General features: G+C 34.8%; 16 protein-coding genes and 2 long non-coding RNA genes across 36 annotated transcripts in view; 7 read left to right on the top strand and 11 right to left on the bottom strand.

Moving 5' to 3' along the window:
* Nucleotides 1-2624: 2624 nt before the first annotated feature.
* On the bottom strand, nucleotides 2625-3516 carry LOC133692999 (PRA1 family protein F3-like). The gene has a single exon (XM_062114186.1). It carries the CDS (start codon nucleotides 3354-3356, stop codon nucleotides 2820-2822), a length of 537 nt encoding a protein of 178 aa, XP_061970170.1. The 5' UTR covers nucleotides 3357-3516; the 3' UTR covers nucleotides 2625-2819.
* A 1615-nt stretch (nucleotides 3517-5131) lies between these two features.
* LOC133691637 (signal recognition particle 9 kDa protein) lies at nucleotides 5132-7410 on the top strand. The gene is made up of 4 exons (XM_062112230.1): nucleotides 5132-5374; nucleotides 5713-5781; nucleotides 6916-7009; nucleotides 7169-7410. The coding sequence occupies exons 1-4, from the start codon at nucleotides 5303-5305 to the stop codon at nucleotides 7243-7245; spliced, it is 312 nt and encodes a 103-aa protein (XP_061968214.1). The 5' UTR covers nucleotides 5132-5302; the 3' UTR covers nucleotides 7246-7410.
* A 5317-nt stretch (nucleotides 7411-12727) lies between these two features.
* Nucleotides 12728-15347, top strand: LOC133692847 (probable WRKY transcription factor 21). 3 transcript variants are annotated; one of them, XM_062114006.1, is made up of 4 exons: nucleotides 12728-12933; nucleotides 13248-14063; nucleotides 14205-14330; nucleotides 14879-15347. In XM_062114006.1, exons 2-4 carry the CDS (start codon nucleotides 13282-13284, stop codon nucleotides 15021-15023), a joined length of 1053 nt encoding a protein of 350 aa, XP_061969990.1. In that variant the 5' UTR covers nucleotides 12728-12933; nucleotides 13248-13281; the 3' UTR covers nucleotides 15024-15347. The 3 variants fall into 3 exon arrangements, with proteins under 3 accessions (XP_061969990.1, XP_061969991.1, XP_061969989.1); XM_062114007.1 differs by having other exon boundaries at nucleotides 13206-14063; XM_062114005.1 differs by having other exon boundaries at nucleotides 12728-14063.
* Nucleotides 15348-22179: 6832 nt separating this feature from the next.
* LOC133693021 (ethylene-responsive transcription factor 9-like) lies at nucleotides 22180-23152 on the bottom strand. The gene has a single exon (XM_062114214.1). It carries the CDS (start codon nucleotides 23044-23046, stop codon nucleotides 22507-22509), a length of 540 nt encoding a protein of 179 aa, XP_061970198.1. The 5' UTR covers nucleotides 23047-23152; the 3' UTR covers nucleotides 22180-22506.
* Nucleotides 23153-28893: 5741 nt separating this feature from the next.
* Nucleotides 28894-31373, bottom strand: LOC133692703 (small ribosomal subunit protein uS19). Its single transcript, XM_062113814.1, has 4 exons — nucleotides 31230-31373; nucleotides 30880-31028; nucleotides 30734-30791; nucleotides 28894-29316 (listed from the first exon to the last, which is right to left on the bottom strand). Exons 1-4 carry the CDS (start codon nucleotides 31230-31232, stop codon nucleotides 29068-29070), a joined length of 459 nt encoding a protein of 152 aa, XP_061969798.1. The 5' UTR covers nucleotides 31233-31373; the 3' UTR covers nucleotides 28894-29067.
* Nucleotides 31374-38447: 7074 nt separating this feature from the next.
* On the top strand, nucleotides 38448-39807 carry LOC133692395 (histone H1.2-like). The gene is made up of 2 exons (XM_062113293.1): nucleotides 38448-38782; nucleotides 38871-39807. The coding sequence occupies exons 1-2, from the start codon at nucleotides 38594-38596 to the stop codon at nucleotides 39540-39542; spliced, it is 861 nt and encodes a 286-aa protein (XP_061969277.1). The 5' UTR covers nucleotides 38448-38593; the 3' UTR covers nucleotides 39543-39807.
* Nucleotides 39808-41829: 2022 nt separating this feature from the next.
* Nucleotides 41830-46271, bottom strand: LOC133691962 (calmodulin calcium-dependent NAD kinase). Its single transcript, XM_062112590.1, has 9 exons — nucleotides 46143-46271; nucleotides 45869-46039; nucleotides 45519-45742; nucleotides 45380-45441; nucleotides 44804-45025; nucleotides 44319-44445; nucleotides 43083-43408; nucleotides 42818-42962; nucleotides 41830-42350 (listed from the first exon to the last, which is right to left on the bottom strand). The coding sequence occupies exons 1-9, from the start codon at nucleotides 46150-46152 to the stop codon at nucleotides 42090-42092; spliced, it is 1548 nt and encodes a 515-aa protein (XP_061968574.1). The 5' UTR covers nucleotides 46153-46271; the 3' UTR covers nucleotides 41830-42089.
* An 814-nt stretch (nucleotides 46272-47085) lies between these two features.
* LOC133691259 (uncharacterized) lies at nucleotides 47086-50756 on the top strand. The gene is made up of 2 exons (XR_009841626.1): nucleotides 47086-49408; nucleotides 49519-50756. It is a non-coding gene; the product is annotated as an uncharacterized LOC133691259 (long non-coding RNA).
* Nucleotides 50757-54156: 3400 nt separating this feature from the next.
* LOC133691935 (uncharacterized) lies at nucleotides 54157-55515 on the bottom strand. The gene is made up of 2 exons (XR_009841761.1): nucleotides 55225-55515; nucleotides 54157-55102 (listed from the first exon to the last, which is right to left on the bottom strand). It is a non-coding gene; the product is annotated as an uncharacterized LOC133691935 (long non-coding RNA).
* Nucleotides 55516-61814: 6299 nt separating this feature from the next.
* LOC133692209 (uncharacterized) lies at nucleotides 61815-65469 on the bottom strand. 7 transcript variants are annotated; one of them, XM_062112980.1, is made up of 3 exons: nucleotides 64674-65469; nucleotides 64370-64459; nucleotides 61815-64269 (listed from the first exon to the last, which is right to left on the bottom strand). In XM_062112980.1, exon 3 carries the CDS (start codon nucleotides 64224-64226, stop codon nucleotides 61989-61991), a length of 2238 nt encoding a protein of 745 aa, XP_061968964.1. In that variant the 5' UTR covers nucleotides 64227-64269; nucleotides 64370-64459; nucleotides 64674-65469; the 3' UTR covers nucleotides 61815-61988. The 7 variants fall into 7 exon arrangements, with proteins under 7 accessions (XP_061968964.1, XP_061968966.1, XP_061968963.1 ...); XM_062112982.1 differs by having other exon boundaries at nucleotides 61815-64085; XM_062112979.1 differs by having other exon boundaries at nucleotides 64877-65469.
* A 128-nt stretch (nucleotides 65470-65597) lies between these two features.
* LOC133692210 (fructokinase-1-like) lies at nucleotides 65598-69475 on the bottom strand. 2 transcript variants are annotated; one of them, XM_062112987.1, is made up of 6 exons: nucleotides 68874-69475; nucleotides 68094-68344; nucleotides 67684-67975; nucleotides 66576-66728; nucleotides 66304-66383; nucleotides 65993-66127 (listed from the first exon to the last, which is right to left on the bottom strand). In XM_062112987.1, exons 1-5 carry the CDS (start codon nucleotides 69270-69272, stop codon nucleotides 66318-66320), a joined length of 1161 nt encoding a protein of 386 aa, XP_061968971.1. In that variant the 5' UTR covers nucleotides 69273-69475; the 3' UTR covers nucleotides 65993-66127; nucleotides 66304-66317. The 2 variants fall into 2 exon arrangements, with proteins under 2 accessions (XP_061968970.1, XP_061968971.1); XM_062112986.1 differs by lacking the exon at nucleotides 66304-66383 and having other exon boundaries at nucleotides 65598-66127; nucleotides 68874-69474.
* A 1345-nt stretch (nucleotides 69476-70820) lies between these two features.
* On the bottom strand, nucleotides 70821-74425 carry LOC133691371 (iron-sulfur protein required for NADH dehydrogenase, mitochondrial-like). Of its 2 annotated transcripts, none has more exons than XM_062111843.1 (8): nucleotides 74322-74425; nucleotides 74102-74225; nucleotides 73441-73563; nucleotides 72829-72926; nucleotides 72544-72670; nucleotides 72034-72119; nucleotides 71503-71628; nucleotides 70821-71255 (listed from the first exon to the last, which is right to left on the bottom strand). In XM_062111843.1, exons 1-8 carry the CDS (start codon nucleotides 74346-74348, stop codon nucleotides 71085-71087), a joined length of 882 nt encoding a protein of 293 aa, XP_061967827.1. In that variant the 5' UTR covers nucleotides 74349-74425; the 3' UTR covers nucleotides 70821-71084. The 2 variants fall into 2 exon arrangements, with proteins under 2 accessions (XP_061967827.1, XP_061967829.1); XM_062111845.1 differs by having other exon boundaries at nucleotides 71083-71255; nucleotides 71508-71628.
* A 624-nt stretch (nucleotides 74426-75049) lies between these two features.
* LOC133691596 (probable myosin-binding protein 4) lies at nucleotides 75050-79590 on the top strand. 3 transcript variants are annotated; one of them, XM_062112173.1, is made up of 3 exons: nucleotides 75050-75828; nucleotides 76682-77847; nucleotides 77944-79590. In XM_062112173.1, exons 2-3 carry the CDS (start codon nucleotides 76725-76727, stop codon nucleotides 79428-79430), a joined length of 2610 nt encoding a protein of 869 aa, XP_061968157.1. In that variant the 5' UTR covers nucleotides 75050-75828; nucleotides 76682-76724; the 3' UTR covers nucleotides 79431-79590. The 3 variants fall into 3 exon arrangements, with proteins under 3 accessions (XP_061968157.1, XP_061968158.1, XP_061968156.1); XM_062112174.1 differs by lacking the exon at nucleotides 75050-75828 and having other exon boundaries at nucleotides 75839-77847; nucleotides 77947-79590; XM_062112172.1 differs by lacking the exon at nucleotides 75050-75828 and having other exon boundaries at nucleotides 75839-77847.
* A 7961-nt stretch (nucleotides 79591-87551) lies between these two features.
* Nucleotides 87552-89340, bottom strand: LOC133690747 (cytochrome P450 94A1-like). Its single transcript, XM_062111013.1, has one exon. It carries the CDS (start codon nucleotides 89245-89247, stop codon nucleotides 87718-87720), a length of 1530 nt encoding a protein of 509 aa, XP_061966997.1. The 5' UTR covers nucleotides 89248-89340; the 3' UTR covers nucleotides 87552-87717.
* A 10757-nt stretch (nucleotides 89341-100097) lies between these two features.
* LOC133691607 (cytochrome P450 94A2-like) lies at nucleotides 100098-101830 on the bottom strand. The gene has a single exon (XM_062112187.1). The coding sequence runs from the start codon at nucleotides 101765-101767 to the stop codon at nucleotides 100214-100216; it is 1554 nt and encodes a 517-aa protein (XP_061968171.1). The 5' UTR covers nucleotides 101768-101830; the 3' UTR covers nucleotides 100098-100213.
* A 3145-nt stretch (nucleotides 101831-104975) lies between these two features.
* Nucleotides 104976-107276, top strand: LOC133692215 (transcription factor bHLH3-like). Its single transcript, XM_062112993.1, has one exon. It carries the CDS (start codon nucleotides 105449-105451, stop codon nucleotides 106970-106972), a length of 1524 nt encoding a protein of 507 aa, XP_061968977.1. The 5' UTR covers nucleotides 104976-105448; the 3' UTR covers nucleotides 106973-107276.
* Nucleotides 107277-112397: 5121 nt separating this feature from the next.
* Nucleotides 112398-115544, bottom strand: LOC133691034 (F-box/kelch-repeat protein OR23-like). Its single transcript, XM_062111342.1, has 2 exons — nucleotides 114448-115544; nucleotides 112398-112871 (listed from the first exon to the last, which is right to left on the bottom strand). Exons 1-2 carry the CDS (start codon nucleotides 115527-115529, stop codon nucleotides 112580-112582), a joined length of 1374 nt encoding a protein of 457 aa, XP_061967326.1. The 5' UTR covers nucleotides 115530-115544; the 3' UTR covers nucleotides 112398-112579.
* Nucleotides 115545-116575: 1031 nt separating this feature from the next.
* The window catches only part of LOC133692835 (myosin-16), a 13073-nt gene continuing 6598 nt past the window's right edge, over nucleotides 116576-123050 (top strand). For 2 of the 7 annotated variants that reach the window (XR_009841998.1, XM_062113987.1), the window contains exons 1-14: nucleotides 116576-117669; nucleotides 117897-118025; nucleotides 118131-118274; nucleotides 118382-118527; nucleotides 118608-118764; nucleotides 120117-120175; nucleotides 120600-120759; nucleotides 120854-121003; nucleotides 121226-121362; nucleotides 121446-121592; nucleotides 121704-121805; nucleotides 122267-122324; nucleotides 122405-122506; nucleotides 123049-123050. The exon at nucleotides 123049-123050 is cut by the window's right edge and continues 36 nt beyond it. Coding sequence is in view for 5 of the 7 variants with exons in the window: in XM_062113987.1 (XP_061969971.1) it covers nucleotides 117667-117669; nucleotides 117897-118025; nucleotides 118131-118274; nucleotides 118382-118527; nucleotides 118608-118764; nucleotides 120117-120175; nucleotides 120600-120759; nucleotides 120854-121003; nucleotides 121226-121362; nucleotides 121446-121592; nucleotides 121704-121805; nucleotides 122267-122324; nucleotides 122405-122506; nucleotides 123049-123050 (1496 nt within the window). In the remaining 2 variants the exon portion in view is untranslated. Of the gene's footprint in view, nucleotides 117670-117878; nucleotides 118026-118130; nucleotides 118275-118381; nucleotides 118528-118607; nucleotides 118765-120116; nucleotides 120176-120599; nucleotides 120760-120853; nucleotides 121004-121225; nucleotides 121363-121445; nucleotides 121593-121703; nucleotides 121806-122266; nucleotides 122325-122404; nucleotides 122507-123048 lie in introns of those variants that run through there. The other 5 variants (XR_009841997.1, XM_062113983.1, XM_062113985.1 and 2 more) reach the window with 4 other exon arrangements.

Genomic DNA, 123050 nt, shown 5'->3' with positions numbered 1-123050 from the left:
AATTTGCTCCTTAAATAATATCACATATATTATTTTAGGCTAATTTTATAAATTTATTCAACCAAGTCCTTACTTAATTAGTTCTAAGTCTAGAATTGTAATCCGTTGTAACAATTACATTCTAGTCCTCGATTTTTAAAATTTATTTACAATCAAATCACACTTGATTAATCAGCTCATTTTAATTTCTAACTAAAGGTTTTTATGTGTATGACTCATCAGGTTCCCTAATAAGATAGCTCAAATATAAATCATAATCCTAAATAAAATAGGATTAAATAAATTAAACAAATTAATTTATTATCAATTCAACAATTGATTGATTTATATTTAAAAATCAAATACAATATCTAGCAACATATCATGATTCTTCAAATATTACAAAAATAATAAGTTGTTTGACTTAACATTTCAGTGATTAGTTTTTCAGTATAATTATTATTCCTTAATTAATAATGTTATGATTTATACATTACAGCATGGAGTATGTCTACTTTGTCAATTATATTTGTTCTCAACACTATAATAATTGATTATTTAAATAAGATTTAAAATTATTTTCAAATATTATTCCATATTGTGCAATGATTCACAATCAATACTATTTAAGAACAAGTGAAATATTTTTCTTAATTCATATTGAGTGATGAATTCTCTCTTGATTACTTTAATACCTTCATATAATTCATGTTATATCCAATATCTACCCATTCATTACCCTTGATTAGAATAATCTATAGCGGATTCAAAACATAATACTCTATGTATAAGATAATTTAGTAATCTTAACTATAATGATTACTTACACAACTATTATGTTAGCATTTCTATGGACACATATAATCTCTTTATAAGAAATTCTCATATGGATCAGTTCAGTATACGTGTCATCTGACAAACACCTACACATTAGTTTTATGTATCTATCATACCTCAAATTATAAGAACAATCATTTCATTTCATAAAAAAAACATAGTATATATCAGTTTTAACAACTTTAATTAAAGTCTAGTTTTAATAGAGCATTAACTAGTAATATTCATTTAATTTTTTGGATATAGATTGTTTTTTTTTATGGTATTGTGAACATTTAATTTTTTAAAAGGTTATTTTGATTCATCAATTAATTTTTTTTATCTTTTTTTTACAAGAACTTTATTTTAATAAATAAAAATGTTTATTTTCATATAATATTTATAATATATGCAATATTGCATAATATATTTTTCACTTTTATTTTATTTAATTAATTTAATATGAGTGTATTTTTAATTTCATTTGAATGAATAAAAAGATTAATTTTAACAAGCAAATTTAGAAAACATAACCGTGTAAATGTTTTGTTTATTAACACATTCAATTTTTCTAATTTTATTTTTTGTTATCATTAATATTATTTTTTTTCTGTTTAATAATTCATATAGTTCTCAATTTATTTGATTAAATGAATGTATGAGTTTTTCAATTTACACTTTGAAATTTTTAATGTACAAAAGTGTATCGAAAAAGCTTGCATGTATAATTTTTTTGTAAGAGAAAAAAATATTTGGCTCATAAGCAACACATTGTCTTATTATTTTTTTCACAAACAATTTGCAACAAAAACAATAAGGGCTAGTCAGGGAAAGCTCGCGCGTGGGCCATAACAAAATGGGTCAAGAGGGGTTACCTATCTTGCCAGGCTCAGTAGCGCTTGGACTTTGTTTTTTTTTAAAAAAAATTAATCTTCTTTATATTTTTATTTAGATTAATATTCCTTCTTTATTTTATGTTATTTAGAAAACCTCTTTAAAATGATAATTATTTTATAATTATGTAATTAATTTTCTAAGGAGGTTTTTTATTTATCTTGTTTTTAATATTTTATATAGATGAACTTTATTTTTTAAAATAAAAGATTGTTTTTAAAATAATATTTCTAATATGTGCAACTTTGTATATTATTTTTTCCCTTTATTTTTTTCAATAAATTTAATATGTGTATCTATTTTTATTATCGTTTGATTAAATAAAATAATTATTTTAATAAATAAAATTAGCAAACACAATTGCTTAAATATCATGTCTTGCGAAATTAAATATTTTGATCTATATCTATCTCTCAATTTTTTTAGTTTTTATTTTTAGTCATAGTTTATGGTTTTTTTATTAACACATATAATTCTTGATTTATTTAATTACATGTATGTATAAACTTTTTTAATTTTATTTAGAATTTTTTAAAATATAAAAACACATGTATAATTTATTTATTTTTGTGAAAAAATATCTAAATGTTGATCAAATTTCCAAGTATAAAACTAAAACTCGTTGCAGAGTAAAAATTGTAACGGAATCAACAAAAAAATAATAATCAGATACATAATTATTGATTTATTTGAAAAGAAATGGATTTTTCGTTGCTAATAAATCAATATCAAAAAGAATTTGTTGCTGATTTGACAACACATGCACGTGTTTCATATTATCCGCAACTCGCAACAGATTAATTTATAACATTTGGAGACGATTTGTTAATTATTTATAATCAGCAATTTTTTTTAATATATATCATTTTTTGTCATGATTTATTAATTATTTATGGATATTTTAAAAGTAGTACAATATATATAAACAACATATATTAATTTTTAAAATTATTTTATTAATAATAATAAATAAAATAAAATAAAATTTGTAAAACAATTGAAAGTCCACTTAAATTTATATTAATATAAATAAATCACAATACAATAAAAGATACAATGCTTGTTTAAAAATATGGTATAAATCATGTTATTTTAAATTTTAATTTTTTTTAAAATTATTTTAATACATTTCAATCGGATCCGGATCCGGATCCGGACCCGCACCCGGATCCGGAGACAGAGGAAACCGTAGTTGCCGTTGTGTGTTGAGCGATAGGCGATGGCGAATCTTGCTCGTCCAAATACAAGTCATCAGTTCTTCTAAACACAGCGTGTAAGAGAACAATAGCAGCTCCAATCAAAAGCGAAACCAAGACATTTAACCACACGTGTGTGAATATTAAAGCAACAATAGTAGCGACACCGAGCAAAACAAGCACCACACGATCATCAATCGTGCGGTGTAAAATCACCAATGGCTGGTCACGAAAGAAGTAAAGGAAAAACCAGGCGACGAAGACGATTAAGAAGACAATCATTGAGAGAGTGTGCCATAAGAGACTTAAGAAGAGGATAGAGAGGATTATCATTGTGTAATTAACGCTGAAGTAGGAGAGGTTCCGTTTTATGCGGATTGTGGTATCGCCGAGGGAGTATGGGCGCGCGAAGGCGGAGAATTCAATTAATTCGCGCCATGGGCGGCGAGTGGCGAAGATGGTGGATGTCATATTGGTGGCGCGTGTGAGGATGGTCGACGGGGTGCGGTGGTTGGGAGGGAACCGTACAAAGCTGGAGATGGAAAAGTCACTGAGAAAGACCAGAGGAGAGCTCGGTTCGCTGTTACAGAGTGAGTGGCGGTTTTGTGGATCTCTATAAAGAAGGCATTTCCTTTTTTAATGGCTAGATATTTGTCGGGAAACAGCGCAGAGAGCAGAGGCTTGTGAAGACGACGCCGTTTCGCTTCTTTTCGAGTTGTGGGGGTAGAGAAAAGGGTAGGCCGGCAAGGAATGAGGGTGTAAATTGGGGCCAATAATGAAGAGATGTTATAGACATTTAGAGAGAGAGACTCGACTGAATAATTAATGTCCAATTTGTCACGTTAAGCATCGCATATTGTCTTTTATTTTTCTTAATTTGAAAACAGTTTTTAAGAAATAGAAAATAGAAAATAATGGTATAATAAAGTAACAGCTGGGACATAAAAGTAAAAAATAAAATTTATCATGGCAAGTGAAAATTTTGCAAATAGTTTTTTTATCAAAAAATAAAAATAAAGCAACAGTACAAAAATTGTCCCAAATCTTACAATTTGATACCAACCATTAAAGAGAAAAATCAAATCATGAGAGATTTAATAATAACAATAATAATAAAATAAAAATAAAAATTATAAGCTAATAGCTTGCAGACCAAAAGGAGAATAAGGATTTGGTGAGAGAGAGAGGGATTTTTTTTCCTTGGCAAGAGGGTTAGAATATGTGCGAGTTTGCGTTTAAATAACGATTTAGAAACACAGATAAAACTATATTTTATAAAATTGTAATTTTTTTATTTTAAATTATATTTTTTAAATCATTTTAATATATTTATAAAAATATTATTTTAATATATTTTTAAATAAAAAAAACATTTCAAAAACAATGACTGCACTTCCATCTCCGGCCTTAACAAGGACATCCAGTGCCACTAAAGTAGCTGGTGGGCCGTACGGGGAAGATTGGAGAGAGGGAGAAGCACTCTACACGAGTAACATGTTCGTGAAGCTTCAGCGAGCTCGGCATGCTCTTATCTACTTTGTATGGAAAGCAAGAAGCATGAAGATCTTGATGATGTAGCGCGATCACTTAGGCGGTGCAGAGCAACTAATATGCTTTCTCTGGAAGCTCAGGTTACGAGGTTCTTCGCAGTGCAAAGATGGAACTTCTCTTACTGGCATTCAGATATATAGTTTTCATTACTAACATTTTGTTGATTGCATTATGTAAAAGCTCTTATAGCAGGGCCAACACCTAGTGAGTTTAATTTCCCTGTGATAATGCTTGTAAACAGGGAAATTCAAAATCTCCAAAGAAGATAATGAAGTTCTGTAAGGTCGGCGTACATTCCTTGTGATAATGCTTGTAAACAGCCTGCAGAGAAAAGGGAATGCAGCAATTTGAATGGCCGTGTTATTGCCCAAGAAAGCCACCGGCTGAAAAAAAGCAATAGATCAGTACTAACCCTAGAATCCTTCAAGAATCAGATAAACAAATAGTGAAGAAAGCAAAAACTAGAAACCCCATTTACAAAACGGAACAAGCAATACATTTGAACATTCCTCCCATTCCATCTCCACGAAGAGGCAATCAGTAGTCTCCATGATGATATATGGAGTTTTAGGCCCGTACGCCTTTCTTTTCCACTTAACCGAACGGGTTGCCGCCTTACAAAAACGACCTCGTTTTCACTTGAAAGGTGTCCGGTCCCATCCATTTTCTTTCTGCTCGCATGGCAATATCCAATTGGCTCGTAAGCCGGACCTTAAAATAATACGATTGTAAGTGAAAAAAACCCCATCCCTAAAAACCCAGCAAAATCTCCCTGCCCTCTGCTTCACCTAAGCTTTGTTGACGGGCAGTTCCCGATCCGTTGAAAATCAAGTAATTCTCTCTCGGTTTCTTACCTTCTCAACGCAATGGTTTACATGGCTTCATGGGACGAGTTCGTTGATCGATCCGTACAGTTGTTCCGTGCCGATCCTGATTCTGTATGCTACATTTTTCCCTTCGTTTATTTTTTTGGCTAATTTGCTGCTGTTTGGTTGCCTGGAGAATTAAAAGTAAAGAGAATCGAATTCGGATGCTTTTTTCATGTTTTCTCTTTGGTTTGAAACACATCATGGGTGTAATTCGAGGGAGACACTTTTGTTTTTGAATTTTCCATTCAAAGTGAAACCTATGATCGAATGATTGATTCTACTTTCTTCTCCTCTTTTTTTTTGAAAATTATATCCATTTTTTTTTTTTTTATCGTTGTGCTATTTTATATTGCTAATTAATTTTTTTTATTGGTTTATCTTGTGCAATTGAACTGGGTGGGGTTTAGACTCGGTATGTCATGAAGTACAGACACTGTGATGGCAAGTTGGTTCTCAAGGTCACTGACAACAAAGAGGTAACGATCGATTTCATTTTAAGCCTTTTATGTTTCGTTAGACACATGTGATTGAATCTGTGCTTAGATTTATATGGGTTTGTCATAGATTATATATATAATGCTGCCGTGTTTATTATTCTGTGATGAATGCTGTGCATTTGAGTTTAGGTTATATAAGAATCAGATTCTTATTGTTTTGCGAGGAGTTGTGTATGGTTTAGAATGCAATTTTGTGAAACTAGAGGGATATTGGTCTAAGCTGTGTCAGAACAATGGGTGCTTTCTGCTGTTTAATGTCGAATGTGGTTTTGATGTTATATTGTTTAATGAATCAGATTGGATTTCGGAGGTTGTTACTATGTTTGTTGGATTAGGTTGCCCCCAGTTAGTTTGAGATTGAGATTTAATTGAGGTGAGTTCATGGCTGCCTTGATGATGACTGGTTTGCTTTATCAAATGTTTGGATCAAGAATTCTCTTGTGAGAATGGATAATGCAATAGGGTTCATATCTGTTTTACCATAAATCAAATAGTAGTCTGTTTGACTTTGCAGCCTTTTCTATGATTTTGATGTGCATATAGCTGTTACCATGCTGGTTGTGCATCAAAGGAGAAGGTTGAATTCTCCTCCTTCGCTGAGGGAGCAGTCACTTACACAACCAGCATGCCCTGCAGAAAGTTAACCAGAAACCATGGGATTTCATGTTTGTCTAACATCCCTTCTCCTTTGATGCACGTGCATTCTTATTCACATTCGGCATCCTTTCCCCACTACTCTGACTCCCCTTCTGGCCTTCCCCAACCCTCAACAGTGTGTGTGGGCGCGTGTGTGCATGAGCACGTTGTGAATGAGTTAGGGAGAGAGAGACAGAGAAGGATGGTGGGTGGGAGGATGAACAAAAGATGATAAGGAATTTAGCAATGCTTCTGCGTATTAGCTTCTCATTTCCTCGGAATGTTTATTTCCTGAATTCGAATGCTTGTGTCCTGTTGAAAATCAACTCCAAACGTTTGTTGCCTTTATGCACAATTTATAGCTCTTGGAAACAAGTTGATGACAAGCAGCTTTTGCTATTCATATGCCATGATATCTGAATTCTATGTATTCTTTTCAGTAATGCCTCTATGTTCATGTTTGTGCTATTTTGCCAGTGTCTTAAGTTCAAGACAGACCAGGCACAGGATGCTAAGAAGATGGAGAAGCTAAACAACCTATTTTTTACTTTGATGTCTCGGGGCCCTGATGGTACAATCAATCTCTGAATGTCTTTTGTTTCCAACTTCCTCTGCGATATGTATTATATTAAAGTTTAATCTCCAGTTCTTTTATTAAATTTGATAGAATCTAATGTTTCTTGATGTGTCCAAGCTGTGCTCGTTTCTGATGTTTTTTGTCTTGATGCAGCGGATCTGTCGGAAGTTACAGGGAAAGAACAGACAGAAGCACAGCCAGGGAAGAAAGGGAGGGGAAGGAAACAATAACCTAGCTATTGCTAAACAAATAGGACTTGGACATATTTTACATAACTTGTCGATGAATTAATCGAATTTTTGGAGCTATGTGCCTCTTTACTCGTACAGATGGATAACTGGGAAAATTGCTGTTCGCTTTGATTCTATTTATCCTGGCAATGATTTTTCCTAAAATCCAGGTTTCTTGATATTTCACTGCTACTGATTACGGGTGCGTTGTTTTCCCTCTTTCCAATTGATATTTGTTTGATAATGCTCCCCTAATCAATTTCTTTTGCATCTTTGAAAAAAGATGATATTAAACTCCATCAATGCTTGTTGATGGCGGTCCGTGACAAAGTAAGCCTGGTATATTTATTGAACACAACTATTATAAGCAGATTATGATCAGGCGGTCAATCAGTGAGTGCCTGGTTGTAGAGCAAATATAAAAAACCAGCATTGTCGTCGCCCAACACGCCCACGCACCCCATGTTATTCAAGGCACGAGTGCATATTAGGACACTAGCAGCAACGGGCATAAGTTGCAACCCTTTGGATGTTTCTTCTTGTTCTTCACAACAAGGCAGGAATCAAATCAAAATGATGTCCTGGATGGTTCTGCATCATCGTCTACCGTCGAATACATGTTGGATTTAAAGGCCCAGAGTCTGTTTACGGCAGCGTGCATTCTGAATTATTGATACTTCTACGGCCATTGCTCGCTTAGCCCGTGCATGAATTCCCGGTGTCATGTCCACAGTTGAAAATGGTACATAAGGAAGCGTGTGAGGTGAGGGCCACCATTTTTGAAGTGCAGATGTCGTGTTTGACCTGCCGCAAACGTACAGGACAGGGCCGAGCATGTATTATCGAGTGGGAGACGATTTTTTCCCTTTCACTTTTCGGCCATGTGAGATCTCTCAGTTTTTACTGTTAAACAAAATCCAGTGTTTTAATATGGTACAAAAATAAGTCAGTTATACTGAAATAAAAGATTTATATGAAAATCTTCCCTTCACATGTATTCCAATGCCTGACATAGAAATATAAATGAGTAAGTTTTGCATTGCGATCAGCGATTGAACATGCTCTTTACAGGTTGATTTTCAGCTGAAAAAAAGAATACTTATTATTAGGTTAAAATATTTTTGCAGAACTCCTTCCAATCGCAACACCATCATTAGAAGAAAGGAAAAGACCCAGGGGCCACCATGCATCATGGCCGTACCCCAGCAAGTTTAAAGTGTCTCCTATATCCTCAGATCCCAATGCAATGTTTTACTTTTATTTGCTTCTGGCCCCAATAAATACATTAAATTTAATAGGTAAACATGACATATGAGCATCTTTCACCGATCTATTCAGTGCAGAACTCTACCGAGAGCAGACCGCACAGGCCATGGAGTCATCACTCTTTCCCTGCTCTGCTCTGCTCTCCTCGCGCATTTTTTCCAGCCCCTCGCATCACTCCCATGCTTTACATATTTACTGACTTCAGTGTCTTAAGATTTCCTCCATCGATATAGGACTTTTCTTTGCGAGTAAAGATGGAGTCACTCCATTGAAACTCACTAGACCTGTGATCCTGTTTTAAGTAGCGGCCAGGTCACTTAAGCCAAGTTATATCGTCAATCTCTTAACCGATGGTCAAGTCAAATCACTTCATAAACTTAAGATGAGGTTTTGTTCGAAATTTCCATGACTTCATCATTGTTGATTTGGAATGTTTCAAAAGAAAGAATCAAAAGAAATGCCCTTCCAGGGATTCCTGAACTATGCTATCAATAAGAGCAAGAGCAACAAGGGGAAAATTCTGTTATATTATATTACTAGCATGTCTGCTTTCGAGCCTATAAAGCAGATTTCCAGCTGTTTGCTAAGACGAGAAAAAGAAGAGAGTTGGAGCAAGAATATGCTGCCTATTTACATATAGTGTGAGTAAAAGGCGAGCAAATTCACCATTCAGTAGCACTACAAAAGGGGACCACGATGATAGAATCATGATCAGCTCCAGATATTCATACGTTTGTGTGTGGCAAAATGCTATAAAAGATCCCATGCTTTCATAGCCTTGCCTTTTCGAATAAAGATAAAGCTCTCGCTCGTTTCGTTCTGGAAATAAACTGTTGATAAAGTATAAATTCCTCGTATCCAAATTGCATAATTCTGCATTAATGCCTATATACCCCAGTTGTCTTAACATATAGTAGTTATTCAGCAACCTTAGTCGAGAGAGCATAGAGTTCCTTTCTGCTTTTACTCCCTCTCATGCTTTTTCTTGGGCAGTCAATAATAAACAACTCGACGATGAAATGTTGCTGGGTAGAAAATATTACACTTCGATCCATCTTTTAAAAATGTAAAACGAATTTTTTATTCAATTGATGATAATATTATGATTTTATCAAGAGGTCTGGAATATAAATCTCTTCTCATAATCTAAAAAATAATAATTCCAAGATACGTATGAGGTCATTGATCATCCTCCTGTTGCTGGTTCATGTAATTCCAAAAACGATGTTTATGTGACCTCAGAAAACCCTTTACAGTCGAATAAAAACTGAAAAAAGCAACTAGCGAACAAGTTTCATCGGCAGTCGAGCCTAGGACCGTGTCGTTTTGTGATGAGGGCAACATGGGCATTTACCTGAGTTCAGGGGGAGCAAAAGTTGTCTCGCCTCCATCGTGGCTCTGTGATCCAACGCCCTCAACGCCCATGTCAGTCTTGTTACAAGTAGGGAAGATAGTTATCAAATCCAGTTTGAGAGTTCATCCGGCCAAGAGATTGGGTTCTGGATTGATCTATTTGAACAGACCAGATTTAATAACTATAGCAAAGATGGCAATGACAACAAAACACCGGTAATACAAAATTAATGAATAGAATAGTTTTGTATTGGTTATTGTTTTTCTAATAATAAAAATTATATTTTATAATTACATTTAATAATATGTATTTTATATTAATTATGTATTTGTTCAAGTTTTTACTTAATGAGATGTATTATAAAATTATATAAATTATATATACATGGAAGTTTAAAATATATATATATATATATATATATATATAATTTTTTGCATTTTATTATTATTATTATTTATGGAGAATATATAAATGTTAGGTTTTATTATAAATCTCACGTGTAATTGAATATAAAATCAACAATAAATTAAAAAAATAATTATAAAATAAAAGATAAAAAACAATATATAAAAATATATATCCACTACCCCTGTTAAATTGGGTTTTATCACTAACAAAACGGGGCGAATAATTTTATGATCTATTCTTAAAAAACTCAATTATAATCGCTATGTATCTTTTAATTAAAAAAAATGATGAAGATGGCTCCACATTAAATCAATGTAATTAATATTAACGGTCCAAAGAGGGGAAGAAAAAACGAAGAAAGAGAAGCATGCAGTATGAAGTCAACGGAAATGGGTCCCAGCGGGCCCCACTCCTGTCAGTCACCGAACAGAACACCCCTAATTCGTGTCCCCCCGGCGCAGAATAGCAGCGAGAAAAGGCGATGCAGCCATGGGAGTTTATGTTTTTCGGGCAGTCAAGAGGACACCTCGGGGTACGTGTCAGAGTTTTAGGGATAGACTCACAGACGTGTCAAGACACAGTTGGCTGAACATTTTCTTACAACGGCTGTATAGGATGCTCTTTCCGTCTTGGAGCCTGAGTGGAGGTTGTTTCGGGGCCCCACAATTGGCGGACATATCGATAAGCCGAGCAGATAGAGGAGTGAAAAAATAGTCGAAAGTAAAAAACGAGTAGCTGGTTGGGTTTTGGCCTTCGGTTAACAAGTCAGTCAGCAGTCAGTCACTCACTCACTCACCTTGCTGGCATGGCTTGTGTTGATATATATATATACTGTTTTCCTCCCTTTTCTTATGCTAAAAATTATTTTTTATTGAAAAGTTGATTTTGGATTAGTCTTTGCTATTCCCAGCAAATTTACTTCTAACCTGTTCGTTTTTTATATTAAAAACTTTTTTAAATATTTTTTTAATTAATTTTTTTATATTTCCATATTATTTTAACATACTAATATTAAAAATAAATTTAAAAATAAAAAAATATTTTAATATATTTTAAATAAAAAAATACTTTAAAAAATCAGCACGACATCAAAATCCTCTGTTGAAATATAACGCACATTTTGACTTAAATTTTTGCTTACATATTGAGTGGTAGGTCCGAAGAAGCGACCTCATGAATCTTTTAACTTTGTTCTATGTCACTAAATTAGCTATTTTTTAATAAAAAAAAGTATGTGAAGATACAAAAGTGTGCAACACATCTGTAGCTTTTAATAAAAAAAATTAATAAAAATCCAAAAATATATACGAGTTTTATACATGGATAATATTGAAAAGGACCTTCTTCTTGTAGTGGTATTAGTGTAAATACAAAAGTTGGTGAAAATTGCTATCAAATACATTCAACTTATCAAGAAATAACGTCTTGTGCGTATTTTTAAAAAAAAATTATTACCATATTTTTAAAATATTTAGCATTATTTGCTAAATTATACATAGATTTGAAATAATCTCACATTCGGCGAAAAAACCCATGTCCTTTGAGATGCTTTTCAATGAATAAATTCAATCGAGGACGATTTTTTACCTGCTCATGTCATTATTCACCAGCAGTCCTTGACTTGTTAATTAATTAGATAGATTTTGATTTTATTTTTTAAAATCATAGTCATACCGAAATGAAATGTAAATTATTTGTTTTTAAAGTTTAATTTGCGTGTTTGAGCCAGTTCACATGTATCTTAATTAATTTTAACTAATTTTATGGGTTTTGAAGTTAACAACCATGTAAATATCTAGTAGTTATTAATATTAGTAACCACATGGCTTGAACATAGATCACAGGAAGAGTAAACCCCTTAATTCTAAACTCTTTTTACTAGACCACCTACTAAATGATTAAGATTAAACGATATTTTTGTAAAAATATTTTATAATTAAAAACAAATTTACATTGTATTTTTTATATCAATATATCAAAATCTAAAGGCTTAGAAAATATTAATTTAATAATTTTTTGAATAAAAAATAATTTAAAAAACATTTTAAAATATGTTGATTTGTTAACCTGATATCTTGATAAATTCACAACACGTGCTCAACAATGCCAAAACATTTTGAATTTGATAATAAATTGGTAGTATTATTGAACGTTCTGAACTTTAAATTCTAGCACACCCATACATGGCAAGGCCTCTTTTTGCAAGAGCTCCCGGCCGGGGGGGGGGGGGGGGGGGGGAGCATACCATGTCTGGAGGTAGTAAAACTGCAGCTGAAACTGTATAGTATAATGTATGGTCTTGAATTGAATTGAAGAGAAGAAAAGGGAATAAAACCAAGGTCCTGGTATGGGGCCCACCTTCAAATCTGTGACAGAGACAGCAGTTTCATTTCTCAAGCCCCCTCTCACTGTTTGCACTTTCTTATTTAAATGCCTCTTTCATTTCTCGCTTATTTTCTCTCACTGCGTAGAAAAAGATTAAAAGAATTTAAAAAGGGAGGAGAAAAACGAAACGAGGAGTGATTAAAGACGGGAGCTTTGTATTCTTATGGGTTGTGTGTGAATTCTAAAAGCAACAAAGGCAAAGCAAAGTCTTCTCGTTCACACCTTTCAATCTCAAAGCCATGGAGGCAGAATATAGGGCTGAACACCACAGCAAGGTCTGTTTCCTTGGTGCTTTCTTTCACTCCAAATCTTGATCATTTGTCGCTCTAAAGAAACAAAAAATTTGCTCCTTATTTTGGGTTTCTTTCCTTCTTTCCAGTCAAGTCTGTTGAATCTGAAAGATGAAGCCTTTGAGAAGTTTAATTTCTTGGAATTTACATGCTTAAAGCTTATCCCTTTTGTGGTCTTTACTCTTTACCAAAGAATGACCATTTGGGTCTTTGATTTTTCATTCCCTGAAGATCTAATGTTGAGCTCGGTTTTTTAGATTCTTGGATTTTATACGTTCTGGTGCTTTGGGTTTTGACAGATTAAGATTGCTGGAGTTTTTGGTTGTTTTTAACATGGAGGGGGTTGAAGAAGCTAACAGAGCAGCTGTGGAGAGCTGCCATAGAGTTATAAGTTTGTTGTCTCAACCTCAAGATCAGGTTCAATATAGGAATTTAATGGTGGAAACTGGCGAGGCTGTGTTTAGGTTCAAGAAAGTTGTTTCTCTTTTAAATACTGGTTTAGGTCATGCAAGAGTTCGGAAACTTAAGAAGTTACCGACCCCTTTATCCCAAAGCATCCTTTTAGATAACTCACTGAATAGAACAGGCCACTCATCCAAAACACCTCAGTTTCTCCAGTCTAGCAGTTACCTGGAAAGCCATCCGATTCAAGAATTGGGCTCAAGTGCTAAGAATTGTCTATCTCTGGGAACCCCATCTTTGGAATTGAGTTCAACCGGGAAAAACCCTCTTCAGCTTGGGCAACCCACTTCAGCAGCAAATTATCAGTTCCTTCAGCTTCAACAGCAGCAGCTGCACAGGCTACAGCTTCAGCAGCAGCAGCAGCAAATGAAGCAGCAAGCTGAGATGATGTTTAGAAAAAGCAATAGTGGAATTAGCTTGAATTTTGATAGTTCTAGCTGCACACCTACAATGTCATCCACCAGATCTTTTATATCTTCCTTGAGTATAGATGGTAGTGTGGCTAATTTGGAAGGAAGTGCATTCCATTTAATGGGGCCGGCTCGCTCCTCGGATCAGAGTTCACAGCAACACAAGAGGAAATGTTCTGGGAGGGGAGAAGATGGAAGTGTGAAATGTGGAAGCAGTGGTAGATGTCATTGCTCAAAGAAGAGGTTAGATCTGTTTGATTTCTTTGTGTCTATTTAATTATTCTGCTGTTAGAATTAATTGTTCAAAATCGTGCCTGTTTTCTCTTATGTTCACCTTAGGCTTGTTTTAACACTTTTGTTTCATTGCTTGTGTTGTGATGGCAGGAAACATAGGGTAAAGAGGTCGATCAAGGTACCTGCTATTAGCAACAAGCTTGCTGATATCCCCCCTGATGATTATTCCTGGAGAAAGTATGGACAAAAGCCCATCAAGGGCTCTCCTCATCCCAGGTATGCTCGCTTATTCTACTTCTCAAACATGGTTTTAGTGCAAGCAATCCATACAAGTTCTCTTTGAACAGAATTGTGATTCAGTAATTTCTTTAACTTCCTGTTGAATGAACTTATGCTTTTGCTAATTTGCTGGCACTCACTCTGTACATGTTTATTTAGCGTGCATGTATGATCTAAATATATGTTTCCCATGCAGATTAAACAATGTGATGCATATTAATTGGTCAGCTGATTGTGTATGTTCTGCTAACCTTTTGGTTATGGGATATGTGAAGTGGTCTCCGGTTAAACAGAACCAAGTACACTCTTTGTTTTCACTACTTGAACAAAAGCCTTGAGTAAAGTTAGTGGATAGTTCGGCTTGAATTGGTAGTCAAATAGTGTTATTTTATCACGCATGGCTTTGGGGGTTTGCTCATGGCATGTTAGAGAAATTTGCTTTCAGTCATCCCATGATTTCGAATATTCAGTTGTGCTCATCTTATTTAGTATTCACGTTCGCCTCTTTGAGGAACTTGTTCAAACGGTGGCTTAAACTTGTGCAGGGGATATTACAAGTGTAGCAGTATGAGAGGTTGTCCTGCAAGGAAGCATGTGGAGAGGTGCTTGGAAGATCCGTCCATGCTTATTGTTACCTATGAAGGTGAACATAACCACGCGAGGATTCCAGCACAATCTGCAAACACATAAAAGCTTCATGCAATATTTTCAAGGTTCTCACTGTTTAATGAAAACTTGTCGTGATTGGCTCCTGTACATATTTAGCATGGTTCAATCCTGGGATATAGTCGGAGCAGGTTCTTTTTTGGGCTTTGAGAAGTTGGCTTTCCAAAGCTTTTTTAGCAATTTGGCAGTCAGGTCTGGCACTGATCTTAAAAAAAATTAAATTGGGGTCTCGGATTGTAAGATCTCTTTGATGGGCAACCACAATGGCCTTAAACAGTTCAAAAGAAGTGTTTCCTTTTTCTTGGGTTGTTGAAAATTGAAATGGCTCAATTGGTGATTTGACTTTAATTTCTGATAGACTTTTCATTGCATTAATTTGAATGATTAGTGGTTGGTTTACAGTGCTTGTGGGGTTCGAAGGCAGATGATGCTTTTGTTTGCATGGACCCAGCATGACATCCTGTATTTGCCACGAGCAATGGTCATCATGTCTCTTGCAAGATACATTAGACATGCATGCAAGGAACTAACAGTGTTACTGAATGTTCGTGTAATTCAATCTTGTTCCAGGTTCTTGAATTATTAGTTGTATCATTTTTTATTTTCTTGTCTAGTTCGGTGTTTGAAAGTGAAAAACGGGCTGTAATCAAGACTCGCAGCCAATAATCATGAAAAACGCGTGTTCTTGCTCAACAACACTAAAGTCTTCGGCATTTGACTAGCTTGTTTTTGTTTCTTGTTTGTGTGAATCTTGGACCTGGTTCTGGTGGCTTGAGCCTAAAGATCATCCATCTTCAGAATCTGCGCCTGCACTTTCATCTATCCTACCAATTAATCACGAAAACAGTGCGCACCAGTTACTGGATTACCTCTCCTTCCCTGCTGTGAAGGAATTTTTCAAGCTATACAAATTGCTAAAGGGAGGATTTTGCAACAAGGCATGTGACATGCAAAGCACCAACATGGGTTATACTGCTACAGATCCATCGCTATATAACTGGACCTCCACTGGCATTTATGTTGTCCGAGAACAAATTCCAAATCTTGAAAGTTACAGAGCAAAACATTCTGTCTGACCACCTGGTGGCCTAAGTAGGTAAACACTGTACTGTCATGCAACCTTATCAGCAAACATGGACCCATATACAAGTTAACTACATTAACAGGGAAAAATACATTTAAGGATTCGATTGGTTGAGAGTCTATGATTGAGAGAGTTGAGGTTCTGTAGTGGTGGGGCGTCAAGGATATCAGTCAATCAATTGCTTGTACAAGTCATCGTAGTCATGATTATCACCTGGGTTGCATAAGGTTAGACTCATGTTTCAAGACAATACATTATGGTCGTCGGAGCATAATGCGAAGGTTTTTTCAACCTTGGAACGGAAGTAGATGAGATCTTGACCAGCTGCTGATATTGGTTTGTTGTAGTTGAGAAATGCCCTATCAGGGAAATATCCTGAATGCAATTAAATGGTGGGTTAGAAAGAAGTAGCCTTTCTTGATCCTTATTGGCACGAAGATCGTCTCCTAACCATGAACAAAATCTTCAACTTGTGATGAATTTGATTATGCTGTCCTTTTCCAGTTTGACTATATATATTCTCCTTTTTTTTTTTAATTTTGGTGAGGATAATACCCTTTTTCTTCCACGATGAATGATTTTTTTTAAGATAACAATGTTTATAAAGTGTTTTTTTTTTTAAATATATTAAAATAATATTTTTTTATTTTTAATATCAATATATTAAAACAATCTAAAAATATTAAAAAATATATTTTAAAAATAAAAATTCAAACAAGTTAGTTGTATCTGTATGTTGAGAGTATCTTTTTAAAGACAGGGAAACTCGAAGCTAGATAGGAAAAACTCTGTGCATATGTATACCTAGCCAGCTTGTGACGAATATGAGTTAAAATAGGATCCTCGGGTTAGACTAATAGCCTATAGACTAGACTAGTGTTGCGTTACGCAACGACTCCAAATCAATTTAAAAAAAAAACATAAAATGAAATAATCCGTATGCATTCAAATCTTTATAATGTTATTAAATTTGATACAATTAGTTAATTTTAAATTTTTTAAAAAAATGAAAAAAAAATCATTATTTTTATTATTTTATATGAACAGTGAAACCACTAGGGGATTCAATTTATTTAATTAAAAAGAAAGTGTGTTTTTTTCATGCCCTAAACTGTTTTAACATGAGCTAAAAAAGAAAAACATATTAACTGATATTTTAAGGGGGATTTATTTCAAGTACACCAAATCAATCTCTCTAATTCATCCTAAAAAATAAAAATAATACATGAACATTGCTCCTATTATAGTACATTTGAAGAGTCTATCATCTAAGTTAATTTTCATTCCGAGTCGAGAACCCCTGACTCGGGCGAACCAATTCACACTACTTGTCGAATTCACTGCTGTTCAATAAGAGCTGCCACTGTTCTTCTTTGTCGAATCCTGAGCAGAATGCATCCCTCGGCTCGCCCTCGCTCCTGGGCCTCTAATAGTACCTGTGTTTGTCTTCACACGATCCAAGTCTTATACCGAGCGAAGTTTATCATTAATCTATTTAAAGCATAGTCTGTATCCATGCCACATCAAAATATTAACAATGATGAGTACATAATTAATTAAATTGTTTAAATAATTTTAGAAAAAAACGATTAAGTCAAGATTTGAATCGTGGGGCCTGTGCCCATGCCACCATTGCAGGTTTGTCTCGAGTTGCAACCCCTTCTGATACGTAGTGATAAACGGGCCTATGCCCATGCTTTATCGTTCCGATCCGGGCCTCTCTGGTCAAATCTTCCATTTAATATGTTACTCCCTTTCTTTCCGGTGAAAATGTTCGATAAATAACAGCTGGAAAGTAATTTTTTTGGCAGGTGATTTTATGAAAATGAATTTAAAAAAAGTGAATTTTTTTTTAGTAGTATCATTAAAAATAAATTAAAAAATATTTTTCAGCATTTTTTTGTCATAAAAAATAAGTTAAAAAATAATTTATTGATAATTTATTTTTAAAAAAATTTATTAAAATAATAAGAGTCGACTACAAGAGATAAAAAAAATTAAGGGGATGAAATTGAAAAAAATATAATTTCATGAATTATTTCACATAAAACAAGTAGCGATAAAAAAAATAAGAACTAAATCTTATAGGTAAAAAACATTCAAATTAAGAAAATAAAATAAGAAAAACAAATAACAATAAAAAAAAGAACTAAAACTGATATAAAAATTAAATCAAATCAAATTTCAATCAAAAAAACTAAAATAAAATAAATAATTCAAAACAAAATATATAACAAACAAAAGATTGATGGCCAATTTGATATGATCAAATATATAACAAAAAAAAAGATTGATGACCAATTATATATGATCAACAAATAACATTATATTTTTAATTTTTTTTCAATTACTGAAAAGTGTATTTCAATAAAAATAAAAATAAAAACTTTTTTGATAACGAGGCTAAATTTTTATTTGACTTCAAAGTTTTTTTATTGATTAATTTTTTTAATAATAAAAAAATTTAAAAAGTTGCTTTTAGAAAACAGCCTTCTATAAAATAAATGGAGCCTTAATACTGGCACGGCAGTATCTATTTATGCCTGATAAATTTTTGGCCTGAAAACCTTAAAGTAGTTGACATGCCATGTAAAAAAATATGTTTTTTTTTTCTTGTAAAAAAATATATACTAATTTAATGGCTCATGTAATGTTTCATGTCAGGTCATAATTTTTTTGAATATGAAAAAACATATTCAAACCAAAACAAACTATACTTGTTATTAAAATCGACCAATTAAATCAACCATAAAACTTCTTGATTTGCCCCATTTTCTAACTCAAGTTTAAATTAGTAAGTGTTATAGTTGCTTTAACATGACTTGATCAAATTGATGTGTCAAAAAACAACCTAGATGATTGGTTTTAGCAAAATGGTTTGCCTTTGAAATAATTCAAGACGATATCTTTTTTATTATAATATTTAGATGATAATATACTAGATCAACTCGGATTTTACGGTCTAACATGATAAACCTCCAATCTAGATCATGAACTCTATTGAGTTTATTTTAAAAAAAATATTATTTTTTTTTTGCTTAATGATATGATAACATAAATAGACACTTGTAAGATTGAGCACCAATCAAATACTGTGATATTTATTTGAGATTGCAGTTAACTTATAAAAAATAAACCAAGATAAATTATGAAGACCGATTTAAAATCAACCAAAACTTAAAAGTTGAAATTGAAAGGAAAAACAGGTAAAAAGGATTCAATAAAAAAATGAAAAATAAAATTTAATATATAAAAAAAAGAAAAAAGGCATTGAAATCTCTCGACCAACCTTGCTGTCTAACTTCGGTTTAAAATTAACTCGCGTAGAAGTAGACATGACTCAATTGACTTGGTAGATTAAAAAAAAACTGAACAACCGGTAAAAAACATGATTTGGATTTAATTTTTTTTAAAGATGACATGTTTTATCAATACCAGGACAATGATACATTGGATTGTCTAGAGCTTCTCGGTTTAACTTCGGTTTAACCTGACAAACCCGTGATCTTGATCATAGACTCTATTAGATTTTACAAATTTATTTTTTTAATTATTTTTTATTTAATGATACGATAACAAAAATAGACGCTCGTAAAATTACGCATCAGTTCAATAGCAGGATATTTATTTGAGACCACGATAAACTTATAAAAAAATAAATTAAAATAAATATAAAAATCAACGTGATATTCAGAGATAAAATTGAAGGAAAAAAAATAAAATTTGATTCATCCATAAAAAAATGAAAAATCAATTTTAAAAGAAACAAGAAATGTAAAGAAAATGAGTCAGCTCGTTCGTTGATCATGTGAGCATCACTGTTCATGTAAAGGAGCTGCGATTTACCTTAGTCTTTTCAGAGGAGTAGATAATAAAAACCTATTAAATTCTTAATTTAGAAAATTATAAATTAATATAACCAGGCAGAGAACTTGTTTTTCGCTACCTTATTTGTACGGTTTATGTTTTTTAAAATGTTTTTTATTTAATAAAATATTAAATTAATATTTTAGATATTTTTTATTAAAAATATATCTTTAAAAAACAGCCTCCAGCTTTCGGGGAAAATCCACACCGTTATAATCAGGAGGGGACGTCGCCAAACCGAAAGTATTTTCAATTTGGCGGTGGATTAACTTTTTCTGGGACTTGCCTGGAAAGATAATCCAGCACAAACAAGGAAGACGTGGCATATCTTGTTTGTCACACGTGATTACAAAGAAAGGAATCTATTTTAACCTTCAGGGTGCACATCAGCTACTTAGATCTTGGGAATCTATTTTAATATGTTACTCGGGACTCTATGAGATTTTTATTATCATTAATTTCAGAATTTATAAAATTAATTAAGATATATAAATAAAAAATTAAATGAAATAAAAAGGATAGAAAAATCTATTCTGCCTCTCACCCAGCCATCTGAAGATCGGTATAGCTATCCTACAATATTTATAATTTTATTTTTTATACAGTGTTTTTTATTTGAAAATATATTAAAATAATACTTTTTTATATTTTAAAAATTATTTATAATATAAACATATTAAAATGATTTAAAAACATAAAACAACACAAGATTGAAAAAAAAAACAAATAATAGATGAATTTAAAAATATAAATACTAAATATATATCTTCTAAAACCACGAATATTAATTAACTATTTTTACTAAGCTACAAGAATTAAGCTATAATTAGAGTTTAAGAATACAGTTGATAAAAAAAAGTGATTCAAATTATTATTTTTAAATATAGTATAAAGTATAAGTAAGAATTTACAGGTCAAATTAAAAGAAATTATTTTTTGTTAGATCCAAATTTTGGTTTAATTTTGTATTGGTTTTTGTTATTTAAACTAAAAATTATTTATAATTAAACACACATTAATTTTATTTGAATTGAATGCTAAAAATCAAATCAAAGAATAAAATTTATTATTTTTTAATTTAAGACTCGTTGCATTTTCTAGGAAATTTAAGAATGATAATTTCACTAAACCAACCTCAATTAACTCAAGTGTTTTTTTATTATTATTAATATAATTATTCGAGTTAATTTGAGTGTACTTTAATTAATCTCACGGTCCTGAAATTAACGACCATGTAAGTTTTTAGTGATCATTATATTAGCAATCACAAAACTCAAATCTAAAATAAAAAAATTAGATTTTTTAGTTTCAAATTTTTACTACTGAAATATCTATTTTTAAAAAAATCAAATTTAGGTAAAGTATATAAAACAAAAGTCATAATCAGGTAAATTATGAAAATTTCTCAGTCCGACCCAAAACACTACCTCAACCACGTAAACAAACCTTAAAATTTGAAAAATTTACATTTTGTAACAAGCTGTGTTGAAAAATTAGGTTTCTCCATCTACTCCAGCCGTCACCTCTCACCCAATTTGCTCTACTCTCTTCCAATCTTCACATCTCCGGCCAGCAGTAGACGTCGACAACAACACAAGCAGGCGGCTTGAACTAACTCTTTCGTCTAAACAGGAAGTAACTCTCTAGAGATTTTTCTCTCCAAAGAGCCAAGTTTTAAGACAGAAGCCAGCGAGTGTTGCAAGCGAAAATCTTGGTTTTCCCATGGTGGAACATGTATTCCAACCAGCAAACTTCACTCACAATGACCGTGGGGTACCTTTTGACTTCAAAATATGTAGTTGTAATTTGCTAATTTCTTTCAAGACCTATGGCTGTGCAACTTTCCAGTAATGGAGTTCTTAATTTTACAGCCTCTGCTGTTTACCAATGATTGCTTCTTTCTTTCTTTCACTTGAAGAATTAGCAAGTAATTTTTTTGTCTTGGACGCGTGCTGTTTTCGAGAAATGAGATCCTTGAATTCTTAATCTCTGCTAGTTATTTATTGCAGTCCTTGTGTTTAATTTTGGTTTGCTTTTGGGAAGGTATTCTTCTGGGTTATTATGTTAGTATAATGTCTTTGTGGATATAGATGCCTGGTATCCATGGATAACGACGGATACCCGATACCTGATCAGGTCAGATTTGGTTTGTAGCCAAACGAGTTGAGTTTCCTCTTCACTGCACCCAAAACAGAACAAAATAAACAGCAAACCAAAACATAGATGAACTTGCAATAAAATGAAAATAATTCAAGATTTCAGAATCCGGCAAACATGCCTCAGCTGACATGCTAGTTTTAGCCAAATAATGATGATGATGATGATAACATTAACAACAGTCCCCTCAACTTGTACATAAACTTCAACCAGAAAAAAAAAATACTTGTACATAAACCACCGTCATCAACGCCACGTTAACAGTTAACACAGACTAAAAACCCAAAACTGTACATGACTGGACGCATAACCTAACAAGGATTCTGCAAACTAAACATAACCAGTCAATCAACAACTTCCTTCGCCCAACAACAGCCACAAATCACCATCTCGAGCCACTCAAAAGAGTGGTGCCGGCAAGTTCAAGTCAAACAACAGCGGCCTTGGCTTCTCTTCATTTAAAACCAAACCCACGTTTTCATTCACACTCTCGATCTTGTACCCCTGATACTCTGACCTCACCGGAGCCACCGCCGTTGGCGCAGCCATTCTTGACACCTCATCAGAAAGAAAAACCGGCGAGCACCATATCTTTAAACCACCGGCACCAACCACCGTTGTTTGCAAAAACGGCAGAGGAGCGAGATGGTCGCGGCGGAAGAAGTTCGTCCTTGCCTTTGGTCCACGGAGAGACCGAGCTGCCTCGTCATAAGCAAGTGCCGCTTCCTCGGCCGTGTCAAAAGTTCCAAGCCAACGACGCGTCTTCTTCCATGGATCCCGAATCTCAGCAGCAAATCGACCCCACGGCCTCTTCCTTACGCCTCTGAAATGGCGTTGAGGTTCGTTCTCCACCGCTGGTGTGGGGGGGGCTGGAGGTCCTGCAAGGGAGAGGGTTGTTGTGACAGTGTCGTTACGGCGGCGCCACGCGTCCACCGCCATTGTTGTTAGAGCACCGTACAACGTGATGGTATAGGATAATGTGGTTTTTGTTCGAGGAGAAGAGAAAGTGTAAAGGTTAAAGGTAAGGGGTCTTTTAAGGTTTGTGTGGACAATGTATATAGGGGAGGGGACAGTCTTGGTTAACCCCGACAGCTTGAGATTTGCATTATTTATTTATTGTTTAGTAATTAGTGTTTTTGAATTTTTTTATTTTATTTTAATTAACTAGGCATTTGGGTTTTTATTTTATTTTATTTTGTCCATGGGACCGAAGAATATCACTGAAACTCCCTACTCTCCCTCGTGCTATTCTCACGTGTACATGAATTTATATTTGTAATTGTTATGGCTAATAAAAATATATATATATATATAAAAAAACACATTAAAATCATTAAAAAAAACCACTAAAAATACATTATTATAATATTTTTTCAAATAAAATATATTTTTAAATACAGGAGTTACAAACACGCGCCAATCTTCTATTTTGTTTATTCATCAACAGATGTTGAACTTGCTCATTGCAAAGCAGTAGAAGAGGAAAACTACAGTTAATAACATCTGGACTCCAGTAAAGGCAGTGAAATAATTTATGCCCTGCTGCGTTCAATAAACAACAGGTCATTAATTATTGGCGGCAAAGAAGATTGCCATGAACAAAAGCTAGCTCTGGTAGGTGCGTGCTGTGCTACCTCTACTGTCTGTGTCGCCACTGAAATTTGTGTGCAATGGCAGCTTCTCCTCTTTCCTTTTCTTGCTTCTTGACCACCTTAATGGATCTGTAAACCTCCGCTAGCTAGGTACAGCTACACACGCCTTCCTCTTCTGATACTTCTAGGCTAGGTCAGGCTAAAGGGAACGGTCCCTTTGGGGTTACATGTAGCTACATGATTACTTGCATCCATCAAAGCCATATTCTTCTAGGTTCTAACCATCTGGTTAAAGACCTCACGGGAGATTTCTAATTTTTCCTTTCATTTAAGAGCGAAGTTGTTACGGTTCCAATTCATTGGCTCGTTATTTATTATCTATGAAGCGAAACGGTGCGGTGATCATCACTGTTCACCCTACATATTTTACTAATAGTTAAATTTTTAAAGATTTTTAATTTGATCTTTTATTTTTTTTACAATTAAATTCAAATTAGAATCCAATTATATGTTTTTTTTTTAATGATGGTTGAATTACAGGACAAGTGATTAAAGTATAATACATGGATAAAATAGGTGGCGCATTCGAATTTGTTATTGAAATATATTTTTGTCCCCTAAAATTTTTACTATAAGGTGATTGGTCTTTTGTATTTTTCAAATATTCAATTCGATGCTAAACTTTAATTTCATCATCTTCAGTCCTTATTGGATGAGAGGGGTTAGAGGCAATCGTCAGAATCTGGTCAAAAGAGAAAAATATATTGTTTCAACGATTTTGACCATAAAAAAATAGATTTTTGTTTCAAATAATTCCAGATGATAAGAGGAGTTTGAATTAGGTAATTTGTTAGCTTGAAAATGCCTAAAAAAATAGATCTAGGCCAAAAAAAATTGGATTCCACGTTGATTCTTGGTTTTGGATTGGTTTTTTTGTGTTTTTAGAGGTTAGGGATGGGTTGAAAAAGGTTGTAAGGGTGTTTTGTAGGTGTTTGGGTTGAAAATTGATTTTAAATGACAAAAACCAGGCAACCTAATTTTTCAATCACCATAGTGACCAAAATCTGGGTACACTAGAGGATGTGTCGTTTTTTAAAAAAAATTGAATTAGCGCGTATGACATGTCGTCCACCCTATTATCTTACAAAATAAAAGGCTTGTGTTCGTGCCTTTTAATCTTAGGCCACACGTTAGGCCTGACCTTATTCTTTATTTTTTTTTCTTGTTTTAGAACTCTTTTTATATGTTTTTTTTAAAAAAAAATTTAAATTTTTATTTAGAAACCTTTAGTCATGGGTCGTGAGATTGAGATTGTATTGTACAGAGTAAATAGAAAAAATTATGAAATATAATTCCTAATCAGTCAGGTATTGAATGATAAAATTAAAAAAATTCAATTAAAAATGATTAAAAAAATAAACAACAATCAAAAGAATAATGACTAAGGGTGTGTTCTAGAGTGTGATGACAGTTGCTTTTGAAAGTGTTTTTTGCTTTGAAATGCATTAAAATAAAAAAAATATTTTTTAAAATTATTTATTAACATCAACACAATAAAATAATATGAAAACACTCAAAAAAATATTAATTTGAAATAAAAAACAAATAAAAAATTATTTTTAAAAAAACATAAAAATAAATAATTTCTAAATTTAACATAAAAAACTTCCATGCCACTTTACCATTGCGGAGAGGGCCAAGCATGGAAAAACTAGGAGAGAAGAATGAGCCAGTGGAGCCACAGGGAACCATGATCATTGCCATGCACCGCCTCATGAGGAAGGCCATTGTTGGATTCCGGAGAAAGCCGCACAGATCACCACATGGTGATGGCATCTTTCTTGCTCGAGCCAATTCTCCACTTCAATTCTTACTATGAAAAAAAAAAGGGCTAGAAATTTGTTTTGATTTCAAATCTGGTCCTAGAGATTCGATCAAATTGCATTTTATTCAACATCAAAATTAAAAAAAAATGAATTTTAAAAAATAACTAATTCATTAATTCAATCCTCTAATTTAACATACACTCACGATTTAATAATAAAAAATCTAGTTGGATACACACAGATAAATTTAAAAGTTAGATTTCATCAACATATATTGTTTTTTTAAATATTTTTTTATTTAAAAATATATTAAAATAATTTTTTTATAAATATTTTTAACATCTGGACAATTGGAACGATATAAAAATAATAAAAAGATAATTTAAAATAAGAACAAATAAATGTTTTTAAAAAGGGGTATATCGAAACGGGAGTTAATGGATTGCCAAGGTTGCATGTGGAGCAGTACAGAGGCAGTTTGGTTTGACTACCCGCCAAGCCTACATTTTGTGGGGCCGACGTAAGCTGACAACATTTATTAAGCGGAGCGGTAAGCCTAGCTGGGATATTTTTGATGTCATGGCAGTAGCCCTCCACAGGGACAGGCGCAGGCGCAGGCTTAATAGCTCACCTGTGCCTAATCTAATCTTGTTTGGGAGCCAAGACGTCAAGCCCTCCTCCGTATCGTTGAAAAAGAAAAGCTTTCCCTTTTGAGCTTTTTTGGCCGCGGTAAATCCTTGTACGACTCCATGTTACCTCAATCCTTTACGAGAAAATAACGGTAAGAAAGTTGAAATCATGTAAAAACTTTACATGGAAATTAGAATTCTTATGTTTTGACTGGCGAGTTTGACAGCTGCAGAAAAAATAAATTCCCTGTTAGAGATATTTTTTATACTCAAATAAACGTGTGTGCGTAGATTAAAAAATATATATATATAAAGGGGAAAAAACAAAGCGAGGTTCACAGTGCATATCTCTGGTGTTCAAGTCATGTAAAATAATTCGGTTTAATTTTGGGTTAATTATTTTCTATTGTTTTTACATGTCAGATGTTAAAATTAAATTTTAAAAATAAAAATAAAAATATATTTCTAAATAAAAATATTTTAAAAATTAATCGCTTAATAGGCTGATTTGTCCTAGCTTTTCATGATTTCACTTGACTTTTATGATTTTGGTTGATTTTTCTTGCTACAAATTGTTGTTTGTGTTTTGGCCTTACTTGACAACATGGCCGATTAGAATTGCCCCTTGCTTTGTAATAGTGTGTATTTATACATCAAAGCTTTGGATTTTTTTTAATTAATTAATTAATGTGAGTGTTCAGATTAGTTTCTATATACCTTTACTAATCTCACGGGCCTTGAAGTTAACGACTATGTAATCCTCTGATGGTCATTATATTAGCAACCACAGGACTCAAACCTAAAATTATAAGAAAAATAAACTTTTTAATATTAAGTTTTTACCACTAGATCACCTATCATCTAGATGAGCCTTGGGATTTTTTCATTGGAAAGATATTGCATCATTGTTGAAAAAATTGGTTTGGCTGGTCCTGTGACTCTTAATTGATATATCATGTCATGATTGTCGGTGAAAGAAATTGACGTTGCTATATCAAAAAGATACTTTAATAGAAGAATTACGTGAATAAAAAAAAGTTTGTGTAAATAATTTACAGGAACCAAAAAATTGCACAAAATAGCATGTCGGGTAGAATTGATCCAGCTGTTTGGGCATGTAGTTGCCAAAATGCCAGGGAATTTTTTATTTCTCTTGTAAATTTTTGCTCTGTTAGGCTGAAATTTCCAGCTGTTTGGGCATGTTCTTGCCTGAATGGCAGGAATTTTTATTTCTTTTGTAAATTTCAGCGGACGATAACTGAGTTTTTGAACGAATAAATACAGAAAATTCACATATAGTGTATGACCCAGTTATGTTAAAGAGTTGATTCTGTAGTTTTGGAACCTCACGTCCTTTCCTTTTCCACGCAGATGAGAATTTCCATTCCTGAATTCCCTCAACTCAGTTGACTCTCATACCAAAAAAACAAGAACAAATCAAATCACTAGATTATGGTTCTCTTGGTGTTTATTAAAATTAAGCTAGAAAGAAAGAAAGAAAGAAAGAGCACATTGGCAATGATCGGCCTGGATATTATTGGGCTTCACGCAAGCCCGGTCTGCTGGTATGATCCTTCTTTCTGATTTCGAAGATAATCTATTTGTTATTCCTCGCAGTTACCCGCCTCTCTGTTTCAACTTTTATAAAAACAAACTAAGCAAAAAACCTCTCAAATTAGGTCATCTGGGCCGAGCATTGTTCACTTGTTAGCCACATTAGACTACAAGAAGTCCAGCGAACCGCTTCATCTCAATCTAATAATCAATTACAAGCTATCTAAGAAAGGATTGTGATTGTTGAAATTCAAATTATTAGAATTTAAATTAAAACAATAAGCTGAGTGTTTGATAGTATGCAATAAAATCATTTGGATGAAAAACGAAGTAAATATCAAAAAACTGAAATGACTACCAGCGTTTGGTAACAAAGAGGAGTTGGAATGATGCTCTCGAATGATATAATAATAACGTTTATGATTAACAATTCCATAATGACAAATAATATTTACTCTAATTGTTCTATAGTTTAATTATTTTTACATTTACTCTTCATGATTTTTTAAATTAGCAATTTATATTTTGAATCATCATATAATTGAACCTATTTTTCAAATTAAAGATGAAGATTGTAATTTTTAAAAACATAAAAATATTTACCTCTCATTTTCTGGATGAAAAAACAAACAATAACCAGATAGGGCCATCATTTCTCTGGATCCCCATACCTGCTTTGCTGGGAAATTCTATACCAGGGCTGTGAACGGCAAGCGGGTGCTAAAATTGATGCGAGTGTTGTGGTAGCTTTTACTTAACGGCAAATTGATGTTTTAGTATTTCTAAATGGTTTTGATTTGAATATATTTTCGAACAATAAATACTTTTAAACACACTTACAGCACAATAGCAAACACCAGCTTCACGCCCACACTTCTTCCAGGTGATAGAAATTTTATTATGCGTAAATTACAGTTCTCAAATTGCTTAAACTAACAGCATTTGATTGATCCATGGACTCACCTTAGACAAAAACAAAAAAAAACCGTATTTTCTTTTTTTAAAAAAAGTGGAAATGCCCCGAGGGGAGGGGCAGCTCCACAGAGAGAATCATCAACCTTTCTATCTTATAAAAAATCCACTAGGTTGAGCTCTCCGCAGATACTATAATGGTTATCTCCTTGTCAAGGGTGAGCGCACCTAGCCAGGGCATTTTCCTTTTAATAGAAATAAAAGCAAACATCATGATGACAACTAGAATTTCAGTATCTTAAGCACAATATAAGTTGAAATAAAACCAGACAACTTCTTGTTCCGCTTTTAAAGACAAGCTGTGAAATTGAAAAATACTAAATTAAGAACTGGTAAACAAAAGGCAAGTCCATGAAAGAAACAACAGCTACGGCATAAGCAAAATCTTCACTTGAGGGGAATAAACCTGGAAGAATGGGTGGCACCAATACCAGGTCTTCCATGCTTAACGGGCTTGTAGGAGATCGAGAACTCAGCTAAATAATGGCTTATCATTTCAGGCTTGATTTCAACTTGATTAAAGGTCTTGCCATTGTAAACACCAATGACACTGCCGATCATTTCAGGTACTATAATCATGTTGCGAAGGTGAGTCCTAACTGGTTCTGGTTTCTCACCGGGTGGAGCCTCCCTTTTCTGTTCAGGAAATCACCAAAAAATGTTTTAAAGAGCATCCATTTCGTTTAGCATGTCAACAAAGCTAATATATTAGAAAATATAAGCACAGACATCATGATATCATTTAGCATAAAATAGTGACCAAGGAAGATAGAAGCGTCCAAACTACAACACCTGGTCACGTGACAAGGAAAACCAAAGAGTTCGTTCTTTGTTCTACAGAAAGCCTTTCAACCAAAAACAAGCATAACTCATAGACATCAATGTACACCAGTTCCAAAGCATACCACCATTGATGATGTCACGCTCAATGAGCATCGAAATTGGCATAATAAGCACTGGAACTATGTTTGGGAGGGTAGAAAGCAGGTAGGTGACAAGAAAGTAGAGGGAATGACAAAAATAGATAGAAAGTAAAATCTCTCCTCATATTTGGATGGAATAAACATGAACGGGAAGAAAATATGCGGAGTGATTTAATTTATTGGAAAAACAGAGATGAAATCTCATTGGTTGGAGAATTAATTATACACCCTTGAACATATTGCACATAAACATTCATTTGCGGGAATGTATGTAAAATCACATGAAGGTTTATATGCTGTCTCTCTAATCTCTCCTTAGGTTTGAAGATAAAGGACATGTAGGCCCATTCTCCTTATTTTCCTTGACATTTCCAAACAGGAGAAATCACAATCTCAAACAGATTGTAAGAGAAGCATCACCAAACAAAATATTTACACCGTCTGTTCACGCTTAATCATGCAATAATCCCAAAGGACAATATCCACTGAATGATGCCTAAAATTGAGGCAAAACAGGAATCCATATTGACCATAACTTCAGAACAGACCAACTGCCTATTCTATGAAGAAATTACTCCAATAGACATCACATGGCAAGAGGCAGCACCACCTTCCAAATGCTATTGTTATTCTTATGACACATCTAATACATTGACAATACTTTCATCCATGATATAGGAAAACAGATTCCCACCAAAGTGTCCCTAATGTCCAAATAATTATGGTTCTCCTGTCTTTAACCCCCTCCCACCCAAATGCTTGGTTTGGTTCAGCCATTGATCAGGTGGTAACGTCCCATGGCTAGATCATTTTTTTGACCAGTCTGCTCGATCATAATAAAGAGAAGAATTGTGATGCTGAATCTAAATTGACACCGCCATACTTAGACTAAGGAATCTGAGCGACGTGATGCAATCAACATCCGTACCCTAATAAAAGGAACTAAAGAACTCTATGGTGGTGCAAAAAGATTAAAGGCAATTGGAATATTATTTTGATTAATTTTATAAGGAAAAACCAGTGAGAACAATTCCAAAAATAAATGAAAACAAATTTGAACCGAACAGCAGACTTAAGAACTGAAATCAAATTAAACCAAACAGCAGACTACAAGGATTGAAGAAACGTACAGCCTTGCGCAGTTTCTTGATAAGTGCCATTGGCTTCCTCTTCAAGCCCCTCTGAAACCTGACATCAAACCAACAATATGACAACTAAAAAAATAAATCATTCGGGCATGAAAAAAAAACAAGAGTTAAATTTCGCTCTCGCTCACCTCCTGCGAGCACGCGCAGGAAAGAGCTTGACAAGCTCATCGGTAGACATGTCCAGGAGAGCATCCAAATCAACTCCTCTAAAACTGAACTTCTTGAACGTTCTCTTCTTTGGCTGTCCTGCTGCAGCGACATCGGTCTCAACGTCCGCCTAAATTCATCAACATAGCAAAAACAAAGAAGGAAAATAAATCAATTAGAGAAAAAACTCGATGACAGTTCGACGCCTTTGTTTGGTTCCCGGGATAATGATCGATAGTTTTTAGGAGTTCCAGCGCGTTTCGATCATTTTCCCGGGAAAATATCTAGTCGTGGCGGAGATTGAAGGCCAGGGCTGGATTTGAGATCTTACCATGACTAAACCTGTAGATTGCAGAGACGGAAAAAGCCTAGCTCGTCTGCGGGTTAGAGTGGAGAGTGTTGAGGGGTAGCTAGGGTTTCGTTGTTATGATGGTCTATTTATATGGCACAAAAAAAGCCCGTGGACAAGACTTAATTGAATCGACCCCCTGGACTTTTTAATGCTCTTATTGATAGTCCTATTTATATTACTAAACTACAATTCAATCCCTTTGCTGTTACGTTGAAGCAATTCTTATATAATTTCATATTAAACTCGAGTTAAATAATAAATCAAATTAAAAAATTTCAAGATTAATATATTAATTTAAGTTTAAAAATAATATTAAATATTTTTTTACATTTTCACGCTTATTTTTTTAAAAAAAATTCGATCTGCATGGTTGCACAGTTATATGTGCTAGTATATGACTGCTAGACTATGCAATGTTATTTGTGAAACTTGTCATTTATGTCAACGAATTTTTAAAAACAAAGCATAGTTGATACCAGGAGGAGCTTGATGGTGCATAATCATCGACCTTTCCATGCTACTTCTGTGTTTTCTTTCCCCCTCAATTGGACATCCTACCCTTCTTCTCCTTCGTTTTTTTTTTTTTTTTTTATGTTTTTATTGGGAAGATAAATTGCCTGGAACTACGCGATGAAATTTTAAACTTGAAACTTCTTGATGAAATTTGAAGTCTTATCTCTTGGAAGTAGTAGATTTTTTTATTTGTTTTTGTATTTTAAAAATATTTTAAAAAAATAAAAATAAATTATTTTTTATATTTTAAATTAATATTTTTTTATATTATTTTGATACGTTGATATCAAAAATAATTTTTAAAAAATAAAAAAATATATTATTTTAATATATCTCTAAATAAAAAATAACTATAATTACACTTTCAATCATTCTCTTAATATAATTGAGTTTTTGTTTGGTAGTTGCGGTTACTTTTAAAATAACTTTTTGTGCTAAAATACATGTTAATGATTTTTTTTATTTTTTAAAAATTATTTTTGATACCAGCACATTAAAATGATTTAAAATATACAAAATATATTAAATTTTAATAAAATAAAAATTTTAAAAATATAATTTATACTGTATTCCCAAACATATTATTAAAACATCTTCGTAGGGCTATTTATCCAACATTAGTGAGAAGATAACCACCGCTATCCATCTTTTTATACGGAAGACGTTCGGAGGAGCTTTCATATTTTACTGATGCAAAAGGAAATTGGCAGCCAATACGAGGACGGCACACCACAAAGAAAGGAAAGGAAAAGTCTCCCACGAACATGAAATCAATTGGAAAAAATAACTTTTTATGAAAAAATTAAATCCTAGGGACAATATCAGCAACACGATCGACTCCTTTGTTTTGCAGATAACCGAGTTAACTTTTTTGATATAGAAAAAGTTATTTTGGTAACGATAAACTAAATCAATTTAGAATAATTTAACTAATATATCATTCGGGGTATAAAATTATAATAACTCTATAAATAAATAAAAATCATAAAATTCAAGACCTAATAAACTAATATTAAATAATAAAATTATATAAAAAAAATCAATTTAAAAAAAAATATTTAAAAAAAAATCAAAATCAACTAAGTTAACTTGACTAACCCGTTACATGCGAAATAAGATCAGGAAAAAAAATTTATTTAAAAAAAACATATAAAAAAGATTAAAGTTAAATAAAAAAACATTGAAAAACCCATCAAGTCTACACAAGTTAGTTTGACTAACCTAAATTCAAGATAACCCCACAAACAAAGTGAAAAAATCACAAAGCTCGTAGACCAGTAATTTATTGTTAAGGGATGAAAGTGAAAAAACAAATCATTTGTTTTTTTTAAAAATATAGAGACAAAAAAATCTAAGTCAACATCGGTTAACTCGACCAGTCCGCTGCCCTAGATATGAATATGAGATCAAGATAACAAAAAAAAAAACAGAATAAATCATGAAAATCAAGGCCTAATAACCTAGTGTTGAATAATAAAAAAATTAATTTGTAAAAAATAACTTATAAAAAAAACCGAGCTAAAATTTAAAACTAGTGACCCGGGTTATGATGTCGGGATTAACCTGTTGAAGGTAGACATGAAAAATAATGAAGCAAAATTCTCAATCATGAAAAAATAAAAAAAAACAAATAAATATTAATAAAAACATCAAGGACCAAACTTGGTTAAAAAATAAATGAAAGAAAGTAGTTAAGGACTAAATTGAAAAACAAAATAAATTAAGAAAATGATAAAAAATTAGCAATCAAAAGAATGAAGATCAAAGTTAAACAAAAAAATTAAATGAAAAAAAATCTTGAGGGACAAGATAAAAAAATAATGACAAGATTGAAAATGAAATAAAACAAAATACATAAGGATGGGATTGAATGTTTTTTATTTCAAAAAACATAAAAATTAGCACAAAAAGGGCCATAATTGAAATAAATACAAACTAAAGAATATAATTGAAGTTTGAAAGGTCAGGCACAAATCTCTAGGTAAGGAAAAGGCAAAAGAAGGAAGGTGAAAAATAACTTGTCACCACATAATAAATTGCGCACGCCACCCCATTAGTTGCGTTGTGACATGACCTTTCAGGCAATATGTTTGGTTATTTTTGGCCTCTAGACGTCGTTGCATATGCCACTCAAAAAATATAGTTGACATCAACTCGTTGTTGCGTGTGTAGTAAGCAAACAAACCTTTTCTTTTCTATATAATATTTATAAAATGTTAAAAGATTGATTTACTCTATGTAAACAGATAATAACAAAAAAACCATAATAAAAAAATGATAATACCCCTAATAACATGTTTAACATTTTTTTTAGCATATATTAAAGCAAACAAACATTTTCTTTTTTATATAATATTTATAAAATGTTAAAAGACTGATTTACTCTATATAAATAGAGAATAGCAAAAAAAACCATGATAAAAAGATGATGATGCCTCTAATAACATGTTTAACATTTTTTTTTTCTTTTGAGCATATCTTAATCCTTTAATTGTTATAAAAAAAACAAAAAGACCATGAAGTCCTGCTAGTCAAGCAATTGTTTTTTATTGTGAGGGTAAATAAATAATTATATCGTACAACAAAAAAAAATGAAGGTATTGATTTACTTCATTCAATTTGGAAATTACCAATTGAATTCTATAAAAAAACCATTTTACCCCCTCAATTTATATTTTTTTTAGCTTTTATTGTAAAGAAAAAAAACATCATTAACTATAATAACTATCGGTGTAATATGTCTGCCTCCGCAATGAATTATCGAGCTCCCTTGGGTTTTTTTAGAGTCCAAAAGTGTGATTTGACTCCCTTTACAAGTGATGAAAACCGATTGTTTCATCCAATTAATTGAATTTGAACCAATAATGACATTCAATGGTATTGAAGTTGATTTTATTTTACCTGATTTCTACAATATTACCCAACTTTGATTTTAATTCGATCAAATTGGACAGAGAAAATTTTTCATCCTTGGGTGCCTAATTTGATCTTTTTAAAGCAATTTTTTTAAATAGAAAGTTTATGAATCATAAAACTATATAAAATATAAGATAAACTCCAAATTCATAAATAAAATTATTTAAATTTATTGTAAAAAAATAATTCCACGCATTACATAGAAAATTAAAATATTTTAAGAAACCAAGTGTATTTTTTTAAAAAAAATAGCAGACAATCCAAGTCAAAATTGAACCGAGGCACTGCTGGGTCAATCTTGCACCCGCCATCGATTTTAATCAAACGAAGGAAAATCCAACCTACTTTATCGGGTGATATCGTGGATTGGGTGAAATTACTACTTTAAATTTAAAATGTATTTTCATTTATCAATATTACCTTCCAAGTCGAATCACATTCAAAGTCGTGTGCGAGATTTTTACTAGGAATAGTTGGCTCACCCTTGTGGACTGCTCGGAGTTCAAATGAGTCAGTAACACCGACAGAACACGTCTTACACGAACTGCCAGACTGACCAAAAAACAGCAAACAAAAGCAAGAGTTATCACATACAACCCTAGTCTATGTAGCAGTTCTGAGAAGAACAAGAGAGAATACCTCATCCCAACTTAACCACTTTGTCATGGAAGACAACCTCGCTCCTCGCTTGCCAGATTGACCGAAAAATAGCAAACAAAAGCAAAAACGAGAACTTCTTTTGAACCTTCCTTTACTCATAGAAAAAGAATAAAAAAATGCCCTCACTGGTCAAAGAAAGGCGAAGGAGTATAGAGAGAAACCGATGAATCCACCATCAATAAAAAAGGTTACACCATAGCTCCTAGGGTAGCACATCCAAAGAACAAATGATGAAAGTATTCTACAATACCATGATATAGTTGTTGATTCCACTTTAAACGGTATTTTATATCAAAAAATCAATTTAATCTAAGAACTCAAGTAGTTAGGTGAATTTTTAAAATATAATTTATATTATATTAATTTTTAATATATTATCTCAAGTGAAAAGACTGTGGACTTAAAACTTGCATATATTCTTATTACCTTGTGTTTAATTTTTATCAAATAAATAGAAATGATGATATTCGAACTCGTGATTGCTTGGTCATCAATGCTTTGATACCATGTCGAAAAACCATCTCAACCCAATAGCTTAAGTTATTAGGTTAAGCCACAGGATATAATTTATATTATTCTCTAACATTTTAAAAGTGTGTTGTATCAAATCAATGTTTTTTTTTCCATATTTTCAAATAATTATAATGTATTGATGTTAAAAAATATATTTTTTAAAAAAATTATTTTAATATATTTTAAAACAAAACATAATTTTAAAAAATAATATATATTAGAATAACACCAAGAAATTTGGAATTAATATTACCTGCACCAATAAGACCTCTTTAAAATAGAAACTCCCTCGTGCAAATTTCGAATTCAATTCGATTTAACACCGCCATCTCAAATTCCGAATCCAATTCGAGCTAATGTGCTCGTGAGGATTGACCTGGCGAAGTTACAATGATTTTTACATGCCTGGACATTATGCTCTGGCTTGGGCTTAATCTTGGTTTTCCATGTCGAGCCTTAACATAATGTCAATGCCTAGGCTGGTCCTGAACTTGATCAGCTCTACAGTCAATGACTATTCCTGTAAGATTAATCTTCATTATTTTAAGCGTTTCTTAAGATTGCTTGTATTTTGTACAAACCTTCATCAATTGAGAACATTACGAGACCTGAGATGTTATCGAGGAGACAATCAATTGTCTAAATTTGCAATTTCTTACCTGTCAATTCTTAGCTTAAAATTCGAGTGTCACCCTCGTGTGCAGTCCATTAGTCGGTAGATGGACCTCTAGATGAATTCAAAAGAAAACAGTGAGCTTAAGTAACAGGGAAAATGATGCGAGAACTCGGTGAGCTGCATGCATCGAGATTTTTCTTTCAGTATTTGTTCTTCCCAAACCTTTTCGGCTCGACATTTTACACCTGCTTAATTTCCATGGTGATGCTTAATGCCTTGTGCTTCTCTCCACGTGAAAGGGGAAATCTAATTGGTTCGTTTTAACTCTTAATTGTTGATACATATACCTTTCACGCAGATCTTCATGCCATTTAAAGAACTCTAAGTCCCAACCATGTTAGGGAGGCTGTATATATATTCCCATGTTCTTGCTAACAAATGGATCACAAAGTACCGTTGCATCCTCGGCATTTCATGTAAAACACCTAATTTGAGTTTATCATGCCATTGAGGAGTTAAAACAAGATTTTATACGCCTTGAATATGTCGAAACATTATTAGCTTGGACAGTAAACGTTGGAAGAACCGAGATATCATAGTTAGCTCGATAATTAAATTCACCATGAATCTCAATTCGACATAGATGTTGAGCTAACTTGTTAATAATTAGAAGATTTAACATATAATATGTTGAATAATTAAATAAATACAAGATCATAGAGTGTTATGGATCGTGGTTGATTCCCATAACTCTAATGATCATGTTAAGAGATATGCTATGCACAGCCGCGACGATGACCCTCTACAATCTTAATCGCAAATACAGAACAAGAACTGCTTGCAAGTGTGTTAATCCAATGAACATCCACCAACATCCTATGTGTATATATGAACATTCGTGCAATGGTAAATCCTAGGTTTAGCAGAAAGGTCTATGATTCCTTTTTTATAACAACTCAGTGAACTATACAGATGCAAGTACATTTACAGCGTCTATGGAGTCTTGCTGGTGTCTAGTACTGCCTTCGGAGAGTGGAGGCCATGCACAGTAAATTTTAACACGACAAATCCCCACATAGAGCTGCGATATACATTTGAAAGGATGAAATTTAGGCATTGATTTTGACAAAAGGGTGGACAGTATACGCTAATGTGATGCAGTAGCATACTGGGGTTCCATATGACTATGCACCGAAGAAATTTCCACACGATGTTGAAATATGATAGGCTAAATGATCTCGAGTGGATCACAGATTCAATTGCGCTGTACTCGAACACATTTATACTCCAATTGATCACCAGTAATGCCTTCGGAAACTGAAAACAACGAATCAATTCAATTCTCCAGCAGATGCATACACCACACACAATGCTGTCGTGCACTTGGAACACCCTCATAGGATGTGTTCAACCTCGTTGTCTTTCCAATCAAAAGTTTCCCACCTAAATCTCAATAGATTTTCATGGTTCTTGGACCAGTATGTCTCTTTACTACCCTACTATAAATTGAACCAGAAAAAACCATAATTAAGCCCTAGCATTCTTCTAAATTCCCCTTAAACCACAATGACATCCAACTAAACCCTACTTTTGACCATCACGGCTTCAAACTCAAATTCCTCTCAAACGGCTCATCCTCGAAAAACGTTCCACCTCTCACTGGAAACCTCATATAATTACCTGCACAATAAAAAAAATTTCAGAAAATTTCATTAACTGCAGCTCAAGTTATGCTCAATTTAATTGAGCTTAAAAGCACACCCGAACCTACAAAATCTTACCATCTCCTCCTAGTCCTCTCATCCACACCTCCTATAAATTCCCAACAGTCAACCGTAGATAAATCCAAATCCAATGGCTCATATTCAAACTTGAACAAAGGGAGCGATCCGCGTCTTAACCCTCTCCACCAATCAGAACCCAACTTTCGGATACCAGCCTCCTCTTCCTTGACTATTTAAATCCCATAATTTCCGTCATCTTCTCCACACAAACAAAAATAAATTAAGAATCGCCAGCTTACACAGGACCACCAGATCCGATCTAATCTTCTCTTCTCCTCTGATTCGATTCCCTTTCTTCCCTCAAACCCTAACACTAGAATTTCAATCAAAATTCTGTAAAAATGTCATCTGATGAACCCACCGTCGCCGTCGATGGCAGCACCGAACCAACATCCGCTGAGCCGGCTGATGATAAGCCAGCCGCCAAACCCAGCAGAGCCAAGAAAACTAAAGAACCCAAAGCCAAGAAGGCTCCTGCCCCAAAAAAACCCCGTCATCGTACCCCCTCCTCTCACCCTCCTTACGAAGAGGTAATACTTTATACATCCGATCCAATTTTTATTTTAATACTTTTGTTTTTGATTTTTAGATCTGATTCTGTTTTATTTTATTTTGTAGATGATTAAGGATGCTATAGTGACATTGAAGGAGAAGACAGGTTCAAGCCAGTACGCGATTACTAAGTTTCTCGAGGAGAAACACAAGCAACTTCCCTCGAATTTTAAGAAACTCTTGCTGTTTCATTTGAAGAAGCTTGTGATTTCTGATAAGATTGTTAAAGTAAAAGGATCCTTCAAGCTTCCATCGGCAAAATCATCGGCACCAGCTAAACTAGCTGCTGCTTCTCCGCCTAAAAAGAAGACGGCAACTGCTGCCAAGCCAAAGGCTAAATCTAAGCCAGCTTATTCCAAGGCGAAGGAAACTAAGCCTGCCAAGTCGACTGCTAAGTCACCAGCAAAGTCTAAAGCAGCTGCCAAGCCGAAGGCTAAGCCAAAGGCTGCAGCTGCCAAGCCAAAAGTTACCGCAAAGGCAAAACCAAAGGCTGCTCCAGCTAAGGCTAAGACCTCTGTTGCAAAGCCCAAGGCAGCTCCGGCTAAGCCTAAGGCTAAGGAGAGACCGGCTAAAGCTTCGAGGACTTCAACGAGAACATCTCCTGGGAAGAAAGCGGCAGCAACCAAAGTCGCGCCGAAGAAGGCTGCAACCCCGAAAAAGGCCCCAGCTAAGACCGTAAAGCTGAAGAGTGTTAAGACTCCGACGAAAAAAGCAGCAGTGAAGAAAGGAAAGAAGTGAGAAATGACATGTTGGGAAGTTATAGGGAGTAGTGTTTTTAGGGGTAGTTCTGTAAATTCGGTGGTCGTTGAGGGGTGGGTTTGTAATTTGTGTTACTTGGAATGCCCACTTGATAAGAAAAGCAAATGGCATCGGATGTTAGGCTTTTTCTTTTTTTTTTTCCGGCACTGCGTGGAGTTGTTATTTAGGGATTTGAAACAGTACTAGATGTAATTTTCGAAGAAATAATTTTATGGTATAAAATTTAGAGCTTCTTGCTTTCTCACATGTCACGCCCATCTTCGACGTTCACGTAAAACCTTCATTGGAACGGGGAAAAATTTCCCAAATGTTCGGGCTTAGGGTTCATCTTTGGTAATTGAAATTGGAGAGTAGAGAGGGGGCAGGAAGCGTAAATCACACGCCATTTGCGTAATTGAAATTTCAACGCAAGGGTTTTGATTTGCTTTTGCTCGCTGGACGAGTCAAGTTTTAACAGGTTAGTAGCCGCAAGCATTCGCCTTTCGTTCCTCTTTCTGCATCGTGGCCGCCATGTGTGGCTAAAGGAGGTGAGATGAAATGGTTGCCCAGGACTAGTTGCCCGTCTATCATTAGAGTGTGTATGCTTTTGACTGGTTTTATAAAAGATTACCATGGAGCTTCCATCTCTTGTTGGATTTTTACTGGCCAGCTTGTTTTGCAAAGGGTCACGAGTGCATTACCTCTCATGGTCATGGTGGTTCTTCTCTCTGATGATCTCAGAGTGTGAACAGATGAACCAGGCTCATTGGCCAACCATGATTGTTGATATAGATAGGTAAGAAGGCTGCAAAGAATCAATCAAGCATTCTCAAAGAAATACTTCTTACTACTCATGTTGCTGACATTATGAACCTGTCGGCCTTCATCTACGTTACTCGCTTAAAAAAAATCTCTCTCACTGGCAGATGATTTCATGTTTGCTTATCTGACAGTTGCGACTTGCAAAGTCATTTTGTCTGGTGGTTACATAACTGGAATGTGACTTCCTACCATGCAATAACAGTAATTCTCCGAGTGGGCGGAAAATTTTCCCTGTACTTGTGAGGTAAATATAGAAATTTGGATCGTTCTATTTATTTGTCCTCTGCCATTTTTCTGTCCTTGTAGTTTTTCACCTGCCTTTTCACTTTCCCTCGATTAATTCGCTTCTGCTCTCTCTAATTTATTTTCTAATACTTGTTTTCTTATTCTCTTTTTATTTCCTTTTGCCAGTCAGACTACACTTTCGTGTCTGACCACCACGTGAAATGATAAACTCCATCAACAGTTTTTTTTAATTAATATGAATATTCGTGGCAGTTTATATTTAATTCATTTCACGTGCTCTAAAATTAATTTATATTTAATTTTGGATTACTAATGTCCCATTTATGCCTTCAGACCTTTCTAGAATGTATACTTGCACTAATGCCTCGATCCAGTTCATTTCATCTCCTGTCTATTAACAAGTAAAATCATATGGATTTTCCCTGCCCGACACTTCTTATATCCAAATGTCGATCATGTGTATGGAAATTGGCAAGGACCAGTTTACGAAAAGGGGAGCAAGAACATGGTTTGCTGGAAATGTGTGACAAAAATTGGGAGCAAAATCTGAACAAATGGCATCACAAATATTTGTTGATGTTAAGAGATGACAGGCAATGGATTGCATAATACAAATTACTGAAGTTTGTGATCTAAAAAATATAGAAATCTCTTCCATATTTGAAATATTGTAGGTGCTCTGTTTTCCAAGGTAATAAAATAAAGGGATGTCAATCCATCATGATTTTGTTGGTAAACATATACGGTGTACGAGTTATATTTAAGAACTATCGTTTGATTTCTCCAAACAAGTATTGCTTGAGTGACCTAATGCATCAAAATATCTTCATGAAATTATCTTCTCTGTTGTTGGTGGAGGGTAATTCAAGAGTCACAAGTGTCCATTGTTTCTTGATCACTGAAAGGTGGCATTTCTGAGGAAGTTGTTCTTCACTTCCTGGGCAGATAGGATGATGAGAAGACTGAAGTTACTTCCTCTCAATTGCACAATGCTAGCAATTAGCTTGTCAAATACACATTTGAGCAATTATACATTTGAGGGCGCAAGTTTGATTCAATTATATTAAACTTTCAAATCCAAAAGCCTCGAGTCTTAACGTTATTATTTGGTATGTATCTTGCTTCAAGTTTCAATATTCATGTTCTTGTCTTTTAATTTATATGATTATAATGGAAGAAAAGCCTTGGAAAACGGCTTATGTTTTTGGCATGACTTGTTTTTTTTTAAATTCACTCGAGCAGTTCTAACCACCAGCAAAAATATTTCTGTGTTTTGACCTGTGCTTTGCTAGTAAATAAAACTCTACACGTAGCTTAGCCAAAAAAAAAGATAGGGAGGGGGGGGGGGAATTTTTACACATTAATCATATTTTGACAACCCTATGTTATATTTTGGTCGGCTGTAAACATAGCAAGGAATTAGACACTTTCTTCAGCTTCAATCTTTTGGGCCTTGAGTTTTTTAAGAAGCTTGGAACTTCATCTCCCCCCTACTCTGAACATGTCATTTGATCTTTCAACTTTCTGGATGGAGTACTTCAACTCCTTTTGAATATTTAACCTTGATGGTGATAATACAATGTCTTTCCAAATTGAACCATCTTCACAAGCTGGATTAGGGTACTTGTATAGTTCATAAATAGACTCCGCTTCCTCGTTCAAGCAGCCCACTCTTTTTAAACAGTCTATTTCATCTGGATCAACCAGCAGAGTCTTGTCCCTGTCTTTCCATCCTATCAACTTCACAAAGATTGACGAGTTAGTATTTTTTTTTTCCCCATGGAACTCTATTTGACCTACTGCTAGTTCAACATTTTTTTGTTAAGGTCTAAACCCGACAGCCATAATCTATATCTTCCATGCATGTTTCTTTTGGCACCTGAAATAGATGAAGTATATCTATTCTTCATGATGAGATTGAGCTGTAATCAGGTCTGGCTATTGGCGGTTTGATAGTTTCAGGTTTTCCGTTAACCTCAGTTCAGTTGTGTGGTGGTTATCAACAATGGCATACACCTGTGAGCAGCCAGTACATTTACTTTGACAAGAAACTTTCAAGTCAAGTCCCTAATTCCTACCTCAGACTCAGGCCTCTGCAGTTTATTTATATTTGGTGTTTGGATTACCCCTATGTACTACATACTGTGGCCTTGCTAAGAGCTTAAAGAAACCAGAGGAGAATGAAGCCAGGGAGACAGTCTGTGTACCTTAGGTGGACCTTCCAAAGCATTGGTGCAATAAAGCCTGGCATTGTCAACCAGATGGCAGTACGTCAGAAATGCATTTGCAAATCTCTTGTGGGATTTCAGTTGTGATTTCACCCTAACAGCTCTTCTACACATTATAGCTCTCCTGAAAACAGTCAAAATGTCCCACCGTCATATATCACCCCAGGAAGAAAAACTCTTGTGCTCTTTATGTTGTTAAAACCGGAAGCGTAAGACCACTGTACTGTAATAATTTGCTACATACCTTATGCCTCTGACAACAGCTAAATAAGCATCACAAACGACCCCAACCAGCTCTATCCTGTATGGTTTTCTTCTTTTGGATCCTTCTTGCAGTGATTGTTCTTCTTCGTCAATCTTCTCCCAGTACTCCTCAGTTACAGCTCCACCAGTACCTACTTTATAACCTGCTCCCATGCGATAACGACGACGGTGGACATTTCTGGCCATTGTTATTGTCTGCACAACGAATGGTACCCAGGAGAGAGTACCATCCATGATTACATCCCGCCCTTCATTCAATGCTGTCACCAAGAGAGAAGATGCTGCATCTGTAGACGACTGGTGCACCTGTTTGAAGAAGAAATTTCATTCCCAATATGAAGCTACAGAATATTCGAATACTATTTAGCACTGGCACTATAAAAGTCCAGGTTGAAAGTTGACTTCACAAGCACATGCTTGACTCTTGATTTATAAACTTTTGTGCCATTGTGCTATCTCAGCTGTGGCCATCGGGCTGACAGTATATAAGAACTGATAGCTGATAGGATTACTGTATGCTTGGAACAGTTCATAAGAACAGAGTGCATCTGTCCTAAGTTTAAAGACCCCAAGATATAGAACAGGACCAGCGAGACTGTGAGATTAGTTTGAATAGAACAGAAAATTACTGGGCATTAGAGTGGATACAAGATATGCTTATGATTAGGAAGAGTTTGACATAAATGGGAGGGCCTGGACAATTTTGTGGCAGATATTGTGCCCTTGGAAACAGGGTATTCATGCCGTTGGAATTTTACCATGTTTGAATAATATTAAGCATTAGCTTAGAGCTGTCTGAGATCTGGAATTGTTCTGATGGATTGGCTGTGTATTTCACTCTCAGCTGGTGGGTTCCCAGATCTTTCTTTCCCCTCTAACCTCAATCCTTTTCTTGTTTATCTTTTCCTATACTTCAACATCTTTTTGCTGTCTATTGTCGTCATTTAGGCTGATTTGTATTTAAATGACAGAAATAACTTCTACTAAAAATTAAAAATCAGCTTCTTTTTATTAATTAATGTTATTTTTATAATTTAATAGTTAATCTTACTTTTTTTGTTTTGAATCCTTCCATTGCCTTCCTTTCCCTGCTATTCCCTTAACCAAATAAAAAAAAAGGTTGAAATATAACCAACCATTCCCTTCCTTTTCTTACCCTGACTAACCCTACCCTCCCTCACCATCCTTCCATCATAACAAAGTGTAAGTATCTCACCAGTTCAGCCGTATGGATCATGTCAACATGTCCTCGAGAGCTTAGGGCTCTATAGATGACATCTGATTCTTTGAAGGCATCGGCCTCAATAACCACTGCATTCCCTGCTGCTCCTGCCCAGAATGACCTGTTCACGATTTATTGAAAATATATATGTCAGCTTGTTTTATTTCTCCCTAAAAATTCTAATTATTGAGAGCTACTGGAAAAGACAGCACTATGGTGTGTTGGCTAAGAAATAAAAGAAAAGGAGCACCTATTCTTCTGTGCCATTGTTGCTTGGAAGGAATCCTGACATTTCATTTGAGCTAATTCTTCAATCTTTCTTTGCCTTTTCGTGATGGTAATATTTATTTTTGAAGTGTTTAGATTGCCTAAATATTATTCAACTTGATCTTTCTCAGTGTGTTGAATGCGTATACTAAGTTACAAAAATAACTTATCCTATACTATGAGCGATGATAACAAAAGAAGTATGCTCTTACTCATTGAGAATGTCCTTGAGCACTGTGCTCTTCCCAGCTCCCATACCACCACCCATGAAGAGGAGGACTGGACTTCTATTACTGTGAGCTACTGGAGCCATCACCTCTGTACATTGTGAGTCATCATTTGATGCAAGTCCCATTGCTTTCATTTCCTCCACCAATGTACTGAACACCCTAGCAACCTTTAGATCTTTTGCTACCCTCTCAAAAGTCCGTTCCCTAAACCAGAAAGAGAAGGAGACCCAGTTATTTCTCTTGTGGATAGTATTCATACATGTGTTGAGGCCTTTCAATTTGATTGATCGTTAGGCAGTTGTGTCCGTAAAAATATATCTGAAGCCAGAAAGATTATGTCGGTTTTGATGGTTAAGATAGCTGTTAGATATGCATCTACATCCTATGAAATTGGGTTTGTTCTGATACGAAGCGATTCAAGTGAATGTACTTGTGTAATTCAAGTTGATATTTCTTGTTGTGTTCGATTTCTTATCTGTTCTGCGATTCTCTTGCCGACTTGTGTTTTAACATCAATTACATTGGTGCATGAATTTTCCCAAGGGAAGTATTACTCACCTAGTTGCTGCCATGACAATTTGTTTGAGCTTCCTTTTGGGCTCCGGATCAGAATTCAACACCTAAAATTAGATGGTAAGAAAGCAACAATAATGAAATACAGGAGACGATACATGCAGGTCTAACAGATCTCGTTTACCTGACTAATCAAAAGATCAGCGTGGCTCCAGTGAAATGCAAAATAACTAAGAATGCACCTCTCAAACTCCTCTACCAGCTTTACATAGAGTGAATCGGCGTCAGGTTCTTGAGAAAAGAATGCATAAATGTCCTCCTCACATCCATCACAATCTCGGATGTATTCGGCGGCCAACCTACATAGATGTGGGCATTCTCTCCTATCTGCAAACCCCATTTGCCGTGCTGCTCTCATGAATGAAGGAGGGAGACATATTACAATGATTGAAAAGACTGAAATGATTCAAGTTCTAGGGGGGAAATTGGATTTAATGTATATTTAGTTTTATCGTTGGATCTCGTAATAATTACCTACATAATGGGGAAATCTCTCAAGCTTTTCGGCATGGCCTGCCTCTATTGGTCTTAGGCGTAGGATGATCTTTCGATCCCTCAACTTCCAGAGACGATAATGTACAGCTGCTATGATCAAGCCTATTGAAGAGGCCACCATGATAAGATAGGTTTGTTTGCTGGTGTAATCTGATGAATAATATCGAGACAGGAGTAAAGAAACGTTTCATGCGATTGTTATCAATGTTGCTAGAGATGAGAAGACGACCAGATTTTTTCCTCTAAGACTTACCTCTCGGCATGTTTTAGAATTCCAGGGAAGAAGATTTTCTGTTTGATTTCATGCTGTGACGACAGGAAACAACATTATCTGCCATTGCCTTTCCTTTGTAGTTGCATCTTAATCGTTATTTTTGTTTGGAGACACCGATAAAAGCGACAAAAGGGACACTCCTTGCTTTTTACTTTTTACATCATAATAAAATCAAGTGGTGCCACGTGTAATAGTTTTCGACATGTACATTCCCAGTAGTTATCTCTTCGTACAGTAGAAACTAGATAATATTTAATAAAATATTAAACTAAAAAATTATCATATTTCAATTTGGATACTTATTAAATTTTGATATATTTTTTTAATTTTTATTTTTTTATTTGACAATTTTAAAGACACACTCTTATCATATATTCAGATTAGTTTGAGCATCGATTGATATTCTAAAAATATATTCTAAAACAATTTTAAAGACACACTCTTCATGTTAATCAAATATATTTAAAAATATTTAGTAAATTTTTTTGTATAATCCCAAAATTTTTTTTTATATTCAGATTAATAAAGGAAACATATTTTTTTTAATAAGAACCTCTAAGATTAAAATGTCTATATTTATTTAATAAAAAATGCATGACATTTTTATTTCGAGAATGAATACAACATTCATTTAAAAACAGTACACAGAATTATGAGAACATATTTCTTCTTTTCTCGCATGAAAATAAGACCATAAATACATAATAGATTCCACATTTTAAGTGAAAGAAAAAATTAAATACGCAGGAGTATTATCTAATAATAATTCTAGAAATCAAAGTAAATCTTTGAACGTTTTGGGCCAGGCTCAAGGTCCATTTATATTATATTAAGCAAGCTAGGCCGGGTTGACCCAGAAAGAGAAGCATCGACAAATACAATCCCCTGGATTTTACCCGTTTGGGTTCTCGGGTCCTAAATCCTCGGTTCAATTTTCCCGGCTCCACAGTCTCCAATTAAACAAACAAAAACCCCTCCAAACTCCAAAGGGCTCTTAAAACCCTACCTTACTCTTCTCCTTCTCCTTCTCCTGTTGCTCATGTATTATCATCAAGAACAACTGCTTCTTCTATTGGCAAAATCTCCTCCCCCTTCTTCAGTAACCCACAAAAACCCACTTCTTCAAATCCCAAAACTTCAAACGAAGAGCTCACTTCAAACTCCAAAACTTTCCCAGAAGTCACAACCTTTAACGCTCAAAACCAAACGCCACTTCAAGAATTCCTCAAGAGAAACTGCAAGTCAGGTAATTGCACTCTCAATGAAGCAACTCACTTCTTTGATCACATGATTAACATGAACCCCACCCCTCCAATTGCATCATTCCATCTTTTATTAGGTTCACTTGCTAAGAAAAAGCTTTACTTTGATGTTATTTTATTGTGTAAAAGAAAGAATCAGCTGGGTTGTTGATGGATTTTATCACTTTGAATATTTTGCTTAATTGTTTTTGTAATGCGAAGAGGGTCTGTGATAGTCTTGTGGTTTTTGGGAGGATTTTAAGGTGAGGTTTTATGCCAAATACTGCGACTTTTAGTTCTATGATTAAGGGTTTATTTCGGAGGATAAAACTGGTTAGGTTGTCGGATTGTTTAAGAAAATGGGTTTGTTTGGTTGTTGGCCAAATGTGGTTACTTATGGTATTCTGATTAATGGGTTGTGTCGAACTGGGAATAAGTGTCGCTGTGAAGTTTCATGAAGAAATGCTTAGTGGAAATGGTAAATTTGGTATTTATTGCAAGCCTAATTTGGTTTGTTATGGAAGTATTATTGATGGTCTTTGTAAGGATGGGTTGGCGGAGAAGGCGAAAAAGCTTTTTCTGGAAATGAAGGGTAGAGGTATTTGTCCTGATGTGGTTGTGTATGGCCCCCTAATGCATGGTTTGTGCTCTATGGATGAGTGGGAGGAGGCTAAAGGTTTGTTTAATGAGATGATGGATCATGGATCAAGGTATGCGGCCTTATGTGGTAACATTCAATTTGCTGATAGATATGCTTTGCCAGTCTTGGAAGATGAAAGAGTCAAGTGAATTGTTTGAGCTTATGGCTCAGAGAGGTATAGAACCCGATGGTTTTACTTATTCCACTTTGATAGATGGATACTGTTTGTCTGGTATGATTGATGATGGGAGGGAGCTCTGTGTCTCTGGTGAATAAGGGGTGTAAACATAATGTTGTTAGCCATAATGCTTTGATTAATGGGTATTGCAAAAATCAGAAGGTAGATCAAGCTACGCGCCTTTACAGGGAATGCTTGATGAAGGGACTAGACCAACAATTATTATATACAATATTTACCCGGGTGGCTCTTTCCAGGCAGGCAAGGTTTGAAATACTCGAAGCTGTTTGTTGAGATGCAACTTCATGACCTGGAACCTAATTTGACAAAATATAATGTTTATCTGGATGTGCTTTGCAAGAACAATTCTGTTTCAGAGGCAGTAGGACTTGTTTCACAGTTTAGAAAATTGTAAGTTTGAATTGAGTGTTGAAATCTTTAACTGCCTTATTGATGGCTTGTGCAAAACAGGGAAGCTTGAAACTGCCTGGGACCTATTCTACAGAATGTCTAATGAAGGTTTAAAGCCAACTGTTGTGACATATTCTATAATGATACATGGACTTTGTAAAGAAGCCAAATGGAAAAGGCAAATGATCTGTTATTGGAAATGGAGGACAAAGGTTGTGCTCCAAATTTGGTCACATTTAACACACCCATGCTTAGTTTCTTACAAAATAATGAGACACAAAAGGTAGTTGAATTTCTTCATTAGATGAAAGCAAGAAAACTGTCACCAGATGTATCCACTGTCTTGATAGTGATAGAATTACTCTCGAAGGATGAAAACTACCATGAATGCATAAAACTGCTTCCTGAATTTCCTACTCAAGAGCGAACAAAAAAGTCGACATGATGAATGCCAGTCATTTGTGTGATTTGGCTGAAGAAAACTTTATTAGAACATTCCCAGAGTTCAACTTTCAACCAGAAGGTGCACAGAACTATGGCCTGCTGTTGTCCTTCCATTTGATTGAAGTTATTAGTGACAGCTTCAATGATGGGGTAAATCTGTTGAAGTTCATCAGAGGGTAGTTTGAACTGTTGAGGTGTGGCATCAGGTTCTGATTTACATCGTTGACTACAACTGGATTCCTTGAATCTATATGTTTATTCATAACAGAAGTTGTAGCATGGGTATGGTGGACCAGAATCGTTGATGGAGCAAATATCCTGCTAGTTTGAGGTAGGTCACAGACCTTCAAATGATAATCACTTGTGAATTGTAATAACCTGATAATGCTACTGAAAATCATTTCTGTTACCACCTTACTGAAAATTATTGCTTGACAACAGGAACAGACGTAAGGGGATGCTAACAACCACTGTATCTCTTAAGATCTGTGACATCAAGTACGTCTTGAATATATTGCCAACCACTGTATCTTTTTGTGTACAGGTATGCATGTCCTTTGTATCGTCTTTGTGGAATATATTGCCAATCTACCCTAAATTAATTTTCAGAACTGTTGTTGGATATGCTCTTTTAATAGCCATGGCATACAAATCTATTTGTAACTGTTTTTTTAATTGAACCTGATCACTGGAACTTATGTTTGGCCACACGCTTGTTGATAGTTTAGATATCCAATTCAAATTTGATAAAAATTCACAAGAAAGGCAGTGAATCACCGTGCCTTTAATGTCATTAATTTTAGTTTTTTTTTATAACTAAAATTGCAAGTGAAAATATGTTTTGGACGTTGTAATCTCTCTATCCATAGAGCACAATATATTTGAAACTTGAAAGTTTAACCATATTGGAAAGCTGGATGAGAAGATGCAACTTCATAGTGAGAACCAGATTATTGTGAAGTCTGTTGAGCACTGATCAGTGTCGTAGCAGTGGATACAAGAACTACCTTTGGAGGCTATCATTTCTAATCAAGTGAGACTTGTGCATGCATCTCTCTCATAGTTGCAAATATTTACATCTATAATTGTAAATGAGGAAATATGAGAGCCTGATGTTAAGTGCAATTGTCAAATTCAATCATGTAACCAGGCTTATTTAAGACAGGTGCGTATTGTAGAGCCCTCATGCACAAGTAACAGACTAAAGCAACTGATGGTTTGGATGGGGCAGGAGAAACTCTATTGTAAACATTAGCCTGCAGACCTTTTTATGGCAGCAGTTAAAAAAACATTTGATCGACGTTAAGTCTCTAGAAAATAGGAAATAGCTATGCTGATGATCTTATATCTGTGAGAGAAGTCGCGAGACTGGCTGGAGTCCCGATAGAAGTTGTTTGGATGAGCAACGCTTAGAGCTTATTTCAGAGGATCACAGGTTAGTCAGATCTGGACCAGCATGGGCCGGAACAAGTGAAATGAAGGCGTGCCATTTTGAGAATTTTTGGATCCTTCAGACAAAGCGAAAACACCAAGGAGTAAAAAAAGACATGATTTATCATTTATGTTTTTTCCATTTGAAACATGTATCTTAATCACCAGACATTATTAAGTGGATTTACTGGTAGTTGGATTATTTCGAATTGCTTGCATTACACTTCTATAAGACAGTGATTTCTGCATGCCGAGAGGTTTACTTTAGATTTTACTGTTAGAGGGCATTGGCTCTGACATACTCACTTAATGAGAATCTGGATAAAGTTTTCTAAAAGTTAATGGAGCATCAATTGATTTGTGCTTTAGTGGAGGTGGTAACAGGGAACAGTAAAAGAGGATGATGAAGACACCTACATGTCACTCCATTAGATTCATCAAAACCCTATATAGTTAAAGGTATTTGCTTGGTTTTAAGGCAGTACCTCCTGGATTTAGCTTACGAACACGTCTTTGAATTCTTAGATTTGCATGAAGAGTTTTTTCCTGGAATTCTTGAATCGTGTGAAGAAAATCGACCGCCTGGATCTTAGGGTCTCTCCTTGATCTTTTTGGATGTCAACTCCCCATACATCAACCGGGACAGTTTGAAGGAGCGGTGTGATCAAATTGGCTGCAAGGAAAGCTAAAGTTGATGCTTGATGGTGTCCCCTCTTCTACTTTTTTTTTTTTTTTTAATGACGCACCACCATTCCTAGGAACCACAGTTTTTTTGGATTCGGTTCATAATTATGTTTTTTTTTCCCTTAAACCCCAGTATCCGGAAGTTTACTGCCGGTCAAATTGAGTAACCTATTAAGAAGTAAAACTCTCCTAGCAATAATAAATAGTATATTCTATACAAGACTTGAATTCAAGACCTTATTTAAAATCAACAATCACCATCACTTGAATTATTACTGCAAAATGTAGAAACAGTAACTCATGCTACAAGAAGGGAAACTGTTTGAAAATTATTCAGTTTTCCCTGTTTGGTTTGGAAAGCAACAACCAGGGGAAGAGCAATGAAGTGAAATGTGGAATCTATTCCAATCCAAAAGAGATGGACAACGAAAAGGAGAAGATGGTGTTCACACATGTTAGATTTATAAGCTCACATCAGAAGATAACAGTCTTCTTTCACTTCTGATGGGATGGAATTTGGCAACGAAAAGGGATGAGCCAAAATCTTCAAAAGAATCTTGCCCTAACCTGCTCTGCCTAGCTGCCTATATGGCTACATATCCCTCCCTCCCTCCATTCCCCACTCTCCATCCAACGAATTTTGGACCCAAATCATTTATAAACTTTCCTTGTAATTTCAGAAACTAAAGCTCTCCAGATAAGAGGATTATTTAGGCTCGTCCCCTTCCTCGTTCTTTTTTTTCTCTCACCATTGTACCGGGATGGCAAGGGATTTTTCCTTTAGGGTGGTAGATGATTGCTAACCTTTAGGGTGTGTTCATTGATAAAAAAAAGCTTTTCTTTTTTCTTTTCTTTTCTTTTCTCTGTTTTTTCTCGGGTTTTTTATCTTTTGATTGAGAATTTGGAAAACTTGTTCATTTGTTGACAAGCTAAGATGGGTTTTTTTCACAATAATTTATAATAGTCATTTTAGATTGTAGAATATTAATTTTATTTCATTCAAATTAAAAATTACAATGAAAAAATTATATTTTAAACTGATTTTTTTATATTATATTTATAATAAAATTTAAATTTATGACAATAACTAAGTATGAAAAAATATATAAGAAATAATTTTAATATCTTACATTGCTAATTAAACAGTGCTTTTATATGAAATAAAAGGGAGTGTATTATTCATGTTTTTTTTTTAAATTTCAAAAGCTTGTATTGTAAAACCTTTAAAATGTATTTTTGAAACTCTGTATAAATTTGAAAAAAAAGAAGAAAAATATTATATTTTAACAACAACGTTCCTAAACAGCCCCTTGGTGCCTAATGACGTTAGATTTGGACCTTTTTGTCTCTATTTACCTGACGAAGTTGCATGCCCAACACGAACATGACAAAATCAATCCCATGGGCCCTTACGGTTTTTTGCCTGATTGCCCACCTTTTGACAAAATTATACAAGGCTTTGTAACACGTGGAGACAACTCTTTCATAATTATTACGTAATTATATTTATATTTTATAAGGGTGCGAGGACATCGGTCCTCCGAAGGACGTGAAATTAATGATTGCTGGGTTAGTGCTGCACGACTGTTAATCAAGAACGATAATCCTGTTTTATGTTAGATTTTATTGTAATTGAAGATGATTTAGGTGAGTCCAGCTCTCGAATAGGGCTCCTACACCCTCCAAAGCCTTGATCTCTTCTTATAGAAAGAGTCCCTCTTTTGAATGGATTTTTTGTTGGTTGTTGAATGCCTTTTCAAGCTCCCAAGTCAAGAAAAAAGAGTTCAAGAATCTTGTTGCAGGATGTTTATCAAAGTAGTTTTGTTAAATTTAGCGTTTATATATATTAACTCGATGACTCAGTTATTTGGTTCTCGTTTGAGCTCGAGCACTTAAGTTTAAAAAAAATTAAAATGAAACTGATCTAATTAATTCATAAATTAACTCATAATTTGATTAATCAAATTTAAATATGATTTTTTTTAATTTAAAACTTTAAATAATATCTTTTTAAATTTAAATAATCAAAACTTGGTTCCATAACTTTACTTTTAATATATAAGTCATGTGATATTGCACATCTTTATCTAAATTAATCTAATTTATATTTAAAGATTTTGCTATGATTAAGTCAAACTATAATATTCCATTTTCCCCCGATGATATGAGAATTAATATTTTTATTTTAAACTATTTCTTGAAGCTAAATGTTCAATTAATGGTTTGCCATCCACACAAATTTTAGGGCACTCTATACGTACATTTCTTGAAATAATTCGAATCTAAGGTAATCACGTAGATAAATCCAATAATCACGTGAATAAGCCTCGAAGAAAAGTCAGAAGCAAAGCCAATTTTTATTATTGTTCTTTAGTTTTTTAATAAAAAAAGTTGTGGTCGTCTAAAGACATCGAGGTGGGTGCAATATTATCGATCGTCCATGGCATGCATCCGCTTCTTAAATTTCTCTGCATCGATATTTGCCTCTTATCATTTAAAAAATGCTTTATCCTATGATCAGGGATTTTCCTTTTTTTTTTTTAACAATTCTAAAGGTAAAAATATTGTATATACAAATAATAACATGAAGTAAAAATATTCCATATATTATTTCAAAATTAAGATACATATGAAAATTGAATTTCTCATATCATTACATAGAAAATCACTATGTAAATACACCTGCTGCGCGCTACTTATTTATTTAGCCAGGGACTCGAATGTTAAAACATGCATGTATTTGATGAAAAAACAAAGGGATAAATATATCGAGTGTTTGACAGATATTATTTTTATAAGCAAAATATTAACAATATGTAGCATTTCTAAAGCCAAAGAGAATAGCTAGCATCTCTAACGCTATAATAAGCTGAATTAATTAATTAAAGCGCATATATATATATAACCACAGTTGTTGGAAAAGGGACTTCAAATTGACAATGGGCAAAATAAAAAAAAAGCTAGTAAAGAGAGAAATTTTAGTTCTTTGGTAACCCTAACCCTAGATTTTAAGCAAGCAGCACAGCCCTTCAATATTGATGCATGGAAAAGTAGTTACATCAAAATGTGGGCACGAGCAGATTCTCTAGAGGTGATCAACCGATTGAACTTGTTTTTTCCGCCCCCTTTGATCTTCCATCTTCATCCCTTTCACATCGCACCAAGCAGCACTTCGATTCGAATCTTTCATTTTTTTTTTATTACTTTCAACATGAGAATCCCCACAAAAGATGGTGGTATTTCTACACTAACAAATGTTGATATTGTCGTCACATCATGTTTTTTTCTTCTTCTTTTTTTAGTAAAGGAGAGCCTCTAACATGAGACCCTAAGAAGGAGAGAACATGGATACGAAGTGCACTCATTAATTAACGTAGTAATATCATGTAATTAATTAACAGTGCAATTACAATTTACAACTGCTTGTTCATCGATCTTAGCTAATTAGTTGATAAAATTTATACACGATTTGATTATTTTGACTAACAATCCTCCTAATATCAAGTTAAAGCAGCCACGGAGCTACTGTTCCTCTCTCTCTCTCTCTCTCTCTCTCTCTCTCTCTCTCTCTCTATATATATATATATATATATATATATATATATATATATATATATATATATGGCAACAAATGTAAATCTGATCCCAGTTATGGTAGTTCTAGTTTTATTTATTTATTTAAAGTTGACCTGCAAGAGTTAATATCTGACCCGCCTGCTACAAATGAGAAGTTATGGTGATATCCCTGAAGATCATATCAAACTAAAAGAGGCACAAAAGCTCAGAAAGCCAAACCTTGTAAGCCTCAAGACAGGCTCCTTTCTTGCTCTCCTGGTTCCTGGATATAGCGCTAGCAAGCGAGAGAATATACTCATTTTATCGTTAATCTCTTCAACCGAAAGCATACAAGCTAAATTTACCAAAAACACAAGGAAGATTATAACTATATACTTAATTAATTTTGTCTAAGATATAGTTAATTATTTGGAGACATCAGACATGAAAAGGAGACCGGAAATGATGAAATCATACCAGTTAATTAGTACTGCGACCTCCGATAGCTGAATTATGTTATCTTCACCAGAGAAACAAATTAATCACAATCACAAGTATACGACAACAAAAGTCTCAATACACCGTCCGAATGCTAAACAAATATAGTTGGGGGGAATGAAGCCTGGTCCGAAATCACTCAATACTACATTAACGTTAAAGCTTCACATGAATGACATCGAACCAGACAGCAATCCCCTCAACAGTTAATACATGCGAAAGAGGAGAAAGAGAGAGAGCGGAGAGAGAGAGAAAGGGAGACAAATTATGGAGGTTTTGATATGGCCATGCATTAATTATTTCTTTCATGGGGTCCTTATATATACACGTAGGGATGATAGAGAAATTCTAGCTCGAGTCACATGAGATGCAGTTGGAATCCACTTTCTACACTACCCCCAACCATGCTTTTCGCACATAGGTAATTAACATCCGAATGAGAAATGTTTTTTGGGCAGAATAATTGACTTAACTTTAACTACTTTTTTTCTCGAACATGGTAATTTCAGCTGGTCTTAACAGGTATTGTCTATTGTGTACATTTGATGGCGAGGTCAACCCAAACAGAGAGAGCCTCTTTTAGGGATCCGGCACAAATATGTTCTGTAAATTCAACATCTTCCTTCCAAACCCATTTCGTTTAAAACTAGATTATTTTACTGTACTGTGTTGCGTGCGGTTCCTTCCAAACCCATTTCGTGTAAAAACTAGATTATTTTACTGCACTGTATTGCGTGCGGTGTTGTGTTCAAAATATTTTTTTAATATAAAAAATATTTAAACATTATTAAGGTGTTTTATAATAAAAGATTTTTAATCATGATGCATATTAGATAATATATTTTTAAAATATTGATACAAAGAAATATTGTATGATATTTTATTTTTTTCAAATATTGAGACTGTAAGTCTGTAATAAATCGAATCGATTATAATTAATCTGTTAAATTTATGACTCAGATCATAAAATCATGATAACTTTATAGAAAGATAATAAAAAAAAACTATGAAGACTAATTTTTAATCAACCTAATGTTGAAGGACAGAATTGAAAAAAAATATTAAATAAAAAAGACATAAAACATACCTAAATCAACATGGATTAACCTACTAAACCCACAATCTAGGTCATGATATCAGGATAATATCATAGAAAGCAAATAAAAAATAATCATGAAGTTCATTTTTCAACCAACTCAATGTTGAAGGATGAAATAAAAAAATTAATAAAATAAAAAACTCAAGTCAGCCAGAGTTAACATGTTAAACCCGCGACCTGAATTGTGAGACCATGATAATTTCATAAAAAAATAAAAAAAATTACAAAAATTCATTCCCAATAAATCCAATGTTGGAGGTTGAAATCGATAAAAAAAAAACTAAATTCATGAGAGTGATATAGCTCTACAAAAAGCAAAATTTAAAAGATTTTGAAGCCTAATTCCTAAATAACTTAATATTGAATGATGAAATTGAAAAAAATAAATAAAAAAAAATTGAGTTGTTGGGGGGGGGGTGAAATTGAAAAAAATAAAAAAATTATAAAGATTAATTTCTAATCAATCCAATGTTGAAGAATAAAATAAAATAAAATATAATTAAACAAAATGACCTAAAAAAATGACTCGAGTTAATATGTTAAACTTGAGACCTAAATTATGTGACCATGATAAATTAAAAAAAAATAAATAAAAAAATTATAATACCCCATCTCCAACAGATCTAATCTTGAAAGTTTAAATTGGAAAAAAAAAATCTAAATCCATGAGATTGATATATAACTTAATAGAGAGGAAATCGAAAAAAATTATAAATGACAATTCACAAAACAAACTAATATTGAAGGATGAAATTAAAAAAAAATTAAAAAAATAATTTGATTATTAAATAGTGAAATTAAAAAAAAAGCTAAACAAACAAAATAAAAAAAACACTATTCTACTAAATATTATTTTGTAAATATGACTACAATAATTTAATTACACCCTTTTATGTTTTGATAATAGTTAATGAAGTTTAATACTTATTTCATAGAAGTTTTACTTTTTTCCTATAAAATGGATTTTTTAATTAAGATATATTTTACTCCAAAATCTATAACCATGGTGTGTGTGTGTAATCAGGGATCGCACTAATTAATGGCTAAGCTCTCGAGATTTTCTTTACAAGGCAAACATTTGCTACTCCATGTTGATAACTGAACTGTAGATTGCAGCCGTGTATAGCTAAAACAACACCTAATTTTAATTAGATATCCGTGATTAGTGGAGCTGACCACTCTTAGATGGTCTTGCTTGCAAGACCTTGACCCTTGTGTTCATTTCAAGTAAAGGATATGTCCTTTGCTTGCCACTAAGGTAAAGGGAGGGTGGGAGGTGGAGAACCTTCACCATTGATCGATGGCATATATATGCAGCATTTACGATTCCAAGCTTAATTCCCAAGCTTAACACAGATTGGCCTGAACTACTTAAAGATGTAATATATAGTCAGCATAAAAAAAAAATATAAAAGAAGAAAGAGAAATGGACAAAAGATCGGTGGAAAACCATGCAAGTCACTAATTAATTGCACAAGGGACACTGGTTTAATTCATCATGCAATTTCCTCAGTAAGCGAGAGCTGATATATAATTCCAGAATTAATTGACTACGCTCATGACTAATTAAGAACTAAATAATCCATGAACATGTAAAAGATTAGCAGGTTTGAAATCCTCCAGAGGTAGCTGCAGGTAAAGTTGCTTTTGTAAAGTGAGAAAAGATTATATGTTGTTTCAGCCGACAGCTTGAATTTTGTTGCCAAATAAAGTAGACGATTTAGCATATTACTTCGAATACTTGAACTTCCGAAGCATATAGCTAGATCTGAAAGAATATATTTTTCCATGGTCATCATCTACCTACGATCGATATACATGTGCAAAGGAACCAAAAAATATTCTTAGAACATCAAGTACTGATCAATATTGGTAAACTACAACTTAATTCTGCGTAAAAATAGTTTGTCGAACTCGGCGTTGAAGCTTCATTGATCGCTAACTGATTCACTTTAATTTGCAATAATTATTAACTTATCATTCTTCGGAAATTAATTTTTATTGTCTTCTCTAAAATGATTTAGACGTTGATATATGCATTAACTGAACTTGAGTGATGTAGAGAGTTGAGTTTGAGAAGCCTGAGGTATTAGTTCAAAGAGGTGTGAAGCTATGATCATATGGTATATAACACTTCCTTCTATGACAAGGAACTGAGCATCTACTTACATGTGACCATGGTACAATCTCAGTCTGAGAAAAGAAAATGCTGGACAAACCCTCTCAGCTCTTGTTTCTGGGACTTTAGATATCAAATTAAGCAATTATTTTCTCCAAATCTTCCTTTATTCCAAAAGCTGAACTCATTCAATCAGCCTTATGATGCTGGCAGATTGTGAAATGGCCAATGCTAATCCTCAAAGCAGATGATGGCAAGACAATTTATGTCCATACACAAAATCCATTGCTGCTCTAAGATGGATACAAAGTGTTTTTTTTTTTTTTTTTTTTAATTTTTCAATGGGCATCTCTATTTTGCGGTTCATTACAATTTGGTAGATAGCATGTCCAGTTCACAGTTAAAGCATCCTAAAACCACTGTATCTCATGTTCGATCCCCATGTTAGAGTACAATGCATACTAGCTTGCTAGCTAGGTAGAGATCAAATAGCAAAGCCAGACAAGTTAGAAGCATGCAACTATGAGATCCAGCTAAGGTGCCCTATATCATCATCACATTCCTGTGGACGGTAGACGTCCTTGTGTCGTTCCACCATAGAATTCAGCTTCAATAAGAGACACCTCCTAAGTACAGCCAAACGATTCATGGCCCATGAATCTATCTATCATGAAGAAAAACATACGTAAAAACATATAGTTTTAGATGGAAAAAAATGTGGAGTCAAACTAAGCCTTTTGGGGCCCCTTATGGTTGGAAATGATGGCGGAATATTAATAAAGTTCATAATAATGTATCTTTAAACGACAATTGATTGATAAATCTATATTACCTACAACAATTAGAGTGAGAACTACTAAAAAAGCAAATGGAATCATTACCTCTGTACAGATTAATTACATGGAAAGTCAGAGCCCCATTTGGTGATAGCATTCTGTTTCTACTTTCCAAGCACACATGTTATCAAAAAGTATGGTGCCTTGTAATTCTTGGGTAGGGAAGGTTCATAATTGAGAACGTTTCTGCAACTGAGCCTCTTGAAAACAGAGTAGGCTTCTTTCACTTGTAGCAAATGGTAGGGTATCTTAAACTTAGGCCAGCAATAATTATTAAGAAATAATTCCCGAGGAGGATAAGTAACTAGTATGTCCCTCTGCGCAGATAGGTTCATGTTTGTTGCCTACAACTTACAAAGATCCTGAGTAATTGAGTTTCACTTCAGCTTAAAACAGCCAATTGTTGCAGAAGTGACAGTTGGAGTAGGGGTCATGATTAATTGGAGTAGGGGGCATGACTTTGTTTGTTGATATCGCAGATCATGATCTTCATATTTTGATGGAGCTATTAGAAATCAACAAACCATAGTTAGATCTGGTTGCGTTTGATTAAGTGTCCCATAAGAAAACAGATGAACAATAAAAAGATAAAAAAATATTTGATTGAAGAGATAAAAATGAGTATAAAAATATAAAATAAATATATCATTAAAAGAAATATATACACTTTCAAGTCCTTTCTATTTTAACTATCTTCGTCTTTTCTATCACCGACACAGAAACCAAACACCAGTACCGATCAAAAACAACTTACAGCCCCAGTCAACACAAAGCCCATTTTTCTTCTTCTTCTTTGTTTTTCCAGAAGACACCAGAAAGCCCAATTCGCAAGTCAAAATTCAAAACATCTCCTTTTGTTTTTCAATGTGATAGAAAATCCAACTTCATAGCCACTATTGTTACTCCATCAGTTTGTCAACAAATGTAATTAACGAACTGAAAGCATTGTGTAAAGTATGTCTCTTTGTATATCATTCCATGTATAAGATTTTCAAGATATATGAATCAAGCGCTGAAGTTGCATTGAAAATTTGCCACCGTTTCCATTTTCCAATATGCCCAGCAGAAAGCAGCAGCTATTTTTTTTCTTCACGCCATACGTATATTGGACAGGTAATATGCAGACATTCTAACATATTCACGCTCATTTAACTATATATATATATATATATATATATATATATATATATATATATATATATCATTGGAACAGGCAAATAATCTGGTCTTAGACTTTGAGCATTTTGAAAGATCTTGTCTCGAACCGAGAGACAGGCCCTGAAGTCTATAATATAAGAATTATTGCTAGTTACATGCCTGCAGCTGCCAACAAGTAGCTAGCTCGAGTTATTTGACTTTGATGTTTCCTTAACAAGATATGACTCTTGTGAAATAGCACACAGTTTTTCATGCTGGTAAGGAGGGTTAAACATGTCTGCATCTTTTTTTAATTAACATGAATATCTGTGTTAATTTATGTATGTTTTGATTAATTATATAAATTTTAAAATTAATCATCTCAATGAATCTAAAAAAAACTTAAACTTATAAACATTAAAAAAAAATCTAAATCCCACTAATTAAGTTACAGAGTTAGATGTCTGTATTGTTCTTTTTTAATTGTTAAAGAATCATCTCAATCTAAAAATTTAAATTATTAAATAAAATTTTATAATATAATTTATATTATTCTCTAAATCAATCTATTTTTCCTGGTAAACAAAATGAAAAGATGAGACTAAAAGATGAGACTAAACCCTTCTTGAAGCTGGGAATTTCCTTGACTAAGGCCAGGTGTTCGACTCCGAACTTCGCTTCTGGGATATTACATTTTCAGTCGGTCTATGTGCCGTGGGCTCCTTCGCTAGACCTGAAGGTTTGGAAAGCCCGTGGTAATTGCCCGGCCCGAAGGGCACACCTAGGTATAGTTCCCTAGCTTTCTGGACGGAAATAAAGACTCACCTGAGAAGACGTAAAGTCCAAGCTTAGGCCCATTAAATAAAAACTTACAAATAATAATAAAGAAAATCCGGCAAAATAAAAAAAATAAAAGGGACTATTGATTTGAGGAGCCTCTTGCATGACCTGTTACTTTTCTGGTTCTTATATTTACTGGTACAAGTGAAGAAGATGCATTAACAGTCATCCAATTGTATGATAAAAACTTGTTGTCTTCTAAGAACAAACTGATCAGATTGAAAAATGGATTACAAACTGATCAGATTGAAAAATGGATTAGCTTTGCAGCCGTATAGGAAAGATTTCCATTGCTAGCTAAAAACCATCTTTCTTTGAATTTTATTTTTTTTAAAATATATATTTTAATATTTTTAAATCATTTTAATATGCTAAAAATAATTTTTTAAAAATATATTTTTAATAAAAAACACTTCGCTACCCCAACCTCACACAACCCCTAAATAGCTTGTCATTGTCTTCCATAGAGATCCTAAGGAAGAGCAAGTAGCTCGTGTAAAAGGACAAGTAGGAGCCAGGATGGGAAATAACACAGAGCTGAACAATAATCCTGAGAATAATTTGCGAGTATTCCAAAATATTGCCCATAATTTTTGCCCAACATTATAAACAAAAGGAATAAATCTGGGCTCTGGAAGCAAATTCATTGTCAAAGCTCTATGTAATCTAGCAAAAATATTCACGAACTTTTCTGCGGAATTGAATCCAGCATCTATAGAGGGACAGTACATGTTGTTCTAAAATGTCCAGTCTGATGGCAGCGGCTGCAATGCACAGTCTGTTTCATGTGCCCCGAAACTTCTGTACAAACTCGCTTTTTTCTTGGTTTAGCTGCTGGTGGTTGAAGAGACTTTGGAGGTTTTATAACGAGGTCGACAGAATTGTTGCCTGCATCGTCTAATCCTACTGATAGTTCCCTCCAAAGGGCTTTATCTGGTATGGGGTGTATGGTTTGTGAATATGCCTTGCGATAATTTGCCACAGTGAAACAGCTTTCAGCAAACCGAGAAACATTCTGCCTGCAAGAGAGAAGAGCTGCCACAGCATGAGCACAGGGCAGCCCACATAGCTGCCATCTACGGCATGAACAGTTGCGGCTACAGATATTTACTATATGAGAACCTTCAGCAGAAACAACTTCAAATTCAGCATCATCTACTTTGAGAACCTGATGAGTGCGTGCGTGCTCAATAGCCACAGACACTTGCCTCTCAGCAGGAGGAACAAGTATGCTTGTCCACTGCGAACTAGTTTCCCGACGCTCATTGAACCACATCATCAGCTGTCTACGGATACACTCCATCATTTGAATTATTGGAAGTCCAGATGCTTCCAGTATCAAAGAACCTAATGATTCAACTATGTCAGCTGTTAGATGTCCAAGTCTTTTTCCCTCAAAATATGCTGACGCCCACAGGTGAGGGTCAATTCTTCTAATCCAATGAGCTGCATCCTCTGACAGTTCTTCAATCAGTGTGATTTTCTGTTCAAATTCAATTGCAGTGAGAGCAAAAGCAGCTTCCCAGAGAAGGTTGGCTAGTATGGTATTGTTGAACTCCTTGCTGAAATTGTCGATGAGATGATGAACGCATAATCCATGAAAAGCACTTGGGAAGTGTACTTCTATTCCATCTATGATGCTTTTCTGTCTATCTGATAGAATTGTAAGCTTTGGCATGTTTACCATGTTAGCTTCAAGCAAGTTATGCAGCTCTGAGAGGAACCACATCCACTCAACTTTGCTTTCATCATCAACCACGGCAAATGCCAAAGGAAATACAGCACCCTCTCCATCAAAACCAGTGGCCAAAAGCAAGGTTCCATGGTACTTGCCTTTCAAAAGCATTTCATCAAGGGCGATAAGAGGACAACAAGCATTCAAAAATCCATAAATTGAAGCTTTGAATGAAACAAATAGGCGTTCAAAACTTCTATCAACAGAATTCCCATAAACCACAGCTATACTTCCTGGGTTTGTCCTTCCAATCTGGTGACAATACCATGGGAGGAGGTGGAATTCTTCCTCAAATGACTCGTTAACAGCAGCCATGATCCGCTCCTTTGCTCTCCAGGCTTGCTTGTATGATAATGAGATACCATGAACCTGATGAATTTCTTCCAGTATCTCCTTCGGTTTGTAATGAGGGTTTTCCCTGAGGCTCCTTTCAATGGAGTCTGCAATCCACTGGACCGAGGCTTGTTGGTGACCAAGATGTGTAATTCCATCACAAGTATGTTCATTAGGCAAGGTCCTAATTGTGAATGTAGGAACATCTGGAAGCTTTGCAGCATGAATTCGCCAAGGGCATCCCTCACTGGCACATTTAGCCACGAAACGAGTCTTGTCAGATTTAATTGTCTTCATCTCAAAGTGATTAGCAATGGCTGCATCTCTGAGTGCTCTCCGACAGCTGTGCACATCAGGGAACTGTTGGCCAACAGTCAGCTGATGATTGGGAACAGGATCATGGACACGAGACTGAATAACAGGAGTATCAATTACAAGGCTCGTCTCCTGATTTTGTTTCACATCTGAACTTGAATTTTCGTGAGAAACAGAGTGTTTTTGAATAGCCAATTCATGTTTTTCCATTAAACCTAACCTTCTTCCCTGAGAGATAGGGGTCAACTGATTTTCTTGGTCATCAACATCGTTATGTCCTTGATCAGCATCCAGCTTCACATCACTATCAAAATCCAACCCATTCTCTTCATAATTCTGAACATCTCCATGACGCAGAACCATGTTGTATTGATTGCTCTGATTAACAGCTAGTCTGTGATCATCAATATGACTCGAACCCAAGTCCTGAACATTCAAACAATAATCATCAATGTCTCCCAAACATTGATCCAAAACTGAATCGACACTATTCCCCGGTTTCAAATACTCATTGGGCCTCAGCATTAAATCCCGATTATGCTCAATCATCAAATCATTGCTCTCCATGACTCAAATATATACCTAAAGAAAGCTCCTATAAAAGAAGTACCTGAGCCCAAAATCCATTTGCAAATCAGCATTCTTTTATGTTACTTTTGAGAGCTAAACGATACCAAATTCATCAGAAATTCGTAAGAACAAATGCTTACCTAAAGTCTGCAATAATTTTATCTAGAATTTGCTGACTCCCAGGAGACAGCTGGAATTGAAACCCCTCTATATCATCTAAAACACCCCATCTGAATCAACCAAACAACAATTACACGACATAAAACTAACCAAATGAACTTTGTCGAAACTAAAAAAAAAGTTCAAATTAACTCAAATACCCAGTTTGGTTTCCCATCAAGAAAAACAAGAACAGAGAGAATTGGCCGCAAAAAAGCCACATTAAACACTTGGCTTGTTTAACAAAGTTAAAAACATAACCTTGTGGAGAAAAATAAACTTTACCTCAGCTTACACATTCTCAGCAGCCAAACAGGGTACAGCTTAAAAAAACACGCTTTCCAAAGCAAATAAATAATCCATTTTCTAAAAAAGAACCCTTTTCTTTTCTGGAACTTTTAAACCCAGAACAACACGAAACATGCCCAACCCCAACTTTCCTCAAATTCTTCTCAGCAACCAAACAGAGATTAGGAAAAAAAACTCACGTAAAAAACTCTATAGTGTTCTGCAGTAAGCAAGGTCTGGCAGAAGCAGCGAAATCAAAGCTTTAAAGCAGACGAGGCACTAATTAAGAGGGGGGATAATGGGATTAGTAGGTGATTAAGAGTAATTTAAGAGTTGAATGAAACGGAAAATATATTTTTTTAGGCGGGTAGGCGAGAAGGAATTCGCGCAAAGGGGAAGGGTAGTGAAGGAGAAGACAGGGAATCATTAATAGATTAGAGGGTATACAGAGGAGCGGTTCTGTGCACTGTGCAGTGGACTCGTTAGGCTATCCTATCTTGAGGGTATTTAGGTCATTCTCCTCTCTTAGACGACTCTTCTTCGCTTCTTGCTGCTTTTGATAGAAAAAGTACATGAGTACTGTTTACAGTACAGTCACTCGTATGTTAACAGTTGGTGCGAGAGTGTCTGCAGCCGTTAGTGCCGGACACAAATCATGTAACTAATGGTGGTCGGTCGGTCGGTCCCACTTAGGGGTTTTTTTCTCTTTCTTTCTTGATTCAATAATAATAAATATTCTTTTTGACTAGTACGGCGGTCAATCCAAAACTGTTGCAGAAATCCGTTAACTAGGTGACTCACGAATTGATCCAGTATGACATGATGAGTCAACCTGGTATCAAATCAAAACCCAATTTAACCATGTTGCAAATTAGCGAAGAATTGAAGCATCTACACTTGAGCATAGGAATGCAAGAAAAGTTACGAACAGAAAAGATGAAGTCTGCTGCATTACTTATTGCAATCAATTTCATGGCAAGGAGAACTCCCAATGAAATCGAGGGGATGAATTAGTTCCTCAAAAAACAAATTGATTCTAAGCAGCTGCATGCGTTCTATTGCATCCATCAAGAAGCCACTTTTCCCTCTAGCCAACTATTTTCAAGCTTAGGCAGCAGTTCAGAAACCACTTTTTGTAGAGCGATGTGGTTTACTTGAATGTTCCTTCCATTTATGACCATTTTTGATAGAAACGTGATTTCCTCAGTGTTCAAATCTTTTACCAGTTCACTCCAGAATTCATCATCCTCATTGATGTCTGATGCTCTCATGAGTTCAGTTACTTTATCCAAGGTAGCCACATTACGACCAGCACCACAGCCCATGGCAGTTGCAGCGCCTACCGCGTTTGCGATCGCCAATGTATGTACCAAGGGCATCTTATGGATATAACCAAGTGCAATAGCAGCTACAAAACTATCTCCACATCCAACAGTGTCAATGACATTCACCTGATCACATTTTCGAAAACTAATCAAAATCTTACTTTCCATTTTTCAGGACATGCAATGGAAATAAGAGTTACACGTACTAACATGAAATATTGGACTATCCACTCAAGATATAGATCAAGATTAATTTACTTTCCACTTTTCAAGCTATATGGGTGTAGAAAAGCAAAACTCACATGGTTAAAGATGATTAGTATAAAAGAATGTTCACTACATGGCATGCTCTTGGTTTTTGCATCCTCTCAGGTTTTGACAGCTACAAGGATTCAGCAATGTCCAGTTAATGAGGCAGTGCATGGCTTAAATTAACGATGAACACATTCAAATAAGATGTAATAAAAACATCCTAAAACTAAGGCATTCTATGGGAGAATAAGATGCAAGGTTTCAAGGATATACAATAAGATTGCAGCGTCAAACGACTCTGAAAATCAAAGAAATATCATACCTTGAATGCAGGTGCACAGGATATACTGGACATGGTGACTAGAATTGAGCCCCTTGAACCCATCTTAACAATCACCCATTTCGTGCGTATCCCGTTTTTAAGCAATTCTTTCCCTGCTAGCATTGGGTTTCCTATGCCAGTCAATGACTCAGCCTGGCATATAATTAATGTAACTGAACTAAATCAGAACTGCAGCAAGTAAACTGCTTAAAGAATGCAAGCTCAAAGCACAAATGGAAGAGGAGTTAAATGGTCTAAAGGCAAAGACGTACAAAACTACCTGCAACAGTCATAAAAAGCTCCAAGATTAACCAAAAAGGAAAGAACTCAAGCGTATAATGGTTAAGGAGAAATCTAAAACTGATATTCTAATTCGTGGCTAAAACACACAAAGGATGCTCTTAGGTTGGATGAGTTTTGAGCATTTTAGTCATGCCGTGTATCCATGAACAAGCATTCCTGAGCCATGTACGATTTCAGTACTTATTGTTTCTATAGAAGCTTGCAACAATCTGCAGTTGACATCATATCCAAAGAACAAGGCAACAGTTATAGATGAAAATCTTGCAGTAAGGTTCTATGTTAGCATATATATATATAGACGTTCAAACACTTCTAGGGAAGAATGGAAAGTGCTTAATAGAACTAGTTCATTTAACAATCAGTTTGCACTATGAAAATTCTTATTTGTTGAGAAATAATAATTTACATATTGACGTTAGTTTCATTGCATGATCCAGACTAGCTCATCCACAACTCTCCATACAACTTTTCAAATTTAGTTAAATTTTTTTACATCAAATAGAGGATTCTAAAATTTTTTTTTACCAACCATTCCATGCATGCTCAAACTTTTCTATTATTTTGTAAGACTCTAGGTATACACATGTGCCAATATATGGGACATAAACAACCTCACAAGCAAATCTGATCTTATGTTGTTGTTATTATTATTATTAATATTTTTACTTTGGATAATCTGAATTTTGGAATTGTTTTCAATAGTGGATTAGTTTTGACCTTGCGATAGGAGATTAAAGTGATTGTGTTTTGCTGAGAACTGAAGCTAATCTTGAGAGATTCAAATTAAGAAGATTCTTGGTCAAACCTCATCGGATGTTAGAAGAAGAACATCGCTCATCTTCAAGAAATGGCGAAGTGCTTGTCGTTCTTCAGGTGAACCAGTCATAAGACTCTTTCCACGGGGTCCGGGATCAAAGAAAATAGATGTCCCAACGTCAACGGCATAATCTAGAGCTAACATTATCAGACCTGGGGAGAGCTCATCAAAGCCAAAACCATTGCAGAACAGGATCTTTGACTGTTTAATAGCCACCTTTACTTCTCCTGATAATTTACTCATCCAGCTAAAAGCAGGCTCCTTAGAGAAATCTGCTCGACTGAAAACACCAAAAGCGACACAAAGATATCCGGTTGAGCACAAAAGGATGATAGCAATCTATTCTTTTTTTGAATGAAAATAGCAATCTAATTATGCACAGCCAGGAAAGCTTTTACCTACAAAATCCATGTCTTTGCAAAGGGTCAACAAGAACCCAGCACAAAAGGGTCTCATACGAGGCACTAGAACTATCAACAATATCATCATCTTCACTCATCCCAGCCATGCTAATCCTCTCCTCGCGAAGCACATCTAGCAAAAACTGCCCATATATTTCATCACCCACATGACCAATCGTGGCGCAATGAAGTCCCAATCTTGCAGCTGCTATAGCCATATTGCAGTTACCCCCAGCTTCCCAGTATTTCTACTTGCAAAAGAAATCACTTTTAAGAACGAACTACAACCAATATAGACAAATGGGTCACTAATGCAATTGCTTTCCCATGTCATTCTTAAGATAACGAGTTAAATGCTAATTTATTTTTCCAAAAGTAACATTAATCAACCCTAAACCAAATCAACAGCAAACATAAACAAATGGGTTACTTAATGAAAGACTCAAACTTTATTTCTTTTTCTTGTTATTATTTGGATGCAAATCATTTCCTCATATTAAATACTAACATCATTACCTCAACTTGCAAAAATCACATAAGAATCAATCAAAAAACAAATGAAAAGCTAATATAGATAAAAGGAACTAAACCTCATTCCTCTCAGCATATAATAATCAAAATATATTCTGCAAAAACCATATTAATCAACAAGGAAACAAATTAAAAGCTACTAATACGATACTCAAACTTTATGTTTTCTAATGGAATTTATACTGGGCACTGACTGAATCCAAAAATTAAGTAATTAAAATTAGCTAAAAGAAGAGCAAACGGTACCCTATCAGGTGGAGACTTGGACAGCTCTTGCATATAAGCAAAACGAGCCTCACGAGAACGAGGGGGCAATTTTGGAACATTAAGAACAATATCAACACACAGATTTCCCAGAGTGGCAACATCAATACTTTTTAGACCAACACTCCTTAATTTCCAGTCATGAATAGCAGCACCGTTACCGTTTGAAGGGACAAGCGAGGCCGAGCCATGACTGGGGACGGAAAGTTGGATTCCTTTGCAGGTGAAAACGGAGTGGTGGTGGTGATAGAGTCCTCCAGTTTTTGGAGGGGAAAAAGGGAGGATAAAATGTCTAGGGTGAAGAGGGGGAGAGAAGATCGGGTGAGAAGAGGGTGCATGGTAAGGGAGTGGAGATTCGAGGGTTACAGTGCAGTGATGCATTCAGAGGTGGAAGGAGATTGAGAGGAAAGAAGAAGAATATAAGGAAATTGAGAGGAATGTGTTAATATTTAAGGATGTTTTTTGTTTTTTGATCTACTCTTGTTCTTGTCGAGAGTGTTCAAGTGGAGACTGCAACCTTTTTTCAAAGTGCTGTTGTCTAGGAATCTTTGACGATCAACTTTTGGTTCTTTGGATTTTCTTTCCTTAATTTCCTTTCTCTTGCAAGGTTTCATTTTTAATATTTCGAATTCATTAATAAGGAGAAATTAGAGAAAAAAATAGCTCCATTGATCCTTCATGTGCATGCATGATAGAAGCTTTATTGTTTTTAATTATATATTTTAATATTGTAAACACGAATAAAATTCTTTTTTTATTCCTTTTGAATATTCCAACACTTAAAATTAGGATAAAACTCTCTGACCCTCCTTGTTGTTACATTGTTTTTTTAAATATTTTTTATTTATAAATATATTAAAGTAATATTTTTTTTTATTTTTAAAAAATTATTTTTAATATCAACAAATTAAAATAATATAAAAACACTAAAAAAATATTAATTTAAATTTTTTTAAAAAATGTTTTTAAAATTAAAAAACAAACGGATGTTCATATCTTGGGTTTTTTACTTGTTAACTTGGATTTATTTTCATACCATATATCATCTCGTATCTGAATAAAAAAGAGGCTGTAAGAAAAAGAAAGTTCTGTGAATGCAATAGTCATGGATGATTTGCTAGTAGCTTGGCCAAGAAGAATGTGAAGAAACGAAGAACAAAGCAGAAGTCTTGTAGTAATGGCATTGGAATCTCATGATTTAATTATTGTGGGCGAATTTTCATTTCTAAACCTATCCCAACTCAATATATTATATTGTAAATTGTAATTTGTAATTTGTAATTAAATGAAATATACTTGCCTCACAGGAAAGAACCCTGCAAATCTCTGGATAAAAACAGAGAGAAGAAGAAGAATACATCCCACTATGAAGCGGACACACGCTAGATTCACATTCTAGTTTCCTCTCTCTGGATGAGAATACATGCTGTTAAAAGGTGATTCTAAAGTAGCAAAGACCAAGTGGCAAATCCCCAAGAGATATTCCAAAACAATCCTGAGTAGCAATAATTAAGCTCAGCACCACAAATCAATCTCTTGTAAGCAAAGGTACAAACACGGAAAGGACACATATGATATGCTCATCCTAATTGCAGAAAGACTACCAGGCTACCAGTACGATGCCTTGAGCTACAAGTTTTTCCTTCAAAACCTATGTGGGTTTTTGCAATTTTGAAAAGGTTTTTACTCCTATGATGACTTCGGTAAGAATTAATTGAGTTATGTGAACAAAAGTGTTTCGAATACTTATCTGTAACCTAAAAATGAAGTCACCAGTAAGTCACTGTAGCAGCAAGATTCCCTTTTTGTGACCATTCGAGAATAAATGAAATCTTATATTAGTGCTATAACTTCAAGAAAAATTAAAATCAATGTCCATATGGTGGCTAGACTGGAAATGATGTCAGGAATGACCAACACATACCCCCATTGTTCCACACACTTGTAGTGTAGTTAAATAATCTCGAGAGAGAACAGAGTCACTGGCTGAGATCTGGAGCAAATTGCTCTCAACTTTTCATATGCCCTAATCCTAAAATACATTAACTTATTCAGACGATGAAAAGGACAAGAGATGTTAAAATTGGCATGCTATAGCAGCTAAGGAAATTGGAAAATCATGAACAAGTAATCGATGGCTACAAGATCGTTGTCAAGAGGGGGGGGGGGGGCATTGTTCTTCTAGCAAAGCTTTTACAGATTAATCTCTGGGTGGAGAGTTTGTTCCTTTGCCAATTCCTCAAGTTTGCTGACAACATTTTTTGCTGTATCACCATATGCTTTGGAGATCACAGAATCAGGTGCTGAAATGACAACAGGGACACCTTCATCGGAACCTTTTCTAATGTCTACTTCCAATGGTATCTGAAAAATCATAATGTCAATGAAAGTAATTGCTAGTTACAAATTAAGTAGAGCCATCAAAAGGTTGCGTTCATCATGTCCAAAGTAAATCAAAACATAAGACAGCTTGGAATGTGCCGAAGATGCAACAAGAAGACTAAGACAAAAAGAATATCAGAATTCCTCGTTTTCCAAAGATACTGAACCAAGGTCCAGCACCTCAAGGACACTTTAAGCTGTTTTTTTTTTATAAAAAAAATTGGCATACCTCACCGATTAATTTGTAACCCATTGAAGCAGCTGCATTTCTAGTTCCTTCTTTCCCAAAAATGAATGAAGGCTCACCACAATGTGGGCATTTGAAGAAACTCATGTTCTCTACAAATCCCAAAATCTGTAAACGTCATTAGAATACTTATAAATAGATTATTTAAAGCAGGTTTTGTTTCCTTTACTATAGAAGATGACAAACAATAGAATGTGAATCCCATATCCCTCCATGGCAAGTAACAGATGCACTTGCTTTCAGTTTAGGGACAGCACATGCATGCAAGAGAAACATATCCATCCACCAACGGATGCTAGCATGTTTCACATGCATATTGAGCCCCAAAACTTATAAATGCATTGTCTGTTGTAACCATTGTGATTTATAACCAAAAATCTCATGGCACTGATCATAATCAGCTTTTATGCACCACCCTATAATTCTCCATTATCCAAGCCAATTTACTGATTTTTTTCACTAGTTACTGAATGAAATGACATCTTCAAATTTTAGCAAAAGAAATGATCATACAGGAACATCAACTTTAGAGAACATATTAGCTCCTCGACGTGCATCCATCAAAGCAATATCTTGTGGAGTTGAAACAATCAATGCACCTGTACAAGCAGAATATATGTCACCAAATCAGAGTCACTTGTTGACAATAAAATAAGAAAAGCTTTCTTTTTTGGCCCCTACTTGGATATAGGGTGTTATATAACATGTGGAAAACAGGCTGAATGAATCAACAAAAGCACATGGAGATCATCACAATTTTTGCACTTAATTATCAAGGCAAAGGTTTTACTGCTTATGGAATAGTTGGAATGAAACCAGTATATTTCCACAACAATATAATGAGAAAAAAGCCAAATGAAATATTCAGCTAAATCATTTTCAATATAATGGTCACAGTGTCAGCATAATGGCAGTCATCAATTAGATAATTAAATCAGCACAACTACTTTAAAGAAACCTAAACTGGAAATGGAGAGCATTGCTTCTTTTTTCCCTTGGCTAATTGAAAAAAGCTTTGCTCACCAGAGAGCTGCAGATTTTGAGTCATGGTTAGTTGTGCATCGCCAGTGCCAGGGGGCATATCCACCACAAGAATGTCAAGATTTCCCCAATCAACTCCCCTAGTCATTTTGGCAAGAGCACTCATCACCTGCACTAAAAGAAAAGGGAAAATATCATCTTTACATTAATTAACAACAAATTGTTGAAATTTTGTTTAAGTTGTTCATAAGATCACTTAATGTAGATTGCATCCCATCTGAAAGATGAATTAACCTAATGAAGGAAATATCTAACAGACTACCGTACCATGGGACCTCTCCATACAATAGGGGCATCCTTCTCAACAAGAAATCCCATTGACATGCACTTAACTCCATAGTTCTCAATTGGAATCATCTTTTTATCTGCAAGAGCGAGCGAGAAGGGAAGTTATGTTCCTCTCTTACATGTGTTTGGGTGTGATCTTGTATGACCTCAAGTTCCCACTAAATGTTAAATTCACACAACTTCTAGCCATGTTGAAGAATACTGAAGTAAAAGAAATTAAAAGAACAAGAACTCATTCTCTGACATTTGCATCTGCCATGCATGAAGAACGAGAGTGAGAGGGGGGAGGATAAAAGATGACTTGCAGGATAAATTCACTTGCTCGTGTATTTCAGTATGTTTTCAAAATACACATTAAGCAAGGTACAAAGCACAGTACATAATTCAATAGTGAAAATGAGAAATGAGAACGCTGAAGTATGAAATCGACTAAAGTTAGGAAACAACCTTAAAATAGCTCAGGAACAACTTCTTACTATCTCAAACCCCTTGCTATTACACTTATAAGATCAACTTATTGATATCCATATAAACTGCTACCATAAATTGACAACGTAACTTCTTGAACACATTAGAAAATTAAAGCATTACCTTCAGTAATATCTGGCTTCCTGTCAATCTTCATCATCATAGGAACAGATGGTCCATAAACATCAGCATCAAGCAGGCCCACCTTTAGTTGGCAATTCTTAGCAAGTGCAACTGCCAAATTAACTGCAGATCCAACAATATTCTTAAATGAATCCAATCAATCAGCATTTAATCATATGTATAAAGACAAGGCATATAACACGGTAATCGCATTTAAATTCAATGAAACCGATCTCTAGTCGCACAACTCACAATTTGAAGTTAGTTTCCACCTTCCACTACTCTTTAAAACATCACATAAAAAGCAAATATTTCGAAATGAAAACTAATGAAGTAGTCATTTCACAAAAATTAGCACACAATCATTGACCCAGAAGTTGGAACATTATGTAACGACCAAATTGCCTCATCAGCTCAGCAAAACTGACAAAAAGAAAGGAAATTTCTCCTTCATGCTAACATTTATCACCTGCCCCAAATCCCAACACGTATCTTCTCCATATTAGTCTGATAACACAAAAAAAAGACTTCTTTTTAACAAGAATCATGAAAAAAAACTTGTTTAAAAGCTCCAAATGAAACAAACGCTTTCAACTCAAGTCCCCCAAGACTAGAAAGTAGGAAAAACATGAAAAAAGAGATGGAAACCAAAAACAAATACCAGCAGTGGTGGATTTTCCAACGCCACCTTTACCAGAAGCAACAGCAATAACATCCTTAACCCCTTCAAGCCGCAACTGTGATCTCTTAAACGTCCCTGAGTAGCCTCTAATACCTCCAAGCCTCTGCAATCCAAACCCACCTCATCATCATCATCTCCATCAAATTATGAAAACCAAAAAAGTAAGAAATCAAATCCAAAACACAAGACTTAAACTTACACATAAAGGTCCCAAGAATCCCTTCATCAATCCAACCTTGCTCAAGAGTGGAGATGAAGGAGAGAATATAAAGCTGGGCCAAGGGATTTACTTACCTGGACTGGGTAAATGGGCTATAAAAGGCCCGTGTCGTAGGTTGGCGGTTCGCTCAGGCCTAGGCATGTGCTCTCCCGGCCCTTGTCCAAGCAATACTAATTTTTGAAAATGATGGGCCTTGAACGTGATATTATTCTGTTAATTGGTTTGGGTTTTTTGGAGAGCGGTGACATCGAAAGTTTCTTGTAAAAACCTCTGTTACAAATATTAAAAAGCAAACTTGGTTGGACTCGAAAAATTAACTTGGTGATTATTAATTCTAGAATTTAGTTTAAATTTAGTTTTATATTAAATAAGAAGAAAGTTAACTCTGTAAGTTAATTGATTAATTTACAATACCTAACAAAAATCTTAATTTATCTTTTTTATATATATATAAAATATCATTTTAAATTAACGGTTTTATAAAGTAAAAATCTCAACCTGATTTATTTTTTTATTTTTAAATTTTTTTTAAAATAATATTTTTTAAAATTAATTTGGTTTGAGTGTGATTCAACCCTTCAATCAGTTCCTAGTTTAATAATTTTTAAAAAGATATTAAATTTATATATTAAAAAAAATCATGATTGAAGTATTAATGTCTATGATGTGATGGTAGTATTAATGTGATGGACATCATTGAATTTGAACAAATCGGCATTTGCAGCAACCTCTAATGATAGGTTTGCAATGTTAGAAGATTATGCTGATCTTCCGACCCATTTTTCAATCCTTAATGATTTGTCAAAATCGATTATTGAAATCTGAAAGATTCTTCAAAACGGAAAAGAAACAGAGCTAATTAGAACTCTTTGAAATGTTCCATTGCTGCTTTCAACTATCCACTATGAAGATGGCTAGATGTAAGTTGTGGAGATCCATTTTCTGAACAAAAAGGAAAGCTGTGCGTTAGTAGTTGAGGTCCATTTTCTTTCTCTGCTTTGCATGATGATTGAGGCATTGAAGCATAAGATATTAATCGTGATTATTTTTATATATAACAAGTAATTTATGCTTCGATATAAGTCCGATTCAAAGCCGAGGGCCTGCCTTGAACAAGATGGTAATAAAAACAAGTTATAAGTAGAACTTCATGAACATTTCGGTTAGAAAATTTAGATCTTTCCTTTTATCCTATTGAATTCAGTACTTAACATTAAAATGTATGTAATTTATAAGTAATTTATGTTTAAGAATGTCTTTGATCTCACTAAATATGTAAAATCTAATAATATCTCTAAGCCTGGAACCATATAATTATCAAAGACACGGTCACTCATTTTTCTCAGTAATAATCAACCACCGTATAAATCTCCCTCTCATCTGTACTTTCCTTTCTCTCTTTTCTAATTTCATTCTCAAATTTGTAATCTTTTAATATGGCAGTGTTCTTCTATTCTCTTCCTCTATAAATTCCATCGTGTCCCAGGTACATTTTATTCCTTCTCAGGTTTTCATTTTGTTGCCTATCATCGAAACGCTTGTTCTAAAATGCAATTTTTTTAAAAAAAATTATGTGTTGTAGTTGCCTTGTACAGTGTATTTCTCATTGACCCTCTTGCTTTGCATGTATAATGTTTGGTTTAGCCCGTTCTTAACCTGTCGGCATTTGTGTTTTCAACGTTGAAAAGGTGCAGATCATGCATGAAGAAATGTTAGTAAATTCATGATTATGAGAAATTCAGCAGTAATAATCTGTTGTTTTTAATTTCTGGGAGGGACTAAGTATAAAGGCAATCTCAAAAGTGAATCTGGTTGGGCTTCTTAGCATTAATCGGTTTGGTTTGCACATTTAATTTGATGTTTGTCATCATTATGGTGGTTGTTAGCTGATTCTAATATTATGTTGTGCAGTTGGGTTCGGTGGAGGATCTTTTTCTTTATAGTGATTAGTATTCTTCTTATTGGTTGTCGGTTGATTTCATTACTGCATTGGGCAACTGGCTAGGGCTAAATCTGTCCTGTTTTTCTTTTGAATTCAGAGTCAGGTTTCCATCTCTTTGAAGGTTTTTGAAGAAATTGTTCCCACTGTCCATTTTTATGAGGGTTTTTCCCAGTTCACGATCCTTTTATTTGTGCCTTGTTTAACATTAAAACATGTGTAAAAGTGGACAGTAGAGTTGAGTATCCTTTTATTTCTAAGATATTTCTACTTTATCTCAGAAGTAATTTAGCTATTTCTGGGGGTTGTGGCAACTTGCTGCATTGAATTTAGACAATATGCATTTGTATGATTGGTGAATTCAGTATTTTGGTGAATAATAGCCTTTTTTTATATTCAGTGAATTCAGAAATTCATAAAGTGTTAGTGTGTTTCCGGTGGAAATGGCTGCAACTGGCACTTCATTTATTAAAGTACAGAGGAATCTGCAGAGGTTCACAACAGTTCTACAATCTGCAGCTTGTGAATGGTTTTTGCTCTTTTGGCTGCTTATTGATGCTGTACTCTCGTATCTGCTAACAAAATTTGCAAGTTATTGCGGATTGCAAATACCTTCCATGTTTTGTTCCAGGCTCGATCATTTTCTGGGAAATGAAAAACCTGGATTTTATAAAAAATTAATTTGCAGCAACCATAGATCTGAAATGTCATCCTTGATTTCTTGTCACATTCATGGGAAGCTTGCTGGTGGCTACGGTATGTGTGAGGAATGCCTATTGTCATCCACAATGAAAAGCGTACCAAGCCCAGACATAAACAGGCTGTTGATGGGTAAGTTTGGGTTTGATATTGGTGCTCCTGGTTTCCAGAACTCATTGCAGAACAGGGAGCTTGTTTCTGGTTCTGTTGGTACGAGGATGTGCTCATGTTGCAAGAGATCAAGACAAACTTCCAACAGAATAGCCCAACTGAAATCACCTAGGAGTGGGATGACTAAGCCCAATATTCCTTTGCCCCGTCATCTGACCCACCGTGAAAATATAAGGAAAAAGAGAAAGAAATTTCCTGGGTCTGTAACATCTCACCGTCTTGTAAGGTGTGATTACAATCCCCGCTCTCATGTAGGATACGCTGAGCTCAAGTTCACTTTTGATTCTGATTCTGAATTTCCATTTTTTGATGATGATGAAGGCAGTAGTATTGGTAAAAAAATGAAAGAGCTGAAGGAAGAGTCCACAGTTCCACCCAAAACACTGACTGATGGTATAAGCTCAGAGAAGATGACGCATCATTCCTTGAGAAGCTTGGCTTCTGATGTTGATCTGAACCGGCAGCAAGCTGATCATGAAAACTGTCCTTCTGCACTACCTGAGCTTATTTCTTTAGATGATTGTCCTTCATCCAGTGTAATGGAGACTCCTCCTGGAGTGTCATCAGTGAGAAGTGAGCTCAAGTTTCCTTTCTTTCAGAGCTACAATCTTTCTGCACTCTCTGATCTCATGTCACTTGTGGTTCCCTCATCATTTAGTGCTGTTGAAGGTCCTCTGGAAGCATCAGAAAGGAATTGTAAGTTCTCCATATCTTTCTACTCGCCTTTTCTGTGTGCTTGTATGAGGATAACTGTTTATAAGCAACTTATTTCCATCCTGGAATTGTTTCTAGCAGCAGACTACACTGGAACAGGTGACGGGCGATATATATCCATCAACAAGCACAAGGAGATTTCCAAATTAACTACGTCAATCAGAGGAGGTGATCGGGTTGCTACTGAAGTACCTTCCATAAATTCTTGTAATGTGGATCTGATTGACGTGTGGAAGCCTGCTGCCAATAGCGAGGAAGGAGAAGCACACACTTTTATGGCAGAAAAAGGGACTGCGAATGAACATGAAAGAGTTGATGAAAATTTGGAGTTGCCAACAGAAAATGTTTTCGCTGAAGTGCCTGATTTATCATTGAATAATAAAATCAATGGGGTGGAAGGTCGTGGGGATGAATTGGAGATGAATGATGCTTTGGGGCCTAATGGGGTTCAGACGCTCCAGACTGAAAGAGCTGAATCATCTGGTCTCGAATCTCTCGATGGAAGCTTTGTCAATGACATTGAAGGTGAAAGTATTGTTGATCGGTTAAAGCGACAAGTGGAGCATGATAAAAGACGCATAAGCGATTTGTATGAGGAATTAGAAGAAGAAAGAAGTGCTTCTGCAATTGCTGCAAATCAGGCAATGGCCATGATCAATAGGCTGCAAGAGGAGAAGGCAGCACTTCATATGGAGGCCCTGCAGTACCTAAGAATGATGGAAGAGCAAGCAGAGCATGACGTAGAGGCTCTTGAGAAAGCTAATGATCTTCTGGCTGAGAGGGAGAAAGAAATACAGGACTTGGAAGCAGAGATAGATTTTTTACAATTTAACACCCCCGATGAACCAGTGGCGGAGACAATACATGTGAAAAGTTACGATCTGAAGGAGAAAAATATGAGTTTAGAGAATACTTCCAAAGGCGATGATGATACCAATGTTCCTTGTAGCTCATCGTTTAGGGAGGTCTTGAATGGCAGTGAAAAACCTGCTACTGTCAAATCTTTGTTGTCAGAATATGATGATGAACAGTTGCTCATTTCACAACGTTTGAAGGGTTTGGAGAGGAAACTTCATCAATTTGCATCTCATGGGGCTTCACAATTCGTGTCTAATGGTGATTATTCCGAGGAAGCTCATGGAGCTCTCAACGAGGGAGAATCTCTTGACTACGAGGGGAGCCGAACAAATGATCAGACAAAGGAGGATAATTTGTCAACGCAAAAGGATTCACCTGTATCTAATGGAAGCCTCCCTGCCCATGAAACGTCCAGCGCTTTCATTGCCAAAGATCAAGATGTTTGTAACGAAAGTAATCATCCAGTTTTCAATGGACAAAAACCCTCCGAGCAACATAACGAGATTGATTTGGTTGTTCTTGAAAAGGAGATATCAGACCTTAATGGGAGATTGGAAACACTTGAATTTGATAAGAATTTTCTGGAGCATGCTTTTAATTCTCTTCAATCTAGAAAAGAGGGACTGCAGTTTGTTCAAGAAATAGCTCATCATCTGCAAAAATCGCGGAAAATGGGGATGAGAAATAGTGACCAATCTGTTCCTTGAGTTTCTATTCTTCTTTATGAGGTTAGTATATCCATTGTAATATTTCCTTTTGCTTCCATGCGTGCATGTTATTGTTCTAACTGCTACTACAATTGCTAGCTGAAACATGATAACCTAGAAAAGCCTGTTCCAAATAGAAACATACATATATTTGCGAGTATGCACGCACCTCTGTCGCTATGCACCCCCGCGCACACACTGAGTGAGAGAGAGAACACTTTCTTGTGCTTTTGATCTCATATCAAGCCCCCTCATAGAAGCAATTTCGATTCTTCAGTAGATCAAGATGACTGATGAGAACTCACATTAATAAAGCCTTTTTTCTACGCACAGAAGATGAACTGGAATGGTAAACATAACGGTTCTTGTAAACATTCTGCACAGGTATGATACTGTTCCGTGTCTTGATTAACAAGGCGAGAATCCATGAATTGCTTCAGGACAACCCTGAAGTGCTTATTCAGAAATTAGTAACGCTACAGTCTACATCTTTACGGGCATAGGGAGTTTTATTATCAGCCTTCGATAATTTTAAAACTCTCCCCTTGGCATGGAAGATGGTCTTACAACTAACCCTTGCCAAATCTATTTATTATGTTAAAGCTTGCTGTGGTGGAGAATCTGAACCATGTGCTACAGAATATTGCTTCGAAATGGTTTTTTTTTACTAACTATAATTAGGTCCTTTCGATCTCTCATTGTAATTATGATTTTTGAAATCATATGTCTGGGCCACTACTAACTTCACGTGGAAAGTTCTTTTGCAATTTGCAATAGTCTCTGTCTGATCATGCCTCGAAACTGCTCAAAATTAACTCCCAGTTATTGGGAATGGCGTGCTTAAGGCATAATTAATTAAGAAAATGATCGTGATTTCTTTTGCAGTAATAAGGGGCGGGTCCCATGTGATTTTCATAAGCATATTCTGGCTATTACGCCGATCAATATTCAAACGGCCTGGCCATGCCATGAAACAAAGCTGGACGAAACAAAGCAAAATTTTAATTAATAATTTAAAAAATATTATTAAATACAATTTATCAAGGATAAAAACCCAGCAAAAAAAACAATGATAGAATTTTGCCGAAACCATAAAGGTGGCATAGATACAGATGAGAGCTGCTAACAACCATTTGATGACATTCAATTTATCCCCGAGACGGGTCATCTTGACACAAATTAAATCGTCTCAATTTGAACATGTTTATACAATCACCTGGACATTCATTGATTATTGGCTCGATCTCCAATTGTGAGTAACCAATAATTGAGATACTATGACTTACCAATATATCCTCGATCGAGTGTTGGATATACTATAAACCTGATTTCTACCAGGTCTACCGGTAGATTTAGCCTCCAACCACAAACATGAATTGAGTTTAGATGAATCAAAAGATTGTCCTTATATCTCTCATACAATCGGGTATTATATTTTTTCTAAAAAGGAAGAAACAAGTCAACAAATAAAAAATAATAATAACTTAAAAAAATTGAGATCCAACTTACCACGAACCTCTAGGCTTGGCTATTCATGAGCTGCTGTATTTTTTTTTGACGATCCTCCTTTCACATGTAAATTTTAATAAAAAGTTCTAACGATATTGGATTGCGTCCAAACAAAAAAAAACTGTTGTTAGTTAAATATTTTCATATAATATCATAATTTTTTAAAAAACATATTATATAAAATAAAATTTTATTATTCATTTTTTATGTGAAACGAATAGAATGGAGAAGAATTTATATGGAGTTTACATTTTCATGGTCACCTCCTTATGTGATTGTTCAACTATACACACTCAAATTAGGTTATTTAATATTTGCAATTCCAACTTGTCAAAAGAGAGAGGCATATTCACGTAGAGAATTAAGGATTCTCTCCGCCTATATTTATACCATTTGTATTAAGCTATTGTATGATTAAGAACTGTCATGTAAGGATTTAATGGCAAAATGTTTTCATATGAAATTATAATTTTTAAATAAACTATTGTAGACAAATATAAATTTATAAATAATTTTTCTTAAAAAAATTATAGTGCTTAATTAAAATGAAACTTTGTCAGGACTTGAATTAAATTACTAAAGATTTTACAATCAGATTAAATGTAACAAATCATCCCATTAATTACATTGTATTGCATCATATCAATCTGCCTTTAGTTTACTTTCTTCTTCAAGCCGTTGCTTCTCCTCATTCATCAAGCGGGTGTTCTAACCAGCTAGCTCCCCCCACCCACGAATGATCTTTTTGTTTGCAGGAGGGCCAAAGTGGCCAGACATAGAAGCAGTCTCTTTCGAGTTCCTCTCCAATCCCTAAATAGATCGATGATCATTTAAAAAGAAAAGGAGAGACCTCTAGGAAAACATAGTGTCATGATCAAGGCCCACTGCAAAATTCGGGAGCCATCCACATAAAAGTTCGCCTCATCGACACCGAGTCGCCGCCCACATGAGAAGTTTAACAGCCCAGTTTTTTTTTCGGAAGAAGTTAACAGCCCAGTTTTTGCTGAGCAAATTTCTATTCTTTGCCCAACGATTATACCAGACAACCTCCTCGTCCCTTTAACTACTTGATATAAACTGATACACCAGCTGGGAATCAAATTCCGGTTTCAACATTCGGACTCCTTTATTCTTGTCTTGAGAAAAGTAGATTAGCATACATAGCAAGCAGTGCAAAGTCACCTCTTGGAGGGGAAGTAGTAGGTGAATTAAATTTAACCCAAAGTTTCCAACATTTATAATTCAAGAATGATATAAAGCATTAACCAAAAGAGTAATGAACACGTTTTATTCAAACACGCCAAGATATCAACTTTATTACAGCATATTACATGTGCTTAGAGAGGAAATTAATGAAAACTCTATTTATTCATGATTTTGGCTACCGATTTTGTTTGATAATTATGTCCCTCCAAAAAGGTGGACTAATAATATGTGTGCTATATCTTAGCCAATCTGAGGAACTCGAGTCACAACCCCTTGTTCATTGACCCAAACCCAAACCCTGCACGTTGCACCTAAAATCCTTGGTCACTGGAGTTCCTTCTCGCAAGACAATTGCATCAACATTTCTGTTCTCTCTCTCAATGGTAGCCGCCGCCGCCTCCCCATATGCCCTAACCAGCTCTGGCCACGAACTCTTACCTGAAAGTTTCCATCATAATGATATTTGCTATCACAATGTATAACACTTCAAACTCAGAGAGGAAAACAAAAGGGCGTGCGTAATTTCCTTAGCCTTACCTGGACACCGAGACGCCATTGCTCACCCTTCGCCCGGCTGCTGAGGGTGTTGAGAATTGAGTGAGTTGTTGCCCCCTTTATGAAGATTGTACACACATACAATAGCTAGCTAGGTTGCTTTTCAAAGCAAGATCTCTGAGCCGGTATCTTTGAATGTTGACATATTGACTTGGCCCTATATATTAATGCTCCAATATTTAATACATTAAAAAAAGGCTATGTATACAGTTTTTGTTTGACTTTGATACATTTATTTTGAAATATATTTGCTTTTGCATTTTTGGTCGTTGTAGACGTGTTCAGTTTTGTACGTAGTGTTTAAATTGAGACACCATTACAGGCGGAGGTGCTCTCCTTTGCAATCTTGCTAGGCCCACAATCTCTACAGGTGTTATGCTTTTTTTGGATAATCATCGAGATCTACAGGTGTTATGCTAATTGCATGGCCTTTTGTCTTCAAGCTATTCCTCCATTAATTATAAGCTACGCTGAATGTGTTGGCAGCATGGGATGGCCCAAACCCTCGGCAAGTGTAAGAAGAAAGGTCAAGTGGTATTGATAAAATATATAAAAGGCTAATCATTCAAAGAATAGAAGACGGAGGCTTTAACAAGTTATCTCATGTTATCAGTAAAAGTTTAAGCTGCTAAATAGAGATTTTAAAATAGTTTTCGATGCTTTAATCACGCAAAATTAACTACCATGCAAAGACTTCCAAAAATACTCAATTAATTATCACGGAGAAAGAACAGCATTTTTTTATATGATCATGTATATTATATTGGCAAAGTTATCAAGCTCTAGTGTACATAAACACACAAAAATTTGCATAGCTAAATGATAAAATGATGAGAAATATAAATTGTCTCGAATTTATTTCTAAACAGAAAGTTTCCGGAGTACTGCTTTATGTGGCTTATATACCGGTGCAAAAGTCATCTGCCATCTTTCCTTTCTCTTACGGTGCGATGGGAAGGGGAGGAAATGGAACTGTATATATATGCGAGAGGCAGGGAGAGTATTCTAATTTGAGATTGACATGGGACACTGTCTTTATTGTTTTTTAATATAATTATTTTTGTTTTTATTGTATTACTTTTTTGTTAGATAAAATCCTAGTTAATGTAAGCATCTTAATGAAAAAATTTTTTGTGTAAGACTAGTTTATTAGAATCTTGTTTGATTGGTTAGTTAGAATCTTTATTAGATTATAATAGTTAGAGGATTAATCTTCTTATAAATATAAGAGTCATTGTATTCAAAATAATAAGCATGTTGAAGAGTTTGTTGATAAGAGTGATTTATCAATAAAGCTTAGGAGATTCATCCGAATACATGCGTGTTATACTTTCAATAATTGATATCAAAGTTAATTAATTACGAGAGAAAAAAGCAGTAGCCTTTTTCTCTGTTTGTCAATAAAAAACACAACAACATTTTTAGCAATCGTAAACGAACTAGAAGCCTTTTTTCTCCCTGAACACAAAGTTATAGTAGCAACAAAACCTCTAAAGTAGCAGCTTTGATTTGTTATTTAAACCAGCAATGTTTATCCTTCGTGTAGCATCAAAATGTGCAGCAGTACTCATAGCAGTAATGTTCAACAGTCCTCCCAGTAGTAGCCCCACAACGTTTCAAGCAATAAGAAATAAAAAAAATTATTTTTTTCTTCGCTTCCGATAATTTTGTTCAACTACCCATTCCTTACTTTGATGGTCATTATGATCATTTGAGCATGTCAATGGAGAATTTTTTAAGATCAAAGAAGTATTGACAAATTATTTCTCAATAAATAATTAAAATACTATACGGATCAACAATATTGGATGTGAAAAGAATGGAGATAGAAGCACCATGATTGAAAGATTTCAATGCAAAGAATTATCTTTTCCAATCAATTGACCGCTCAATCTTAGAAACCATTCTTTGTAAGGAAACCTCCAAGAATATTTGGTATTCAAAGAGAAATGAGCACCAAAGAACAATTGGAGCAAAGAGGCAGCAATTTCAAGCACTTTGAATAAAATTCAAATTGCTTATGATGAATATGGAAGAGTCAGTCATGGACTATTTTTCATGAACATTGACAATCATTAACATGATGCGAATTCATGATGATAAAACAGAGGATATAACCATTATTGAGAAAATTCTTCGATCATTGACACCAAAACTCAATTTTATTGTATGTTTAATAGAGGAAGCTAAGGATATTGATGAACTTTTCATTGGTGAATTGTAAAATTCCTTGATAATTCATAAGCAAAAATTGAATCAACAAGATAATGAGCAGCAAGCTTTACGAATTTCATATAATATCATTTTTCTACCTCACAAAAAGGTGGACAAGGAGGAGGAAGGAGCACCAACAATAATAACGATAGATTTTCACCACATTAGAAATTTAAAGATAATCACTCTTTTAATATCACAAAAGAAGAAAAGAATATGGCAATGATCTTCAAATTTTTACAAGCCAAAGCTAGTGAACAAATCTAAGGTTGAGTATTTCAGGTGTCACTGGTATGGACAAATCTATTTTAATAGGAATGGTGGTGAAAATTTTAATTTTACAGAAATGAAAAAGGAAGTATCTTTATTGATGGCTTGTCATATGAACAAGAAAAATAAGAAGTGCAAATTTGAAAATGATTACGAGTTGATTAATAAAGAAAAAGAAGAACTAAGAAAAGAAGCTAAACATATAGCTAAAGAGATAGAAAATATTTCTAGGTTGCTCAAAGATGAGTGTGATAGCTTTAACTAGAGAAAAAAGCAATACAAGATCAACATAAGCAAGATATTGGGTCATTTAATCGTTAGCATGAAGATTTTAGGAGTATAATAGAGCAAGCACTCTGAATGGTTCAAAAAGAGCAAACAAATTTCTTGTTAGGCATTAAGATAAAAAAGAGGGAATTAGAGATTAGTTTTGATAAAAGGTGTGAAGAGATAGAAAACTATTTAAGAGATAAAGAGACAACCTTTGAGTTAGAGAAGAGAAGTGAGCTTCAACATAATGCTTCTCTTAGAAAAAAAGCAAGAAAAAAATTGTAGTAAGTTGTTTTAGAAAAGAAAAACCTTAATCATGAGAAAAAGAAGAAGCCTGTGCATAGAGGATGCACCGTAACTAATAGATAATCAAAGTCCACTTGAAATATCAGCAAATAATAATAAACGATTCCAACATGTTAGAAAAAACTTACATGAATAAGTGATTATGAGGCAACTAATTAAAATCAAACAATCTAATGATCTACTCTCTGTGCTCTATTATCATATTTTGATCTTGTGACTTTTGAAGATGTCATCAAGGAAATAAAGTGGCAAAAAGCTTTCGATGATAAAATTGATGTGATTAAGAAAAGCAATACTTGAGAATTAACATAATTTTTAAAATGACAAAAGATCATTGGTGAAAAATGAATATTCAAGATAAGGTTAAAGAATAATCCTTCATAGTTAAAATGAGTGCTTAGGAACATAAGTTTAAGGGAGGGATATTTGTTAGATAAAATTCTAGTTAATGTAGAAATTCTTGATGTAGAAGAATTTATGCTAGACTAGTTTATTATAATCTTATTTAATTAGTTAGTTAAAATCCTTATTAAATTATGATAGTCCAAGAATTAATCTCTAATCAATGTATTTAGAATAATAAGAATGCTGAAGTGTGTGTTGACAAGAGTGATTCATAAGCTTGGAAGATTATTCTAAATAAATGTGTGTTTTATTTTCAAATTGCTAAAATTCAACACGCAATTTAATGAATAATTAGAGTAAATGTGAGGACACAAATCTACAAATAGCCCCCAATTGTCTGACGAATAGCCATTAACTCGGAGAGTTCCGGGGCAAGGTCCTCGGCCCCTCTGAGATCAAATAAATTTTCTGTCTCTTCGAGCGTAGATGGTAATTTTGAAGTATTGGAATTTTCTACTAGCTATTTATGTATCTTCACTTTTCGGAAATGAAAAAAAAAAATCAAAGGTCTTCGATCTTAGAACTAACGAGCTTTTATACTGTCAAAAATATAGAACCATGTACTGTCAAAGCACCCAAATAACTTTTATACTGTTATTACTGTATCCTAATATATTATTTTCTATATAAATATATTAGTAATTTATTACTTTCTATAATATTATATTTTAAAGTAATTGTTATATATACATATAAAGAAAAGTATTATGTTACTTTAGCTTTTCATGAAAAGTTGTTTTCAATCTCTTAAACTAGAATATATTTTTCTCTATCTAAAACCTATTATTTTAATAATAAAAATAAATAAATTTCGTTGAATCGTTTTCATAAGATAGTTGAACAATACAAGTTAAAAAAATTAATTTTCAAGAAAACACTTTTCACCAAACAATGCTTAAAAAGGGAAGTCTCAGTGTCTTCAATCATGTAATTATCAGAAGAGAAGATGCACTGATTATCTTGACTTTAGCAGATAGAAAGGCATAAATCTTTGTCATCGTAACTTAATCTTGTTCAAAAAAACTAAACCTTACTTATTTTAGTAAAAACAGTTAATCTAATGATTAATGATTGACTATGACTTATTTAATAATTGAAACAATTTTTAAACTCGAATCTAACAAATATTCGACAGTGACACCACCGCATCGTGGAGATGACCACTTGAGGTACTGCCAAGAATAAATAAAATGACAATTGCCTGGCGTAATAGTGATCGTGCTTTAATGGAATTCGAGCACTATACTCTGTCTGGTTATAGGGGGGCAGCATGGGGTCCCTCTTGGGTGGAGGGAGAGGTCCTCCGGGCTCCGGGCATGGTATACAGGTTGCAGCATGCTCTGTGATTTTATGCGTTTTGTGTGGGATTGATGATGTCCCAAAATCGAAATCAATAATCATACCTTTTAATTATATCGATAATCAAACGGATAAACGTACATACATCCATGCATACATGCATAAAATCCATCATATCAACAATGAATTATATAGGCACAAGATACCAATTTATCCCTATAAAGGTGATGAAAACCAAGGGAATTCTTGCTCTTTAATCAGATCTCTCTTTGAACCTCACGGGAAAACCACCCTTCATCTTGCTCGTCAAATCAGCAATAAACACGGGCTCAAAACCATCCTCTGCCACTGGTACAACCTTAAACCTCCGTAAGATCCCGGCAACCACCCTCTTCATTTGCAAGAAAGCCATGTCCTTACCCAAACAAATCCTTGGCCCGGCCTGAAAAACAGGGTAGGTATACGGGTCCCTCCCCACAAAACTCCACTTCCCATTCTTATTAGCTCCATCGGCAGCACTCTCCAGCCATCTCTCTGGCTTGAACTTTTCCCAATCTGAACCCCACAACACCTCGAGCCTCCCCATTGCGTAGGGATGGTAACACACTCTCGAACCCTTCTTAACCACAGTCCCATCAGGCAAAACATCGTCGTGCTTTGCAACCTTGCTATCTATTGGGACAGGAGGGTACAGCCTCATGCTCTCACACAAAGAAGCATGTGTGTAAACCATGTCCTTAACTTCTTCATAAACTGGACTCTCCGATTTCTCTTTTATTTCCCTAAGTACTTCCTTCTCCACTTCTTGGTTCTGAGAGAGTAGCCAGAAATACCATGTTAAGGCAGCAGAAGTCGTGTCCCGGCCAGCTAGTATAAAACTGATGACAATATCAGTGACAAAGTCTTCATCAGAATGGCCAGAGCTCAAGAACCGGGATAAGAGATCGACTGATTCGAGTGATGATTTTTTGCTGAGTTCTTGCTTCTTTTCTTTGATGATGTTTTTGGCGAACTGACGTAGTTGAGAGGATGCTTCTTTGAGGCGTTTCTCTGATCCAATATTCAAGAACTTTTTAATCTTCCAAAGATAGGGGAACACTGAATTGAACCTCTGGCTGCTTATATTGACAGCGTCGTCGAAAGTTTTTGCAAATTCGGCTTCAGGGAGATCAGGCAGCAAGTATGCAGGGTCGTAGCCGAAAGCGATCTTGCATATGTTGTCAAAAGCGAATCTTTGAAGTATGTCTTGCAAATCAAGAACTGCATTATTAGCAGCAGCAGTGGAGAGAATCGGGATCAAGCGTTGAGAGAGTTCAGCATCGACAACGGTCTCGACGAATTTACGCAGTGATTTGGCGTTGAATTCATTGCTGGAAACTTTCCTTTGAAACTTCCAAGAATCGCCATTAATGTTAAAGATACCGTTTCCGAGAAAATCGAAGAGAATCCGACGAGTTTTGCTACCTTTCTCATAGTTGTGAAACTGGGTTTTAAGCATGTGTTGGACATTTGCTGGGTTTCCTGTAAGAATATGGCTATCGTCCAAGAAGAAACGGTGGAGAACAACAGTGGCAGAGGGGGAGTTTTGGATAAGATCTGATATCCATTGGATGCGTCGGCTTTTATTGGCAAAGATGGCTAAAGAAGATCCAATGAGTGGGTATGATTTCGGGGCATTGGGATATGATATTGATGATGCTTTGGACTTGGAACTTTTGGTGAGATAGAAGAAGATTGGGAGTAGTAAAAGGGAAATCGATGCTAAGAGCTCGGTAATAGACATGGTTTGGTCTGGTAATTGTTACGAGCAAGTATGGTGTCTTTCTGATATCTTAGGAATGTGTGTGTGTATCGATACATCTACGTGAAATTTGAGCTGCTATTTATAAGCTCGATGGACTTGCTAGGAAAACCTTATTAACGTTTGAAAGAAAAAATAATAATGATGTCATTACTGATGTCATCAAGCTGGCTATTTAGCCTTTACTTTTCTTTTTTTTTAGTGCCCGATGCACCGCACAAACAACGAAGCCTTATCCTAACATTTGATGTTTCTCTTATACATGGGACCGACAGCTTTTTTATTTTATATATGCCTACGGGCAGTTTTGAATTTTGCTTCGCCTACTCTAGGTTAAAGGATATGCGGTTGACTTTAATAACTTCTTCTTCTTCTTCTTCTTCTTAGTATTGTTATTGTTAAATTATTTATTAAAGCTTCTTATGAGGAACTTGTTACAGAAATATCTAAAAGATGTGGGGAAGTCAATGGAACACACCTCACAAACGCTTTATTGTTCATATGAAACATGCTCTCTGTTTTTTTTTTCTGTCGATGATTGAGTTTTTATTCCTTGCAATTTCTTCATTCCATGTTATATTAATATGGCTTTTTGTTTCTTATCTCACATATGCTATGTTTTGAAAGATTTTCAAAAATGATTTGGGTTTCGATTATGAGAAATCATAATTTAATTGGGGTTAAAAATAAAAATTAAAAGAACTAGCTATGAGAATCAACTTCAATAAATAACAACAAAACATGCCCATTAAAATTTTTTGTTCTTTATTAAAGTTGGGCCCTCGTTCAACAAAACATGCTCCATTAGATTCCGACACAGAAAGATTTAATTTGATTTTGGGATTTTAAATTTTCTGACATTTGATCCATCTTGTTCTAGCAATTCATGTTTTATATAATATCAAACTTTAATTTCTTCAAGTTTTGGTTTTTGTATGTTAAGAGATGATAAAAAAAAAAGTTATTTGAAAATGTTGAGGAGACAAAGTGCTCAATAATTACATTCGTTGATATGTCAATAAGTTCATCTTCTTTATAGAAGTTCAATAAATGTGTTTTTTCCTCTATAACCATGCCAGCAAAAATAGAGCATAATCCATTAATTTTTTTTTGTATTTGTTTTGGAGTGATTAGAGGGTGTTTTGTGGTTGAGAATGAATTTATCAAGATTTTTATAGTGTTTTTTTAAATATTTTCATATAAAAACAAGTTAAAAAATAAATCTAAAAATCTAAAAACTCCTATCTTAATTTTTCAACCACAAGATTTAACTGGAAAATAAATCAACAAGAGACAAGATGCTTTACGCGTCGTCCTCTCTATAAAAAACAAAACAAGCCTGGCCCAATAAAACTCAACCTTTTTCTTTCAACTTTTGATAATTATTTTTAAAAAATTAATTAATAACCTCCCTCCTTTTTATTTATTTTTTACTTTATATTATTTTTTATTTAAATTTTTTAATAATTTTTTTATTCTGATATTCAATTAGTATTAACAACTCCTTTTTATTTTATCAGTTTATACATTTTTTTTAATTTATTTTATTAAATGTACAAAGCATCTTCTGAATTTTCAATTAAAAAAAAGAGTCGTAATATCGAAGAACAAATCCATCATACAAGTGGTTTTTTTTTTCTATGATATTATAAATTAATTTAAAACCCTAGGAGCTACGTGACTAGTGCACTACCGATTCATGGAAAAAAAAGCTTTTTTTTCTGCGCCCCGCTGTTCATGTGACATGTGTGAACTTGGAATCATTAAATTAATAAAGTTGTGGGCCCCACTGACAGGCACCTCAAAAGCACATGTAGGAATGGTAACGTTACAGATATTTAGGGAACACAAATCGGCCCTTCAAGATAGTGGCAACTGGCAACTGCTGCACCGAAAAGAAAAATAAACGTTGAAAATGTGTTTTTTATTCTTCTCGCTGTAGCTGTCATGAATGCACGTGGCTTTTAAATCCACTATACCACTTCGAGAATAATTAACTGGTTGCTGACGACAAGACAATTTCTTTTTCCAGAGCGAATGCTCACGAGACGACGAGAGTAGTTTATTAGTCGAACACCTGCTTTGTTAATATGAGTTGCTTCTGGGGATGCCTTTAATTTTCATAAATTATTTATTTTCTTTAGTAATAATGCCAAGCCTAATGTAGATTTTATATTTCGGATATTATAGAAGGCGTCTCCCTGTTGCATCTTGGAAGATATTTAGGCTTCCTGTCACTTACCGGAAGGAATAAAAGGGCGGTATTTGCTTTCATTCGAGATAGGATATATATGGAGGAGGAGTCCATCGAGCTATCGAAAGCAGGAAAAACAATGATGATTACGTCTTTCGCTCAAGCTCTTAATTTCTACCTACAGAATGGGTGTTTTTCTATTACCCTTTACTTTATGCGATCGAGGAAGTGCAAAGAATGGTGAACAATTATTGGTGGGGCAATAATGGAAAAAATGGACGAGGCATGATCATTTGACAAAGATAGGATAGACTTTGTCAAAGAAAAGACAATGGTGGTATGGGTCTTCCTAACTTACATTGCTTCAATAAATATGGCACTTATTGGCAAGCTGGGATGGAAATTAACAGTGGAATATTAATAAATTTATTTAGTGAGTAAGATATCCTCAGAGCAAGATATTTCCCTAGAGAGGACTTTTCGAATGCCAGTTTAGGGCATGGGCCTAGCTTTGTTTGTTGAAGTATTCTCAGCTCGCGAGAGACATAATTAAGAGGCACTAGATGGCGTATTGGCACGGGTACAAAGGTTAATGTTTGTTCAGATGCATGGTTGTGTAATGACACTAATAAATATGTGGAGGCTCCCGTGATGGAAGGCCTTGATTCTATGTTGGTGCGTGACCTTATCACGGACAATGGAACTGGATGGGATGAGTGCTTAATAGATTCTCTTTTTTAATCCGTAGATGCAACCTCAATTTTGAGCATTCCTTTATCTTCAAGAGGAGTGAAGGATGAATTGATCTGGCATTATAGAAAAAATGGATCTTATACCTGCAAATCAGGATACCATGTAGCTATAGAGGTGGATGGACCCTGTTTTGGAGACAATTCAGATAAGAAATGGAGAATGTTATGGAATTTGAAGATACCACCGAAGATCAAACTCTTTTTATGGAGATCTTTTCAGGATTGCATTTCCTACACGAGCTCGGGTACTTCAAAAAGGAATTGAGGTCATTGATGTTTGTGTTTTTTATGGATCTGCAGGTGAGACACAAGAGCATGTCTTTGTTCATTGCTCATTTTTGAAGTGTTGTTGGCAGAAGATTGGTTTGACTACTCAGATGATCGCATCAATTACTTTCCAGCAATGGCTTTTGACCAATCAGTTAAATTTGCTGGATGAGAATTTGCTGCTGAAGGTTGCAGTGGCCGTGTAGTCCATTTGAAGCCACATAAATGATAAGGTTTGGACCCACAAGGCTCTGTCAGCTTACAATGTAATCAAAGGGAGTAGACTTCTTAAAGGCCAGGAAATCTGCACATTCCATTCCTATGCGCTCAAGAATCCACCAGTCCTTCATACAAGCTTGGGAGAAGCCTCATGTTGGATTCTTCAAGTACAATGTGAATGCAGCAATTTTGTAGATATTATAGCTATGAGAACAAGTTCTGTTGTCGGGGTGTTGGACAACCAGATGAGTGTTTACAGCTGCAATTAATGGCTGAGGCTTTGGCACTTAAGGGAGTACTCTTGCAAAAACTGATTTCATTAAATCTCAGTAATGTCATCATAGAGATTGATTTTAAAGCTACAGTGGACGATCTTGTTTCTGTTGTGCATACTGGACCGAAAGCAAACACAAATAAAACACAAACAAGCAGATTTTACGTGGTTCCCCAAAACCGGGTACGTCCACGGAAGCAACAGATTGTATATTAATGGAGGAATGATACAAACACTCAACTCAACCCAATACAACCCCACAAAACCCAGTGTTTCACTCTTACACTCTTTTCTCTCAAATCTGCTTTGTCTTCCTCTGCACACTTGCACTCTCTCTACACTCACCTATAAAGAGTCTCGTTCTTCCATTCACAGTTGGTTCGTCTTTTTCCTTGTTGCCCTTGATTGGACAATCTTTCTTCCAGTGCCTTTTTTTGTGACAAAAGGCACACTCATCTTTTGGAAGATATCGTCTGTTTGATGATTCTCCTCTAGATTTTGAGCGAGATCTCCCTCACCCTCGAAATCTTCTGGGGTTTGTTCTGCCTCTAACTGTCAATGCTTCTGACGTTGACTCCTTGTGAACAATCTGGTCCTTCTTCCGGTACTCATTGTTCACCAAAGCATTGGACACATCAATGAATTTAATCTTTTCTTTACCATACAGTAAAGTGGTGACAAGATGTTCATATGTGTCAGGTAGCGAATTTAATAACAGTAGAGCTTTATCTTCATCATCAATTTCCACATCTAAATTCTTCAAATCAGCTATCATTTTATTGAAATCATTCAAATGCTCATTCATAGAAGTACCTTTCTTATGCTGAAACCGGAAGATCCTTTTCTTCAAGTAGAGACGATTCTCTATACTCTTCTTCATAAACTTGTCCTCCAGTGCTTGCCGTAATTCCTTTGCAGAGTTTTGTTCTGAAAAGGCGTACTTCTGATCCTTTACAAGACAAAGTCGGATGGAACTGCAAGCCAACCGATTTATCCTTTCCCAGCTTTTATCATCCAGATCCTCTGGTTTATCTTCTAGAGTGAAATCTAAATTCATTTGGACAAGCATATTCATGACTTCACATTTCCACATGCCAAAATTACCTTTCCCATCAAACTTCTCCACCTCAAATCTGGTATTCGATACCGGGATGTATTGTGGAGGTATACTAGCATTCCCCACTGATTTTTCTTCTAGAATATCAGCCATTATGACGTCTTTGGATTACAAATGGAATCCCGAACTTGTTAAAACACACACTTTTATGCTCAAAAGTGCCAAAACAGTAACTTTGGTATGCTGTTTAACAAAACGGACACCACGGTTGCGTCCGGAATGGTTGAAAATGCTAGGAACCAAATTGACTCGGCCAAAAACGGGTCAAAAAATCACTGAGTTGGCCAAAAAACCAATCTGACTGAGTTGACTCAGGAAAGGAATATTTTGTCTCTGATAAAGAATATTCTGTTACAGGAATATTCTCTTACTGTTAACGGAATATTCTTATTCTGTCAAGAGAATATTCTGTCACTGTTGGATGACGTGGCTGATGACAGGGCGATGTGGACCTCTGTTGATGACGTGGATGCTGACTCAGTGCCTACGTGTCGGATGACGTGGCTGTCTTCTCATGCGAGAATTCCGGCACTGACTGGTTTTTCCGGCAGTTTTCCGGCGAAACTTCGGCAAGCTCTACAAGGCTCGTTTCAACTCCGATTTCGACGATCTTTATATCGCCGGACTCGTATCGACGAGAGGAATCTCCGCAGCTGGTCAAAATAAGATCTGAGAACTTTGAAAATTCTGCAACTTTGAACAGAGAGCTGAAAAACGTGTTTTTCTGTGTTTAAGCTTCCCTAATGCTCTGATACCAATTTGTTGTGCATACTGGACCGAAAGCAAACACAAATAAAACACAAACAAGCAGATTTTACGTGGTTCCCCAAAACCGGGTACGTCCACGGAGGCAACAGATTGTATATTAATGGAGGAATGATACAAACACTCAACTCAACCCAATACAACCCCACAAAACCCAGTGTTTCACTCTTACACTCTTTTCTCTCAAATCTGCTTTGTCTTCCTCTGCACACTTGCACTCTCTCTACACTTCACTACTCTGCACTCTCTCCCGTCTCTCTCTTTATAGGTGAATGGAGAAGCATTGACAGCAACCCATGTGCAGAACCAACTACTACAATGACAAAAGTCATGGTGGTTGGAGAAAGGTTGACAAAAATGTTGACAATTGCTACAGTTTCAGCTCATACTGATAATACTGAGTTCGGTCTACTCCTCTAAAACTGCCACCTGATGGTTGTTGGTGCTCTTAATTATAGAGTAAACCATATTACGAGAATTGCAAACATAGTAGCTAATTGTTTAGCCAGGAGTTCTGATCAATTTGTGAGCCCACTCACCATGAGACATGTTTCAGAGTTTCTTTGTTCTGTATTACAAAATCAAACTTAATAAACAAGCTCTTCATTTCAAAAAAAAAAAAAAAACTAGTTGTTATGATGCCCGCTATGTTTAATTTCTAATTGATAAAAAGGGTTCACTATTATAAATATGTTTTCTAATATTAATTATAAAAGACTATAAATATATAATGAATTCAATATATATATAAATTATAAATTATAAAAGTAGTTGTGGGTGTTGGTTAAATATCAGAACTAAAAATCCATCTCAATAATAATAGGCAAAAGATAAAGGTATATGTAAATATTTTATAAGTATAAACTGTAAATAGTCTTGTTAATTAATGGTGATACATGTACAATAAATTATGGAATAGAAGAAATAACATGAGATCATTTTCAAATTCAATTTTTATTTAATTCTATGACAATTAAAATAAATATTTTAAAGAGTTCAAAGGGATTAAAACTCTCAAGAAAAAATTTATTTAGTTAAAATCCTCACCTTTTCTTTATATGTTTTCTTTTTTCTATTTTGACAAAAGGATGTTTTTTGTTAACAAATTGATTTTTGAATCCTAAAAACCTAGAATTTAATTTCTTTTTAACAAAAAATTCTAAAAATATTATAAGATCTTTAATATCCCCATTTCTAACCTCAAAAAAAATTTAATCAATCTTAAAATTAAAAATCAAGTAAAAAAAAACTTTACAAGTTACGATCTATCTTTTCTAGCTTAACTGAAAGACAAAACAATCTTCATTGAACTTCCCTCTCCAGGAGAAATTAATTGGCATTAAAATCAACTTTTTTTGTGGGTAGAATGTAGGAGGTCAAAATCTTATTCCCTCATATCTCAACTTATAAGGATGAAAACATAATGAGAACTAATGAAGTTTTAGGAATAACATGTGATAACCCAATTTCGAACCCCAAAATTTGTTTTATAAAATGTATATATTTTTATTTTTTTAAAATCCAAAAAAAGTAAGAAATATAAAATCCAAATTTTTTTTTGGGATATGAGGAGATAAACGTTCGAGCTGTAAAAAATCAAAATACCAGAAGATAGTTAGATTATGATGTTTTGACAAGATGACATGAAAAAAGGAAGATAATTAAGGTTGAAATCCAAACTTGATCAAAATTTAAAAAAAAATTAATTAAGTCTAAACTTATAACAGTTTTAATTGACTTATATAAGGACTTAATTGAAGAAAAATTAAGTTTGAAGTTAATTGAGCAAAAATTGAAAGAATTAATTAAGTTTAAGGACTTAATTAAACTTCTAATGAGTTTTGTGCATTCAATCAGGGACTTAATTGAAGAAAAATCAAGTTTAGAAGCCTAATTTGGATCAATTCGTAAAGATTGAAAGATTAGGAATACGATTGAAACTTTGAAAGACTAAATTAATGCAATTAGGGGTTTAATTGAAAGAAATTTAAAATATGAAGTTCAGTTAAGGACCACGTTGAAGAAATCCGAAACCAGAAATCACTTTGTAAAAAACACTAATTTAAGGGTTCAATTGAATTAAAAAGGCCAAAAGTAAAATTATAAGGAATCCAAAAAATTAAGGTTGATCTGGAGCTCCATTGCAAAATGTCAAAAATTCAAGAATCAAATTGAAAAATACCATAATTTTACTATTCTTTTTTTTTTTTCCTAAAACAAAAGAAAAGGATACTCAACTACCCACATGTTAGCTTTAATTTCTTTCTTACACCTTCACCGTACCATATAAATTTTATGCCAACTTATACCCCGACATTGTCACTTCACTCTATCCAAGATTTCAGCTCTTATTGTATTAAAAACACCTATAAATTCTTTTTCAAAAGTACTATATTCTGTACTGCTCTGCTTATAAAAATAACCTTGTATTTTTCATTATCTGCAAGACAAGTTTTTATCCTTAACTTTAATGACTAGCTAAGATTTATTCCTCAGCAAGGATTGAACCTATAAGCCTTAAAACGTGCCCGTTTTTCCCTAAAGATCCTACAAAACCCTAACCTAAGCAGCAGAGAGGGGGGCGTGAGCACTGCCAAAAACACCCATCTCCCAACCATCACACTTCAGCCTTCACCCTTATCACGACAAGTAAACATCAGCCTCGTGTTGTTTTTCTCTTCTCAGTCAACAGCCCTCGCCAGCGCTTTCTATTTCTTCATCCCCACAGTATCAGTAACCGAGAGCCCTGTCATCACAAGCAACAGCCCAGTTCAGCCAAGAGCAATGGCACCATATGTGTTTGGTCAGGAGCAACAGAAATCCTTACGCCACTGCAGCAAGCTCCATCACCTCCAGCTCCGCAGTTTGAGGAAGAACCAGCAGCAGCGTGCACCAGTAATTTCCAACACAGCGGCGTCTCAGACCGTCTTCCAGCAGCAACGCTCATTCCTCCATTGAAGTAGCTGCACTGTGACATCCCCAGAAGCAACAAGAAGCACCAAAATAATTAACCCTTACTAAAAGAATCAGCCACCGTCTCTCCACCACCACAACAAGCAGCAGTCGGCCACCATTTCCAAACTCACCCTCACCAACGGTTTCACCACCAAGCATCGTCCATTTCTTCTTCTCCACGCTGACAGCCTCACATCAATCAAGAAGCATCCACATCTTGTTCTCCATCCACGACAGTCCAGTACCTGTTCACAGCATCAGCCTCACCTTCTCTATTCCAGTAGCAGAGCACAGCCCCAGCGTCGGCTAGGAATAGCAGCTGAAGTTTTCAGCTGTGAACGATAGCTTTATCTTTTCCGTGAACTACCTCTCTTGTTTCAGCCGTAAGCAGCAGCAGGCAATCTCTTCGCACAACAAATCTGTGCAGCAGCCTTCCAGCAGCAGCAGTCCAAGATTCAACAGCCTCGTTTCTCTAGTTTTCTCCATTGAAGAACAGCCACAGCACCAATGTCGGTTGTGAGCAGCAGCTACAGTTTCAGCCGTGAAAAACAGTTTTATCTTCACCCATCGGTGGCCGTTTAGTTCAAACCATGAGCAGCAGCACTTTGACCCAACCGTGAACAGTAGCAGAGATATTAAGTTCCAACATCCTTAACTCTCCTTTGGTCTCCATTGAAGGTCCGTTTCTTAAACTCATAAAGCACGACCCCTTTGAAATTAGTGGAATAAACCATGTTGTGTTATCTCCATGATTTACATGCTGAATTTAATTTGTAATCAAATGTTGTTTGACCTTGAATTAATTGAATGACAGGTCCTGTTGGAATGGTATAGGAAGGGGCGGGTATCATGCTCTGGAGTTTTTGATAATTCACTGATTTCAGTGCCTTGCAATGACTATCAATTATTAACAAACGAGCTCAGTTTTTTTTTTTTTTGATAATCATCGAGAGAACAAGCTCAGTACTGCTCAGTGTTTAACAGTATAATAAGAAACAAAAGTCAAAACATGAAATAATATAATATAATGATGTTTTTTGCTGTAGTTGAGATAATACATCTTTTTCTCATAGTTAATTTATCATTACGAGGCTAATCAGAGACCACTCATAAAATGAATAAATTACTTTTAAAACAAAAAATATTCCTAGCTCACATCTAGGAGTTTTTTAAAATTTCTGTATAAACACAGTAAATAATTAAATTATCATTTAAAGTTAAAAAATATAATTGTCACCCAGACACCTTTTCTCACTTCCATCTGATTTTTTTAGTTAGGATTATATATATTGAATGATTTAATATTTTAATAAATATAAAAAATATTAAAAACACTTGTTGGCGCATGAGGTATCATTTATGATGGTGTTCGAATTCTTGGGTGGCACTTGTAGTCGTCGAACTTCCAGATTCCCACCCCCCCATTTCTCACTTATTCTTGATTTTCACGCCTAAACTTTTAAATTTTCAAGACAATTCTTTAACTTGTTTTTTAAAATGATTTATAAAATTATTATTTTTTAATTTCAACCCCTTTATTTTTTTCATTTGTCATTTTTGCTCTATATTCTTTTCTTTTTTTTTTGCCATTTGTTTCATTTAAGATAAATTTTAAAATTTTTCTATAATTTCATCCTCTTGTTTTTTTTCCTATCAAATTTCAATCGTAAATATGACATGTTAACAAGCTGAGTTAATTCCATATGTTTTTTGGTTTTTTTTAATTGAATCTTTTTTTTTATCTTTTATCATTGACTTAATTAAAAACTAAATTCTTTAATTTATTTATTTATTGCTTTTTAGGAGTCGTGATGGTTTTATAAGCAAGGTTGTAAATTTAAAAAGTTTGATTTATCATATTGTCGTCTTAACATTAAAAATATATGTTATCTTGAATTTAATTGTTTAGTTAAATTACATTTTTACTGTTATTTAAATTGTGTTTGGACTTGTAAAGTTGATTAAGTAATATCGGATGAACCAATATATAATCTAAGTTTTTTCTTAGAAAAAATATTAGAAATGCTTGAAAATTTTTTATTTTATGTTAAAAAAAATCTAAACTTAGCGAGAATAATTTGATTTGACCTAAAAGGACATTTCAAGGAGAGCGAAAGTTTTGTGCACTGCGTGTGGGATGATAACCAAAATCAAAATCAACAATCATACCTATTTATTAGGTACAAAATTTAAATATTGTCGTGGGGTACTATTCAATGTGTGTGTGTGTATATTAACACACTATACGTTATATTTATTTATTTATTTATCATTAATACCAACAACTGATTAAAAGAATCCAACAAATTCACTAAAAATACATAAATGATAGAATTATGCTAATTATTTATATCAAACAGAAAAACATATCCATGCATACATCATATGATCATACATATATCCATTCAAAGGTGCTGACAATCAAGGGAATTCTTACCGTCAGCTCTCTCTTCGAACCTCACAGGAAAACCACCCTTCATCTTGCCCGTCAAATAAGCAACAAACTCGGGCTCAAAACCATCCTCTGCCACTGGTACAACCTTAAACCTCCGTAATATTCCAGCCACCACCCTCTTCATTTGCAAGAAAGCCATGTCCTTACCCAAACAAATCCTTGGGCCAGCCTGAAAAACAGGGTAGGTATACGGGTCCCTCCCCACAAAACTCCACTTCCCATTCTTAGTAGCTCCATCGGCAGCACTCTCCAGCCATCTCTCTGGCTTGAACTTTTCCCAATCTGAACCCCACAACACCTCGAGCCTCCCCATTGCATAGGGATGGTAAGACACTCTCATACCCTTCTTAACCACAGTCCCATCAGGCAAAACATCGTCGTGCTTTGCAACCTTGCTATCTATTGGGACAGGAGGGTACAGCCTCATGCTCTCACATAAAGAAGCATGTGTGTAAACCATGTCCTTAACTTCTTCATAAACTGGACTCTCCGATTTCTCTTTTATTTCCCTAAGTACTTCCTTCTCCACTTCTTGGTTCTGAGAGAGTAGCCAGAAATACCATGTTAAGGCAGCAGAAGTCGTGTCCCGGCCAGCTAGTATAAAACTGATGACAATATCAGTGACAAAGTCTTCATCAGAATGACCAGAGCTCAAGAACCTGGATAATAGATCGACGGATTCGAGTGATGATTTTTTGCTGAGTTCTTGCTTCTTTTCTTTGATGATATTTTTGGCGAACTCACGTAGTTGAGAGGATGCTTCTTTGAGGCGTTTCTCTGATCCAATATTCAAGACCCTTTTAATCTTCCAAAGATAGGGGAAAACTGAATTTAACCTCTGGCTGCTTATCTTGGCAGCGTCATCGAAAGTTTTTGCAAATTCTGCTTCAGGGAGATCAGGCAGCAAGTATGCAGGGTCGTATCCGAAAGCGATATTGCATATGTTGTCAAAAGCGAATCTTTGAAGTATGTCTTGCAAATCAAGAACTGTATTGTTAGCAGCAGCGGAGGAGAGAATCGGGATCAAGCGTTGAGACAGTTCAGTATCAACGAGGGTCTCGACGAATTTACGCAGTGATTTGGTGTTGAATTCATGGCTGGAAACTTGCCTTTGAAACTTCCAAGAATCGCCATCAATGTTAAAGATACCGTTTCCAAGAAAATCGAAGAGAATTCGCCGAAATTTGCTGCCTTTCCCATAGTTGTGAAACTGGGTTTTAAGTATATGTTGGACATTTGCTGGGTTTCCTGTATGGACACGGCTGTCATCCAAGAAACGGTGGAGAACAATAGTGGCAGTGGGGGAGCTTTGGATAACATCTGATGTCCATTGGATGACTCGGTTTCTATTGGCATAGATGGCTACAGAGGATCCAATTAAGGGGTATGGTTTTGGGAGATTTGGATTGGATTTTAATGATGCTTTGGAGTTGGAGTATTTGGTGAGATAGAAGAAGAGTGAGACAACGAGGGCAATTGATGCTAACAGCTCAACAATAGACATGGTCTGGTCTGGTCTGGTGATTGGAGGCAAGCCGTGTAAGCTGATAGATGGATTCGTCTATGTGAACCTTGAGGAGCTACTTATAATTAAGCTCCATTGACTTGCTAGGATAACTTCATTACCATTTGAATAAATAAATAAATTATTATTATTATTATTATTATTACTTTCGTCATCGAGGTTGTTGTTTACTTTTAATGATAAACATCAATTCTAATTAAAAAAAGTTGAATTAAATTATTTTAAATTCATCTTTTTATATATATATATATATATATATATATATATATATATATATAACTTTTTTACTTTGTTTTTTAACAAATATATATTTCATTAATTTATATAGGCAACGATCAACTTTTGTAAGTGACCAATATTAGTTTTGAATTTTGTTAATAATGTGTAGTTGGCTTTTACAACCACTCTTTTCTTTTTATTATTATTAAATTAAATTATTTATTGAAGCTTCTCGTTTTGGGAAATGTATTAACCATTCACGCAAGTCAAGTGGTTGATAGAGATCGTAACCCTGGATTTAAACATATATGATGTAGCCGACACAATTGGATCTAAGCTCTTGAAAAATCGTCTAATATTTATTAGATCCAGATTTGGTTCAGACGTAAATAATTTAGTAGATATTTTTATGAATTAATAAAAAAAAATTAGATTCAAGGAAATGATTAAGATCAGTTAGTTTTTTAAAACTGTTATAATAAAATATCCGAGTATTAAATCAAACTTAAAATTTTACAAGTAATTTTTTTGAGGATAGAATGGATTATTATATCTTTTAATGTCTTGTTTGTTTGCTAGAAAGTAGTTTTTTTTAAAAAAGTAAATTCCGAGAAAATGAATTATTTTTTGATGTTTGGTAGTGTAATGGAAAATAAATTGGAAAATATTTTCCAGTGTTTGGTTATGTCATGGAAAATGAGCTGAAAAATAACTTTTTATTTTTTTTCAAGTTTATTAAAATAATGAGGAACAAATCTTACAGATTAAAAAGTTGAATGAGAATAGAATTGAAAAAAAATATAATTTCATAAATTATCTCAAATAAAATAAATAATGATCAAAATAATAAAGATCAAATCTAAAAAATAAAAAAATTGAAAGATGAATAAATTAAAATAATAATAATTAACGTTTCATAAATTATTTCAAATAAAATAAGTAACAATCAAAAGAATGAGGATCAAATTTGATAGATAAAAAATTTCAATTAAAAAATATAAGGGAAAAGCAAATAACAATTATAAAAATGAGAACCAAAATTAATATAAAAATTAAATTCTAAGGGATGAAATTGAAAAAAAAATATTCAAAACAAAATATATATAGCAATCAAAAGTTTGAAAACCAAATTTAATATAATCAGCAAATAATATGACATTTCTAAATTTTTCACAACTTTTGGAAAGTGTTTTCCTCTCAAAATAAAAGAAAAACACTTTCCTAGAAATCAAGCCAAATTTTTCTTAGACTGAAAAGTGCTTTCCGTTGACTAACTTTTCTAATGGCAAACATAGAAAAGTTTGGAAAGTGATTTTCTAGAAACCACTTTCCAGAAAACAAACGCAGCCTAAATTCATGTTATGAGCACTGATGCTCCTAGTGTGGTAGTTTTTGTTATTTTTCTAAGTTCTTTTAGACTTTATATTTTAATTCAGATTTTTTGTTTGTTTTCTTTATATTTTTTATTCCCAGCTGTTTTATAGTATAAATAGAGTTTTTTGATTTATTTAAAAATCTTGTAAATCTTTTAAATAGTTATCCACCATAAATTTTATTTTTCAAAAAATAAAATTATAAATTCAAAGTTTATACCTATAACTTTTTTTTTCTTGCGATTTTCATGTTGTTACTGACCTACATAACTTCCGCTTGCATCAATATCACATAAGAGAGCCAACTTTTTACGTAATTCTAATAAGATCATAGCTCAGGCAGAGAGGTACATATTGCCCACTGGAATTTCCCACAAAAGATAAGAGCTCCAGTTTCCTTGGAAGGCATGCAGGAAATGCCTGGGATTTTGGTTTGTGGTTTGGCCACCACAAATTTTTGCGGATGCTGCTGAAAGTGCTTTTTCAACAAGAATTAAGAATTAATAGCTATTATTTATTTTTTACTTCCCATCAAAGCACTTGTAAGATCTCTACTGCAAAAGCATGCATCTGGTCAAATAGAAAGTTTAACGTGCAAATATTATAAAATATATACCAAATCCAACCTTTAAGATATTGGCAACTGTTGCACGGAAAACCAAATAAATAAATAAATGTTGCAAGTGTTTTTCGATCTTATCCTTTTCTGGTAGCTATCATAAATTTTATGTTGCATTGTTTTTTTCAAGGTGAACTTAAAAAGTAACTAATAGAATAATATTAGTTTAAGTGGAAGGAATATTTTTTTTTTTTTGAAGAATTATTGATATAATGAAATGGAACTCTGTTCATTTATGTTATAATTCAGAAGCAGAACACATTAACTCATCCATTATAAAACTTTGTGATGGCCGCTAGCTGAAGGTTGCCAAGAGGCACTGGATCTGTCAAATCTGAAGGTTGCCTCATAATCTGTCTGGTTGCCATATCTTTTGAAGATCGAGTGGCTGTTTTCTTTTAAACCAAGAGAATTAATTCATAAGCACCAAGCGAAAAGATCGGTGAAAAACAGTAATATAATGGGAGATAACCTATGGCAGCCCTCCCCATAAAGCATAAACCAACAAGGCCTGGATATGTAAACAAGAACGCAACAACAGCATCAATGCAGGGACAAACCTTGAGAAAAATGAAACAATATGGTGCGATCATGTGTAGATAAAGGCATATATGATGGATACATTATATATACAGTTGAAGTTAGTCTCCAACCTCTTTTCTTCCTTCCCATTGTGATTATCATGAGATCAGCGAGATTAAAGATGACAATACCAGGATGGCAGGAACTGATGCCCAATGATCAAAAGAGGGCTGAGCTTTTTCTGCACTGGGCTAGTCTAGAGATTGGCTTTGGGTTTCTTTGAGAGACTCCATCATGAAATGGCTTTGGGCCCTTCCTTGTGCTCAAGAAGAAAAAGACCAGCAGTCGGATGGGCGGATTAACCCCAACAACGTGCCTCGGAGGTGGCAAAAAATAAAAGCAAAAGTGACCCCCGGGTAACATGAGCACGCCATAACCTGTTATGACCCCATTTAAATAATAAAAATTAAAAAGCAAAAAAGGACCGCCCTAGATATATCATCAGATCAGATCAAATCTTGAATCAGAAACACCATGTGAAGATTTTCAGACAGGTGAAACTGAAGAATCTTTGAAAGCTGAAAAATTCCGACTATACAAACCCAAAGACATAGGTGAGGCTTCCTTCTCTTCTTTTAGACAAGTATTTGTAAACTGTCTGCGAGTCGACAACTTGTTGTTGTGCTGTAAAAATAGGATCAACATCTTGTCTTCTTCATAAGCTTTATTCAGTTTGCTACATGTGAAACTTGCGGTTCTGTTGAGTTTGTGTGATCTTAAAAATTCTGCCGGGAATCTAAGCCTTGTAATTTTTTTACTTAATTTTTGAGTGGGGGGTCATGAATCAAGGGTGGTTTGGATATTAGAATGAGAGAATTCAGGATTTATGTAGGATACAGTTTTTGAGATATTTGAGGTTTGTTTGAGATGGAGACGAACATGGGTGAGAAATTTTGGGTGAAAGAAGAAAATCGTATGGTGGAATCAGTGCTGGGTGTTGAGGCCTGTGAATTCTTGATCACGACGGCTTCTAAAAACATATTGAATGATTTGGTTTCGCCGCCTGTTAATTTGGGTGTGCAGCAGGGTCTTGGTAAGGTTGTAGAAGGTTCTCATTGGAATTATGTGATTTTCTGGTATGCTTCTGGCTTGAAATCTGGTGGGTCTATATTGGTCTGGGGTGATGGGATTTGCCAGGACCCGAAGGGTGGAGGGGTTGTACATGGAAGCTCCAGTGGGGATGGCAAATTGGAGGGAGTAGAGAAAAGAAAAGTGAAGAAGTGTGTGCTTCGAAAGCTTCATGCATGCTTTAATGGATCAGATGATGGTAGTTTTGCGGCCAGTTTGGATGAGGTTTCGGATGTGGAGATGTTTTATCTAACCTCAATGTATTTTACATTTCGGTGTGATTCAGCATATGGCCCTGGAGAGGCATTCAAGTCTGGTAGGTCCATTTGGGCGTCTAGCATGCCTAGCTGTTTGGATCATTACCAATTGAGATCAGTTTTAGCCAGATCAGCTGGGTTTCAAACAGTGGTGTTTTTACCTGTTAAGTCTGGAGTTCTAGAGCTCGGTTCTGTCAAATCAATTCCCGAAGAGCATGATTTTGTGGAGAAGGCAAAAGGTTTGTTTGGGGCTTCTAATAATGCACAGGCAAAGGCAGTTCCAAAAATTTTTGGCCGCGAACTGAGTCTGGGTGGCTCAAAATCACGATCAATTAGCATTAACTTTTCCCCAAAGGTTGAAGATGAACTGGTTTTCACTTCAGAATCTTATGCAATGAAAGCAACAAGCACGAATCAAGTTTATGGAAGTACTTCCAATGGGCGCCCTAGTGACAAGAGTGAAGCAAAACTGTTTCCGCATCTGAACCAAGCAATTGTGGGTTTCAATAGTGAAACAGTGGTTGGTGGTTTGGAGCAGCCAAATGATGACTTGTCCCCTCAGGGTGATGAGAGGAAACCAAGGAAGAGAGGAAGAAAGCCTGCCAATGGAAGAGAAGAGCCACTGAATCATGTGGAAGCAGAGAGACAGAGGAGGGAGAAACTCAATCAGAGATTTTATGCTTTAAGAGCTGTTGTCCCCAATATCTCTAAAATGGACAAGGCCTCTCTGCTTGGAGATGCCATTACCTATATCACTGATCTCCAGAAGAAGATTGGGGCTTTAGAAACTGAAAGGGGGGTGGTAAACAATAATCAAAAGCAGTTGCCAGTGCCAGAGATTGATTTTCAGCCTGGACAGGATGATGCAGTTGTGAGGACAAGCTGCCCTCTGGATTCTCACCCAGTTTCTAGCATCATAGAAACATTCAGAGAACATCAAATTACAGCTCAAGAGTGCAATGTGTCCATGGAGGGTGATAAGATTGTTCACACATTCTCTATCCGGACTCCAAGTGGTGCTGCTGAGCAATTGAAGGAGAAACTGGAGGCTGCACTTTCTAAATGATCTCATCTCACTGTATATTTCTATTTACATCATCAGACTATCTCATGCATGTCCCGGTCCTTGTCAAAAATGGGATTTTGTATCGAAAGATGATTAGCTTCTGTAGTCAAGTTTTAAAAGAGAGCAATCGGTGTTACGATCTTTGCTGTATGGTCGTGAAAAAAGCTACCAAATAGACAGAACAGAATGTATGTAACAAGACTATGAGAAAACTCTGAAATCACTCCTCAGGAAAGCTCCAACTGGGAAGTGGACACCATTATTGCAAAACAGTCTGAATCATCCACCCACGTTGTTCTGTCTATTTTCTTGCTTCAATGTGTTTCTCATGTGTATCTCGAGGATGTCAACGTAGTGTATTAGACCCTACTTTCAGAACATTGCGTGAAATGCTGGAAACAATTAACGTTGTTCGAAGATTCGCACTAGGCATCGAACATGAATGCCACTGCCATTTTCTGAGATGAAAATGTGTTCGGATCATGGCAACATCAAACGACACCATTTTCAAAATGAAGAATTTATATAACCGCATCAACATTAGAACACACTTCCTTTAATCTGTTCAGATGAGAAATTGGTTGTAGTTGTAGTATCTAATTTCCTCAGTTCCTTCGGGGAACAAGATAACGAGAAATTAAAACCTTTGCTTTTCTAGCTAAAATTATTAAGAGGTAGTATCGTGTGGGCTGTGGGCTGCTATCCTCGTTCTAGAATTGTTAAATCAATAAAATGTAGTTTTAATTTTTTTTTAAATAAAATAAAATAATATTTGTTTTGTATTTAAAAAAAGAAAAAACTAAACCGAGTTTTGACATCATCGACCAGATTATAAATTGACCTGTCAATCGTTTATATCTACTCAGGTCAAATCTTATCTATGTTCTTTCAAACCCAACCTGGGATAGGTTTCGCTACTCTCTTCCTAGATTTGTGTTATTTTATTCATATTAATTACCAAGAACTAATTGAGGAGTGAAACTCACGTGTTATTAGAACAGTAACATGTTTATCTTTTTCTTTTTCTTTTTTATATTTTAACTTTGGATTTATTAGGAATTAAACTTTGTTATTTATTTTAGTTTTTTTTATACGAGGTTATTATAGTCTTGAAAAAACATCTCAGCATTTGATTGATGCTCAGCTTTATGATCAACTACTTTTTTCTATAACATTATTAAATAAAAATGGTCTATCATATTGTTAAATAAAAAATATAATTTCTAAAAACACATAATTATTATGATTTAAGAATTATAATTTATTTTAATTTATTTTCTATGAGGTTATCATGGTCATAGAAAAACATACCAGCATTGGGTTGGTGCTCTTTGAGCATCTATTTTTTTTTTATCATATTATTAAATAAAAAATTATTAAAAAAACATAATTACTGAGAATTAGAGTCCATGATTTATTTTGATATATTTTTTATGGGGCTATCTTGATCTCAAAAAAACATCACGGTATTGAGTTGGTACTTGATTTTGCAAGCGTTTATTTTTTTATTATATAATTAAATAAAGATAGTTTCAAAATAAAAAGTTATTAAACTCAATGAAATTTATAATTCAGGATGCAGGTTTAGCAGGTTGATCCGGGTTGATCAAATGTGTTTTTTTTTCAATATTTTTTAAGAAAAGATGTTCTTTTGAAAATAGTTTTAAATTTAAACCATGTTTTTACAAGTTGTTTGAGTTTTTTTTTTAACCTGTCAAGTTGATTTGATTATGCCAAAATAACTTTTATATATTTTAATTTGAAATTCAAGTTAAAAAAAAATATATAGCTAAAAAAATTTAATTTTAACCCATTGAGTTAAGGTTAATAACATTGTTAGGGAATTTATGGGTATTATTCCTAATTACATGTAAAAATATTTTGACCCCATCACGGCGCGAGGAATTGTATAGTTATTCCTAAATATGCAATATTCGTTAATTTAATTAAGAGTATGGTTAGATTTCCTTGGATAATTTTGTTAATTAAGAAAAAATCATAACATTCAAAACACTACATGCAGTCGTGTAGATTGTGGTTCTCCGATTTGAATTCAATCCTGTAACTTTTGGGTGTCCAATTTGGAATTCAATGGTAAGGAAAAACATCGGAACCAGTTTAGTCTTGCCCCTTCTTCCCACGCTAAAGCTAGTTTCGTAAACAATGGCTTGCATATATATATATATATATATATATATATATATATATATATATATATATATATATATATATTATTTTGGCAGTGTTAATCATAATTAACTATTTCCTTGTGATGATGAACAGTTTTTTGGGGATCAACATGTATAACATAAACCTTTCTGCGGTTTGTACGACTGCTTTTATTCGGGGTCCATGCTATGCAACGGACGTTGATCAATTCTACCACAAGTTTCAACCTTCAAACCCATGGCTCGGTCAAACTCAGAAACATTAGAAAGCTCACAGGGGCATCGGTCAAAACAATATTAAACTCTTAGCAAGGGAAAAAAGAATGCTGGGACATCTCCATCGATCATATATATATATATGAGTTCATATCCTCATTGTTGCACCACATCAAAAGCTTAATATCTCCCTCCATCTCAGAAAATTAGTAGTAAACAAATTTCCCTGAACGGTCTTCTGCTTGGATAGCATTAGGTGATCAATCGAGGGGGAAAAAAACCAAGAACAACATTCTGTTCTTTTTCTAAGAGATGGGTTTATGTCACAGGAAAAATGCGTTCGCCACCTTATTCATGCTGTCGATTCTTTCAGCTTCTCTGCAGCTCGGTGCAATGAGGCCATTAGGAATCCAATGGCTAAAGCAAGAGGGGCTATTGTTTCATTTCCTCCCAAAAGGGCCAGTGACTCCGTCCAGTCCCAATCCATGCACTTATATACCGAAAGGAGGCTCCGGGACTTGCAAATTGAATGGGATGAACATAGCTGGGAGTGTTGTTGCACGTTCACCTCCTGCATTTTCCAAACATACAGTACTGGATGTTCCCGTGGCTTCTTCTTCCATTGCTGAAAACACTCGTGATCAGGATCGAAGTTCTTGATATTGCTTCTTTCGATCTGGCGTTCTAATTATTGGTTCAGTGCAAATATATACAAGTTTAATCCCAAAAATGGAGATGATCATGAGGCATATACAATCCTTGCAGCTTTACTAATTCCCTTCTTTCTAAATTATATTTCAAGTTTGGTTGTGATGTAAAATAAGGAAAAACTGATGTTACACCAGAAAAATAATGGATTTATTGACTCGTTTTTAAACTTCAAATTAAGATGTTTTAATTTTCGTCCAATATTAATTAGTGCCTTTTATTTTTATAATTTGCCTCCTGAGATATGATCCTTTCGCCACCAAAAGTATTTCATGAACTATTATTTATCTGTTGATTATACAGCTAAATGTGGATTAAATTGACATATATCAAAACCAAAATTAGAATTTCGGTAAATAAGGTGGAAAAAATAAAAAGTCAAAATCAGCCACAATCCCAGTCAGCTATAAGACGTGCATGTGTGCCATGAATAGACTAGTATTCCAAAATTAATTACGACGAGAGCAGCGAAGAAAAAAGATCAGTCAATTTAAAAATTGAATTCAAACCAAGATCTTGGACATTGTCTAATACCGACCTGTGGATTCACTCCATGTTCAAATGATCCCTATTTTCTTTCTCTCTTTTGAGAATCTATAGAAAAACTCCTGTGGATCCTGAGCCTCCACAGCTGATAATGTACTGGACTGCTCTGTTATGGTACGGGAATGAAGTTCAAAAAATAGTTTTTGGATTGGATAATTGATTAATTAATTAATTTTAATAATTTTATTGTTTTTATTTTATTAAGGTAATTGATAACTTGTATTTGATACTTTATAAATAAAGGTAATTTATGACTAGTATTTGTAAAAAAAAAATTTGTGTGGAGGTGAAAACTCTCTAATACTTAAATAAGTATTTTTTTTAAAGAGATAAAATACAATAATATTCTAGAAATAGATGCTCTAAAATATATATAATGTAGAGAATGAAGATTGTGAACATTTATTTAAAAGACTTATGGTATATTTATAGCTTGTTAGTTTTTTTTTTTGTGAAGAGGAGGGGTTGAAGTATAACTTTATTTTGTTATATTTTAAGTTGTATTCCATTTATCTTATTCAAATAAAAGATGAAAACATAGTGGGTTATGATAAACTTTAAATATACCTAATAGACTTGTTTAATTTAACGTATTAGTTGAGAAATAATTCTTTTATGATTTTATGTAAAAATCTATAAATTAATGATATTAAACCTAATTATTTTTTAAATTTAGCCAGCCTTGATCTATAAAAATTTTATATCATAGTTATTTAACCTAGTTTGTGATTCAAAAAACTCGGGTTTTAAAAATCTATCTAAGCTAAGTTTTAAGTTAAATCAAATTAAATATTAATTTGATCAAACTTGTTCAACTAATTTCATAGTAATTTGTTGAATCAGATCAAATATTGATGTGGCTAACTTCATTCAATTAATTTTGTAGTGATTTGATTAAACCTGTGAAATCCAATCTAAATATGTGGTTAAATCTATCAAATTCAATCTAAAAAGTATTTAAAAGTATAATAGTGATTGCGGTTCAAAGTATTTTTCATTTTAAAATATATTAAAATAATATATATTTTTTAATTATTTTTAATATCAATATATTAAAATAATTTAAAAATTAAAAATTATTTTTAAAAAATACACTTTCAGCAGCATTTTTAAACACTGAAATATCTAAAAGAGATCAACACGGGGGAAAAAAAAACGATGCGATATCTTATTAAAAAAAGTATTTTATCCACTTTTTTCGAAGTAGGACCCATTCTGGATAAGGCCACCATGCTTACCTCTGTTTTACAAAGGATGGAGGACGGACGGATGAGGGGACAAGGACAAGAAGTGGGGAATGGAGTGTTATTTTTTATTTTATTTTTTTGCAAAACAAAGAGGATTTAAAGAGAGTATAAAATACTAACGTACTTGCATCACTTGGATGATTTTAGTTGGTAATTCATAACAGGGGTTTTTGAGTCCTGGCCCTTGACAAAGTTATGCCAGAGAATAGAAAATTCAGCTGTTCTAAAGGAAAGAATGGCCTGGGCTTGCATGCGACTCAATCCTATCTGAGTTTTTCCACTCGCGAACTCACATGAGCCACGACAAAGAAAACCATTAGTTCACAGTTCCTTCCAGATGAACATCGAGTCCACTCAACTAGAGTGTCAAAACTTCATCTGCATAAAGCTCCTTGGGATGTTAGAGCCACAGAGAATACCCCTAGAACGAGAAGAAATTCAAATGGGCATATGTTATTTCCAGCACCTAAATACTTATTAGGACATCTTTTCCTTTACAAAAGCTCGATAACACTATGTTGCTTTTATGCACACTACATATTTATGTAAGAAAACGTTGTAGTTACATTCATTTAAAATTAAACCGGTGCCGTACTGTGCTTCATCATTCTGTATGTACATTGGCCTCCACCATGTGCTATGTGCCAAGGGCAAGGTTCAGGCAACACAATTATTACATTAATCGGGTGGCTGTAACTATGATATTCACAAGATGTAATTGTCTAAAGCCGAATGGTGCACATAATTGCAGTCTTGAAATCCAACGAGTGATAGAATGGTGGTCTTGTAACGAGTGATCTCCATGTCTTCTTCTTAGGATGATAGATTTGGACGAAAAGTGTTCCTCCCCTCTTCTGCTGCCGTGACCTTTGAGTTTTGACTAAATCATCTCCTCGCAGAAAAGTCATTACATGTAGCTCCCCATCCAACACAGCAAAACCACATGAGGAGTTGCGAGGAGCTTTTCGAGGTACAATGGACTCTCTCTGCCAAGAGTTTGAAGCCATGTCATATCTGCAATGAGAACACATGAATTAGCACCACCAAGGAAACATCCAAAAAATCAAAAAAAGAGAAAGAGATGGTTACTAGGCTCGACCATGTTTTGAAACTTAACAGAGGGCTGTAATGGAAACACAAATCAGATCATTGAATGGTGAGCAGAGAGTGCAAAGATCAATATTTATAGCCAAACACAACACATATTAATCTGCATCATCTCCTATATGAAAGACAGTGGCAAACACTTCAACTGACCTCCCACTCATAATAGTTTTACATTCAAAGAATTCAATGCAAATGAGTTTCAAATGCAAATCCTGACACCAGAACAAATGTTTCTCTCTCATTGCCCAAGGAACAGGGGAAAATTTTCTTTTTCTGGGAAAAGAAAACAAGGAATATGTCATTTGATGCTTCATTTGAATAATGAGAGTGGAGAGAGTCTAAAATATCTAAGGGTAAGTTGAAATTGGAAGGAATGGTTTTCAAATTAGCTTCGCGAAGCTTCTTCAATGGGATGATATTTCAGTATGGGTGATGTTCTTAATTTCTTAACTACTGTTTTTGAATTTTAAGAAAATCCTACCAAATGTTAACCCTGACTATTTAAAAAAACTCAAGATATAAGAAGCTAAAAGGACTAGAATACTCACGATAGACAGCCATTTACAGAACCATATGCAATAGGCTCCACATTGCCTAGCTAAGCATCCCGGCAGTAATCAGTGACCAAGACTTATTATAATCCAATAATATTAATACCAACTGCAATTACTAATAAAAACAACTCGAAAAGCGAAAGCATATCAAAGAAAAAAAGGAAACAATATAACCTACTCTTGTTTATGTGCGACGTGTCATTAATTCATGAAGATTCTTGACTGATCCTATTTAGTATTCATCTTGTTTAATGCAATCTGTTATGGAATACAAGGGGAAATGAGTTTGTTGCATTTTTTTTTATCAAATCTCTTGACAGTTGAGGTAAAGAAACACATAAGATACAATACAGTGAAGACAACGGATGATATAAACACAAGAAAAAACACGTGTTTATAGTATGTTATCGATTAATGCTAGCGTATTTGGCAATCTAATAACCATGTATAAAATTTGTGCAGTTTTGTCCACCCCAAACCTGTGCCAGCTGGCCTCAGAGACCCGATTCTGGAAAACTAGAATGCACGAGCGGCGATTAACCATAGGACCAATAAAACACGAATAAGTTTTCCTGGCTGGTTGGAAGGACAAAGCTGCTCAATCCCCCTGTATTCCATGGCCCTTGAGTTGCTGCAATAGTTTACATGCCTACTTGTACAATCTACTCTACTTAATTTAAAATGCTCTCTAGTTCATTAAATGAAACTGAATTGTTGTTACTTCTACGTAACACAACAGAATCCGACAGAGAACAATCAAATAACATCTAAAAGAAACATTACACAGCAGAATCCCTAACTATAAATACCAATGAGGTAGTTAATACTTCGATCAGATAGCTGTCGACTCTTACTTCAAAGACAGATCAAACACTAACAATACAAAAAAACTTCACAGCAATAACAGGACAAACAATCTAATGACTCACCTGAAAATCTCATTCTCATCAAGCATAAAAACAGCAGGCCGGCCCTCATCCTCCTCGACAACAACAATCTTCCCGAGCCTCCCTCTACCCGCATCACTCCACATATCGCCAACCTCCCTCCACTTCCCACATCCACTCTTCTTCAGGTCCATCACAACAGCATCCTTATAATACTCATCCACAGGAAAAATCCCCGAAATCGTCCTCGACTCTCCATAACCTCCCATCACCCAAAACTCCCTTTCCTCCCCATCCCCACTCAAAAAACCCACACACCCTGCCCTGTATCTCGGCAGCCCTTCTATTGCCACCCACTCACCCTTCCCAACATCATACCTCTCCACCGAACTTATCCTACTCCCCGCCGCACCAAACCACGCATGCCTCGACCCTCCTCCAGCCACAATTATCTGCCCCGAATCAGGTACCGCCGCACAGGCAAAAGAACCACGCGGTGACAACATTGGACACAGTTCCTCCCACAAGAAATCAACAAAATTAAACCGAAAAACAGACGATGTTGGAGAAGGACGGTCCATGGGGAAAGACCGGGTGTCGAAGAGAGACCCACCTAGAACATATAGATTAGGGCCCATCGAAATGGAAGTGAAATTGCAGAGTCCATAGACGTTAGGGTTACATGGCATGCGTGGGAGTCGACGCCAAGCCAGGTTTTGCGGGTCGAATAGGTAAGGAGCAGAGATGGATGGATCCTGCGGGAAGATTATTAAGAGGTGGTTAGAGCGGCGGGGATGACGGCGGAGTGAAAATAGGGCTTTGGTTGAGGAGAGAAAGGTGTGCCACGATTTGCAAGTAGGTTTGACGCGGGCATGGTGTGAGTATGGGATCAATGACAGAATTAGTGATGCGATGTCGTTTGGCAGACCTGGAATTAGGGTTTGGGTTTCATTAATTTGAAGCTGTGATAATGATGACGAGGCATATGTCTCCATTTCCTTCTTCTTCTTCTTCTTTCTTCTCTTTTCAAGCGATCCTTGGCAGCAGCAGGAGCTGCTTCGTTTTAGCTTGTTGGGCAAAAAGATTTTTGAAAAGGCTAAAAGGGCCTTCCGTGGATTTGACATTTCTTTGTTATTTGACACGTGGAAGCAGGTGAGCATCATCCGTATCTGACTTTTGGATTAGTGAAAGGTTAATTGGTGATTAGAATGGTTGTTAGTCCTAATCTTTGTCCTAATTGCTCCTTCTAAAGTCAGTACAAGAAACTAGGAAGCTTTAACGCAAACTAACTGTACTTGAATTCTAAGTTATTTTTTAAAAGTATTTATATTTAGAAATATATTAAAATATTTATTTTATTTTTAATATTAATATATTAAAATTATTAAAAAAACTAATATATAAATTAGTAGATATTACTTATTATCAAATAAAAAAATTATGAAGTCTCAACGTGACTTTCTGAGGTGACAATTCAAGTAACCCAGTTAGGAAAAGAAGTAGTAGATAAATCCACTATTAGATTTAAAAGCATAGTTTTTAATTCACTCGGTTTAAGGCTCGAGTTTTGAATTTTGACCAGATTAACCGGGTCAATTTTTATTTTAAAAAAAATTCAAAACGACGTCGTTTTAGTAAAAAATAAAATCAACAAGTTGCAACCGGGTTTTGCCAGGTTAACCCGCCAGGTTATATTAGGTCGTGACTTTTTTTATTTTTCATCAATTCAGTTTGATTTCAACCTTGGATCAGCAGGGTCTCTAATTGACCTGTCAAGCCGAACCGAGTTTTAAAACTATAGTTAAAAAGAGTGTTAAATTGTCTTTTTAAAAAAATTAGTATTTTACTTTGCTAAAAATTATGTATATACAAAAGAAAAATATTGTATTAGTTTCATTTTAGTTTTTTATTTGAAAATAGTGAAACACTTAGAAAACCTGTAAAATATATTTATTTAAATTCCATAAAAATTTAGAGAGTGGAAAAATATTATATTTTATTAAAAAAATTTAATTTTGTATTTTTCATCTAGAGATGTTTCAAGAGTTTTAAAAATTTTGATTTATTTATTTTAAATTATTATTTTTTATGATTTTAAATTATTGTTGACAGGGTATTGCTGAATCTGTGTTTCATGTTCTTCGTGATTATCCTGCTCCAAGCTCCTCCTTGATGACGAAAAGTAAATGTTTTTCTCATATTATCGGGGAGATTGGTGTATAAGCAACCTTAAAGGTTACTTAAAAAGATCGTATTGCTGTTTGGAGCCTGTGGAGATGGCGAAATAAGTGAGACTTCAAGGATATCTACAACTTTGCTATCATGAATTTCATGGACATCACCAAGACACCAAGGCCCACCTATTGGGAAAACAAGCGGTGGGACCTAGCAGCTACACATGAACGCCTCCTCCCAAGAAGTTGATAAGACTCAATATCGACGAAGCTAGTAGGGGCAATCCGGGAGACGCTGGTGCTGGAGGCATTATTATCAGGGGCTGGTGTGGTAGGTAGGTTTCTAGGGGGATTTGCATGCAAATTAACCTGGCACTTGCACACCAATTAAAGCCGAGCTTTGGGCTGTCATTCATGGATTAGAACTTGCATGGGACAAAGATTAAAGGAAAATCACCGTGGAAAGTGATATTCAACATGTCATTACTATGCTGCGTAATAGGGATTGGTCGCAGGATGCTCACTCCCCCTTTCTCTGAAAAATCTCTCAACCAAGAGGAAGGCCATAGGAGTTCATTTTCAAGCATGCGCGCATACGAAAAGAGGGCAACATCTGTGCTGACTGGTGCGCCAGGTTTGGAGATGATATGGATCTAGCGATGAAAAGACTTGATGTAGTCCCAGAGGAGCTCTGGACTCTCTTGTTGGCCAACTCAATGGGTCTTTTTGATTTCGGGCTTTGGCCCCTTGTAGCTCCAAAAAATCTTTGTGGTTCTTTTTTTTTTTCCCTTCTCTTAAGAGAGAATAATAATGATTTTAATTCAATTTAATTTAAATATAGTAAGGGACGGGTGGCATTTTTACCCGCTTCTCCGTCAAAAGCGGCTCAAGAGACAGGCTACAAAAATGGAGAAATTGATGGTTTCTGCGACAGCTCCACACCAAGATAATTTCTTTCACGATAATTTGGGTAAATTCAGTGCCGCGTTGGGGACAAAACTGGAACTGGAACATGGCGTCTCTCTCTTTCATAGATTTCAATGGTTTTTTAATGCAGAATTAATCTGTCGATACCTGGAAGATTATAATGGTATGTGAGTTTTGATCAATTTCTTTCCTTACAAGATTTATTGGAATTGAAAATGGATGATATTAATTTTATATATATATATATATATATATATATATATATATATATATTATTTTACAAGATTTATTGGAATTGAAAATTGTTGATATTAATTATCTCAATTTATTCCATTATTACATTTGCATCATTAAGTATTCATTTATTTTTAGTAAATTCAACTGTTGCAGGGAATGCCGGCGAATGTGGAAATTGGTTCTCATGTTTGGGTTGAAGATCCTGAAGTAGCTTGGATAGATGGAATTGTAATTAATATTGAACAAGATGAAGTTGAGGTTCAAACTAGTGATGGAAAGACAGTAAGGGATTTTCTTCGTCGTGAAATTGAATTTATTATGATAGTTGTTTTAAATTATTTATTATTATGCAGTCTAATTTGTGCATTTTATTCTCATGTTGAGCAGGTTGCTGTAAGTTCATCGAGGATTTATCCGAACGATGTGGAGGCTCTTTCCGGTGGAGTTGATGACATGACTAGGCTGCAGTATTTACATGAGCCTGCAGTCCTTCACAATTTGGCAACTAGATATGAAATCAATGAAATTTATGTAAGATCACCTTGTCTTTTAAGTTGTGTTGATTGATGTTCGTTATAGTAAGAAATTAATTGCTTCATCAAGTGTGACTGTATTATAATGTTTTGATGTCACTGCAGACTTATAGTGGAAACATTCTTATTGCTGTCAATCCGTTTCAACCACTCTCACATTTATACGATGTTTACGTGATGGAGCGATATAAAGGAGCCAGGATTGAAGGACTAAGCCCTCATGTTTTTACAATTGCTGATGTTGCATATAGGTGAGTATGTATTGTTTGTGTTTCATTTTGTATTTCTTGCTTGACAGGTTATGGGAATTATCTACTAACATATGAAACAGGGAAATGATCAAAGAGGGTAGAAGCAACTCAATTCTGGTCAGCGGTGAAAGTGGGGCTGGTAAGACCGAAACAACTAAAATGCTCATGCGCTACCTTGCATATTTGGGAGGCCATTCTGGTGCTGAAGGACGGACTGTTGAACAGCAAGTTCTAGAAGTAAGTCGGATGATAAATCTCTGGTTCATGTTAGTTAATGTTTTGAAAGGGCCTGTGCTTTATACAAATAAAAGTGATAAGTAAATTCTTCAGAGAAGTGTATAAGGCATGAAGTCTCTTAGACATATAGATGGTATGTAACTGAAAAAATACACTGCACTCACAGCAGGTTGTGACTCGGTGGCAAATTAAATATACACCATTCCAAGTGTGAACATATGCATGCATGTTAGTGTAGCATAATACACCAAAAGGAAACATGCAAGTCATAATTTTTTGCTGTGATCCTTTGTGAAGTATTAGTGTAACTGAAATAAATGTTCTAATCCTCAATGGTTTCTCATAGACTGGAGCGCAAATTTGGCATGCAGAACTGCTTACCAAAATATGGTACTGAACAAATAATAATAACAGTGAAATAACACAAATTCAGTTTTCTATAGCAACTCATGAAAAATTTTAAAGAAGTGGACAGCATACAAATCAAGCAGATACCATTGCATATTTTCTTTAATGCTTCAAGAAAAAGATATTTTCCCAGAATATGACCAGAGGCACCACATATGATGCAAAACTAGCTAATATCATCCTTCAAGCCATCATCCCAGATATGGACCTGCATATCAGAAAACAGGAAAAATTAGGCATGTTTGTTATTCAGTTCTAGTGGTTTATTAAGGTGGAGGTCATGAACTGTTCTTGGTCTGATCCTTTTACTTCATATAGCTTGGATATACATTATTCAGTAATGAATTATCTTGGTCATGATTGAATCACCTAGGTATGTGCAGCATAGTTTAAAATTTTAGTCAGTTTTGTCTCGGTGGACACATGCTGCTTTATGCAAGCCATCCTGGTATTATGTAGAAGCAGGAAACTGAGTAGATTATCAAGGACAATATCTTGGACTAGTTGGTAACTTTAGCATGTTTGATTAGGTGATGCTCTATGGGTGGTTTTTTGTTGATCACAGTGTTTTTATTGTTTTGATCCCTTATACCATTGAGCATGACATAAGTTGGATCCCTTATAGGCTTATACCATTGAGCTTTACCTAAGTTGGATCCCTTATACCATTGAGCTTTACATAAGCACATTTGAAGAATTCTAGAGCTAAATGTATGACAAACATGTATTCCTATATTAGAGCTCAATGTAGGATTTTCCATGCTTATTTGCATTTCTTTTTCCTATTGTAATGAGACCCAAAGTTAATTACTTTTCATCATTTGTAAAAACCGAAGCTGAAAAATGAATGCTAGATGGTTGCCTCTTTTTTTCATTTTAGCTATGTTCATTGAATTTTTTACTTAGAAAAATTTTAAGTCATTGTACTAACTAGTGCTATGCAGTCAAATCCAGTTCTTGAAGCATTTGGCAACGCAAAGACTGCTAAAAATAACAATTCTAGGTGAGAAATATCATGCCTGCTTTTTCTTCCGTTTAGTTTGTGTCGTGCTTGTTGCTTAATCAGAAAATACCTTGTTCGACACTATTTTCTAATTTGATTTTCATGTATATAGAAGCAGATCCCTTTCAGAGTTATCTTATTTGTATCCTGAAAGGATGGAAACATTTAAAGAATGTCTTTGCATCTACAAGCACCACAAGCTTTTACATACTGTGACCTCACATACTTGCAGGCTTGTTAATTAACTTTGGAAATAGTTACAAGAGAACATCAACCTATTAGTATCTAGATTATACCTCCTCTCTTTTCTCACATGTAATTTTTCCAGCTGTTAAGAGAGAGTGGATGATTGTGAATGTGTTTCACTCATCTGCATAGATGGCAGTCTCTACCTTCTGATGTCATCTTGACTATTTTGATTCAGCCGTTTTGGAAAATTTGTTGAGATCCAGTTTGATAAGAAGGGAAGAATATCTGGAGCAGCTATCAGAACTTATCTTCTCGAGAGGTCTCGTGTTTGCCAAATTTCTGACCCAGAGCGCAACTATCACTGTTTTTACCTTTTATGTGCTGCACCACATGAGGTAGGTATCTTAGCTAGATATTCTTTTTTCCTACCTTTGTAGTCAATCAAGTATCTAGCCATCATTATAGCTAATAGACTTTGAGTCTTGTCAGGAGATTGAGAAATATAAGCTGGGAAATCCCAAGTCTTTTCACTACCTTAATCAATCCAATTGCTATGAGCTGGTTGGTGTTAGTGATGCCCAAGAGTATATCGCCACTAGGAGAGCCATGGATGTTGTCGGGATAAATGAGAAAGAGCAGGTCTGGCCTCTGCTATTGATCCTAATATGCTTGTTCTTTTCATTTCTTGTCCTGTATTATTTAAACTCGTTATCTTGAGGATGATGATATGCCTTTAGTGATAGAATTATCTGTAAGCATTTCATGTATCATTATTTGTTCTTTTGTGCTTTGCCAATAAAATTTATCATCTAGGAAAGTGTTAAACTTGTTCGTAAATGATAACTGCAATCTCTCTCCCAGGATGCTATTTTCAGAGTTGTGGCTGCGATTCTTCATCTTGGTAATATCAATTTTGAAAAGGATGAAGACATTGATTCAGCTGTAGTAAAAGATGAGCAATCCCTATTTCATCTTCAAATGACAGCAGAGCTTCTCATGTGAGACTAGAGATCCATAGCTTTATGGTTAGATTTCATTTCACTTTCATATTTCAATGTCATATGAGTTGATATTGTTTCAGGTGCGATCCTCTTTCATTGGAAGATGCACTGTGTAAGCGTGTAATGATAACCCCAGAAGAAATCATCAAGAGAAGTCTTGATCCTCATGCTGCAGCAGTGAGCAGGGATGGTTTGGCCAAGACAATATATTCTCGCTTGTTTGAGTGGTAAGCGGGTAGTTAATGGATCATTGTTATAGGCTTGGTAACTTATAGAACATTAAAGTGGTTTCTTAGTCTATGTTCCTCTAAGGATGCATCTACGATTATTCTGTCCAGGTTGGTGGATAAAATTAATGTCTCCATTGGGCAAGATCCTAACTCAAAATGTCTGATTGGGATCCTTGATATTTATGGTTTCGAAAGCTTTAAGGCTAACAGGTAATGCTTGATTTTATGAACGAATAATGCTCATACATTCACACAAAAGTAGGTACATGCATATACATGTGCACGCATAATTGGATAGATAGACAGTTGGATGTGAAAATGCATTCCTATGAAGGAAGGGACCATGGCATGGCACTTTCTTGATCAATGGTGCAGTTACAATTTTCTGAATTGTCAATAATTAGTGGCTTGGGTTACATTATACTGCCATTCAGGACTGGGGGTCCTGAATCACAACTCATTAAGATAGTGGAGAATCTCATTTCTTATTTTGTCATTGAACAAACAGCCATAGGGAACCTTGAGCTCCTACCTTGCTACAACGAAGAAACTTGGGAGTCCTTCCACCTTTGAGCAGTCATTTTACAGTTTATGTCAACATCTGATGTCATATTACATCCTTTTGGAATAAATTTTTATTCTGACCTGAATTAATTCACCATCATTGGCAGTTTCGAACAGTTTTGCATTAATTTTACAAATGAAAAGCTGCAACAACACTTCAACCAGGTATGAGGTTAGTCATATTTGATTGTCTTTTAGTTGCTCATGTTTCTCATCCTATAATCTGAAAGCCATGTTCCCTTCAGCATGTATTCAAGATGGAGCAAGAGGAGTATGCAAAAGAGGAAATCAATTGGAACTATGTGGAATTTGTTGATAATCAAGATGTTCTGGATCTTATTGAAAAGGTTTATACTTTCTGAATTCTTCAATCTTGTATATTCCTACATGGTTCTCTTTATATTTCCCTGTAGTTATAAATCACAGTGTAGCGGTAAGGGAGGTTGGGCTTACATGATTGCTATATGCCTGATATCCCTTTTAACAGAAGTAGAAGTCATTAAGTGGAACTTGATTTTGTTAATAGGGGTTTGCCCTACAGAGAAGTGCATTTGAACAATATTTAGGTCCTAGGATGTGGCAACATTTTGGTTGGGCAATGTACCATGTTGTTTCCATTTGGAAACTCTAAGACTGTTGTCTGTGAATGTATCCTAGGACTCTCTACTGTTTGCACCCTCTGTATATTTTAGCTTCAGAGGTCAGGTTATAAATCATAAAGAAGATAAGGGAATGGTATTCATTAAAGAAAACATATATCTGGTGCATTTTCTTTATCATCCTTGTTAAGTTGGTGGATGAATTTCTCTGTCAGCAATTCAACTTTTAGTAGATGATCTGGTGGTGACTGAAATTTGATGCATAAGAGCTCTAATTAGTTCTTTTGCAGAA

The sequence above is a fragment of the Populus nigra genome, chromosome 4, assembly GCF_951802175.1.
Source record: "Populus nigra chromosome 4, ddPopNigr1.1, whole genome shotgun sequence".
In the NCBI taxonomy this organism is placed as follows: Eukaryota; Viridiplantae; Streptophyta; class Magnoliopsida; order Malpighiales; family Salicaceae; genus Populus; species Populus nigra.
The sequence above is the reverse complement of the archived record's forward strand: the minus strand, read 5'-3'. Positions and strand labels throughout refer to the sequence as shown.

What these genes read in the sequence shown, in the direction of transcription:
- LOC133692999 (XM_062114186.1), bottom strand. Translation starts at nt 3,356, where the DNA reads ATGACATCCACCATCTTCGCCACTCGCCGCCCATGGCGCGAATTAATT.
- LOC133691637 (XM_062112230.1), top strand. Translation starts at nt 5,303, where the DNA reads ATGGTTTACATGGCTTCATGGGACGAGTTCGTTGATCGATCCGTACAG. An exon ending in AGGTCACTGACAACAAAGAG is followed by an intron (nt 5,782 to 6,915) that starts GTAACGATCGAT and finishes CTATTTTGCCAG; the next exon opens with TGTCTTAAGTTCAAGACAGA. An exon ending in GATGTCTCGGGGCCCTGATG is followed by an intron (nt 7,010 to 7,168) that starts GTACAATCAATC and finishes GTCTTGATGCAG; the next exon opens with CGGATCTGTCGGAAGTTACA.
- LOC133692847 (XM_062114006.1), top strand. Translation starts at nt 13,282, where the DNA reads ATGGAGGGGGTTGAAGAAGCTAACAGAGCAGCTGTGGAGAGCTGCCAT. An exon ending in TGTCATTGCTCAAAGAAGAG is followed by an intron (nt 14,064 to 14,204) that starts GTTAGATCTGTT and finishes TTGTGATGGCAG; the next exon opens with GAAACATAGGGTAAAGAGGT. An exon ending in AAGGGCTCTCCTCATCCCAG is followed by an intron (nt 14,331 to 14,878) that starts GTATGCTCGCTT and finishes AAACTTGTGCAG; the next exon opens with GGGATATTACAAGTGTAGCA.
- LOC133693021 (XM_062114214.1), bottom strand. Translation starts at nt 23,046, where the DNA reads ATGGCGGTGGACGCGTGGCGCCGCCGTAACGACACTGTCACAACAACC.
- LOC133692703 (XM_062113814.1), bottom strand. An exon ending in CCTGCGCGTGCTCGCAGGAG is followed by an intron (nt 30,792 to 30,879) that starts GTGAGCGAGAGC and finishes GTTTGATGTCAG; the next exon opens with GTTTCAGAGGGGCTTGAAGA. An exon ending in TCAAGAAACTGCGCAAGGCT is followed by an intron (nt 29,317 to 30,733) that starts GTACGTTTCTTC and finishes TTTCCTGAACAG; the next exon opens with AAAAGGGAGGCTCCACCCGG.
- LOC133692395 (XM_062113293.1), top strand. Translation starts at nt 38,594, where the DNA reads ATGTCATCTGATGAACCCACCGTCGCCGTCGATGGCAGCACCGAACCA. An exon ending in CTCACCCTCCTTACGAAGAG is followed by an intron (nt 38,783 to 38,870) that starts GTAATACTTTAT and finishes TTTATTTTGTAG; the next exon opens with ATGATTAAGGATGCTATAGT.
- LOC133691962 (XM_062112590.1), bottom strand. An exon ending in GAGATTTCCCCATTATGTAG is followed by an intron (nt 45,743 to 45,868) that starts GTAATTATTACG and finishes TCATGAGAGCAG; the next exon opens with CACGGCAAATGGGGTTTGCA. An exon ending in GCTGTTGTCAGAGGCATAAG is followed by an intron (nt 42,963 to 43,082) that starts GTATGTAGCAAA and finishes GACTGTTTTCAG; the next exon opens with GAGAGCTATAATGTGTAGAA.
- LOC133692209 (XM_062112980.1), bottom strand. Translation starts at nt 64,226, where the DNA reads ATGGAGAGCAATGATTTGATGATTGAGCATAATCGGGATTTAATGCTG.
- LOC133692210 (XM_062112986.1), bottom strand. Translation starts at nt 69,272, where the DNA reads ATGCATCACTGCACTGTAACCCTCGAATCTCCACTCCCTTACCATGCA. An exon ending in TTCTTCTAACATCCGATGAG is followed by an intron (nt 66,729 to 67,683) that starts GTTTGACCAAGA and finishes ATTATATGCCAG; the next exon opens with GCTGAGTCATTGACTGGCAT. An exon ending in CCTGTGCACCTGCATTCAAG is followed by an intron (nt 66,128 to 66,575) that starts GTATGATATTTC and finishes AAATGTGATCAG; the next exon opens with GTGAATGTCATTGACACTGT.
- LOC133691371 (XM_062111843.1), bottom strand. Translation starts at nt 74,348, where the DNA reads ATGAAGGGATTCTTGGGACCTTTATGT. An exon ending in GAAGCCAGATATTACTGAAG is followed by an intron (nt 72,927 to 73,440) that starts GTAATGCTTTAA and finishes TCGCTCTTGCAG; the next exon opens with ATAAAAAGATGATTCCAATT. An exon ending in GTTACAAATTAATCGGTGAG is followed by an intron (nt 71,256 to 71,502) that starts GTATGCCAATTT and finishes ATGATTTTTCAG; the next exon opens with ATACCATTGGAAGTAGACAT.
- LOC133691596 (XM_062112173.1), top strand. Translation starts at nt 76,725, where the DNA reads ATGGCTGCAACTGGCACTTCATTTATTAAAGTACAGAGGAATCTGCAG. An exon ending in GGAAGCATCAGAAAGGAATT is followed by an intron (nt 77,848 to 77,943) that starts GTAAGTTCTCCA and finishes AATTGTTTCTAG; the next exon opens with CAGCAGACTACACTGGAACA.
- LOC133690747 (XM_062111013.1), bottom strand. Translation starts at nt 89,247, where the DNA reads ATGTCTATTACCGAGCTCTTAGCATCGATTTCCCTTTTACTACTCCCA.
- LOC133691607 (XM_062112187.1), bottom strand. Translation starts at nt 101,767, where the DNA reads ATGTCTATTGTTGAGCTGTTAGCATCAATTGCCCTCGTTGTCTCACTC.
- LOC133692215 (XM_062112993.1), top strand. Translation starts at nt 105,449, where the DNA reads ATGGAGACGAACATGGGTGAGAAATTTTGGGTGAAAGAAGAAAATCGT.
- LOC133691034 (XM_062111342.1), bottom strand. Translation starts at nt 115,529, where the DNA reads ATGTCAAATCCACGGAAGGCCCTTTTAGCCTTTTCAAAAATCTTTTTG. An exon ending in GATGAGAATGAGATTTTCAG is followed by an intron (nt 112,872 to 114,447) that starts GTGAGTCATTAG and finishes TTCTCATTGCAG; the next exon opens with ATATGACATGGCTTCAAACT.